At 37.2% G+C, this 144,179-nt stretch overlaps 2 long non-coding RNA genes across 4 annotated transcripts; one reads left to right on the top strand and one right to left on the bottom strand.

Annotated features, from left to right (window-relative positions):
• Positions 1-46,680: 46,680 nt before the first annotated feature.
• On the bottom strand, positions 46,681-112,145 carry LOC125755327 (uncharacterized). The gene is made up of 3 exons (XR_007411532.1): positions 112,002-112,145; positions 74,720-74,856; positions 46,681-47,024 (listed from the first exon to the last, which is right to left on the bottom strand). It is a non-coding gene; the product is annotated as an uncharacterized LOC125755327 (long non-coding RNA).
• Positions 112,146-116,060: 3,915 nt separating this feature from the next.
• Positions 116,061-143,907, top strand: LOC112640930 (uncharacterized). Of its 3 annotated transcripts, XR_004816797.2 has the most exons (4): positions 116,061-116,537; positions 130,269-130,488; positions 142,188-142,371; positions 143,519-143,907. It is a non-coding gene; the product is annotated as an uncharacterized LOC112640930 (long non-coding RNA). The 3 variants fall into 3 exon arrangements; XR_003124355.3 differs by lacking the exon at positions 130,269-130,488; XR_004816796.2 differs by lacking the exons at positions 130,269-130,488; positions 142,188-142,371; positions 143,519-143,907 and adding an exon at positions 118,542-118,848.
• Positions 143,908-144,179: the final 272 nt, after the last annotated feature.

Genomic DNA, 144,179 nt, shown 5'->3' with positions numbered 1-144,179 from the left:
CAGAGCAGAAAGCCAATCTAAAGCTCCTTAGAGGCCTTCAGCTTTTCCCCGGACCTTCCCCTTAGACGAGGACATGCACACTGGACACTCCGACAAGTCCACGTTTGGCCAACCTGGCTGACAGTGACCCTGTGGGGAGCTTTGCAACCCCTGTAAACATAGGCAATTAAACCCCTAAAAGCTCTTAGGCTTATTGCCCAGTAAATTCACAATGAGTAGTAACGTTAATAAACGTTATAAATCTCACCTCAGAGCCAACAGGAAATTCAAACTTTTGCATGTGTGGGATCCCAAGTGCTGCTGAAACAAAAGGGAGGTTTGCCGACAAGGAGAACATTGTGCTCGGTGCTCCTTTCCCCTGGCAGCACCTAGCGCCCCAGGCCTGGGAAAGGCCCTTAATTGTATTTTGTGAGGCAGTTCTCTGGCCTCCCCACTCCTCCCTTCCTTCACCTGCCTTAACTCTTTCTTGTCTCGGGGGCCCCAGAGGTAATCCATCCACACACATCTCCTACTGGTTGAAATAAATGATGGAAATATTTGATGGGGCCAAATTACGGACAAGTTGCTATGTTATGTCAATGTTTTCGTCAGAAACAATTTTAGAAACTTAATTAAACCCTCAAACTGAAACTTAAACTCAGTGCTATAAAAAAAAAAAAAAGGAAATATCAAAGAAGAGAAACCACTGGATATTTTGATCCGCACTCTCACAAAAGGGTGTTAGTTTTAATAAACAGTCACAATTTGGGGCTGTTATGAACCATAAGGCACACTCCTGGCCATGTTTCCAATTTCCTCCCTGGCCTTTACTGCTGTTATATTAAGGTCTGTGGTGAGGCAACATGTTTATTAAAAAAGGTGAGGAGAGCAATATTCCAGATTAGATTATTTCACCTGTTCTAACTCCGCACTGACCAATGAGAGCTCCTCTGGATGGGTAGGGGAGCAGCAGCCCTCCCACCTCTGGGGTTGAGGGAGGGGGAGTTTCCGCCTGTGGTTACAAAGTGAATGCAGATTAGGCCATTTTAATTACTGAGTTTAACTGAATATGGAATACATTTTCCAGTCACCGAGAGGGGCAAATAAATGCATCTGGAGCCTCCTCCATCATGGAGATAATTACACTGGGATTGAAAAACATCTCGGGCGCAGTGAGCAACGAGGGCTCGAGTGATAGAACAGTCTTCAGAGAAGGCGTCCTTCATTTCAGGAGGGGTTAAGCTGGAGGAGTCTTTGAGTGGCTTCATAAGGAAACAAAACATTTCCTCTTTGAAGACCCAATTCACACAGAACCCTTCTGGAGCAAGATGGGGAAGAAATGCTCAGCATGTTGAAAATTACCTAGAACAGCAAAATCCCATTAAAGCCACACATTTCTTTGATTCTCCCGGGGCGGGGGTTGGGGGTGGGGATTCTTAAGACAATAGGCTTTCTCATAGTGAATCCTTGGGGACTTCCAAATCCTTTCATTGTTTCTGGAATTTCTCTAATTGTGGGAGTTTCTGAAAAGCACTTTTATATAGTGAATGAATTGCCTCTATTCCCCAACCTTAACACTGTTTCCTTATACTCCTTCCCTCTTCCTTCTTGTTGGTAGGTGTGTGATGCTTCATTCCAAGCCAATATGTAGATGAGATTTTGTTGAATAGCGTTATTAAGGTTTAGGATACACTACTTGATCCATGGCATAGCCAGAGCTGCATAACCATAAAATGCATAATAACAGTATCCTGTAGGATTTATTTCAGAAACATGAGGGTTTTTTTTTTTTTTTAACTCCTCAACACAAGTATCCCTCCTGTATTCCCCCACATTCATATACATGTGCCTTGCTCATGGGAACAGCCTCCAGGCCAGTGTTGCCCAACAGAAATTCAGTGTGCACCACAAATGCAGGCCGCACAGGTGATTTTCAATTTTCTACTGGCCATATTAAAAAACATAAAAGGAAACAGGTGATATCAATTCTAATAATACGTTATTAAGCCCAACACATCCACGATATTATTTTGACATATAATCAGTATAAAGATTTATTAATGAGATATTTTACAGTCTTTTTCATACTAAGTCTTCAAAATCCATTTTGCATTTTACACGTAAAGCACATCTCGATTTGGACCAGTCAAATCTCAAATACTCAATAGTCACTACCGTAATGATGGCCACCCCGTTAGGCAGCATGGCCCTAGACTCGACATTTCCAACTCTTTAAAGAGTCTATCTGATTCCATCCTTTCCTCTATTTGCTTTGGTGTATATCAATGCTACCATTTTCTTACCAACTGTGTCTACTTTACAACTCACATGTCCTCTAAGTTCTGAGCAAACCCAGGTACCTATCATATAACAACAGACCCTTGTGGTTTCAGCGAGATGAACCCGATACTTCGCAATGTTTACTCTGAGAACATACCGTCCTCATCTGTTAAGATGCCTGTTTTCTTCATGTGTGTTCACAGGAGTGTCGATCTGCTCACACAAATCACCAGAGAATGAAGGGGCTCCCAACCCGGGAAGAAGACCATGCCCGTTCTCCAGTTGGGGTTTTGCTGAGGCATGGCACCAGGTTCCACCCCCACCCCTCTGTCATGTTCCTTCAAGGCAGTCTCAAGCTTCATGTTCGCCCTGCACGGATCCGTTTGGGGGTTTGCCAAAGGTCCCCTTGTCTTTTGGCTACACATTCTATCTGATGGGCTGTCACCACTAGGAATTTAACACTGTCTTTACCTTGAGATAGCCAAGAACTAAGAGGGTAGCTTTTAAGTACAAACTTTAAAAAATATATTAAATTCCAAAAACATGTTTCTTCCTTTCTATTAGCCCCTAATCACAAGGCCATAATAATACTTTGGTAATAGTTTTCCTGGAAAAGGCTCCTTAATTGTCCACTAACATGATCTTTAAAGTCCTCATCAATGTAAGTGAACACGTCTTCCTACTTTTCTAGAATTAGAGAGCCTATAGCTTCTGAGAAGGAACGATGAGGTGAAGGACCAGTTTGGCCAATGGGCAAAAAAATGGACTTTTGGGCATCTCATTTCCAAATTTCTATTCTCAGGGGAAAAACAAAACAAAACCTAAAAAACATTCCAGATTCTAAAGTATTCAGTCCTGCCATCAACCTTGCGTTGTGTTCATAGTCTTGCTTCTTCAGAAGCCCGTTCATCTAAATAGGGCCTTTCAATATCATATTTCTCGAAATGCTTGACCTGATGAGCAGAGGCCCCAGGATATTAGCAGCTTGTGAGGGGAAATTCATGCAAAGAAAGAGCCAGGGATAAACGAAGCAGAGGTCCAAAATTTAGGTTCAGTGAGAAAAGTATTCAAGGGCTCTCAGGTGCCTATACTGATTTTTCAATTTTACCCAACATTTTATTGTCCTCTCAGTTGTTACACAATAATTGATGGTGACCGCTTAATTAAATACTTAAGCTAATTTTTGTTATAGAGAAAACATAAAATATGAGGTTTGACTTTTAGTGTGTTCCTCCTCTGTTACTCATGTCCGGGTACCTGCCGCTATCACCAGTACAGCCATCAGGTAAGATGACAACACTCACCAGGCAGCAACTACTTAAATCTTTGGGCACTGTGTTGATGGCAGAAGGGAGAGAAGAGAACAGAGCACACCCAGCACCCCAAATGCAAACTTATAAAGAGACAGCAGATGCCACAAAGTGCAGTCCCCGAGCTTCTCTCTTGCCAAGGCTTCTGCTGTGTTCTGGATAAATACTGCCAGGTCCAGATAATGTGCCTTTGTTCGGGCCCAGACTCCAGGGCCTCTCCCGGAGAGCAGAGAACCCAGGCCTCCTCCGAGGTTGCCTGGGCAGCACAGACCCTGTGTTTTCCCATCCTGCCTGCTCAACCAGAATGCTTAGGCCTCTGAGCAAATGTCCTGAGGCCCTGTGGAGACAGTGACTTTAAAAGATTTAAGCTTGTCTGAAAGAGAATAGCATATTTTCCAGGTTAAAAAAAAAAAAAAAAAAAAGCAACAACTAAAGGAATGGTACAGGTGAGAGAATCAGGGTTTAGAGAAGGTAAGTGCTTTAAGATCACACATTTAACTCGCAGCAGCATTAGAGCTAGAAATTGTGGGGAAATGGAAGTAAGGAAAGGAAATTGAAGTATATACCATGTGAGGAGCAGCTTGTGGCTCTCGTGTTTTCTTTTGTGATTTAGATCATCTGGTGCCTTCATTGTATAATGAAAGTAAACCGCTTCTTGCTGACTCTCAAATGGCTCTGTGGCTGGGAGTGGTTAGAAATTTTCTGTCTTTCAATACATGGGAGAAATCTGTATCACAAATAGAGATGTGAACCCTGCTTTTTCTTGTCATGCTCAACTTCATGAGAGCAGAGAATGTATCCCTTTCAAATGCTGCCGGGCCCTAGTTCCTAGCACAGTGCCTTTATGGAGTCTCGATAAATAGGTTGCGAATGAACAAATGGATAAATGAACGAATAAGCCCGTGGAAGGGAAGCTCTTTACAGCAGAGATGTGCCTTACTTTACATATTTATTACATTCCTGTAAATGTATGTGCACGCCTGATTTTGGTAACTCACGTGATGGACTCTTTGTGTGATGCGTCAAGTTTGCATCTAAATTAGCGGTCTCTATTCTTTTAAGTCATTAATGATTTGCACCAAACACATACAACCAGGAGGAGGGCTGTATTTAGGGGAACTTTCTAAAAGGAAAATCCGCTTCATGTGTTAGGGAGGACTCACAGCCCCTGGCCTATTTGTTTTGTGAGCTTGGAGATGTGTATGCAGCTTTGTTATTGTGGTTTGAAGAGCTGGACTCCTCTGTTCCAGGGAAAGGGAGAATGGACAGCAGAGAACAAAACGCCGCCCCTCTGGACGCTCTGAGGCCCTTGCAGGAGTTGTGACAAGTGATTAAGAGCAGAAGGGGGCTCCGCCTCAAGACCTCTTGCTCTCCGCTGCTCCCCTTGAACCCTGGGAGACTTGGTTCGCCATCAATTCTGCACAAAGTGAGGCTGTATTTTTCAGCTGAGAGGCATTCGGGGGGACAGAGACGAACACCTTGGTACGTCAACCTTGAAGTACCACCTGGAGGGCGAGGGCCTCTCACAGTTTAATAGTGGACAGAATGTTATGGTGATGATCTGGGTCAGGTGGTGACTGAAGCAGTCACGGATCCTGAAACAACAGATGTCACAGTGACAGCTGTAATATCCAAGACTTATTTTTCTCCTTCAGCAGCAGAACCAAATAATGGGTAACAGATCTGATCCTACAGAGGAAGCACCGCCTTTTCCTTTATGAGTTTGCTCACTTTGGCTGTACAATATTAACTCCTTATACCATGTGTGCTAAATCTTAAGCAACCAAATGTTTCCTTAAGATATGAAATAAAGCCCATGATGCTGAAGGTAGGCTTTTAATAGATGTTTTGTTTTTGTTTGTTTTTTTTTTAAGAATTTTATCCTGGCATTCCCATCACCAAATTCTCCTTGGGTTCCCCTGAGAAAAAGTAGCTGGCTTTTTTAGAAGCCTACTGGCAAATTGGTAGATCATTACTGACCAAAGTAGCTCTCTATCATCAGTATGAAGTCCAGAATTCCATGCTTCTACTTTTACTTATTTTTTTAAGATTTTATTTATTTATTCATGAGAGACACACAGAGAGAGGCAGAGACCTAGGCAGAGGGAGAAGCAGGCCTCCCGCAGGGAGCCTGATGTGGGACTCGATCCTGGGACTATCACATGCCGAGCCAAAAAGGCAGATGCCCAACCACTGAGCCACACAGGCATCCCTGGAATATCATAGTTTTAAAGATGCCACTGAATGTTTTAAGCAGCTCAATACACTGGACAGTCTATGAGACCATAAATTTCATTGATTTATAATGGATATAGAGTAGCTTTACAATATTAAACAATAAACAGATAAAACCAAGTTAGCATAACACCTGGCATAGTACACATTAAACAAGTGAAGGATGAGTGAGCCAGAACTGTTTCTGGAGCTTTAAGTAACTGTATCGTTACTCTTAAGTACTTATTACTTGCACCCCTCTTTTTCTACCTTTCTCTATATACGCTTCCTAATTAATCTTGCTCTAAATAATATGACACACTGGGTTTTTTAATTTGTTTATGTTTAAAATATACAGGGTGCAATAAAAGTAAATTAAATAGCTCAGGTTAAAAGAATTATCAAAGAGAAACTACAGAAAACAACATCTTTTAAACTAGACTTCCTAATGCCTTTCCCATTGGAAAAACAGCTCTGTGTTTCTTAACTCGTGTAGAACAGAGTGACTGTCCACTGCTGAGCATTTCTGTAGGTCCCAGTGTGAGGTCTAATGCCATCTTCTTGGGGCTGACCTACGAGCTCCTCTGTAACTTGCTGTCGCATTGTCACCTCATTCTCAAATTGCCCAGGGAGAGAGATGCATCTCGGCATTTCTCCTGCTACCTCATCTTACCTAGCTTAGGTAAGCTCTCTCCACAGCTACTCTCCCTATCAGTTCCAGACAAATTGGGCTATAGATCTGAATTATGACCAAGGGCTCCTGGTCATCCTAGAGTGGGTCACTCCCTGTGGTGGGAGTGAGGAGCGAATTGATGAAGACATAGCTTTCTGTCAGCGATCATCATTGTCATGAGAACATTAATTTGAGCATCCGTTCTTTGTTGACCCTGGAACAGAGACAAGTAAAAAACACACGATGCTTCCTTAGAAAACTTAGAGATGTACCAAGGAAGAGAACTAGCAACACAATTCAAGAAAACCCCCCAAATGGATGATCTGGAAGGTAACTGTTGGAACTGGGCATACATATAGGGGGATGGAGCAGCTGAGCACCTCTGGAAGATAGAGAAGAAAGTCAAGGAAGCTGAGGTCAGAATTCTATAGAAACTAAGCCATGAAATTCCAAGAAGGGTTAATTCCATTTCAAACCACAGGAAAAATCCTGAAAGCAGGAGAAAAGATTTTTATATCCATACTCGGCCTATTCTAAACCAAGCAGTATGAGGAACTTCACAAGAGCAAGTTTGATCGCATATGATTGACAGAGTCGAAACTTTCAAATAATGTTGAAAAAATACCCGAACTTCTGGGAGTCTCTGACACCAGCCCCTCCTGCCTATCTGTGGGTGCCCCAATCTAATCATATGAGCGATTAGAACTAATGTGGCAGGTCACAGCCTAGGTGAGTCCTAGAAATATAACCAAACATGTAGTGTTAAGAAGACAGAAGGAGAAGTAAAAAAAAAAAAAAATCCTCAGTGGGATGAAACCCAATTTTAAGCCTCTAGAGCATAGAAAAGCCCCACTATTCATTAAGGGAGGTCCCACCAGCTATTTTCTCAGGCAGCTTGTATTCACATTAATGAATGAAAGAGAGAATTTTAATGTGCACCTCTGAGAGAAATAAGACCCCCAAAAAGTTCATTCCCCAGATCCCTCTGGGTTTTTTTTTCCTTTTCCCTTTTCTAGTGCATAGTAATGAGGTTTTGTGGTTCTGTCAAGGTGGGGCAGGAGAGAGGTAGAGCAGGCTAGTCAGGTCTGCATTCATGGAGGCTCGGCATCAGAGAGCTTTCCTTTATCTGTAACCTGGCCCTTTCTCCAGGGCTTCTAACTCAGACCCGGCCTGGCCTCGGGCTCCATCTAAGAGGACAGGGGAGGTGGAACCACAGCCCAAGCTTGATGGGCCAGAGGAAGCCCAGCCCACGTGGGGGAACAGCCTTATCATACCTTTGGAAGAAATCTCCAAACACACCCCGACTTTGACTCTAGTCTCCCACTGCTTGATCCTGGTTTCCTTAAGCTCCTTTCCTCCCCCCTCCACAGCAGAGAATAAACTTCTGCAAGACATTCTAAGAAGGGCTTAATGCAGAGAGCCACAGGTCAGGATGTCAATCTTATTTGCCCTGAAATATCCCTGAACTTGTAGAAATTTATATTTGTTTACATTACAAATGCACTAAATGAGCTAATTATAGTGATCATAACTCACAATTAAAAACAAACACAGTTAGAAATTTCAAAGACTTTCAATATCTTTTCTTTAATCATTCACCTAGGCTCAAAATATGCATTTTTTAGATTAAAGCATTAAAGTCGCTAATTATATTCTCAGAACTAACAATTATTTCTTTACCCTTTTACTACCTTCTTCTGGCAACAAAAAAATGTCAGCACTGATTTAATTTTTTTGTTATTATAGGATTAAAAGAAGTTTCTAAAAACGCAATTAAATTCGCCCTATAGCTAGAGTAACTTGCCTATCAGCATCCGAAACCTCTTCTCTAAAACAACAGCATAAAAACTGATTCAGACTTTCTTGACTTTTGTGATACATTCCTTCGGTGATTATCTCCAATAACAACTCAACCGTTTTAATGAAACTCCCTGCACATCACGTCCTGGTGAAAGGTAGAACATATTAGATTAATAAAGAAAATGAAAGTTAAATTGGCTGTCGGAGTGTGAAGCCCTGCCCGTGTCATGCATGGGTTCTTCACCTTTGGGAGCCTAGTTCAACTTCAGCCCCAGGCCCTAAGTGAAAAGTTCAGTAGTCTTGAGTATGTCCCCACTTAATATATCACAAAATCAATTATTTTATGGTGGTACACTTGGTAACTTATGCTCAGATAGAATCAAGTTTTGTTCCCACTGGGGATTCACCAATTATCTATTCAGTGAATTATTTTCAGATAAAGCAGAAACACCTGCTGTCAGCAGAGGGAGTATCTGCCTAATATGGGTATCATTCTGAGCCTGACGTGTTATTGCATTTGTCACGTGCAGGATGGCACTGTGAGACTTTGGATGAATTTATCACATTACCGAGATGCTTGATGGGACATCGGAGCATGATTCAGTGCCCAAAGTTAGAGCTAAAATGCTGTAGCAAAGAGATCCAAAATGAAACCACAGAAAAATTGGGGAAGGGGGTAATCAAGTGTGCAGATACTGCACCTCATCTGTCTTGCCTGATTTCCAATAAGTCAGCACAAATAAAAATTGTGATAATTCAGCACAATTTCCTTTTACTGGCTATTGACCTGGGCCAGATTCAAAGTAGGAACCAAAGAAAGGCTCCACGGACTTTGATTCCGAGATTGGGGCAAAGGTCAGGCTTGAGACAGACGTAGTTTATGAGGGCTGCTACCCCTAACCATCCATTCAGGTTGGATTTAAATTCTTTAAAGGTCTCTCTTTTCTCTTTCTCAGAAGTCAGTCAACCTCAAAACACCAGTGACATTTATTTTTCACTTTTGCCCAATTAATAACAATATCTGAAAGTGAAACAAACTGCAAATACAACAAATAAAGTTTGTTGAGCTCTACAAGCTCACTTGCGTGTCAATTCCCAAAGAATTAGCACACAAAGGACCCATGATGAGGTCCACAGGCATGTATGGAACATCTACCCCCACAGGCAGCGCATGTTCTGGGTTGACAGGAAAAAAAGGACAGTGTGCTTCTGGCATGTTGCTGGTACCTTTCTGTGACCGTTATGGGCTTTACTGGAATAACCGCCTATCAGAAGCGCTACATTAGGAGCCATGAAGGCAAGTATAATTCCTTGGCTATGAACAAAGTTTCCAGAACCAGACAGACTTGGATTCAAATCCTAGATCTACCCGATTATCAGCTGTGCTACATCAAGCATTTATTAAACTGTTTAAGCCTTAGTTCCCTTATCTCCAAAAGGAGAGTAATGGCCCATAGGGTTGTCATGAGGAAGATTATTATCAATATATGTAAAGTCTCTGCATGGTACCTGTCACATAGCAAGTGCTCTGAAATTTTTACCTGTTGCTGTGGTGGGGTGATTACTGTTACTGTCATTATGTTGCTGTTAGATTATTAATATAGAAGAATACTGAATGATTCCCAGGACCAATCTATAAAATTCTTAGTTGGGAGGAGCAGTGAAAGGGACTGATAGGGACTCAGCTTTAAGCTGAAAGGAAAACAGACAATGGGTTTAGAACGGGCATCAGCCTTGCTGCACAGATTCCTAAGTCAGCTCTCAGTGAGCTTTGCTACTAGAAGGGAGAAAATAATCCAAAACGACAGTTGATGCAACAAGCTCTCATCTGTTAAAATGGAAGCCCCACCAGAGATGTAGGCATACAACCCGTCAGCTTTTGCTCTCTGTCCTGGCTCTGTTCTTGGTTCCAGTTGCTGGCAAACACCTGAAATGCTATTGCATTTCTGAGAGAGAACTTGGCCTTCCTGATGACCTGGTACCTGCCATGCTCACAGCACCCCATGGGCCTGAGGCATGGAAGAGCTTCACTGGGCCTCAACCCCACATGCATTGCTCAACCACCTCCTACCCTGTACCCCTTCCCATTTCAGCTTCCTAACTTATTTTTATTTTTTTGAGGCCAGAAAGTCTACTCATCCAAGAACAAGCCCTACTCTGAAACACCTCACCATGTCCTAGAGATGACCTGTGTAGAGAAAAATGAATTTGTTCTAGCAGATATAGTCACTCCCCAGGCCTTGACTTTCTTCTGAATCTCTGATTCTCGAACTACAGGCTTTTCCCTTCTGCTCTTCCCCTGCACCACTGCTGTCATTCTTTGATATTGTTCTCCGCCCTGGCTAACACCATGCGAAGGCACTGTCTCTTGGAGAGAGGGCCAATTTCCTTCCACTACATGGATAGACAATTAGAAAAGCAGCAAGTGTTAGTATAGACATGATAGAAAATCATAGGACAAGCACAAGATGCTTATTCCTCAGAATAGAGTCAAGCAGAGTGTAAGTTTAAGAGGAACTTTAGGTAAATATCAGTCCTGCCAAGTGGCCTTCCTGGCTGACCACCAGAAATGTTTGCCTCTCCCTTTAATTCGAGACTTAATAGAACAGATAGCTGGATTGTTCTGATGTGACAAAATCTATTCATTATACAAATAATTATTCAACAATGATTTATTAATTTATTCTTCTATAAATATTTATGTTACTGGTACTGAGCTAAATCCTGTGGGGGACAAGAAGCTAAGACATATACATGAGTATCTAGACTAGTGGTTCTTACCTGGGTGCATTTGTACCCCAAGGGGAGATTTGGCAACTTCCAGAGAAAAGTTTCGGGGTGGAGGGGGGCTGCTACTGGCTTCTGGAGGGTAGAGGCCAGAGATGCAACTAAACATCCTATAAGGCAGAGGAGAAGAATGCACCCACAGGGAAGGAACATCTGGCCTCAAATACCACAGTGCTGAGGTCTAGAAACCTGAGTTTTACGACAAGGCATTACAAACTACATTCCTCTGAGAGCTGGAAGGAAAAGACTGTGAAGGAGTGAGGCCCTTCTGTCCAGGGGTCTAATCTAATCAGTCTGAAGATCTAAAGAAGAAAGTAACATTTGACTGTGCCATGAAATTTGGATGAGATTTTGAAAGGTGGAGATTATGGAGTTCCAGAAGATGAAAAATAGATTCCTAGCAAAGGGAAGAACAAGTATATTTTCAAAAATGTGTTAAGGTCTAAGGGGAGTTCTAATGGTAAAAAGCAGCTAGAACCATATGGAGAGTCAGATGGAAAGGCCAGAAGAAGAAGCTGACAACATTCTCAAAGTCTCAAATATCAGGAAGAGAGGATTTGCTTCTTGTCATCAGAGACGATCCACCTGAAGCCCCAAACTTGGCAAAAGTTAGAGCTGATATTAGGTCCTGGTGGGCACGTTGTTCTGTTATTTCAGAGTCAAATACATTTAGAGTTGAAACTGCCTTGTAGACAAGTTTTGCTCAGATGTCCATGTCTGACAGGCGGGGAAGCTGCAGCCCAGGGAGGCTCCATGAGCTGAGCACACTCGCAGCCAGTTATGCCATAGTCAAGCTGCCACTGACTCTTTGCCTAATTCTTCACCATGCCTCCATGTTGACTCCAGAAGGTGCATTTATAAGGCTGTGGACTGGGCTGGGTTGCCTGGTTATAGTCAGTCCTCGCACGTAGGACTCCACATAGGCTACATGGAGAGGAAGGACAGCTAATGACTGGGGAGCAGAGTGCAGTGATTCTCCACTGGGCTCTGAATGCAATGGATCAGGATGTAGGGAGCAACCACTTCACTCCGACGTCTAGTTGCAGGCATTTCAGAATCACTCGAAAGGTTTTCTTCAGATTCAGCATATTCCCTTAGAGATTCTAACATGCCACCTAAGGGTATTCCAAGTTGTTGAGTGGGGAAAAGACGTTGATAAACAGTACTATAGGTATTTTTTTTAAGATTGTATTTATTTATTCATGAGACACACACACACACACACACACACACACACACACACAGAGGCAGAGACAGAGGCAGAGGCAGAGGGAGAAGCAGGCTCCATGCAGGGAGCCTGACGTGGGACTCGATCCCAAGACTCCAGGATCACACCCTGAGCTGAGGGCGGCGCTAAACCGCTGAGCCACCTGGGCTGCCCAGTACTATAGGTTTTAACAGAGAACCTAATATATTAGACTCCAAAGTGACTTTATAGTTCAACTTACCTGGATTCCTAAATTTGAGGACAATTTTAGCTCTGTATTATTTTTTTATAGTAAGCTTTATGCCCCAAGTGGGGGCTTGAACTCATAACCCTGAGATCAAGAGTTGCAAGCTCTACTGACTGAGACAGCCTGACCCCCTCCAGCTCTGTATTATTATTATTAATATAATTATTTCTGACATATATTCTTCCAGAATCTTCAAAAATTCTACATGGTGTATTTATTTTAAAATGGATTGAACTTAATTTCATTTTGAGCTCTCCCTTTTTTTATGAGGTAGTAGTCAATATCTTTCAAAGCATAGGAGTCCCTTTAGGGAAATAAAATAAAGAAAAGAAAAGAAGAAAAGAAAAGAAGAGAAGAGAAAAGAAAAAGGAAAAGAAGAAAAGAAAAGAAAAGAAAAGAGAAAAGAAAGAAAAGAAAAGAAAGAAAAGAAAAGAAAAGAAAAGAAAAGAAAAGAAAAGAAAAGAAAAGAAAAAAGAAAAGAAAAGAAAGAAAAGAAAAGAAGAAAAGAAAGAAGTCCTTGGTGCTGAAAAAGTTTGGAATTGCTGAGTTTAGTGTGCTTCCTATTTTTTTCTCTATTAGGCCACATATAGTAACTGTCTTCTTTGTGCAAACTTAACCACAAAATTAAGAGCCAGATTACATGACTTCAAATATTGGTTCTGGCACTAGTTAGCTGTGTGACCTCAGGCCTACCATGTAACTTCTCTGTGCCTTATTAGAATGCCAAGATAATAAAATTAGCTAATATATGTCAACTGCTCATAGCAGTACCTAGTTCACAGCAAGTGCTATTAAAGCATTAACTATCTTTATTTCTTTTAAAATAATTTGAGGCACCATTTGAGACAAAAATGGATTTTTCTTTATGTGTTACTAGTCCCTGCCTCTAGGGTTTTAGCTGAAGTCATCTTCCCTTCCTGTCCATACTGATAGTTTTCTCATTGGCAAGTGAGCAGTCACTACAGTTCCAGTATTCAGTTTCCCAGCCAGGGGCTCTAGAGTCCCCAAGATCCATGAGTTTATTACATCTCAAATCCTAATAGAGTTGGTCTGCTTACTTACATGTATAGCGCCTGGCACAGAGCAGGACGCCATTAGTGACATGAATGGATTACAAATTCAGATTTTGTTTTTTCTGCTTTTGGACATAATTAGATCAGCAGTATGGTTATCCTGTTCTGAAAAGATCACTTTGTGTTAATGCATGTCTCATGAATAAAAACAAGCAAGTAAATTCATCATATCTCTAATAATATAGACTGTTCAGTGGGCTAAATGTTATAAAGTAAGGATTCCATGTTGATAGGAGGGGCTAATCCAAGGGGTCCTCACTAACATAAAGCTTGGAAACTGCTGGAGTCTAATGTATTCTCTGAATTTCTTTCTCTGCCTCTCTCTCTAACTCTCTCTCTCTGTTTCTCTCCATCTCTCTGTATTTGATTAAGTATCTCCATGAAATAACAAAAGCATGAAAGTCTCCAAAAAAGCAAGCCCAAGAGTGGAATGGGAAGCACTATGCCTGGCTGGTGCAGAACGCATGGTTGAGATGTAATCTCCTATGTGCAAACTTAACGTGCCAGTTGTTTTATTTAGGGAGGGAAAGGAGGGGGATGCATTAGAGAGAAAGTCCACAGCATAATTAGGAAACAATCAACACGTTTTTCTTGCTGTCCTAATTTTTTCTTCACTTTAAAATGCTCCATTGAGTTTAATTAAACTTGCCCTAGGCTTATAAGCCTAGCAAACTGGGGAACATTTTTTTTTGAAACTCGCTTTCCTGTCAGAAAGGTTTTCTTCAAGCTGGCCCAGTACTGCTGAACTTCAAGGTTTCAGGGGATGTTAAAACAACTGCAACCAAATTAATGTAGATTATCTTTATTTTTTCCTATTGATTTGAGCAGAGGGGACGGGAAGCTGGGCACCGCCAAATAAAAGACTTCTACAAGGTTATTAAGGATGCTTGGTTTGGGAAGCAGGGGGTGGAAAGGTGATTTCATGTGGTTATGAAGGAGAGAGAAGGAGAGAGAAGGAGACGGAGACAGGGGGCATGCCAATAGTGAATAATTACTGTTATTTCAATGGATTGCTATTAGAGATGCCATTTCTTCCCCTCTTTTGGATGTCAGCATCCAATTTGCTTTGGGGAGTCCATCCCATGTGGTCCCAGTGGGATAGATGGCCAGCTGTTTTGGTTTGCCCTCCACTAGAACCTGCTCTCCTTGGTAAGGGGGTAGATGGGCATGTGATCATTCTGGACCAGTAAGACTGTCACCCACTCTCCCTTTGGAATGTGGGTCTTGGTCAGAGATACACATAATCAGAAGGAGTTTTTGACATAAATCATTCTACTTCAAGGCCATGTAGAGTTTACCCATGGGCCTTTACTGAAATTCTTTATATTCACTTAGATTCCAGCCCTTTATGACTCCGGAATGCTCAGTTTGGGGTAGGATTTTGAGTGGAGTATTTGCATTAGTCAAATTTTACTAGTTTATGCTAAGGTAATGAAAAACCTCCAAATCTCTCGGGCTTACAACAACACAAATTTATATTTTACTCATGTTAAGTGTTGCCTGCAGGTTGCCTGAAGCTCTGCTCCACATATTCTTCATTCCAGGTTGAAGGTACAGCTCCTGTTTGGGAAAGTGCCATTCTTGTAGCAGACAGAGGAGCACAAGGAGGAAATTGCAGGGTACCCACTAGACCTTCCACTTGGGAGTGGCATGTACGATTTTCACTTACTCTCAATTGATTCAGGCATGCCTGACACTGGAAAACCTAGAAGCCTAATTCTCCTGTGGGGAGGGACCCGATAGGGAGAAACCGAAAGAAGAACAACAGATACTTTTGAACAATAATGAAATTTGAATCCCAGTTCTGTCAAGTATTACTGTGCAAATGTTTTGAAATTACTTAACCTCTCTGAGCTTCAGCTTTTCCATACCGATGTCTAGTCCCCTTTATTCCTGGCACATGAAAAACTGCGTATCCTGGTGCCCTTTTAGGTGAAAGGGATCAGCCAATAAAATGAGCAGAAGTGATCACTGTTATTCTCAGGGTATGATAGTGATAAGCCATACAAAATTCTCCAGGTTCTTCATCTGCTGAGGCAATTGAGAAGACCACAAGTTCCGATTAGCACAAGTATAAGGTATTTGAGTCCCTGTCAGCTTGAGTGTATAAGTGAGTATGTAAAGCAGAATAGATTCCCAGCTATTGATTCAAGTTAGCCATGGTTGTGATAGAAAAATGGCAATATTTTGTTATACCAAGCCATGGGTTTTGAGGTTAATTTGTGTCTTCAATATAACCTAGATTTTCCTAACTGGCACAGAAACTGATAGTGTTATTAAAATCATCAAATTTCCAGTATTAAATTTCTTCCTGCTTGAAATACCTAGAGTGCCTTCTGTTTCCTGCTTTGATCTAAATGGCGTAGGCACATAACCCAATCAGAGATGATGGGAAGGATTTATCGCACAAAGTGATGCCTGAACTATGTCTGGAAGAATGAGTAGAACAACAGAAGAAAAGGAGAAAGGACATGCAAGACAGAGTTTATAATGAGCAAAGGCCAGATATAAGATATAGCACAATACGGATGTATATACAATTCCATCTGCTGATGTTATACTAAATGAAGTTGGAAGATAAATTAGAAATTGTGTACTCAGTTAAACCAATCAGAAAGGGAAGATCTTGTGTCTAAAATTAAGGTGCATGAAGTTAGATTACACAAAAACAATGGGAAAAGTCACTGAAGGAGACTAAGGGGGAAAGAGGACATGATCAAACATGAATTTTAGATAAATCCCTCCATCTGCTATATGAAAACTACATGTGGGAGATTAGTTAGTGGAAAAAATGAAGACTAGGAAGCTATTTAAAAGACTATTTTGGTAGTACTGGGGAAACTTAATGAAAACCTCAATAAGAGAGTAGGGGACATCAGATTAGGGAACAAATCCCTGGATTCTGAAAATGTTCTGGATATTCAGCTAATAATACTTGTTAAACAATTGAATATGGTAGACAAAAAAGGCAGGGATTCAAGAATTATTCTCAGGTTTCTAATTTGGATGACAGGATCAGAGAGATCCCTGAAGCTGAGGATACTATTGGAAAAGCAGATTTAGGTAATCAATTCAGTTTTGGATTTATTGATGTTGAAGCAATAATGGCATATTCAGATAGATATTGGTGGGAAAAAAACTGATATCTAAGTTTACACTTGGAAGAGGTTTAGACTGCAGATACAGATTTGTAGTTTTCAGAATCATCAGCCTGTAAGTGGTAGCTAACACCATGGAAGCAGATGAGATCACTCAGGGAATTTTGGAAGAGTCATAGCCTGGAGGAAAACCAAAATTAAGAAAAGAATTAAGAAATTTCTCTAAAAGGAAAAGAAAGGGTCATGGAAAATCAGAGAGTATGGTGGCACAGAGTGATATGCTCTGGAACATTTCCACTGGAATTGACTATAAGGAAGATTGCAGTAGGATCTAGGAGGGTTAAGAAATTAAGAATGGAAAATATTTATTTCTTAAAAGTATAATAACAAGAGAGATATGCAATGGGAGAAAATTGTAAATGAGTTTATGAGATACAAAGAAGACATCCTTCTCCCCCCAAAAAGTAGAATGTCCTTAAGGCAAAAGTGAGGAGAGATTGATTAAGTCTCAGAGGACCAATGAGGAATCAAGGGTCAAGGATAAAGGGGAAGGGTTGGCTTAGAACAGAAGAGACACCCATCCTATACAAATGTAAAAAGGGAGAGGAGTCAATTGTGGCTAGAGAAAAATATGCTGAGAAGGCTTAAGATACAACCTCACTGCTTTTAAGAATATTAATGGCATAGTCCATTCTGGGTGGCTGCAAGTTTAGAGAGTGCCCATTGTAATGGGGAGGGGTGTAAAATAAAAGACAAAGTCTTTAGAGGTGAACAAGACAAGAAAGCACAAGTTTAGAATTTTTGCATGGATACCACACCTGGGCTCATGATGTCACTGAACTTGGTTGGGATGGAAAAGAGGACTGTAGGGACTATTTCAAGTTCTTCAGTGACCCAAAGCTAGGGAAAAGTGAGTTAGTAAAAAGACAGCAGTGGTCTAACATCATGAATCTCAAAAAACTAGTGAATTTTACTGGAAAGTAAAAGAATGATGATTTAGAAGTCACATGAAAAATGAAAAAACAAAACAAAAAAAAAAGCTGAGTCCTCTCCCAGTTTAACCAGAAGCATCCCAGCCTGGATGATAAAGCATGGTCACACTAGTGAAGGGGAAATGGATCTTTAAGGAACACCCAAGTGTCAGCTAAGAAAAGAGATGGAAGAAAAATTTTGTGTCTTGGTACAGGATTTAGCAAAGAAGTTTAATGGAGATATGTTTGTACAAGTGGTTCCTGGAGTCCTTCCATAACTGACCACTTCCTTTCTTTTTGCTCTAGAAATCTCAGTAGCTCATCATGGTCATTCCCTCCCTCCTCACTGTCTCCACCTCAAAGGCCTTCACTAATCTCTATACCTACCTGTCAATCTTTCAGAGCCCAGTTTGAATCCTGCTACCCTTTATGAAACTTTCTCTGAATATAACAGCTTTTCTAGATTTCTTAATTCTGCAAACCACTATGCATTTTTTGGATATGTCAATGTGGAGTACATCATTATACGCTGCTTATGAGTCACTGTGTTGGCTTTGTTCCTCTAAATAGCTTGCAGGCTCTTTGAGTGCATGGTACGTATGGTGGCTATTTATTATGTTGTTTACTCTTGAGCATTCCATTCCTATTTCTTTTGAGGAACTGCTTTCTGCCAATCTTAATAATATAGTATGTTTCTATTGGGGATCAAAATTGTTACTCCAAATGCAAAATATTCCATCCTATCTTTCCAATCACAGAAATAGCCAGGTGACCAAGGTTGGACCATTTACAATACTACATCCTTGTAGTCATAGTAATTTGTCTATAGGGCAACTAATAGAAAGTCTTCTTAAGGATTTTCCCAATGGGAGCTTAAAGGAAAAAGAAGATCTTGTGTTTATTTGATATGTAAACCATTAGAGTCAGCCTTCCTACGTGATGGCAAGTATGCTTTGTGATGGTTAAGTTTACCTGCCAACTTGACGAGGCCACAAGGCACCCAGATATTTAATCAAACATTACTCTAGGTGTCTCTGTGAGGTTGTTTTTGGATGAGAATAATATTTAAATCTATAGACTAAGTAAAGCAGATTGCTCTCTCTAATGTGGGTGGGTCTTTGTCCAATTAAAGACTAGCATAAAACAAAAAGGTTGACCCTTCTCCAAATAGAGAATTCTTCCTGCCTGACTGCCTTCAAAATGGTATTCCTGGTCTTTTTTCCTGCCTCCAAACTCCAACTGAAACCTTGGGTTTTCCTGGGACTTGAACCTATAGTCCATTGGAGTAGAACTACATCATCAGCTCTCCTGGTTCTCAGGACGTTGGACTCTGACCAGAACTAACATCAGCTTTCCTGAATCTCCACTTTGCCAATTCACCCAGCAGATCTTGGGTCTTGCCAGCTTCCATAATCCTGTGAGCCAATTCCTTACAATAAATCTTTTCACATATATATGTATGTCCATACATATTTATACATATATACACATATATTTACATATCCATCTTATTGGTTCTGTTTCTCTAGAGAACTCTAATACACATTCCCTGGTAGGTGGAGAAAGAGAACCAAAACTGACATTCAGAAACAAGAGGCACAGAAAAAGAGAGACGTGATTTCAAGGCATCAAGACTCAAGTTTTCATTTCATTTCTAGTGTTACTGGTTCATGGCTATAGCATTGTTTCCTTTCATTCTGTGAGGTAACCCAGAATCTTCCATTAAGTTTCCTTTGGTGCTTTAACTAGCTCGAGTTGTGCTTCTGTGTCTTACAACCAGAAGAACCCTGACTAAAACAATCTACGTTTTATAGTCTATATCCCTTTTAGCATCCAGGACTGTGCACATGGTTGTTTCAATAAAAGCTTGTTGATTGATCAGTTGATATTAGAATTATATTACTCTTTGCTCAGTTGGTAACTGCTGAGCTCCTGTTCTTCTCAATATTTCATTCTGAGTCCTATAATGAAGAAAATTTATCCAGACTGCTCCTAAGAGATAATCCAACTCTGAGAGAACAGGGCCACTGGCAATAAATAGCCTAGATTCACAAAGAATAAAACAGATTAGACTAACTAGAAAGTTTTTGGCTGAAATCACAAAGATTATATTAGCTAAAGGGAATGTGGTAGATGATTATTTGATCTTGTATCTTGATAGTGCACATAGTAAAGTGCTGGGTACAGCATCTCATGAAATCTTGATAGCTAAATTAATTTAAATTGGCTGAATATGTAGATCTTAAATATCTGAATACAGCAAACATGGGATGAATATAATATAGGAAGGTGTCAGGTTAGAATGTGCAGACTGGCTAATCAGATAATGGGGGAATCAGTTTAACTCTGTTTTATTGGACCACCATCACTAATAGCATCTGAAGGGGTAAACAGCATGTTAATGAAATCTTCAAAGCATTGGTGAGAACATTAATAAATTAAACAAAGAACTTAAAGAGATATGAGAGATATACTGACAGAATAAAAGTTAGAACATTAGAGAGGAAAATATTCCTCAGATCACTTAGATCCCAAATGCTTAATTAGAAATAAAAAGGAAAGTGACTAAGTAAGATAAAGTTGTCTGATTTTAAAAAGAAGCTAGAGATCAGTGCTAAATACTTTGGAATGCAAGGTGATACCATAGCCCAGAAAGCAAATGTGGGTAGTGTAGTGTGCATTCAGCCTCATGATTTTATTAATAGGGAAAATATATATCTAATCTTAGGGTTAGAAATGAGTTTTAAAATACAGAATCAAAAGAACCCATAAAGAAGAGATTGGTCAGCTTAATGACTATAAATCACTAGGAGTTTATTATTAAAAACAAAATATAACAAGGGGATAATAATGATTACATCTAAAAATTTTCAAATCCCAAAAGAATAAGATAAATAACCCAAAGGAAAATGAAAAAAATTCTATGACAAAGAATACTCAAAAGACAAAAAATAAATGATAAATGTAATTTTTATCTTTATTATTGAAAAAAAGTCTGACATTTTTGAAAATCAACAGGTCTAGAAATAAAATACTTTTATTTACTGCTAGTAGGAATAGTATTAAGAGCTAACATGCATTCAGTGCTTAATATCACAGAGTAACTTTTACCCATGAGAATTTGGAGGGTAGGACAGGAAGTGTATATTAAAATAGAGTAAGTTAGTCTGCAATAACAAAGAGATCCTAGACTTCTGGTGGCTGATGAAAAGGAAGTTTATTTATTTGTTTATTTATTTTTGTATAAGACTCTTGGGCAGATGTTTGGGTTGGTAAAGCAGCTTTTATCTGGTCATCCAAGAAACCACTCTCCCTGTCATCTTGCTCCACCATCCCCATGTTCACAGTCACTAGCTTCATACAGTAGAAAGGGAACGGCATGGTGGGGAATGAATGAAAAGTCTTTATAGGAATTCCTGAAAGGAGCATGCAGCATTTCTGTTCACATTCCAGTGGAGAAATTGCAGTCATTTGACATCACTGAGTATAAGGGAGCTTAAGGAAACATAGTCTAACTATGTGTTCCAGGGAGAGCAGAATTGGGCAGTCGACCGGTAGTCTCTGCCATAAGAACTGAAGAGTCAAGGTAATGAGCTGAAATGGAATTCATTCATGTGGCTCAAGGAGTGATCAGCTCGAGAAATAAATTAACAAAGTCACATTTATTAACTCATCAGGAAATCTCTCACAACACTGCCATTTGGTCCTCATAACACCTCTGTGAGATAAGTATTAATGTTTCCATAGGAAAATACAGGTCTGAAAGTCTTTTAAAAACTATCTTTAAGTCAGGCAGCTAGCGAATGGTGGAGTTGAACTCAGTCTGCCTGATTACACAGCCAGCTTCTTTGTTCTTAGTCTATACCACAAGGACAGAGTTAGCTGTTCTGACTTTCTCTACATTAACCACATAGAATCCATCAAAAACTTTATACTCAGGCATTCATTTTCAAGTCAACATGTAGTAAGAACTTGCTATTTGCTGGGCTCTGAACTAGTCAAATTAATATGTATTATCTCTCAAGCAACTTAATCACCCATGAAGAAGACACTTTTACCTCCCACTCTGTGTAAACTTGGCAAAAGTCACACAGCAAGTGGGCAGCAAATCCAGATTGCAAAAAGTGTAGACTCCTCACCATTAACACCACGCAACATCCACTCTCACACACACCCACTTCCCCGGTGAGACTTCATGGAGGTCAACTGTGTACACAGCACTGTGAAACTCTTCAAGAGATGGCCCAATGTACAAAACCTACTCTCTGATCACAGCAACTTATAATTAGTTGGAGGAGACAAAACATATACATTCATGTGCACACACTGACTACACACACATAAAAAGCAGTGAATATGCTAAAGTGGTGAAAAGGGTACCAACAGTTCATTTTTCACAGAAGGACAAATTTGAACATACGTTGGAGATATAAGTGAAAGCTACTTGGATTGAGGAAGAGATGGAATGGGTGGATTGAAAGAGACAGGGAGGCCCCAGAAGAAGACAGAGAATTCCAACACAGGAGGACATAAGAGCCTAGCCAAGGAGGCTGGTAACAGAGCCACTTTCAAGTCCCCTGGGTCACTATCTGGTCAGTAATGTTGGTTAAAACAAACAAGCAAAACACTTTACAATTACCAGTTAACAAGGTCTTGGCTCTGTTATTTTCCCTTCCAGGGTGAATGATCTAAATCCTAACTCAAAGCCTCCTCTGAAAGGCTCCAATTCTTGGTTTGAACTATCTTCCCCTCCCCCTTTTATATGAATGTGCAAATGTTATAATGCAAAGGTGAACTGAAAGCTCTTTGTCTTCAGAGACTAAAATATATTGCCCTAATATTAGTTGGTGATATTGCTCTTGCAACAGCTCAACAGCTGTTTTCCTATTAATATATGTGCAGTTTACTTTGTTTAGCCAGGCTTATACCAAGAGATCTAACTGGAAGGGAGAGTAGAGACCTCAGGGAGAAGGGAAGAAGAGAGTTCCCTGGCTCCAAAAAATCTTATTTTAGTGTGTCATCAAATTGCTTCCTGTCCTAGAAATGGCTTGAATACATTAAAAAAAAAAAACAAAAAAAAACTTTGTCAGCCTTTTGGGGGTAGGATATGGGGATCCTTTTTCGTTACAAAAATGATCCTAAAAACTACTCTTGACTGAAAAGAGCATGGCTTTAGGAGGAAATGTCTCATAAGGTATTGACATTTTTAAACCATAAGGCAGTTTAGTTTAAATCAGATGTTTATCAGAGCCTTATTAGGCATGGGTACTGTCTTAAGCACTTCCTGCCCAAGTTGGCTTTGGTTCCAACTATCCCAGCCAAGAATTGGAAGAGACCCTCTTCTCTGGTAGGATAGAATTGCCCTCTTCTATTTTATCTAACTCCAGGAATTCACTCATCTAATAAATACTTATTTCTCTCTAACCATGAACCAGGGACTTTTCTAGGTATAGGTAATAGCATAATAAACCAAAAAAGGCAAAGTAATTAACAATTTAAAATAGGCTACATTCTGAGAAACAAAGCAACTCAAGATAAGGAGGTAAAGGCATGGAGGGGGCGCTACTTAGAATGAACTGGACCGTGGAATCCTCCAGGATGATGTGTCATTTGAGTGAAAGTGACCTGAACGAAGTAATCAGGCAAGTCCTCTGGCTATCTGGGGGAATGCCATTCTAGGCAGAGCTACAAATAAGTTCAAAGGGCCTGAGGAAGGAAGATGCTTGGAGTGTCTGAAGAACAAGAAGGAAGGCAATGTGGCTGGTAAACAGTATCCAAAGAGAAGGACAGAGTGTGAGTCAGATAGCAAGCGGAGGGCCAAGTGGGTCAATTTAACTCTAGGTGATGTTGAACATCTTAAACTGTTCTGAACAGAAAAGTGATATTATATCATTTATTTTTTAAAGGTAGTTCCAGTTGCTATTTTGAGAACAGACGGTAGAGGCACAAGGGTTGTAGCAAGGAAACCACTTAGGTGGTTATCCAGTAAGGAAGAGAAAGGAAGAGAGAAATGGTGATGTCTCAGACCCGAGGAAGAGGGTTTAGAGTGTGTAGAAGTCTGAAAAACGTCATATTGTAAATATATTTGAACACAGAACTGATAGTGAACATTTTGGTGGACTGGACTTAGGGTATTAGGGAAAAAGTATAAATCGAGGAAGAATCCATGTTTTAGGACCTGGGTAATTGAAAAGTGGAGTTGAAATTTGGTGAGCTGAAGAAGGCAGGAGGGTGGAACTGTGTTTTTTTGTGTTAGGTTTGAGATGCTGATTGGATGGATATACAAGTGGAAATGAGGAATAGATGAAATACGGGAAACGAGTTCAGGGGATAAGTCAAGGCTGGGATCACAGTTTATATTTGGAAAACGTGCCTTTACAAGCTCACCTAGGGAATGCCTGCAGGAAAAAGAAAGGAAGAATTCCAAGTAAGGTATGCCATCACTTAGAGTTTGGGAGTATAAAAAATAATCATGCAAAGGAGACTGAGAAATGGCAGTCAGTGAGACAAGAGGAGAAGCAAGACAGAAAAGTGTCCTGGAGACCAAGTGGATATATTATTTCTGGGAGGATGGAAGATTCTGAAGCAGGTGAACAGTAGGGGTAATTTTAAGAACAGATATGAAGAGGAAACTTCCCAGATTTGACAGCCCATAATTCAGCTTCTTGCTCTGGGTTCTGACTGCCTAACAGGGTGCGAATGAAAGTCACTTAATGTTGGGGGCTCATCTTAGCCTTACCCTTGCTCTTACTAAATACGGTGACCATCTGGCTACCATCTCCAGGTTGACACCTTCTAGCTTCTAATTATTTCCAACTCAAAGAGAATACCAAGAAACTATTTAAAAAGAAGGGTGATTAGGCAGTTCCACTTATTTGAGGCTTCCTCCCTACATCATTATTGCTATCATGTAGTTATGGGTGGTGTCTCCATTATTTGATCATTTTTGTGGGATCCACATGTGCCACTGAGTGAAGATCTTTACATACACTCTGTAATTAACCCTGACAACAAATCTGAGAGTTAAATATTTTTGTTTGTATCTTAACACCTGAGAAAACTGAGACAGATGGAGAAAATGCTTGCTTGTAAATGACAGAGTTAGGACTTCAGGGTCTTCCAGAGTTCATGCTCTTAACCACCCCTCTGCTCCTGATCTAGTGACTACCATGTACCCAGTTTACTCTCAGGGAAAAAACATTATTTCATATACAGAAAAATAAATACCAGGACCATACAAAAATTCTGAGGAAAAGTATTTGCAAATTTCCCACAAACCGTTATCCCAAACATCTCTCAGAACAATATTTTATCCAATTCCAAAATTTTTAAAAGCCCTCTTTAGATGTTAGCATACTTTACATGGCTCCACTTCGATTCCCAGAATTTCTCTCCTTAAGGTAGGCTTTTGTTGAGGCTTTTGTTGTTTTGGTTTTGGTTTCTCCTCCATTTGGTGTAGGGTGGGAATGTAAGAGGGTGTATCTATACTTTTCATTACATAAGTAACATACATTATCTTGTTTATGTCACTTTTCTGCAGTCAGGCCTTCAATTATTTATGTGTATGGACTTACTTTTATGCTGAAGAACATTTATTTTGAAAATATATGAAAGGAAGAAGTTGATCGTTTGCTCATGTTGAATCCCTAAGATGTTAGGGTCCATCATTTCTAACCTTGTTATATTATTGCATTTATAGAATACTTATGTATATTGTGTTGTATTTGGACTTTACCAATCATTTTTCCTTTTCCTATATCACATTTATAATGCAAATACTCTTACTAGAGTTTTCATCTCATAGGTTTGAAATTCAAATAGCTTACCATTTTTGATGATGGAAAGTGAAAAAGAGGGGATCCTGGGTGGCCCCGCGGTTTGACGCCTGTCTTCTGCCCAGGGCGTGATCCTGAAGACCCGGTATCGAGTCCCACGTCTGGCTCCTTGCATGGAGCCTGCTTCTTCCTCTGTCTGTGTCTCTGCCTCTCTCTCTGTGTCTCTCATGAATAAATAAATAAAAATCTTTAAAAAAGAAAAAAAAAGAAAGTGAAAAAGTGAGATTTGTGCTTCTTCTCAATGAATGTATCTGGGCTAAACTCAATTTACCTCCTTTCAAGATAACCATTTTACTTTTCAGCTTAATGAAAACCAAAATAATATTTTAGTAGCCATAGAAATTGTATCCTACAGTTATTTTTGGCTAATGCATGGTTTTTGTTTTAGTTTTTGAATTTTTATCTCATCATAAAACTTTCATTAATATTCCAATGGTTTCTTCAGAGGCCATCCCTCAAAAACTAACAGGAACATGTTAATAACTCGATGGGGGGTTGAGCTCCACTGAGCTTCTCATCATTTCCAACAGCTCAACAAACATAAATCCAGAGCTTCCGTCTTAAAATTTCCTTTTCAACAAAAGCATATACTTTAAGAAGCTAAATTCTTATTTTAAATTTCACAATAACATGACAGCAAATTTTCAGTGCTCTATGTGTCTGCTTTAAACATCACGTGCTGGGATCCCTGGGTGGCGCAGTGGTTTGGCGCCTGCCTTTGGCCCAGGGCGCGATCCTGGAGACCCAGGATCGAATCCCACATTGGGCTCCCGGTGCATGGAGCCTGCTTCTCCCTCTGCCTGTGTCTCTGCCTCTCTCTCTCTCTCTGTGACTATCATAAATAAATAAAGAAAAAATATATTAAAAAAAATAAATAAACATCACATGCTAATAGACATGGATATAGATACACAAAGACACAGCCAGCAAAAGCTCTATAAACTAAAAATGGAAATTCTATGAGTTAAAAGCAAAAGTTCAGAGCAGAGTTAAGTTCTATTAAGTAACCAAGGGATAGCTCTTTGGCCTTATTTCTCAACCCTCCTTCTTTTTAAATAAGTCATTTTCATTTTTCCCATCAGAAATGATAGATATTCTGATTACCCAGCCATATTCACCTTCTTTCAATTTCTTACTCCTCACCTTTCAGATCTGCCCCCCACTAAATCTTCAGTCTGTAGTGCCTGACCTGATGGCCCAAAAATACACAGCCCTTTTCAGATTTCCTAGCATGTTATAATTCTCATAATATTTAATATACTTTATCATTATGGCTCCTTTGAATCTCTTCAACATTAGATCTTGGGCAATGAGGGCAAGGAGTCACCATTTTACAAAAAAAAAAATGTGTATCACATGTTATGTACTTCATAACTATAAAATGAAAAAAAGAAGTGCAACGTTAGATAGAGAAGGTAGATAGATAAGATATTCTCATGATGGTATCGTGTGGTTTTTAGGAGTTTAGGCTTCCTTAGACCAAGAGTGCTTCATTCAAATCTCAGCTTGGGAACCACCAGCTTAATTTGCTGACCTTAGATAAATTTCCTAATTTATTTGAATTGCACGTCCTTCTCTATTGAAAACGGAGATAAAAACAAATACTTCCTTAGAGACATATGGCAAATATGCAATGAAATAGGTCATATAGCACTGTATCTGGTACATAAAAGTATTCAAAATATATATATTTCTTGTTGATACTAAACAATATTATTACTAAATGAGAAAATGTGCTTACAGATATGGCTATGAATTACATTTGTAGCACTGGTTGAGTTTCAATGGCAAACCCAAAAACAATAACTGGAAAAAGTTTATAGGGTAAAAATAGTGATTGTAAAATAATGTATTGATTCTACAACCACAATTAATGAAGACTAAGATATGGCAAGACATTGGCCAACATATTAAATTCTCTATTAGGCATCAAGGACAATGAGTGTTATACCTTTGTGCTTATCTCTGAAAATGAAAGAAATACAAATTGAATTATCTATGTCATAAACTAAAAGTCAACCATTGGCAGGATTCAAAATAAAATTTCTATCTTCTAAATAAGTATAAAAAATAAATAAGTATAGAAGCTTAAAAAATCAAAGTATAGTCTCTACAGTAAAACACAGAAAACTAAGGAAACAGTACAGTAGGAAAAATAAAAATCAAAATTCATAAGGCATGGCAAAAACAAGACCAAATCTATTAGTTATAAAAATATACAAAATAAATAAATACATGTGCATTTTAAAAAAACAAGGCCTCTCAGATGACATCATTAAAAATAAAAATTTGATGTAATCCTCCAAGGACAAAATAACTTTTTAAGTATAAAATGATTCATTAAGTATAATCAGAAATTCAGTTCTTTATAATTTCAAGTTTTCTATAATAAGTAGGTATTACTTCTTTAATTAGGGGGAAAAAGGATTAGGTTAATATATGTTAAGATCTCAGAAGACTGCCTGGCACAGAGTAAGCTCTACTTAAGGGTTTGTTAAGAGTATGAATTGTTACGATGGTTATGCCAGTGCTATCTAAGAAATATATCAAAACAAAGACATAGCATTTGTATCACAATCACACAGCTTCCTTAGCTTTAAAGTGTGTAGATGGTCACTTTTATGGAAGGTCCCAAGGTGAAATGTCTTGTGGGTTTCAGTTCATTGGGGTATAGCTTATTTATCATCATCATAACCCTTATTTGTAAATTAATGAGTGGCAAATAGTAATACTTTCATTATTTTCACCAAAACAGTAATTATGATATTAAATTGACCTGTAGTTTACAAAGTGGCTCCTCTCTATTTTCTGAGATAATAGGAGAATTAGCAAAATTTCCTTCAAAAGTCTTTGCTTCCCCCACATTGTAAATTCAGCTATTGTTTTCATTTATTTCATTCATTCATCAGTTACTTAGCAGGCGTTGTGAATACATAAAGGTGAATGAAAACACATGGTTCCTGACCTTGTAAAACTTATTATTGTCTACTAGGAAACAACAATCAATTCATTATCCAACCTGAAAAACAACAACAACAAAACAGTTCCATGAGACGTTGTAAGCATATAACCAAGAAGTCTATCCCCTGTTGACAGGGTCAGGTAGGCCAGTTTTCACAGAAGAACCATTACAGAGAAGGGTTTTTACTAACATGTATTTTTTTGCCATTTCCATGATTCATGAATCAAAGGATCCATCTTTCTATCATCCAAAATGCTGATTCACTAGAATAAGGACATTTATATTCAATGGATCCTTTGTTCCAATCTCCCAAATTAGCTCTATAATGTATCAGTTTATACCTTGTTTTATTAAACCCTATATTTCTTCTGAAAAAATATATGTTTTGCATTCATTAGTCAGTAAGAACCACATGTAACTTCTGGGGCAGGAAAAAAAGAAGAGATACTCCCAAATGGGCTGTTATATATCCAGAGTGGGAACACTTTCAGACAGGTTTATATTTGGGAAAGAAGCATATTGTTCCTTGCTTCTGCTCCAGCAATGAGAGGAGGGTTTGGCATTAGGTCAGTTACCTTGTAACATTCCTAGAGACTGGGCCATTTCTGAGGCTTATTACCTGGGCATGAAGGAGAAAAGCCACATAGCACACTGGCATATATCTGCCCCCATATAACTCTTTTCAATACCACTAGCAAGTTCATAAAATATTTTTAAGTTAATCAAACAATAGCATGCATTTCTTTTATAGAAACGAAGACACTGGATATAAGATTAACATCACTTGCGACAACTGACCTTTCTTGTAGCATGTATCATGAGAGATAATCACTGTCATTGATTTGATGTTCTTTCTCTAGGTCTTTTTTTCTCTGAATTTACATATATAGATGATGGTACCAGTTTTTCTGTTTTTTTTGTTTGTTTGTTTGTTTTCCACAAATAATATTATTCTGTAGATATTTTTGGTAACTTGTTTTTCAATAGAGACTACATCTTATAGATTTTACATGAGAATGCCGATAGATCTATCTCATTTATTTTTATTGTTGTACAGTATGCCAAAGTGAGGACATAGCAGGATTTATTGATTCCCCTACCGGTGGGCATTTAGGTTGTTCTCATTTTTTCCCATTATAAAGAATGCTGCAATGAATATTTTTGTGAATATGCCAGTGGATCTTCTACTAGCTCTCATACATGTAAGTTTGTGAACGCTTCTGAAATGTTGTCTGTTACTTTGTAATTGTACATATTATCATGAATTACATCAAAAAATGTCAAACATCAGCATGACATCAGCATGGCATTGACTAATTAGAAAGAATGCACAAAAAAGCCAGGGCAGATGCCAACAAGAAGCAATCAGTAGGCTGTACTTGTTTCTTTTGCTCAAATGCCTATACTAGAATTTGGGTCTGAAGTATTAACATTTAAGAAACATTTCTACCCTCTTACATATTTTCTTGTGATCATATTTGGGTATTCATGCTAGCAGTGGTGCTCATCCATGGCCAAAGAGTATAAGCCAAAGACTCTGTGTGTGTGTGTGTACGTGTGTGTGTATGTGTACTTGTCCTCGCCATGATTCATTATAGCTGATATGAACATAAATACTAATTATTATTACTTTTAAGAGATGTTACATATCCATTTAAATATCTAAATGAGGTAAATAAGAGTAAAGAACGTAATTTTAAAGGAAAGTTTTTAAAGAGTATGATACCCAAAAATGGGTTGGTACTTTGTCAGTAAATATTAGATATTTTTATTCATTCCAGTCCTAATGTTACATACAAAGTTTGATCAGGTATTTTTTTCTTAATAATTTACATTTTTAGTTTTGACCTTTTCTGGAATGTTATATGCTTATAGTGCTTCAGGTGAGTTCCCTGCAAAAGCTCCTCTAGCTTTTTAAGTTGTAACTATATGTTCTTAAGAAACTAATCTTGTGACTACTCAGCTTTCATATTTGCTTAAAAAATGTCAAAAGTTTCAGTAGTCTTCTTAAGGTGTTTCTTTCATCCTTTCTATGACATAGAATCAAAAAAGAAGGGAAAGAAACACATGGGGCATTCCCTTTGCTGAGATTTCAAAAACTCCTTGTGATTACTTCAAAAGAATCTGAAAGAAGTTCTTTTCTGTTTAATTATTAAACAAGAATGAAGCCTATCTCTTCCATAGTTTTTCTTGTAGAATAACAGGAAATGGGAATAGCAAGGCATGTTGCAGTCTGTAAAATATATTCTCATCCCCAAATGGAAGTGCCTAGCAAAGCAACATAATACATCTCAGAATATCATTTCCTTTAGCAACACCCTAGTGATGATCCCGACCCTTACACATGGATCATCTCTTGCCAACACTTACATGCTATTAGAAAAAATTAAAATAAATTATACGAGGATTTTGAAAACTGGTTATCTGATGGCAGCCAAGAGAGAGGACTGTGGGTCAATCCTATTTTCCATTCCCCTTTCCCCAATCACTCAGAAATATAATTGTTTTGTACCTTTGTGATCCAAAAGCAAATCAAAGCCATATTTCATTCAAAGTGCTCATGGCAGAGGGATCTTGGGAAGCAATTTCCAACCCTATGATTTTAGAATCTATTAAACCTCTTGTTCTTATAATTATCTTCACATTTTCTCCATTACTTTACATAGATACCAGAATAAAGAAGCTGCAATTTTGATTACAGGATTGTTTTAATCTCATTACTTCTACATATCCACTTTTTCTCTTTAATTTCTAATTTGAAACATATTAAAATAATAAAAAAATTCAATGATTCTAACACTAATTATTTGACAGGTCTAAGATCCTAATCTCTCAAAACATCTTACTTATTTCAATGAAGCACATACAATTTTAAGCATTAAGAAAAAAACCCTTAATTTTAATTTATTCTGTAAATGAGGAACATTATATTTAATTTGATAACATATCTGTCTATTCAAACTGAAATTGAAGGGGAGAAATAGTATGCTGTTGCAAACCTAAAATCAAGGTTGCATACTTTATGCTGTATGGATCAACCTGATGTTTTCATTCAAAACACATTTATTCACAAACTATGAGATAGAGATGTTCACTGGTCACACAGCTCTGATCAGGACACTGTATTAAGTCCTGGATACAATGATAGAGGATTCTGGCTTAGGAAGCTCACAATTTAACAAAATACATCATGGATAGCACTAACAGATGTAGGAATTACATGCTGGTGGAACATTATAGGTGGCAATGATTCCTTTCCTTCAAGGAAAACACTGGGAAGGGCTTCACAGGACAGTGTTTTATTGTAATGAGCAGAAATCAGAATGAGCAGATATTGAAATATATTTTAAATGAGCTCAGTATTCAGGTACTAAAAACCACTTTGAGGACTGTTTTTCCTGGATAGGTATATCTACTATTCCCTTCTACTTAAGTAATTTGCAAGCTGAATTTACAGGAGGTTGCCACAATGGGCAAATATGCAAGCCAAGAAAGTTTCTACTTTCCTCCCCAACCCTCCCATCAATACTTGCTCTCTTTTCAACCAGAAATGCTCTAAAAGCTCTCCTTTTATCTATATTACGTTTACATGATTCTGCTACAAAAAGAAATTGTTTTACCAATTTATGTTTTGTAAATTTAGACTTTTGTGTTTATATGTATATTTTAAATATTAAGCCCACCTATATAATATTCAGATATACATACAAAAAAAAAAGCTTAGGCCTTGAAAATAAGAAGAGAGGATTCTCCAACAAACATGTTTGTATTATTAACCCAACTTCAATCAGAGAATTTGCATATAGTGAAAACAACGAGGTCAAGTATAAGTGGAGTGCACATTATCCTTCACACTTACTAAGAGAGTGACTTGCTAAGATGGCAGTGTTTCACAGTGGGAGTTGTTCTGTCAAATTTCTGTCTTAGGTTTAGCTACTTTTTATTTTTTCATGACTTCTTCAGCATAGCACATTATTTTAAAAACAAATTCCTAGACCTATGCCAGCCTTTAGAATACATTTTTAAACTTTGAAATCTATCAGTGCTCAGTCATTTTCATTTGCCATGAAAACCCTGTTCTTAGCATAAGACAGAAGAGTGAAACAGTTCCTATGGATCTACCACATACAAATTCTCTTTGGGGGAATGAGGTGTAAGGATAAACAAAGGGGATTCTTTATCCCTTATTCTTTGACTGCAAGGTTTTCACATTGAAATACAGAGTGGTCTATGGGTTCTGTATAATCAAAATTTTAGATAGTTGTTTGCATAGATTGACATATCAGAGCTTCCCTAATTTATGTCATACTGACCCTTCCAAATTGAATTACATTTTCACTATATGCGCGCGTGCACACACACACACACACACACACACACCTTTACCATTCAAGCTCCTGATATGTCTTGACAAATGAGAGACACAACCAAGAAGTGGTGACAACGAATTTTCTGTACTGAGGAGAAGAGAAATAAGTTTAAGAGCTGGCTGCAGAAACTCCCAGAGGAGAGAACTCTGGTAAAATTCTCTCATGTGGTTTTTTTGTTGTTTTGTTTTTGTTTTTGTTTTTGTTTTTAAGATTTTGTTTATTTATTTGTGAGAGACACAGAGCGAGAGAGAGAGGCAGAGACACAGGCAGAGGGAAAAGCAGACTCCATGCAGGGAGCCAGACGTGGGACTCAATCCCAGGCCTCCAGGATCACACCTTGGGCTGAAGGTAGTGCTAAACCATTGAGCCACCCGGGCTGCCCTCTCATGTCTTTTGATTCTGTATAGTGAGATGATTCATTTTTTTTAAACATTTTTTAAATATTTATTTATTTATTTATGATAGGCAGAGAGAGAGAGAGAGAGAGAGAGAGAGGCAGAGACACAGAAGGAGGGAGAAGCAGGCTCCATGCCAGGAGCCCGACATGGGACTTGATCCTGGGACTCCAGGATCGTGCCCTGGGCCAAAGGCAGGCGCTAAACTGCTGAGCCACCCAGGGATCCCCTCATTTTATATATCAATTTGATTGGACCACAGTACCCAGATATTTGGTCAGACATTATTCTGAATGTTCTATAAAACTGTGTTTTTTTGGACGAGATTTACCTGTTCTAAATCAGTAGACTTTGAGTAAAGCAGAAAATGTGGGTAGACCTCATCCAATAAGTTGAAAGCCTGAGTAAAACAAAAGTTTGACCCCCCCCCCCCCCCCCGAAACGAGAGGGAATTCTCCAGCCAAATGCCTCAGACGTCATTTCAAACACTGGTTTTTCCTTATTCTTCAGCAGACTGCCTTTGGACTTGAACTATAATTCCTTCCTGAGTCTCCAGCCTGCTGGCCTCCCCACCAGAGTTTGGACTCACCAAGTCTCCACAATCACATGACCCAATTCCTTACAAAACAATCTCTTTCTATATACGTATCCCATTGATTCTGTTTCTCTAGAGGACCATGACTTAGGACAGTTCTTAGAGTTTGCCCTGTTTGGATTGGGAATAAGTCAGTTGATAGATAAATAACTTTGCCTTTGGAGGAAGAGACAAGCAACTTTGGGGGAAGGGTGTGAAAGCAGAAAGGAAGGGCATCTTCAATGTTGTGAAGGGATGAAACTGGATTGAGAAAACAAATGGAAATTTTCCAGAGTTAGTAATGACTGAGGCTTTTAAGAAATAAGTCATCTAATTTTCTTTTGTAGCTTGGCTGTACCACATCATGGTTTATCCATGTTTCAATCACTCTCTCATTCATTGATTCCAAATACTCTATAAAATCTACTACATACTTAGCTTTCAGTAAGTGGTATTTTTTGGAATGTAAAGAGATTACATCAGTGTCCAGCAGTGTGATATGACAGGAAAACTGAACAGTGTATATAGGTGATTGCACTGGGAATTCAGAAGCAGCAGCAATGTCTAGGGAAAAGATAAACCCAAGATTCTTCAGGGGTGTTGTGTTGGAAGAGAGAGAAACTAAGTGTCTCATTTTTAGTGGGAAAAAGATAAGGTGATCCTTGCAAATTGGGGACTTGCAGACATTCAAAAGTTTTATCCATGCATTAATTATTTCTCATTACACCACATGGTTCACTAAAGCCTACACTTAGAATGTAATAGAAAAGAAGAAAGAGAAAGAGAAGGGGGTGGAGGTTAAAGCAAAGAAAAGGGAAAATAATGTAGAAAAGCTGTGTTTCAATATAGCTCTTCTACATTATTTTCAATAATGTTTCAATCCCTATCATTGACTTAGTCTTTGATATTTTGGTAACTTCTCTAAAATCAAAGGCTCAATATATCATAAAAGAATTTCAGTCTAAATGGAACCAGAGGATATAAAATGGAAAATCACACATGTGCCCTCAAGAAACAAAACTTAAGGATTGAGACTGATTTCTCATAAATGTGTGATTTACACAACATTCAGCACCAGCCAAGGTCTCCCCTATCCCCATTGCTCCACCTCTTCTAAATCCAACCCTGTCCTCTTCTAACCCTTTCATTTATCTGAACTGCCTTTCCTCTGTAATGCTGAAATCTTACCAACTGAGACTGATAAAATTCTCCTTTTTAAAATTAGGCTTCCTTCTAAAGGCACCTGGGTACTGCAGTTGGTTCAGCATCTTACTCTTGATTTCAGCTCATGTCCTGATCTCAGGGTTATGAAATTGAACCCCATGTTGGGCTCCTGGCTCAGGGCAGTCTGCTTGGGACTCTTTCCCTCTCCCTTTGCCTCCCATCCCCACATACATGCTTTCTCTATAAAATAAATACATCTTTTAAAAAAGTAATATAAAATAAAATAAAGCCTTCAGAAGAACCTGATAAATCTTTAATTTCCTACATCCTATGGACCACAGCTGAACTTAGTGCTATATTAAAAGATTTTCCCAAAGTAAATATGAGGATTCTCATAGATTTTTTTTAAGAATTCAATATTTTAATTCAAATTTATCCACCTAGCTTCTCTGATCTTTATCAATTATTTACATGCTTGTTGGAGAAGGTCAAACCCAGCATTGGATGAAAACTGGTAATTGGGAAAGCCTTGAAAAAAATCTTTAGAATTCCAAGTAACTCAACCACCAGAGTTTTCTTCTTTTATGGCCATGCTTGTGCCATAGCCAAAAGGTCGCATCTTGCCATCCCAAGGGCTTTCCCTACATCAGTAGACTGGAACAAAATTCAAACATGCATTCAGAAGTAAACCAGATCTGTTCATGATTACTATAGCAGACTCCATGCTGTTTTTAGAGAGAATTCTGGACTCCCTATAAATGTTGAATCCACCAGGGTGGGCTCTAATTCAATGTTTATAAATGGTTTAAACAGAGATCTGTTAGTCTAGAGAATCTGCATAGAATAGAGAATACTGTCTACTCCTGATCTTGTCAATGTAATCAATCAGTTAGTCTGCATTCTAGAAGATGAATCAAAAGAAAGGCAACTAAAATTTTAAATCTTCAATTTCAACAGATGGATCTCTTAAGCAAATTCTCCCCATTGGACTCTATCATAATTGTAAAAAGCCTGGCCTTTGGAGAAAGGACTGCTACAAATAAAAAGGGTCTAGACAATTACAGCTTTCCAAGAGCTAAGGATCAGACTCACCCCAATGATGGAACTTTGAGAAAACACAAGGTCTATTTCCCATTCTACCATTAAATAGGCTGAGGGAAACTACTCTCTACATTGGGGACCAATCCCTTAAAATATGTACACAGGAGCTACTCTATTAGTGGTCAATTCCATTACAGTTAAATAGTCCTTTCCTCAAATTAATGCATTTATTCAAATATTAGGAGTCTCAAATAAACCACAGTGAATTCCTATTGCTAAACCTTTATACTTTTCCTTGGGACTGTGGCAAAATAAACATCCATTTCTCCTCAGTGAGTCAGCTCCTATTCACTCACTAGGATGAGATTTCCTTAAAAAATATGCTACCTTTTTTTTTCTCAGAAGACAATAACCCTTAAAAAAAATTGAGAATTACCCTTAAGTTTGAATACCCTGAATTTAAATCCCTTGTATGTAATCACCAAGAAAATCCAAACTCTTTTTCTTTCACATACCAGGGAAGATCAAACTTCAGGTTCATTCTCATTATTAGATTTAATGTTCCCTACTTTGTGGGCAAAATCCTCCACTGACACAGGCAGAACTCATCGTGCTCTCCACCTCCCATTAAGATCCAAATATATCCCTCAAAACATCTCCTTGTAATTAAATACCCTATAAACAAAGAGGATTTACAGAGCATTAGACTTATCATAGAAGACTATACAGTATAGAGTAATTTCTTGCACCAGTCCTTGTAATACCCCTATTTTACCTGTAAGAAAAACCTAAAGGTTGCAGATACTGTCCAAGATCTTCAAGCAATAAAAAAAAACATTATTATTCCTCGCTATCCTGTTGTTTCTAATTCCCATACAACATGATCATCTATCCCTACCGAAAGCAAATTTTTCATTGTGATCAATTTATGCAGTGCATTCAGTTGATAAGGCTGAACTTGTTAATGTTAATAAATCTTTTTGCTTTTATCTGGGAAGGGCAACAATATACATTGACAGTAATGCCCAGAGGTTTTACTGAAAGTTCTCACAACTTTTAAAACCTGACCTAGATGTTGTACAAATTTCTGGAGGCTCCATCTTACTACAATATGTAGGCGATTTTCTTCTCTGCTTATTTTCCCAAGCCTCCTCACAAGAAGACAGTATTTGCCTGTTAAAACTCTTAGCCCTAAGGGATATTAGATCTCAAAAGAAAAGTTGCAGTTTGTTCAAACTGAAGCTGGATATTTAGTACATTTAATCTCAGAACAAGAGGTATACGTAGATCCCTACAAGCTTCATGGCATCTTGAGCTTTCCTAAATCTAAAGCCAAATGTCAATTACAGGCTTTTCTTGGGCTAGCTGAGTTATTGTCACAATTGGATTCCAAACTTCTCCTTACTGGCACAACCCCTATATGCCTTATTAAAAACCACTAAACCTAATCCTATTATCTGGGAAAACCAAGATAACTTGACATTTAAAACCGTGAAGGGAAGCTTAATAAATTCACATATCCTTGAACATCCAACCTATCAGCTACTTCTTTTCCTTTTTGTATATGAAAAAGGGAAATTCCCTCAAAGTACTTATCCAGAAACATGGGAGCTACAACCAACCTCTAGGTTATGACAGCCAAAAATTAGATCCTATTGACTGAGGATATCCTCCATGCCTTAACGTATTTCTATTACTGCCCTTCTGGTAAAGTCCACTGAAGAAATAGTTTTAAGATCATCCTTGACCATCTTTGTACCTCATGCTCTCATAGCTCTCTTGAACTCAAACCACACCCAACATCTTTTAGGAAGCCATTTTACTTCTTATGAAATTCCCTGTGAACTGCCCCTCAGAACAGTCTTATTTATTCTAACAATCTCAGCCTTATTGTTCCTCTTCTTTCATGAATGAATCCCCATAACTGTTTGACTTTGACTAATTACCTATTAACCCCTCATGATGACTTTTGGGCACTTCAGCCCAACAAGCCAACTTAAATGCTCTTACTCAAACATATATTCTTGCTAAAGATAAGGCCACAAATATCTAAGCTAATAGTTAATATGCCTTTGAAATAACCCATGATTTTGAGATGTTATGGAAGCAAAAAGGCTTCCCTACTTGCTGTGGAAACAAAATTTAAAAGGTTCTTATGCCCAAAGTTTATTAGATGCTACACTCCCATCAACAGCTCTTAAAGCTTATTAAAGTCTTTGGACATTCTAAGTCTGACTATCTGGAAGCCAAAGGAAACTACTCACTGATATCTCCACAAAAAATGCTGCTCCTATGGAATCCATAAACCAAATCTGTCATGGTTCAGAAAACTACTTCCGTTGGTGATGACCTAAGAGAATTAGCCAGACAAATACAAGAATTGACCTCTGAAAAAGAAAAAGAAAATTGAAGGTTTAAATGCTATTGGTATCATGAAGAAATAAAACTTTGGTTCTGACCCAGTAACAAACTAGTCCTGCCAAAAAAAATCTAAAATTTCCACCATCCTATATTTAACCCCGGAAAGACTATCCATACTGCTTCTGGGCATTTTAGTTTACCCAGGGGACCACTTGAGGTTTGGCAAATGGATTTCATACAATTGTCTCCATTTCATGGATATAAATATGTTCTAAGTAATGGTCTGCATGTTTTCACATTGGACTGAAGCTTTCCTGTGTAGCTCTTCTGTAGCTAAAATCCTATTAGGAAAGATTATTCCCCCTTAAACTTCATAGTGAACAGGGAACTCAGTTTCCTGGCCAAATATTTAGACCAATCTATGCTGTCTGACCTGTTTTGTGGCACTCGCATTGTGCTTGTTATCCTCAGGACTGGCCTAACCTACAAATGGAATATTAAGACTCAGCTAAAATAGTCAAAATCCTACAAGAACCCTGGCCAAAAGAATTACCACTGGTTCTTCTAAATCTTAGATCTCTTCCCTTTGGAATCCATGAACTTTCACTTTCACCTTTGGAAATAATTAAATAATTAAACAATGGCTGATATTCTTAGCCCACATTTCTTTTGACCCACAACTAATAAAGGGAGATATACTTCAATTTTGCAAAGGCCTATTGAAATCTACAGAAAATAATTACCATCTGGTAGAACAATCTTTATACAGAACATTCTCTGGAGACAGAGGCATCAAACATCACACCTTATAGCCTGGAGAGTTCTTCTATTGGAAAAGACATGTCCAAAATTACTCTTTTCAACATCACTGGAAAGTCCTTTACTGGGTGTTACCTAACCCCTGTACAGCCAAACTTCAAGGAATAAACTTCTAGATTCATGTGTCACATCTAAAAAAAGTCCCCAAATCTGAATGAACCTGTATACCAACTGGTGACCTGAAATTGAAAATTTCTAGGAACTGAAGCAGATAGCATCTGGAGTAGACAGCTTACTCAAGATATCTGGACCAGATCTATATAACTTTCCTGTGTTGTTGTTGGTTTTTGTTTCTTAATTACTGTTTAGCTAAATTAGGTCACTTAGCCCTTCAGTTGTTCTTTTTCTAGTTTTGCTACTGTTCTCTACTTTAGTTTTAACACATCCTTTTACCCCCACCTCACAAAACCTCTGATTCTGCTAAAGATACTGATCGCCAGATTTGTGCTAGAGCAAATATTATTCACAATGAACCTGAATTGGTGGCCTAGCCACTATCCTTAGAAGGATGACAAAACCTATCTAATAAAGATGTAGGATTTTCCTCTGGTAACTTTGGACGTGTCCTTCCTTCTGGAAGACTGGTACCAAAATTATGGCTTTCCGTTGGGTATCTCTTACTCATAAATGGATATCTCTCACTTAGGTCTGGAACCTTACGCCAAATTTTTCTTTATGTCTCAAAATCAATGATAGGAATGTCAAAACTCTAGCATATCTCCCACTCAATATTTGTAACTATATTAATTTTATATGACCCAGATGAACATGAATTCACTTCCCATTGAAATTCAGACTATATCATTTTACCCACTAATGTATCTCTACAGTGGAGCAATGAAAACCATAACACCAGGAAATGAAAAGCTTATGTGCTCCCACTCAATGGTACTTCATTAGGAATTGACCAAAAATATTGTGAATGATGGAAAAGCTTCACTTGCTTTTTCTCCAGAGATTTTCCATACTTCCACCAAAATCTTACTGACACTAGATCGGCTCGCTTATATAAGTGAGATTTACAAGTATTTCTACTCAGAAATTTTAGGTGCTCACACAACCATCTCCACAATGCTAATGCAACAGATTATCATGTGCTCTGTATAAAAGATTATATTTCCAATTATGACATCCCCTCTTTCATTCCAGAGAAAATAATCTGAGCAAATTGTGTTTTCCCCTAGAAGACACTAAGCATTTCAAGTAGAAAATACATATATTCTATATTTCCCCTTAATTAGAAGGAATATTGTGGTATCATTGTCCTTATCCCTAAAACCAAAATTAGAAAAACTCTTCCTTCTACTGCTTAAATACCTAATCTGGGGTCTTTATCCTATCAACTTAAAAGGACCTGTTAGAATTGGGAATGCTATAAATTTTGAGTGGCTACATATAACCTCCATATAACCCTATAGTAGATAGAAAGGGTTTGGGGCATGCTTTCACCAGAGATTTTTTTCCCTTGGTTTGGAGTATCAGACCTTGAAAAAGCAATTCACAATCTTTCTAGTCATGTCTACCACTTTCAATACTTCTGTCAGAGCTTTTGGATATCAACAAATCCAAATAGATAGCCTTGCAAAAACAATCCTACAAAACCACAGAGCCCTGAAACTCCTCCCTGCTCTGCAGGGGGAAACCTATAGCTTACTTGGAAAGGAATAAGCTCTTTATGTCAATAAGTCAGGGAAAATAACATAAGAACTAAAAATAATGAAGGACAATAACAAGCTGCTAACAGAAGTTGGCCAAGATCCCAGAACTTGGGACATTTTCTATCTACTTAACATAGGCAATTGGGGAAACTGGTTGAGAGGTGTATTTCAATCAATAGCTATCATTGGGCTTTTGGTCCTCATTTTAATCATTTTAATTAAATTTCTACTGTTTTGTATTAGTACACAAATGCCTTCTTTCCAAATGTATGTACAAATAAAATTATTTTCCTTTCCGAGATTTTTCCTGAAACCCAAATGACCATGGAAACTAAATGGTCCACCTTATAGAGACATAACAGAATTTTCATTTTCATTTGTGGCCCAAATGAGGTCACTGAAACTCCATATTATTTCCTTCCCTTCTGGTACAAGACTCCCAAGGATGGCCTTCCTCTGCTTCATGGAAAAAGACACCTGATGGTCCTCCTCAGCTTCATAGAATATACAACACAATCCACCTATAAAAAAACTATACCTTTGACAAAAATTAATGAACAATATCTGAATACCATAATTGATCAGCCATGCTTTCTGCAAAGGATCCTGACCAAAAGGAGGAAATGTGAAAGAATTTCAGTCTAAAATGGAACCAGAGGATATAAAATGTAACATCATCTCACATGTGTGCTCTCAGGAAAACAAAATTTAAGAACTGAGAGACTGATTTCTCATAAATGTTGGATTATAGAAAACTGATAGTATTAGAATTTTCTTAAATAATAGGAAGATGGTCAAGGAGTTCATATCAACCCGGGAAATTTCTGCTTACGGCTGTTAGAGGCACGAATAAGAAATGATGCAGTTTGGGCTGGTCTCACAAAATAAGCTGAATTGAGCTTTGTATGACTGGACTGGTTCTGTCTGCTTGGGGAATTTTCAAAGCCGGTCGCAATTTTTTTTTTTTAACAGACTCTAACTAAACTCTCCCCTCTTAATACTCCCTGCCCATAAATGTACCCCGAACCCTTAACAGATTCATCCGTAGCTTGCTACAGTTTGCATGCCATGAATTGCAATTCCTCTCTTTCTGAATAAGCTCATATTTTTGACGATTTTGAACTTGCCTTATTTTACCCCTTTAGGTTGACAACATCATCCAACATTATTTTCAAGATCCATCCCTATCTGACTCCAAAATGTCTTCTGAGCCACATCTCTCACTAAGTCTATGTGTTATAACTCAGGCCACTGGCTGGTGACCATTGGACTAGCAAATTAGGGATCCAATTTAAGCAGGGAAGACCTTCACTTCCTGGTGAAGGAGTACAGCATGGAGGAAAGTTTTGACAGAGTGCCTGCAGCTCCAAAGATGGTAGCTGGTCAGGTTAGGCATCTATCTCCTCTTTTCTGGATTTGGTCTAGGTTGGAAAGGGGGCAAGTAGAATGCAGAAATCTTCCATTTAACTAAGAGGATCCTGATATGATCCGGAGGATAAGATCCAAGAATGTGCTTTATTACATATTATCTTAATTATGTTATGCCTTTCACTGAATTGAAAAAAAAAAAACAAGAAAGGCCCATCTTTGTTCTCTGAGGTTTCTCTTTATTGGTACACTGAAGACTTACAGCTACTGGCCTGCGTAGGGAATGGTTACAGGTTTAAAAGTAAATGTGTGCAAAGGGGAGATGCATTGGTCACAACTGAACAAACTCATCCTGTTCTTACCGGTAATGGAGAATTGCAATGATTTAGTCACTGGGATGAAACTTCCCTTTATTAACTAGGAAAAGTCCAATAAGCAAAAGGAAGAAACAATGGAGTAAAGCACTAAGTCCCTGGTCAGACTTAGTGCTTTACTCCTACCACTCTTTTCGTTTTTCACTAGGCTACAAACACATGAGATTTCAACACACTGAGCTTGTTCCCACCTCAGGGCCCTTAGACCTTGCTTATCTACCTCCTTGAAATGCTCAGATCTTAACACAATGATTCCTTCTCAATATTTGGTCTCTGCTGTATTGTCACCTTCCCTAAAGGCTTTTCCTCACCCCTCCAAAAATAGCATCCAACATACACCAAAACACACTCAATCACTTTCTATTTTCTGCCTAGCCCCTGTCATTATGTGACATCCATCCATTTTTACCTATCTGTCTATCTAATCATCTAACAATTATCTTTATCTATATAAAATACTGCCACTAGAATCTAAATTCCATGAAAGCAAGGACCTTTTGTGTCAGTTGCCTCTTATATCACTTGCATGTAGAACACTGTATCCTACACATAGTAGGTGGTCATGGATGAATAATAGTATTTAAAGGGATTTTAGGGAGAGTATTCATCTCTTACTCTTTGTTTCAATACATGCATTAATAACAAATGATTCTTATCTATTCCTCAAAATTAGACCAGTGAGACCTCTAGCTAAGATATTTTCATTCACTGTCTAATAAGATTCCGCCTAGAATGTAATAAATTTATATATAATTTTTAAAAGTTGCAACCATTCAGGCTCTTTCCCTGAATGTGATCAGCCCTTCCTCAAATTAATATGAGTTATTAAGATTTTAGTAACGTATGGTTTACCAAATATCTCAAAATCCTTTTTTCCTTTGTTAAATAAAATCTAAAGGAAATGACTAATTAGTCAATTTGAATGATTTCCAAATAACACCACCAGCCTGTGTTTGTCTATACTACCAAGGTGAATTATTCATTAGCATTTATGAGAAGTGCCTGAAGAACACTAGCAGTGGGAGTAAAACAACCTGGAATGGTTTTTAAATGACCTTCCAAGCAACTTGGATTAACACTGGCATTATTCTCCCTGTACAAATCGAGTTAAAATTTTCCATGTGTCAGGTCTCAGAAGAAGGCAGTGAAGGAGTGCTGTCTTCGAGAGGAAATGACCTTCTGCACCTCCTACAATTAGATTCTGCTGCTTTCTCTGTGTGGAGTGTCCGTGCGTGTCTGTGGGAGGAGAGAGAAGGAGAGACAGCAAGCAGGGAAGGAAGCAGCGAAGAGAAAGGAGAGTCAGAGAGGGAGAGGAGAGGAAGGGGAGAAGAAGACAGAGATGAGAGAGAACGAAATGGGAACAAACCAAAGGAGAGGCATGATGGAAGAAAGAGAAAAGGAAAACACGAACTCTAAGAAATAAAATGGAGCCAGCAGGGAGGGGGGGAGGGAGGAAACTGGTGATAGAAACGGCAGATTCAGAGGCAGGCTTTCCCCTGAGTTGGCACACCAGGTTTCCAGGCTCCCGGGAGTTCTCCTAGGTGTGCAGGGTCACCTGACTTAATACTGATTAAAAGTGTAAATTGCAACACAAAAAGAGAAAAAGTAATTGTCATGTTTCTTCTCTCCTGTGAGGTCACACTCCCTGGTTGTAGCTGAGCCTGCTGCTAGGCACACCCCTCTTGTTTAATAAAATTGTATTAACTTTATCCCTGCCCTTGATTTGTGGCTTTCTCACGTTGTGAGGAATAAATAATAAATGATTGTAAAGCACTTGTACATATGAAATGCCACATAAATGCTTAATAATAATCAGCTTAGGCCAGGAAGCCAGGGGGGTTGAATAGAAATCATTGCACACGGCCATTCTTGTTTATGTGGCTAAAATCGTCCTGTGTGCTGTCTCCACGTCAAATCATCCCGCAGATTTAATTTTCACCCATTCAAGAATCCACTTCTCTGCAAACTAAACAACCTTTGTTCCCCCATGCCTCCAGTAATGTTATTTACAATCATGGAATATAACTGCAACAACCCATCTTTGCCTTTTCATTTCAGCTTGGTTTTTGCAGCACCCCTTCCCTCCTTCCACATCCCCACAAGTGGTATTTTGCATCTTGGTTTCTTATCCCTTGGAAACGCCTATTCTATTCTGTTACCTTTGGAAAATATTCATTCCCCAGACTTGGATTTCATTGCATTTGCTTTTGGGGAATCCAACAGAGTGAAGTTGGTAGTTCCTTGCTGCCCTTCATTCATCTATTCCTTTTATCATGTATTCACTCAGCACTTACTGATGGAGTGTTGTGCTAGGCACTGCGGGTACAGCGGAAACCAAGACACAGAGTGTGTGCATCCTGTAAGGCAGACAGACAGATAATTCCAGCCTTGTTTGGAAGATGCTATGATCAGAGTAAGCACAGGCACCTAAGGGAAGTCAGCACGTAAGCAGCATGAAGTTGGAAGTTCTGGTAGGGACAGAGATGACTTTTTTTTTTTAATCCAAATGTCTTTAAAAGCCTTTCCACATGCTATTTAACATAGCTGAGACTCTCTTGGTGTGACCTGGCTGTGGACAGAAAGGAGTGGTTCAGATCCACAGAAAAAGCCCAGGGCTGGCCTCTCCTGGTTTGGAAGGAGGAACGGCATTCTTCATCACTATCTGCTTCAGTTTCTGAGGGCTGGGACCCAATCTTTGAAAGTTGGCAAGAGTTGGTCCTTTGCTAATACAATCACCTATTTTCAACCTGGAGTCTGTATTTTCAAAAGAAGATATTGTCTAAATTTGTATCTTACATTTAACAGCAAACAAAAAAAAAAACAAAACAAAAAAACAAAACAAAAAAACAAAACCATGCTTATTACAGAAAATGAAATGAAAATGAAGATAAGCAAAAATAAATTAACTGCAATCACAGCACCCAATGGGGACCATTTTTATCATTTAGTACATATCCTACCAGACTTTATCCATGTTTATATTATATAAAAATATGCCTTAAGGAACATATTCCTCAGTATCATAGTATTACATTTCTCATCAATGTGTATTACATTATACTATGTACACATACTTATTGGCTTATTGACTTTTTTCCACAAAATATCAAAAACATAGTTTCATATAAAAATGAAATCATTTCATCATGATTTCTAATGACTCCTCCATATTCTATTATGTATATGAATTATTTTAAAATTTTAGATACATGCATTGCTGAAACTGGAATTACTGGGTAGAAGCATGCCTGTGTTAAAGTTTTCGTTCCCTTGCCCAAATGCCCTCCAGAGAGGCTGAACTGGTTTGTGCTCTCATCTCCCATACATCAGACCCCTGCCCACACCACTTATCCTCCTTTATCCCCCCATACGCCCCTTAGCCAAAATGAAGTAGTCTCAAGGAAGATACGTTTGAAGCTCCACAATTTTAATTTTTCCTCTACTTTCCCATCCATTCCCTTGTGGCATGAGAATTAGTGGGCCTTGGGTTTTCAAACAGGTGGAGAAGGCTGTAGGGTGTATAATTGCTTTTGGTGAAACCATCAACGTCCACGTTTAGTTTTTCCTGCTCCACTTCCTCCAATTCAATTAGGCTGTTCTTACCAGGGGGAGAGTTTTCAAAGCATCAGATGAAGTGTTACCTCATGATTAATAATTCATGACAAGAAATGAAGATTGGGAAAGGTAATAATGCCCTCCAAGCTGTTTTTCTCCACCACTCCCTTGTTCTCATTCACATAAAATGCTGTGTCTCAATCGTTAAAGCAAACATACAAAGTTTCACTGCCCCATAAACCAAAGATCCAAAGCAGGGATTCACAAGCTTTTTGAAGTCCTAAGCCCCTTTGAGAATCTTGTGAAAGCCACAGACTCTCCTAACAGAAAAAAACAAAAAAGGGACGTGATAGCATGCACAGATACTGTGCTTCTAATTCCCCTGGGTCAGGCACCCCTGGAAGGTCATCCAAGGATTCCCTAGGTAATAATCTCTGGACAAACAAACAAACAAACAAAAAGAACAAGCCCAGAAGAAATCAAAGTAGAATGGACAAGAAGTTTCAGATGCATGGCCTCGACTTTCTGTGCCCAAATTTGCAATGAAACAAAGAAACGTCTTCAAGTATGATTTATTTAGTTATTTAGGTATTTTTGTGAGAGGACTAGTGAGTTAGCTGACAATTAGAAGAGTGGATTTTAGCAAATGAGTACATTATAGGGTAAATCAAATACGGGTGAGGGTGAGGGCATAGTTAATGTTGAGATCTATTTGCAAGACTACTATAGAGGCTGCAGTTTTTTCTTGCCAAATGCTATCAGCCATAAAATGTCCAAGGCAGTGGGTCACACCCACTGCTTCATGCTCTGCTACTTGGCATTCCTCTAAGTTCTTCCTCAATTGTCATATCTCCACAGGCCATAACAAGGGACAACAGTCAGCAGCAATTCAATTTCGACCTCCATCTGCTGGCAATAACAACATAAGGGGGAAATTAATGTACACTCACACACTTGTCATTATAATAGCCCAAATTTGTTTTTATAGAATGACTTTCTTCCAAGGAAGTCAAAAAACAATTTGTATTCGAATTTCCAAATAGCAACTCACCTGGTAGGTAGATAGCTAAAATCCTCTCCATTTTTGAAGGCACAGAGATGCTAAAAATTTATCAAAGGCCACCTAGCACTTTCATGGTGAAGTACGGTTATCAGAAAAGCTCACTGGAAACTATTTTGGTGTTTCTTAAAAATCTGATATCCAATATGCAAACCAGAGAGCAGGTTATATTAACAGTTAATCAATTATATAAACATACAGCAAAATATTTGTGTTCTACTAGCTAACATAGTATTTCTTCATCAATTTTTCTCCCTTAATTTGTTCTCCCTCCCTAAACCTAAAACCCATAATTTTTCATTTACCAGTTCTGTGATTTTGGACAAGTTACTTAATCTCCCTCTACCTCTACTTCTTCCTCTATAAAATATAAGTAATAATAGAAGCCAACTTGTAGATTTACTAGGAGGATTGCATGAAAAAAGAAGATTCCTCAATATAAGCAGGGTATCCATAAAAGCTGGAAACATAAATACCAAAATTTTATATATTTTTTAAAAGATTGATGAAAGATGAATGTGTTGAGCTGATACTGCTGAGTAGATGAAGGGCTGATCCTAATAATGAACAATAGAATCTTTTCATATGTACCACCCTAAAAGAGTTGCCATTCCTCAGAGCAGTTAGAAAACTGGTTTAAGGGATCCCTGGGTGGCGCAGCGGTTTGGCGCCTGCCTTTGGCCCAGGGCGCGATCCTGGAGACCCGGGATCGAATCCCACGTCGGGCTCCCGGTGCATGGATGGAGCCTGCTTCTCCCTCTGCCTGTGTCTCTGCCTCATTCTCTCTCTCTCTCTGTGACTATCACAAATAAATAAAAATTTAAAAAAAAAAAAAAAGAAAAAGAAAACTGGTTTAAAAATTCAAGGTGTAGAGGCACGTGTATGGCTCAGTAGTTGAGTGTCTGCCTTTGGCTCAGGTCGTGATCCCAGGGTCCTGGGATGGAGTCCTGCATCAGGCTCCCCACAGGGAGCTTGCTTCTCCCTCTGCCTATGTCTCTGCCTCTCTTTCTGTGTCTCTCATAAATAAATAAATAAATAAATAAATAAATAAATAAATAAATAAATAAATAAATAAAATATTTTTTAAAATATTCAAGGTATAGTCAGTCTGTTGGCAAACTCTTTTGTGGACTAGCACTCATTTCCAATAATATGAATGAAACAGTTATAGCCAGTGGTGTCGCTGATACAAACTGGCCAACTTGCCAAGCATCCAAGGGATTAGAGGTGCCTTGCAGAACTGTTCAAAAGATTCCAAACTATGTGCCTTTTAACTGTACAAGATGTAAGTTCTACAAAGCTTATCTGAGGATGATGAACAGCATGATGAAGGGCAATACGCTGAATATGCCAGAAAGCCTACTGAACAAATCATACATTATAATATCATTAACTATTTATTATGCATATTTGTCTATATTTCCAAGCTTTTGGTCACCTACAGTAAGCATTTATTAAATGTTTATTATTATTATTATTATTATTATTATTATCTATTATCTATTATCTAAGGGAAAAGATTTACAAATCTTTCATAATCCACTATGTCATCATTTTTTATACAATTACATTTTGGCACCAACAAGTAAGGGTAGAGGAATCACTAGCCGGAACTAATGATGCTCTTCTCTTCAGTTGTGGTCCTCTAATGCTCTCTTGCTACTAGCTTACCAACATGCCTCAATTCTTTAAGAAAATACAAGCAGTGAGCCTGCATATGTTTCTTGGTCCTTTCTTCCATAGAATCTATGTATTTTTTCTCTGCTTCCTGCTGTCAGGTTCTTTCAGATAAAGAGATATTAGTCCTTTTTTTTTAAGACTTTATTTATTTATTTGACAGAGAGAGAGAGAGAGAGAGCAGCACAAGCAAGGAGAGCGGAACGCAGACAGAGAGGGAGAGGCAGGCTCCCCACTGAGCAGAGAGCCTGACATGGGGCTCGACCATAGGACTCTGGGATCATAACCTTTGTTGAAGGCAGAGGCTTAATAGACTGAGCCAACCAGGTGGCCCAAGAGATATTAGTCCTAAAGCTGATTTGATTCATGAAAATATTGTATTCAGAAACCAAAAATAATTAAACAAAGAACAATACCTTCATATACACATAATACAACAGCAATTTATTTCTGATCACTTGTGCTGTGCTTTCTGGAGAAGATTTAATAACAGATTTCTGATAAGCAATTCCATAAAAGAAATTATGAGCAAATTATATATGGAGAAATTTTGAGAAACCTTTGTTTATGCTCATCACCAATAAAGATTAGAGAATTTCCCAAACAGGAGATATTCATGTGTTGTATAATTTAAATACTATGTAGCATGATGTCATGTCAAATGGACCTGTTTCATCAGGTACCTCACACTGATCTTAATTCTCTAGCTTAGGGTACTCAGTGTGATGTAGTCTGGCCAAATGGAGAAATTCAAGAAATGTCTGTTGTTAAAACACCGATGAACCTCAATGTCAAGAGGTGTGATCAAGTGTAAGGAGCCAAGTGTCACGAGAACATCAACAGACATAGAACAAAGGCTTCCTATAGGATTTCTTAAAGGAAAGCCAAGTTTGAATAAACTAAAATACTTCATTAAACTGCCATTTGCTACATATATCTGAATTTCTGTCTCCTGTAAGAAACTGAAGATTTGAGACTGGAGAGAGAACAGATATGTATAATCATTGAAATCATGTACTTCCTATGAATATGAGACTTTGGAGGAATCAGAGGGCATGGACGTCAAATAATGGACAAAATGAAGACATTAGGACTAAAGATGTTTAAAATAGATTAGTAACTGGTTGAATATCACCAAAAAATGTTATAAATGGATTCAATCAGGAAGGGGCATTCTAATAACTGTCCACAGATACTATTCTTAGCCCTAAATAGTTTATAATTTTATTAACAACTTGATTAAGGAAATAGAAGGTAGGATTTTTAAATTTAAAATAACATGAAACCAACAGAGAGAGAGAGAATATTTTTGAAGACAGGAGTTCAATATGGAGAAAAGATGGGCTGAAATTTTTATCTAAAAAAAGAAGAGTTGGGATGCCGTGTGGCTCAGCAGTTAAGCCTCTGCCTTCGGCTCAGTACATGATCCTGGAGTCCCAGGATGGAGTCCCATGTCAGGTCCCTGCATGGAGCCTGCTTCTCCCTCTGCCTATGTTTCTGCCTCTCTCTCTCTCTCTCTTTCTCTCTCTCTGTGTGTCTCTCTCATGAATAAATAAAATATTTTTAAAAAATAAAATTAAAATTAAAAAAATTAAAAAAGAAAAGTACAAAAATTTGCAGTATGAGATTCCCAGCTTGAAAGGGAAGGCAAATTAAAGGAATTACTACCAAAGAGTGGATACGGATTAAGGAGACTATAAAGGATTATTAAATCCGCCCTTCCCCCAAAGGTAAGTGCTCAAATATTCCCTCTACAACCTGAAGGTATGGAGGAGTTGATTATGAAGCCACTGATGTACAAGGATAGATCAAGAGAGCCATTTAAATGAGAGAAGCCATGAAAGAAGAAACAAGGAAATAAACACCTTGACCTCACTTTTCTTCCTGCACCTAATAGTCTCCCAGCAGTGTTCCCCATCTACCAAACTCAACTGAAAATCAGAGAACAAGTAACTCATTGGCGTTGGGATACTTAAGATAGAACCTAGAAATCTATACTTATTCAAAATATGGTTAGTAATTTGAATACATCCCAAGAACTGCTAATGTCCAGTGAAAACAACTTCAAAACCAGACAACTTTTTATGTGAAGGGATATTAAATATTTTAGGCTTTCTGGGGTATACAGTCTCTATACAACTACTCAACTTTGTCTTTGTAGTATTAAAGCAGCTTAAACAAATGGGTTTGGCTAGACAGGGCCCTCAGCAGGCTAGATTTGGCCAACACACTGTAGTTTGCTGATTCCTGATCTACTCTGTGAACACCAAATAATCTATGGGGTATTATTAAAGCCCTTGCTTTAAAAAAATAGCATTTCTGAATAACCCTCTGATGTTTGAATGTTTAAACATATACTTCTTCTAAAACTTAAATTAAAACCTTTTAAAATATACTGATAACATGATCAATAGAACTTATAAGCCCTGATAAATCATTTTGCACCCTCAATCACATCAGCAGTAAAATTTTACAAAAGTCTCCAAAAAACAGCTCATATCTCATTAGAACTTTTATTTATATTTACTTTTCATTACATTTGTTTTATATTTCTGTTTTTAAGTAATTTATAATGTACTTAAAAATCAGTACTGTAGTACATGTAAATATTTATGATTTAAAGAAATTATTCAGTTTATTAGAAAGCAATATTGGCAAAGTAAAGACCTTCAAAAATCCACTCTTCCATAAAAGCATTGAGAACACGGGTAAATAATTGTCAAGTCATCGTTTTAAGGGCTCCTGAAATTAACCAAAGGATTGGTTATTCAAGAGAGTTTATTCAAATAGTTGAATTAGTTGAGTGAGAATATTAAACTTTGTGGCATTTTAAGTTGCCCTTCTCCCATCCCATTTCTTCCATCACCACTTTGGAATGATAGTAACTGTGAAAAAGTAGTCTAGAAGACACAGGAATGAGTAGAATGGGTTTGGAATTCCCCTAAAAATCTATCCCCAGAGAATTGTCATTATCTGACCTATCTTGGAACTTCCTGGAAAAATCCCATTCTAATGTTTTGTCATTATTTCAACTGATTCAGAGCTCACTGGACAAGGAAGCACATTTGCCAAAAAAGGTCAGAGGCAGTGGCTTAATATCATAGCTATTGAGGGTATTATTGCCAGTTGGAGTAATTAAATGGCACAAAAAATTAAAGGAAAATAAGGATAATTAGATCTCCAAAGGGGTTTTTAAAAGATCTAACACATTTCTGGGGATCTAGAAGGCTAACTGCATGTGCAGAGTGGTGCATATACCACAAAAAGACTTGAAAAGGCTCTACTCTCTATCCATAGCTGACCATGAGACTCTGTGCATGCAAGAAGTAAAGACGACTAAGGCACAACTGTAAACTACTAAAGCATTGAAAGCCTACTCCAACCCTCACATTACATCCTTCAGCAAAGAGTGAGAGATTTATTGGTTTAAAACCTTTAAGGAAATCTCTGTCCCATCATTGTCTGACCACTAAGATTATTAAGCAGAGATGAAACTTTAGTGGCTGCACGAAAAAAAAAACAAAAACCATAGAATACAGATATTATACAATTTTTCCAGGAAAGTAATTGAACACATAAACAGCAACAACAATATCAAAGTGGGGGTGGGGAGGAAGAAGAGATCTTTTCCTAGAGTTACTGTGCTATATTATTTAAAATGTCCAAGCTTCAACAAAACAATTACAAGACACAAGAAGAAACAGAAAATTATCTAATACATAATAAATAGACAATAGAAACTGTTTCTGAGAGCCCAGATGTTGTACTTATAAGACAAAAATTTAAAATTAGATATCATACATATGTTCAAATAATAAAATAAAATTACACTTAAAAAATTAAAGGGAAGTATAATGATGCCACACCAAATAGAAAATATGAATAAAGGATTAAAATTATAAAATGAAGCCAAATAAAAATACTGGAGATGAAAAAGATGATACATTCGTTAAAGGAGAATAATATAAGAGCTGATAGAAGAAACATAAGCAAACTTGAAGAAAGGTCAGTTAAAATTATCCAGTCTGATGAATAGAGAGAAAAAAAATAAGGAAAAATGACCAGAGATTCAGAGACTGTGGGATACCAACAAATATACAAAATATGTATAATGGGAGTCCCAGAAGATGAAAAATAGAGAAAGATGCAGAAAGAATATTTGAAAAATGGTTGAAGATTCCCAAATTTGATGAACAATATTAACTTACACAGCCAAGAATCTCAAAACACTCATAGGATAAACTAAAAGAGATCCACACTTAGACACATCATAGTCAAACTGTCAAAATACAATACAAAATCCAACTAAAAGAGATCCACACTTAGACACATCATAGTCAAACTGTCAAAATACAAAATACAAAATACGAGACTCTTGAGAAAAATAAGAGAAAGAGAAATAAATAAATCATCACATATAAAAAGTCTTTAATAAGAGGTACAACTGACATGCCAGAAAACAAGAAGGGCAGAAGGCTATGGGCTAATGTACTCAAAGTGCTGAAAGAAAAAGACTATAGGGATCCCTGGGTGGCGCAGCAGTTTGGTGCCTGCCTTTGGCCCAGGGCATGATCCTGGAGACCCGGGATCGAATCCCACGTCAGGCTCCCGGTGCATGGAGCCCGCTTCTCCCTCTGCCTGTGTCTCTGCCTCTCTCTTTCTCTGTATGACTATCGTAGATAAATTAAAAAAAAAATTTTTTTTAAAAAGAAAGAAAAAGACTATAAATCAAGAATTCTATATACAGCAAAATGATAATTCAAAAAAGGGCAATTCTAGAGTTAAAAATACCAGATTTATAAATATTTAATTTACAAAATATATGAGTTTAATGGGAGGATGGAGAAGACAGAGAAAATATTTAATAAACTTGAGGAGAGATCAAAAGTAATTATCTAACTTATGGAAAATAATAAATATTTAAAAATAAATCAAAAGAGCTCTACTGGCTTATGAAATAATATCAAAAGATCCATTTGTGTAATTGGGAGTCTCAAAAGAAAAAAGAAAGAATAGAACAAAACATATTTTGAAGAAATAATGGCTGATTTTTCCCCCAAAATATGGTGAAAGACATAAATTTAAAGATTTAAGGATCTCCACAATTTCCAAGCTAGGAAAATATATGAAGAGAACCATACCTAGGTATATCAAGATAAAACTGCATAAAACCAAAGAAAAATTTCAAAAGAAATAAAAGAAAAAGGAGTTATTACATAAAGAGAGAAAAATAAATCATTACATAGTTTACTTTTCAGAAACTGTGGATCCCAGAAGACAGTGGGAAAAAAATATTAAGGTGATGAACAAAATGTCAAATAAAAACTGTCAAACAATAATTCTATATCCAGTAACAATGTCCTTCTAGAATTTGGGGAACATACATTTTCAGACACAAACAGTATAAGAGAATTTGTTGCTAATAGACATAAATTAGAAGACTTGCCAAAAGAAGTTCTGAGGCTGAAGAAAAATTATACCAATTGGAAATTCAGATCCTTAGGAAGAATGAAGAGTACTGAAATGGGAAATATAAATTAAAGATAAATGACTATTCTCTTTTCCTTTAAGTGCCTTTAAGTTTCATATGAGTATTTAAAGTAAAAATTAGGGATCCCTGGGTGGCTCAGCAGTTTAGCACCTGCCTTTGGCCCAGGGCACGATCCTGGAGTCCCTGAATCGAGTCCTGTGTCGGGCTCCCAGCATGGAGCCTGCTTCTCCCTCTGCCTGTGTCTCTGCCTCTCTCTTTCTATGTCTATCATGAATAAATAAATAAAATCTTTAAAAATTTTTTAAAAATTAAAAAAAAATAAAGTAAAAATTATAGGGGCACCTGACTGGCTTAAGTGTCTAACTCTTGGTTTCAGCAGCTCATGATTTCATGGGTCATGAGATCAAGCCCTGCATTGGGCTCTGCACTTAGAGGGGGGTCTGCTTGAAGAGTCTTTCTCTCTGTCCCACCTTCCACTTGAACACACTCCCTCCCTCCTCTCTTTTTCTAAAATAAATAAATAAAACTTGAAAAAAAATAAAATGAAGTAAAACTTATAATACTGTCTCATAGGGTTTGTAATGAGTATAGGAAAAAAACATATCCATGACAGCATAAATTGAGGGACATTATATGGATTTACATAGTTGCAAGATTCTGCATTTTTTGTGAAATGACACAATGTTAACTCTAAGTTCACTATAAGAAGTTAGAGATGTACGTTTTAATCCCTAGAGCAACTACTAAAAAAATGCAGAGTGGTATATTTTTAAAAAACAAAATAAGGTAGAATTGGAAAATATTCAAAAGCCCAAAAGAGGATGGAAATGTAGAAACAGAAAAACAAAACACAAGAGGAGATAAATAGAAAACACATTATAAAATGTGTATATATTATCTTCAAGAAATTCACTTTAAATATAAAAAGACAGATAGATTGAAAGTAAATAAATGGAAAAGATACACCATATAAACAGTAAGCATAAGAAGACTGGAACAATTAAACTAACATTAGGTAAAATACTGCTAAAGTACTTAGGAAGAAAGGGAAATCTATAATTTTTAAAAGATGAGTTTATGAATAGTCAAAGGGATGACAAATGATTATATATGTGATAAAACAAGTAGAGTAAAATATGATTTTCAAATATACAGCAAATTTAAATATTTCAATCTTACTTTATATTTGTTATTTTTCATAAGAAAGTGATAGAAAATATTTTGGAACTCCAAACTATTAAGCTATGGGAAATTTCTCACATAAAGGTTTGAAGAACCAGTAAGAAATAGAATCTTAATATAATTATGAAACTAGTGGAAAAAGAAATTATATTCAGTGTATTTCCACAACTAAAGTCCACTATGAAATGAGAAACCAGTATTTTGGTTCTGGAAGAAATGTTTCTAAACTTCTAATGGGTCAGGACTAAGAACTGATTCTATTCAGAGTCCCCTTAATTTTTCTCACTAACTTCTTTCTCACTGAGCCACAAATCCAGGGTGTGCCTTCTGTGCCAGCATCACAAACTTCCTTATGCAAATGTCCATTTTTAGTTTTTGGTATTTTGTTTTGTTTTGTTTTTTCTTTTTTAGAGAAAAACAGTATGTGTGGGGAGAGCAGCAGATGGGGGAGAGAGAGAATCTCAAGCAGGCTCCACATTCAATAGGGAGCCCAATGTGGGGCTCTATCTCACATCCCTGAGATCATGACCTGGCTATCCTCAAACTGACAGACAAAATAGAAATCTTTTTGTTCAAAATTAAGTAAACATAAAATGTCAACAGGTAAGCCATGAAAAAGAAATATGCAGTACAGAAGTGTAAATTCTTCCCATAATTAGATTGAGACCATCACAGAAAATGAAAATTTTTTTAATTTTTTGCTTTTATTGTTACTATAAGAGCGTATTGCTCTGAGTATTATCATCTTAACATTCTTTTGCAGCTGTAACAAAATAAATTTAAATAGTTTTTGAGTGGATGGATGAATGCATGAACGAAATTCTCTTATTTAAAAAGGTGACTTTAATATGGTATGAGAATGAACATTAGAAATTAAATAACCATTTGAATCTAGAAGTCATTAATTGATACTGCAGAAAATAAGATAAATAACTCAAAGGGCATTCTTAAAAACTGCAAAATAAAGAAAAAATGAACAGAAATTTAAAATTAAAGAGAGGATATAATGGATTAGAGTTTCTAGAGTTTATAAAAGACATTAGAGTTAAAAAAAAAAAGTGGCATTAAAGGTAGGTCAATGAGAGGGGTTTTATGCTTAGAAATATCCTAGTAAGATATTTAAATTTAGTAGGTGCATCCTCAGCATTTATATTACATTATATTAAATATATTTATATATTTTATATTTTATATTGCTTTCTTTCACTTTATTAGAACTTAAGCTCCAGGAATGCTGGAATTTTTAATTTTTTTTATTTACTGCTATATCCCCCCACCACCCAAAATCCTGTCTGGTGGATAGGATAAATATAAATATAAATATACAATATACAATATACAATATTTATTTATGGAATGAATGATCTAATTTTTAATTAATTAAAAAAAAATCCAACCTAGGATTGAGACATAATGGTGGTAGTGTGTGGATCAGGAGGGAGACAAGTGTATATTCAACAAAGCAATTAAAACCAAGCTGGTCTCAGGCTCTTCTTTGCAACAAACACTATGATTTGTTTTCAAAAAGCATTATAGCTTAGAAAACGTTTTATGATCCTAAGATTGCACTAATAAGCCACCTTTTATATACAAAGGTAACAGAAACAAATCTCAAGATTTTGCAATGTCTAAGAAATTATAGCTCATAAAAATTGTTTAAAGGAGTCCTTTTGATAACTTAAACATTTTCTCAAAACTAGAGCTTAGGAAAGAAAACAAGGCAGTTAAAAAAAAATAAAACCTTACTGGTAATTTAAAAATCAACCAAAGTCATAGAATTATGTGAATCAGAGGATAACCACCATGGAGAAAAAGAGGTGAGGCTAAGAAATCAAAATTGTATTGAAACTCACTAGGTGAAATATTAAATGTGACAGTAGCGTTGAATAAGGAATATAAGACATATATATATTTATAGATAGATGGAGTGTGTGTTATTGCTTTTAGTTACAGAATACTCAAGACTTTTGTAAGTGGAGAAAGAGTAGCAAGGAGGTGGAAGGGAGAAAACAGCAGTTTTCTGAAGCCCGTTAGCAGCTCTCTTGCTACCCATAAGAAAGGTATCTGGCAACCTGGAAAGGTTCTATTGGGTCCCATTTTCTCTATACTATTCCAAACCTACCAATGCCTTTTGTTTTTTACCTAATGTCTAATTAGGCATTTCTTCTTTTCGCCCAGATGCCTCAAATTGGTGTGTAGCTAGATATTGATTATGAATTGCCCTGTAACTTATCTTGGGTTTCCTGGAAAGCCACATCTGAAACAATGAGCTATGTGTAGGTAGTTTATTTATGAGGTAATCTCAGAGAGTAGAATGAGAGATGAGGGAGAAAAAAATAAAAACAGGAAAAAAAGCAATATAAGGATGCAATGTTTGCTCCCGCCCACTTCCCCACCCCCTATCCCCCCCAGCCTATGAAGGACAGATGGAGCTCAGTTCTGAACAGAACTTCCAGAGGAGCATAGAAAATAACTCACAGTAGCATTACAGAAGATAGACCAGAATTATCTATATATCAGCCCTGTTTGCTATTGCTCAGGAGTTGCCCTTAGGGGCATTAATTAACTCCTTGACATCTCTTGGTTTCACAGGCTGGTTGCTCCTACGAGCTTCTGTAAAATGAGAGAAGCTGAGGCAGAAAGTGGAAGACATGGAAATGCCAGGTCTTCATTTGAGCAAGTTATTGTCAGCCTGGGGTGGGTGGAAGGCTCAAGGAACTGTCCATCACAACCATGGTTGCAATCAGAGGTAAGACCAAGGAGATGTTATTCAGGATGTAGAGGAACCTGCTATTCCTTTGATAGATCATTCAAGATCCACAAGCTCTGCAGCCCATGATTAATTCTCTTCCACCCTTCTACCTAGTCCAAGTGACTAGGGCCTCCTTTGGAAAGAGTGATTTATGTTTCTGCTTATGTAAAAGGACAGTTTACACAAAGCAAAGCAATTATTGATGAGGGCAATAAGAGTATGAAGGATCAATAAATTCGTGGGTGTGTGTGATTTGCATCCTTTGTACACCACAGGCAAAATTTTTTTAAAAGATACTAGTTCTTTTTAAGAATATATAGGAATTCATATGCTAAAGCTCAGAACAATCCCATTATTAAAGAAAATAGAAATTATAGGAAGAAATCTTATTATAATACAAGAGAAGTAGGAATTTTCATGTAGTTTAAAGTGTCACTTCTGTTTTATGCTGTAACTTGCATCTTCTGGAGTTCACTGACTCAATGTATGCTGGCATATTGCTTTGCCAATCATTTGCCTATGTGCCCACAGCCCCTCTTCCCACCCTTCTGTGATTTACTATGTATTAAAGAAGCCTAAAAGTCCATAAGCTACATTTCTCAGCCTTCTTGCCATCTGTCTTCCTGATGAGCTCTACTAATAGAAGATACTAGTAGGAGATAAAGCAGCAGGAAAGGCAAGTTTCTTCCTGGTTCCAACACTGGCAGTTGTTGGCAATTGCCATCAGTAGGTACAGTAACAGCAGGGTTGGGTTCATTCTAGATTCAAGCAGACTGGGTACAGGTAGCCTCTTTTCCTTGTTTTCAGCCTTGGTCCAGATAGCACTCCTTTGACAACACTCCTTTGGCCAAGTGCAACAGCTTCTCCAACAGACAGCAGGAGGGACAGGCTCATTGACTCCAGCTTTCAATCTCTCAGGCTCATCCCTTTTATATCTTTGTTCCTCTAACCTGCTTTCCTTCTCCTGCTTGCTATTTATTCCAGCCCTTCCAATACTCATCAACAGTTCTTTATATAAAATTCTGTTGGGGATCCCTGGGTGGCGCAGCGGTTTGGCGCCTGCCTTTGGCCCAGGGCGCGATCCTGGAGACCCGGGATCGAATCCCACGTCGGGCTCCCGGTGCATGGAGCCTGCTTCTCCCTCTGCCTATGTCTCTGCCTCTCTCTCTCTCTCTCTCTGTGACTATCATAAATAAATAAAATTAAAAAAAAATTCTGTTGGATGTATTTATAGTGAATTTTTGTTTTTCCAAATGGATCCTCATTAATACATATATCTTTGACTAGTTCATAGCTTGAATAGGTTTTTTTTTTCTTTTTTTTTTTGCCCTAGAACACTAGATATTATCCCAGAATATTTTGTCATTTTGTTTAATGGAAGCAAAAACCTGGGATTAGCATGACTCACTACACTGCATGTATTGTTTATTTTGTTTGCATTTTGGCAGCGTGTAGTCTAAGATCTCCCCTAGCCACTCCCCTTGTGTTCCTGCTCTCCTTTCACTGGTGTCAGACCTGCTTCTCAGTCTGAAGACTCTCACGGCCTTCTCCAGCAAGGCCCTCCACTTCATCTTTATAGGTACACAGGAAATAGCCCTAATAATTCTCTTGCACTTGTAATTCTAGTTGCCGTTGCTTATCTAAGGACCTTACCCCATGCAGTAGGAAATGAAGTTTAGATAGATAACTCCAGTGGCTGATTGGAAACTGAATTCAACAGAAACACACTGGGGCCAGGGAGATCAATAAGAAGACTTTTCTTAAAAATGTGTTCTAAATAGTCATTTACTAAATTTAGAAATTGTTCGTAAGGCTTTTATTTTCAGAATTTAAAAAGCAAATTTATTTTAAAAAATAGGGATATGGACATAACTAGTGCATGTTCAGAATAGAGCAATCAGGATAATGAAGTGATGAAAGCACATTATGAGCAAGTGAATAGAATGAAGAAAATACTGAGAAGGACCTTAGTAGTTAAAGAGCTGGTATACAAAATGGGGACTTGGCTTCATTGTACTAGGGTCAATAAATATTAAGCCACAAAGAGACAAATATCAACTTGCTTAAAAGATAAGCTTTTACAATATATTTACAGAGCAAAGAGCTCTTTTGTGGGATATTCAAATGAGGACTTGACCACCTGGTAAGGATGGGAGGAGCACTTGGTGGATAGCTGGAGTCTAAAACTTTTGAGATTGCTCTAATGGTGAGTTAGTTGAATCTATAACAACTTCAATAGAACAGAATAATGCACTCTCCAGTCTCCTACTTTTTTTTTCTTTTCTTAAAATCATTCTAACATGCATGGTGCTGTCAACAGGACATGCCTGCAAGAAAGCACACTCGATGAATACGCCTGTTTACTGTGTCTCTGTGAGGGTATAAATCCACACCTCAGTGGAGAAGAACATATGGAGCCCAAAGAAAGGAAGAAAATATATTTGTTTAAAAACAACTAATTAAAACTGGTGATTGGACCAGAAATATCTCCCACCTTTATACTAAAACATTTCAAATTAGTTCTAATTGATATAAAGTAGAAAACTTAAAAACAGTCTTATTTCTCTAGGAGTTGCTTTTGTTGTTGTTGCTATGAAAATGATGAGTTAGAAGAAAGTCGTACAGAACATATTGGCATAAGTTTTATTAACGCATCTTTAAAGTTCAGTACACATGTCTTGTGCCTGATTTATAGGTCTCCTTTTATATTTCTCAAAACTGCTTGAAGCAAAAGGTAAATAAGAATTAATCCATATTCAGGTTCCTTTAAAGAAGACATAAATGTAGCCTAATTAGTCAACGAGTTCATATTTATTAAAAGCCCAGTGTGTGGTGACATTGTGGATAAGCATTTGATAGCTTATCTCGGGTGATGGGTCACCTTCTATAGTTAACCTAACCTAGAAAATTCAGTTATATTTAACTTTTTTCTCTCCTTTTCAACATAATTAATCTGACTCTAACATGTTAATTCTATTTCCTAAATAGATTCCCGAACTCATCTGCTCTCCAGCCCCACATCTACTTTCCCAATTCAATGTTTATTACTTCCTTTCTGCATTATTAAAGTAGCTTTCTATCTGGATATCCTGTCCTTCAACTATTACCTTGCCAGTCAACTATCCACATTATTACCAAAATTATTAATTATCTCACTATTGCATTTGAAAGCTTTCAATGGCTTCCCAGTGTCTCACAATGAAAGTAAATTTTCACAAAGCCCACTTGCAAAATGAGGGTTTGGACTAAATAATTTCTCAGTCCCTCCATCTCTGATATGCTATGAATTTATGCTTTTCAGTAAATGCTGACTAAATGATGAGCAATTCCTAGACAACACTGTACTTAAATAAACATGTCTATAGCCATGTGGTAATTTTCCCAAATTACTGAACTGCTTTTGATATCTGTGCTTGTTATCTATTTATGCATATACTATGTATACAAAGAAAAAATAGCAGGTGAATTTAAAAGAATGTTCAACATCACTGAAATTATATTAGAAATGGATTGCTTTTAATAATTACCTCTGATTTTAAAATCTTCATGCTTCATTTTACAAACTTAGAATACTGATAGTAAAAATTACCAATAATACCACCATTCAGAGATAATCAATGCTGATTTTTCAGATGATTTTTTTCCATCTCCTTTTTCTTAATGCACAAATAAATTCTTTAAAAATAAAAATTCTATGGTATATAATGTGTGTTACTTATGTAGTATGACTATTATCCTATGACATTAAACATTTTTTTTTGAAGATGTGCTTTTAGGATATGTACAATTTATTTAGCCATTATCTTATTGCTGTTCATTTTAAATATTAATTAATTTTTAACTATAGCCCGAATTCTCTCATGTAGTGATAAATTCTTCCAAAAGTATACTAATAATATAAGGAAATGTTTATCTCACCAACATCTTGCCAGCACTGTACATTATTATCTTTTTAAGAGATTTTTTAAGATATTATTTTTGGCATTTTGAAAGTAGGTTTAAAAAAAAGAAAAGAAAAGAAAGTAGGTTTAATTTTCATTACTTGGGTAATTGGACATTTTTTCTTATGGATACTTGTCATTTGTTTTGCTTCTATTATAAATTGTCTATTCATGTACTTGGCCCATTTTTCCATAAGGGTATGAAATATTTGCCAGCAGGTTTCAACACACATGGGGAAAAAGATATATTCATGGAATGTGCCTTTGAACCTGCATTCAAAAGAACTCAGACAGAGGTTAGTGGTGAATAAAGCAATTGCTTTTGCTTAATGACACAGGTGGGGAAAGAGTTTGTAGAACATGTTTTTCTTGAAAATAAGATATCTGTGGCTCACAATGTACGTGTACATACAAATCAGCTTCAAAAGTGCTTTCATAGAGGAGCTGCTGGAAACGTAGTATAAATATCTGCCTTTTGTATCACAACATTTCTTTAGAAGGGCATATATAATAGTTCTTTCAGACCTAAATTTAGGAGCTGATAAGTAAAATATCAGAGAAGCTAGAAACTTCAGAGTCATCCTTGACATGTCCCCTATCTAATTGCTAACCAATTCCTGTTCATTTTTCCTGAGTGTCAATCCAATAGAGCTTGCTGAATCTATCCCCTTTGCCACTGTCTTACTTAACTCAAGCCTTGTCATATCTCACCAGGATGGTTGCAGCACCTTCTAAGTGTCTAAAGTCTGTCTAAAATTGCTCTCAATTAGTATCTAGTCTTGGAGTTCTATCAAAGTTAAATCAATAGTTAAGTACAGTTTTTTCTTCTTAAAGTATTGAAAGCACATCAGGAAAAAATGTATATGATTTTTAAAAAGCAGAAAGAAAATTGTATTATCCTATCCTATGCAACCCTCAGAGATAAAAACTAAAATTTCTGACTTCCAGGGAAGATGGCAGAGTAAGAAGATCCTAAGCTCACCTCCTCCCAGACACAACAAGATAGCATCTACACCAGTGTAAATAACCCAAAAAACGACTGAAGACTTGAAGAACAGATTCTTCACGGCTAAATGTAGAGAAGTGGCCACTTTGAAGAGTGTAGGAAGGGCAGAAATACAGTCAAGAACTAAATAGACCTGCATGACTATCCATGGGAGGGAGGGATATCTCAGGCCTGAAGAGATGAAAAAACAGACTCTTGTACCAAGCACCCCAGGCCAGAGAACCCACATGGAAAAGACAAATCCTCATAACATTTGGCTTTGAAAACCAAAGAGGCCAGCTCTGGGAGAGTCAAGAGGGCAATGGGAAACTGAGTTCCTGCCCTTGAAGAAAGAAAATAACAAATAGCCCTGTGGAGACATAGCATAGAAGCAGCAGTTAAAAAAATGCCTGGGATATGTGGGAAGGAGATTTATTTACTAATCTGACAGCCCGTGCTAAAGGGGCTGGGATATTTAGGAGACTTCTTCAGGAAAAAGGGCCTGGCAAGTACCATTTCCCTCCTCTGCCCTTCAGCTAAGACACATGAATACCTACAGGAACCAGCACTGGTGCCAACACGCCACCTAACTTGCTAATGATGTGCCAGACTCTCACATTCTCCTATGGACAAAGCCCTTCTGGCCAGGTCTTGGCTGTAGATCCTCTCTCACAGAAGACCTGTTCAAATCTTGCTGGCATTGAGAGCCCCGCCCCCACATCTTCCTGTGCACCTACTCCCTCCAGCCCTGTGACAGTTTTCTAAAGTAGCTCTAGATGCCTTCTCACAACAGATCTGCATTAACCTTCTAACACCATGCACCCCATCCCTGTGTCCTCTGCAGACTCTGCCACCTTGGACAGAGCTCATCCAAGGTGGCACCACAAGCCTAGCAGTGTGCAAGCATACCCAACAGGGGCCAGCACCACTCCAAAGTGACTCTTGTCTGGGGGAGACAGGAAGATAACTACACACACACCACTCCAACTGCAGCTCCAACATTTGGTCTAACATAGGTCCCAGCTACCAACAAGAACTTCTCAGGGGACAGTGCAGGAAAAGTGCCCTGCAGTTTGGTACTACTGTATCTCTGGCAAATGCCTAGTCTGACTTAATCCAAGCCCAAAGTGGCTTCAGACTGGCCCATTAACCACACAGGGGCCAAACCCTGCTCATAGAGAGAAAGAAATCCATTGCTGATGACTGGACAAAAGGCAAATGTGGCTCAGCCATAACAGTAGGGCACATGCAACACACAGAAGATACCCCAGGTTCTGGTGAACAAAGGAGATTGTACTGCAGGGGCACTACAGGACCTTCTCTTCTTAAGAACACTACTTTCAAGAGCACAATATGTAGCTGAATTTCCTAACACATAAAAACAGACACAGAGAGTTAGACAAAATGAGGAGGCAGAGGAATATGTACCAAATGAAAGAACAGGACAAAATCATAGCAAGAGAGCTAATTGAAACAGAAATAAGTAATATGCCTGCTAGAGTATTTAAAGTAATGGTCATAAATATACTCACTGGACTTGAGAAAAGAGTGTTAAGACCTCAGTGAGACTCTCAACAAAGAGATGGAAAAACATAAAAAATAACCAATCAGAGATGAAGAACTCAATAACTGAAATTAAAAATACACTAAATAGAATAAAAAGTAAACTAGAAGAAGCAGAAGAACAGACCAGAAACCTGGAGGACAGAGTAAAGGAAAGCAATCAAGCCGAATACCAGATAAAAAGAATAATAAAAAATGAAAATAGACATAGAGAACTCAGTGACACCATCAAGCATAATAACATTTGCATGATAGGGATTCCAGAAATAGAAGAGAGGGAAATGGACCAGAAAAACTTATCTGAAGAAATAATAGCCGAAAACTTCATGAAACTGGGAGAGGAAACAGATACCCAGATCTAGAAGGCATAGAGATCCCCCAACAAAATTAACCCAAGACATATAGTAATTAAAATGGCAAAAGTTAATGATAAAGAGAGAAATTTAAAAACAATTACATACAAAGGACCCCATATGGCTATTAGCTGATTTTTTAGCAGAAAATTTGCAGGCCAAGGGGAGTGGCATGTTATAGTCAAAGTGCTGAAAGAAAACTCACAATCAAGGATAACCAGCAGGGCTATTATTCAGGATAGAAGATAGATAAAGAGTTTCCCAGACAAACAAAAGTTAAAGGAGTTCACCATTAAACCAGCCCTATGAGAAATATTAAAAGAGGACTCTGAGTGGAAAAGAAAGACCATAAGCAAGAGTAAAAAAGTAGGAAAAACAGAAGCAGTAAAAGTAAGTATATCTATAAAAATCAGTCAAGAGACTCACAAAAGAAAAGGATATAATAATGTATGACACCATATACCTAAAAACAGGGGAGGGCATAAAGAATGGGTTTTTACTTAAGTGACCATCAACTTAATATAGACAACTATATGCATAAGATGTTATATATAAACTTAATGGTAACCACAAATCAAAAACCAGCGATACACAAAAAAAATGAAAGAAAGGAATCTAAAAATATCACTACAGAAAGCCAGCAACCCATGAGAAAAGACAGCAAAAGAAGAACAGAATCAAGAACTACAAAAACAACCATAAAACAAGTAATAAAATGACCATAAATTCATACCTCTCAATAAATATTTTTGATATAAATGGACTAAATACTCCAATCAAAGACAGGAGGTTACAGAAAGGATAAAAATGCAAGACCCATGTATATGGTGCCTAGAAGATACTATTTCAGACCTAAAAACACATGCAAATTGAAAGTGAAGGGATGAAAAAGCACTATCATGCAAATAGAAGTGAAGGAGAAGCCAAGGTGGAAACACTTATATCAGACAAGATAGATTTTAAAACAAAGGCTGTAATAAGAGACAAAGAATAATACTACATAACCATAAGAGAACAATCTAGCAAGAAGATACGTTTGTAAATATTCATGCACCCAACATGGAAGCACTCAAATACATGGAGCAGCTAAAAAAAAATATGAAGGAAATAATCAATAATAATACAAAAATAGCAGGGGGACTTTAAACCCCACTTACAACCAAACAGAAAACCAAGTAAACAGTGGTTTTGAATGACACATTGGGCCAGATGAATCCAACAGATATATTCAGAACATTCCATCCTAAAACAGCAGAATACACATTCTTTTCATGGAACGAAATGTACATGGAATATTCTCCAGAAAAGAGACCACATGTTAGGTCATGAAACAAGTCTCAACAGATTTTAAAAATTGAGGTCATATTATGCACCTTTACTCACCACAATGCTCTAAAACAAGAAATCAACCATAAGAGAAAATCTGAAAAGAACACAAATATATAAGTTAAGAACACAAACACAAGAGTTAAATAACATGTTACTAAACAATGAATGGGTCAACCAAGAAATCAAAGAGGAAATATGCATGAGGACAAATGAAAATGCAGTGCTCCAAAACCTTTGGGATACAGCAAAAGCTGCTCTAAGAGGGAAGTTTATAGTAATACAGGCCTACCTCAAGAAGGAAGAAAAATATCAAATAAAAAACTTGCTCTACATCTAAAGGAGTTAGAAAAAGATGAAAAAAGAAAACCCAAACCAGTAGAAGGAAGGAAATAATATTACAACAGAAATAAACAAAATAGAAACTAAGAAAACCATAGAGGAGAACAATGAAACCAGGAGCTGGTTCTTTGAAAAGATCAACAAAATTAATAAACCTTTAGCCAGACTCTTGAGAGAGAGAGAGAGAAAGAGACAGAGACTGAGAGAAAGAGTACTCAAATAAAAAGAGAAATGAAAGAGGAAAAATAACAACCAACATCACAGAAATTCAAAGGATTATAAGAGAATATTATGAGAGATTACATGTCAACAAACTGAACCACCTAGAAAAAATGGAAAAATTCCTAGAAACATATAACCTACCAAAACTGAAACAGAAAGAAATAGAAAATTTTAACAGACTGATTCCTAGAAATAAAATTGAATCAGTAATTTAAAAAACTCCCAAAAAACAAAAGTATAGGACCAGATGACTTCACAGGTAAATTATACCAAACATTTACAGAAGAGTTAACACCTATTCACTTATTCTTCTCAAATCATTCCAAAAAATAAAAGAGAAAGGAAAGCTTTCAAATTCATTCTGAGGCAGCATTATGTGAACAACAGATAAAAACACTACCAAAAAAGAAAACTACAGGCCAATATCTCTGATAAACATAGATGCAAAATTCTTCAACAAAATATTAACAAACCACATACAGCACCACTTAAAAAAAATCATTCACTACAATTAAGTGGGATTTATTCCTGGGATGCCATGGTGGTTCAATATTCACAAATCAATCATCATGATACATCACATCAACAAGAGAAAGAATAAAAACCATATGATCATTTCAGTAGATGCAGAAAAGGCATCTGACAAAGTACAATATCCTTTCATAATAAAAACCCTCAACAAAGTAGGTTTAGAGAGGTATATTAAAGGCCATATGTGAAAAACCCATAGCTAACATCATATTCAATGGGGAAAACCTGAGAGCTTTTCCCCTAAGGTTAGGAGTAAGACAAGGAGGTCCATTCTCACCATTTTTATTCAATATAGTACTCGAAGTCCTAGCCACAACAATCAGACAAGAGAAAGAAATAAAAGGCATCCAGATTGGCAAGAAAGAAGCAAAATTCTCACTACTTGCAGATGACATGACACTGTATACAGAAAACCCTAAAGACTCTACCAAAAACTACTAGAACTGATAAATGAATTCAGTAAGGTTGCATGATACAAAATCAGTATATAGAAATCCACTGCATTTCTATACACTAATAATAAAATAACAGAAAGAGAAATTTTAAAAAAAAACCTCATTTACAATCACACCAAAAATAATAAAATACCTAGGAATAAACTTAACCAAGGATGTGAAGGACCTGTACCCCTGAAAATTATAAAACATTGAAGAAAGAAATTGAGGTAACACAAATGGAAAGATATTTCATGCTCATGGATTAGAAGAACAAATATTGTTAAAATGTCTACACTATCCAAAGCAATCTAGACATTTAATGCTATCTCTATCAAAATACTAACAGTGTTTTTCACAGAAATAGAACAAATAATCCTAAGACTTGTATGGGACCATGAAAGACCCCAAATAGCCAACGCCATCTTGGAAAAGAAGAACAAAACTGGAGGTATCACAATCTCAGATTTCAAGATACACTACAAATCTGTAGTAATCAAAACAGTATGATACTGGCACAAAAACAGACCTGCAGATCAATGGAACAGAATGAAGTGCTCAGAAATAAATCCACGATTTTATTCTCAGTTGATCTACAACAAAGGGGGCAAGAAGATACAATGGAAAAGTCTCTTCAACACACGGTGTTGGGAAAACTGGACAGCAACATGCAAAAGAATGAAACTGGGCCCCTTTCTTTTACCATATACAAAAATAAACTAAAAAATGACTAAAGACCTAAATGTCAAACCCGAAACCACAAAAATCCTAGAAGAGAGCACAGGCAGTATTTCTCTGACATTGGCCATACCAACATTTTTCTAGATATATCTTCCGAGACAAGGGACATAAAAGCAAAAATAAACTATTGAGACTACATTAAAACAAAGAGCTTCTACACAGCAAAGGAAACAAAACTAAAAAGACAACTACTGAATGGGAGAAGATATTTGCAAGTGACATATCTGATAAAGGGTTACTATCCGATATATGCAAAGGACTTATACAAACCAACACCAAAAAAATCCTCAAATAATCCAGTTAAAAATGGGCAGAAAACACAGACTTTCTCCAAATAAGGTATACAGATGGCCAACAGACACATATAAAGATGCTCACCATCACTAATCATCAGGGAAATTTAATGAAAATCAAAACCACAATGAGATATCACTGCAGAATCAGTAGAATAAAAAAAAACACACACACACACACAAGAAACAACAAGTGTTGGTGAGTATATAGAGAAAAAAGAACTCTCGTGCACTGTAGGTGGGAATGCAAACCGGTGCAGCCATGGTGGAAAAAAGTATGAAGGTTTCTCAAAAAATTAAAAATAGAATTATCTTATGATCCAGCAATTACACAAGTGGGTATTTACCCAAGAATACGAGAACACTAATTCAAAAAGACATATGTACCCAAATGTTTACTGCAGCAATAGCTACGATAGGCAGGATATAGAAGCAGCCCAAGTGTCCATTGATAGATGAATGGATAAAGTAGTTGTTGGATATACACACACACACACACACACACACACACACTGAAATATTACTCAGTCACTAAAAAGAATGAAATCTTGCCATTTGAGACAAAAGGGATGGATCTAGGGAATATAATGCTAAATTAAATAAGTCATTCAGAGAAAGACAAATACCATATGACTTCACTCATATGTGGAATTTAACAGAACAAATGAACAAAGAAAAAAAGATAAACCAAAGAAAACTCAGACTCAACTATAGATAACAAACTGATGGTTACCAGAGGGAAGGTTGGGGGGGGTGTTGTTAAATAGGTGATGGGGATTCAGAAGTGCACTTGTCATGACAAGTGCCGAGGGATGTATGGAATTGTTGAATCACCATATTGTACACCTGAAACTAATATAGCACTGTATGTTAACTATGCTGGAATTTTTTAAAAAAACTAAAATTTCTGCATATATTCTTTCAGTCTTTCTACTTAAACAAAAGTGGAATCACATGTGTATAATCTTTTATTCACGGAGACATTTTTCATTGCAAATGCCTTTTTATGTTTTTTTATACATTTTTCTGCAACATAATTTTTAAGTGGCTTCATGGTGTGCCATTGTATGGTCATTCGGGTCTCTTTCAATATTTTATTATTACAAGCAATACCATAGTAAACATCGTTGTAATTAAATCTTTTAATACTTTAAAATATTGCTTTACTGTATCTTCTATGCAATGTTGCTGTGGAGAAATCTGATATTGATTTTATTCTTCTTTCCCTGTAGGTGAATTGCTGTTCCTTTCTGGAAGGTAGTAGAATTCCCTTTTTGCTTTTGATATTCCCTCTATGGGGTTTTCCTTATTTCTCTTGCTTGTTTCTCTGTAAGTCCTTCCGATTCTAAGGTCTTTCATTTTTCAAAGATCCTGAGACATTTTTCTCCATTACTTCTTTAAATACTTCATCCTATTTTTCTTTTTCTCTAAGATTTCTCATATCCAGACAATGGCGCTTCTACTTCTACCCTGTTTCACTTTTAGCTTTACTATGTTCTTCTTCATCTTCATTCTTTACTTCTGCCTTCTGGTAGGGCTTCTCAACCTGATCTTTTAACCCATTCCTGGTTCTATTTCCCAATTAAATAAGTATCTTTAATCATACTTATTTCAAATTATTCATCCATATATTCTAAAAATTTACTTTCAGAGGATCTATGTTGTCCAGTTTAGTCTGTGCCCTGCTAAGAGAAGTTGAACAATACAGGAACCTATATCTTGGTCATTTGTATCATTTAATCCTTGTAATTAAATCTTTTAATACTTTAAAACATTACTGTTTCTTCCATGCAATATTACTGTGGAGAAATCTGATCAAGACAAAGACAGTGGGAGAAAAGATTCAGAACAAAAATTAAACCTTTCTTCTGTTTGTGTGTTCGCTGTCACATTCAGTTCATATGTTGTTTCTCCAGTTATAGTAGTTCATTCTTCACTGTGTCCAGCCACTACCACACACTGAAAGGTCAACAATCTTCTGTGGTTTCATTGATTTCTCACAGTTCCGTGGCATTGTATATTCCTAAATATACAATGTCTGTTTCCCATTTATTCGGAATGTCTAGGATTCAGTTGAGGCAAGGAAATCTGACTGTTTGTCTCCAGTTTGCCATCTTGGTAGGAACCAAAGGGTCATATCAAAATATTTATTCATAGTCATACCAATTCCCTTCAGATAAATCCCTAGAAATAGGAATGCTGTGGTATAGCATACCTAAAAATTTAAGGCTTTTGATACGTTTGCCAAACTGCCCAGAGTTATAAATAGAAAAAATACAATTTTAGTAATTTACTTCCAATATTGCTTGAATAGTCTTTTTTTTCACTCACAAAAAAGTCTGTTATGGACCTGCATATATTACACTCAACCACATGGGATAGCTTGCAATATAATGAACCAATCTCTTCCCTGTATCTGCCTCTGTTTCTTAGTATGAGGTCGCCTTTATTCTTTGCTGGGCTCCAACTCAAATATCACCTTTTGTTTGGATCCCTCCCCCAAATCCCCAGGGTTAGTGTCTCCTTTTTTTTTTTTTTTATATATAGTATTTTGTTCATACCTCTATTATAGCACAGTGTATTTTAATTATTGACTTTTGTTCCTGTGTGTACCTCTAAACTGTAAAGTTCTTTTGGATAGACGTTTTACTTTAATCATCTTTGTATGGGCAGAGGCTTGTGACTGGCACCAAGTTAGGTAATTAGTCAATGTTTGCAGGACCAAATGAATGAGTTTTCAAATTACCAGCAGAACCAGAACTAGATGTGCGAAACACTTTAAGAACGTTCTTTCAGTCTTCAAAACTATTTGTATTATCATTTCTACTTTATCGATGAGAAAACTACAGCTCATGGCAAGTAGCCTGTCCAAGATAGAGCTGGGAATTGAATCCCTACTTAATTCCAGAGCCAAGGATCAAGGTAGCATGGCAGATGTGTAAACAGGTTCCTACCCATCAGGTTAAGTTGAGACTTAATCACTAGGATCTTATGGTTCTTGCTGATTCTCTGTTTCAGTGAATGTACATGAAAAAAATCAAAACGATTATTCACTAAAGAGGCTCAGTTTTTTTCTTTATGAATTCATAGGCATCATTTTTACCATTCAGTTATTTCAAAATAAACCTGAAACTAGAAGGATTAAAGTACATCAACTGTGAGAAATAACCCAAATAGTTTCCTCTTCTAATAATCTTGCTGAGAGACTATTAAAAGAACAGCCATGAGGGTGCCTGGGTGGTTCAGTCTGTTAAGCATCTGACTTCAGCTCCGGTCATGACCTCAGGGTCCTGGGATGGAGCCCCATGTTGAGCTCCATGCTCAGTGGGGAAGTCTGTTTGAGATTCTCTCTCTCCCTCTGTCTCCTCTCATGTTTTCTTTCTCAAAATAAATAAAGTCTTAAAAAAACAAAGAAAAAAAGAAATAAAAGAACAACCATGAAAACGTTCATCAGCCTTCATTGTGGCACAACCCTCACCTCTGTAAAACAGTTCCATCTCAGGAGCTCCTAAGCTTGCATAGGCTTTTACTAGTGCTTCCTGATAACAGAATGGTGCAGGGGGAGAGAGAAGGGTAATACTACAGGAGGCAAGCAAACACACAAACATGACTTGAGGTACTGGGCTAAGGTATGAAAACATGCTATTTAATTTCTAGAATTATCTTAATAAATTTCAAGCGTATAATTAATGACATATATGGTGAAAAGCTCACTGATTCTTCCATTTTTATGAAAAACTCTATAGGTATGGCCCAGGAACCCATGTTGGATTATATAATTTTATGCCTCTGGTAGATATACATGGTTTAAGAATGACTATATGATGCCAAGTAGCTCTGAGAGGTCAAGTTTTCAACTGTCTTCATCATCTACTCCCTGGCAGTCAACCAGGCTTATGAAGTGGAATAGATCACCCATGCCCCCTGTCTGCTCTGACATGCTCTGGTTATTTGGGCATGGAGACATAGTCCAAGGTAAATGTCACTGATATGTATTCCCCTAAAGCTGAATAAAAACAAAGGCAGAGCTTATTGATTTTTAAAAATTAATTTCTTTCTGCCAGACTTCATTTAGGCCCATTGCCTACTTTCTTTGAGAACACCTGGGCAAGCAGAAATTTCCATTGCTGATTTAGAACATGGGAAAACTAAACTATAAAGAGCCAATTTTTTCTTGTCATGCATTACAGGGGGGAAAGGATCTTTAAGAGGGGCACAGTGAGAACACAAATTGCTAAGAGGAGTAAGGAACATATTCAGGAAAATACCCCAGAGACACAAGAATTTTGACCACATTCTGATGTTATCCCTTCTGAAATTAGAGATTCTTCATGTTGGAAGATGATTTGTTTTGTTAGTAAATTTCCATATCCACTGCTACACTGTAATTGGCCATTTTATTAAATATGCTTTTCACGACACTAGTAAAGTACATGTCAGGATTCCCAAATATGAGAAGTGAGAATCCCATGTCACAGTGGATGGGTGGAAACTCTTTGCCAAAAAGAGAGTAAATTTAAGATGAAGCCCTGAAGGAATCTGCCCCAATATGCTCTCTTGCCATCGAAAGACTTTTGTAAGAATAAAATACTTAGGATTTTATGAAAATATTTAGTCAGGGGTGTTCTGATTTAGAAACAAAATGTTTGACAGATCTTGCATGATCTAGATACCAAGTGTGTCTCAACATGAAAGGCACACGCAAAGGGTCGCTTAAGAAAGTAGTTGTAATTGAGGAACTACTGTCACGTTTCTTTCTTCAGTGAGCATTGTAAAATTAACCTTCTGAGCCCTCTCTCTTCCTGATACTGAAAGGAGCATCTCCTTATTAGAAGCAATGAAAATGAAATGTAACAGGTGCACATCATGTCACTTTTGAATATGGGATGATGTGATTTAGGTTTGCTCATGAACAAATGACCCTGGAGATACTACAATTCTTCTAACTCCTGGGTCATGACCCCAAGAATGGAAAATAAACTGAATTATATGCAACTGGATAGACTAAGCCTGATGACTTATGCCATGCATCTGATAAGACTGAGCATATAACTTTATTTAAGTCAGAGCATTTTATTTTACTAAAGTGTTGGACTCCTCCTCTCTCTCATATTCAGACACACATGTACTATGTACCCCTGCACGCGCGCACACACACACACACACACACACACCCTGTTTTCAACAACTGACATACAAATTCAAAATTCAAACCTATTTCACAATACCCTAAAAATGACCCAGGTCTGGTTGCTATGCAGACATCCCTATTGCCATACAAACGTATAGTAGACTGGTATTGTTTTATGCTGGGAAACAGATAAATGACATGGATTGAAATTATGGTAAATTTAAATTGATGGCCTAATTAGTATTATCTCTTTTTGTATTCATTGTAAGAAAAATTATCCAGGAGGAACTCATTTTGCATTAATGTTGATATAAAGTGTAATTCTCCAGGATTTTCATTTTAATTTGGCATTAATTAATGCATCATTATTTTAAAGTGTTAATTAAATTGTTACAGAAAGGGACATCTGCAGTGGCACAGAAAGGAAATCACATGAACAATTAGTTTTGTATAGGTCTGTGGTGCAGAATCCGAGATCGTGTGCATGGCAGCAGCAAGGAGGTCAACATAGAGATGGCACACAGAACTCTGCTCTGCCCTGCTCAGTGCATTGTTGGCAGTACAGAACCACTTCTCTTACCTTTTCCATTGTGTTCCAGTGAAGAATGAGCAGTCTCTAGAACGCTGGATATTTGTCCCATGCCTAGATAGAAGGCACATCAGCAGGACTATGGCTCTTCATTTTTCTGGGAGCTTGGCAGTCGCCACTGACCACTCCTATGTTAGAAAAAGAAAAATAACAGACTTCTTTTTTTGTAATATTGTCTAAAGATCTCAGAAATAGGCTGCTGTAGAAGGCTAGGTTAATATTTCTACTGGTAATAAACTCCATACAAAACTGTGACAAATCAAAGGGGAGATAATCTGTGGTAATTCCTTACTCAGTGGACCATCATTGTTAAGGCATCTGGAAGTCATTGAATGCTATCATGGCTTAAGATATATAATTCCAAGGAAATTCCACCATGATTTCATATATCAGGGAATTGTGGCAATCAGATAGCAATGTGGGTTGGCAAGTCAAAGGAGCTTGGGATTTGGAGGGAATATATAAAGTAGGCTTTAAACACTCTGTCATCATGGTCTCACAAGACACAGAAATTTGGGGAATCTTGTTCTGTCAGCAACATTATCTTATATTTAGCCCTGAGGGGCTCTACTGAATGAGTATTCTCTGTCAAGAGTTGTAAACCAAGATCCCCATAAGAAGAGTATAAACAGATACTACAGCGTCATAACATGTAAAGCCATGAAGTCTTTAAATTGGTTATATATATTTTTTTCTGTATACCAGTTTAATATTAAGGTTACAACCTTTCCTTTAGCAGCCACAGTAAGAGTTCTAATTTCCTGGGTTCTGTGAACTTTTGCTTACAGGTAATCCTGTTTTATGGACATATGCGGCAAAGTCCAAATTCCTATCATCAAATTGAAGCCAAATCTTCCCTCTTTGCATCAAATGATACAGTGGACAGAAAAGATCGAACCACTCCATACTATTTTGACAGTTCTCCTTAGATAAACAGTCATTTACTTGCCTCCTCGTGAAGTTGCAAACTCCCTACAGATGTGTGTCTTTCTCCGGCTATTTGTCCAGCTTGTGGCCTAGTGCCAGGATCTCTCCATGAATGGTTAATTAATTAAGAGATTCCTGTAGCGCATGCATAACTGCTTTCTTAATAAGAGGTGTCCACAAAGCTTCTATAAGTTCAATAGGTTCTATCTGAGAGCAACTGGTTTTATGAAAGACCAGTATTCTCAAACCCATGGTCCCAAATATTTTCATTGCCTATAGTGCTAATTACTAAGAAAAGGCTATGAAATGAAGCCAACTGAGAATCGAATCCAATGACAACTAAAGAGGAAGATTTAGTCTTTGGAAAAAAATCCTTCCTGGCAGAGAAATAAAATTTTTTTTGGGCGGGGGGGGAAGTAATAATAATAGCAGGGGGTAAGAGGGGAGAGTAAAACCAGACTCCCATCGAAGTATGAAAATAACTTACTCATCCCCTGGGAAAATGCTACATGACCCTTAGGCTGGGCTTCATCCTGTCTCAGGGATGAAATTATCCCAAGGGAAGCCCTCAGCTCTCAGTGAGGATTCCTCTCAATCTCTCCAGAGCTTCCTGAAGTTAGGGTGTCAGTTAAACACTTTTAGTTCCCTCTGACTCTGCATTCCTGTTTTGACCAAATTATTTCCACTTACTGACTACCACTATGTACTTTTATAAAACAACTTACTTTAGTTTGGACTCTCCTACCTCTAAAAACACTGACTTGGGGACAGGCAATAGGCCTCCATTACAACACAGCGACCATTTCTAACCTGAATATGACACACGCCTGCACTCAGAGATCATTTCCCGGCCTCACCAGCACACCGGATTTCCCCAAATTCGCTTCCCACCCCCCTATTGTTCAGCCCCCTTTCTCCTACAGCCCAAACTTTTCCCCTCACCCTTCTACAGTGAATGTCAGCCTGAAATTCCCGCTAACTTCTTCTGCAGAACAGTTTAGCTACCTCTTTGCTTTACTGTCTACTTTCCTGCCGTGCCCTGAGGCCCTACTCTCTGAACCAAAGTGGGTCTGTCCTTTTGCCAAACAAAGGACTTTTTAGTCTTTCTTAGGAAACAGAAGTTGCGTTCAATTGTGGTTTGAAACAACCTTTGTTTTGCTTTGGTTTGTTTCCTTGAGTTTGTCATCTTACAGTTTCAATAGTTACCCTGGACTCTTTAGAAAATTCTGGTTTCTTTGTTAACACTGCTTCAGCCCCTCACATCAGAGGCCAATTCCTTCCAGGCAAGTCACGTGTGTCTGGTTTCCTTTGAAGGTGTTTACAGATGCCAAGTAGACTCTTCTGCCCACAGTGGGCACGAACTAAACGTTGCTGAGGAGCAATAGCTGACAGATATTCAAAATGACGAGAGGGGAAGCATTTCTCGGCCCAACGTCTGGACGTGAGAAAGGAAATGTGCAGATGAGCTTGCTACCTTTCCAGTAGCAAGGAAACTTCAGAAAGGACACAAAACTAGCTTGACTTTTTAACCATAAGATGCTCCACATTTCTTCCTCTAAAATTTAGTGCTGTGGCATTCAGTTAAAACCACCTTGTGTCCAATAATATACTTCCTGGTCTGCCCTGAGGTCTTCAGGAAGCATTTTATCTTTCATATAATTGCCAGGGTGAATCCCTAGTTATAACATACTCTACAGCACATAAAATAATTGTTGCGACTGAACCCATCACATAAATATTAGTGATTGAAGAGATTGGTTGGGATAAATCAATGTGGGTGACATATTTAATAAACTTTGTATAAACATTGTTTGCAACAGCTATAAATAACATTGTCTTTAGGAATTTTACATATTGCACATCCCTCTATTCATGGAGAGGCACAGGCATGATTTCTAGCTGCACTAAACGACAAGCGGTGCCTTCTCCCACCTGCCCAGATGAGCCCAGGCGAGCAGAGTCCGCAGCGTGCCCATACGGGCCCTGGCCTGCGCCGAGGCCTGCCCCACTGTCCCAGCTCGCCACCCCACTCACTCGCCAGGGCCATGAGGTGCAGTCTGAGAAGAACTTCAAGCCAAAGTGCTTCTTTCTCTTTTTTTTTCCCCCCAGAGAAAAAGCCACACCATAAATAAAGCATGATCGAGATGGCATTTTACATTCACACAGATTTTGGCATAAATAAATAAAAGGGATTTTGTTCAAATTCTGTCATCCTTACGTGCCATTTTCAAATTATCTTTCCCTACCAGTTCAGCATATTCGACTAAACTGTGAGAGTCATATTGGCTCCCTCCAGTGGCTGACTTAGTTGTGATGAAACCACAGGGGTATATCTCAAGGCCCTACAGACTGGTGGTTCAATGTGGAACCACTTCCTTCTGACAAAATGAGCTCAAATCCCTTCAGGAATTCTGCTTCTGTCTTAACACCTCTTATCCTTCCCAGGAAGATTTAAGGGAGATGTTGATTTTACTTAGTCTACCTCATGATCTCGCATCCAAAGTGTTCTATTTTACTGTTCCCATTTGATGGATGAAAGAACCCACTGGAAGGCAGTAGAGGGATTGGTAATACAGGGAGGGCAGGGCGATGCCTTACATCTGAGCACAGGACCAGAGAGGGGCTTCCTCCTGGCTTAGGAGGGACCTTTTTACATTCTCTGCCTTATTATTGTTAGATTCCAAAGGATGACAAATTGTGGAAATATTTAGGTCCCTTTTTTAAAGAGGTCAGACATAATACAGCGTGTCTTCAGCTTTAAGCTTAATGAAATGTCACATACACATTTGGAAATTCAGGTATGAACTATGGGTCTTACATTGTTTGAAATTTACAACTTTCACATTTATTTTTATTAGTAATATTTTAGCCGCTCAATATATTTCCCTGGCATTAATGGAAAAAACATGGTGTCTTCAAGCAGCCAAAATAATCTCTCTCAATTCCCACCGAGTTTAAACAAAGGCCACACAATTTAACGGCTAAAGTTACCGCTGTATATTTCCAGTGTGCTGGGTTCAAATCCCATCAAATTAGGCTCTAATTAAAATTCACCTGAGCTATTTTTTTCATCGTGTAATTATTTTTTAATTCTTAATGGCTCGTATTAACCTCTTTTTATTCAAGGTAAAAAAAAAAAAGGAGGGGGGGAGAAATTAAAAAAAAAAAAGCAAGGCAAGAAAAAGAGCAGATAAATGAGAGGATGTTATGATGCCTTTTTAAAACGCAGCCTGAGAATTGGGTGTGCAGTACCAGAGATCAAGAGGAGACTTAATTAGGGTTCAACTGTTCGGTTCATAGTTCTTGGGTCTTTATAAAAGCTAAGAGCAAAGCTAAATCATGTGTAATTTGCCATTATTTTCTCAGATAGCTCTTCCTGAAATGTTATTTTTCACTTGCCTTTTCATTTTTTTTTTCATCTTGAAAGCATGGTATCAGACCTTGTATACACAGCGCGCCACTTGCCTGCTGTCAGAGAGAGAAGTGACAACACTTGTCACTACCAATCTCTTCATGTCTGGTCTCATCTGAGCAATACATACAGCCTGATTTCCAGGTGTTTGTTGAAACTCCAAGTTATGTAACATGTCTTGGCTGTGCTCAGAACTGAAAAAGCAGCATCACAGGGGGAATGCATTCTTAACTTTCTAAGAACTCTGAGAGTACACAATACTGATTGGAGCCCAATTTCACATTATTGAAGGAACAACTTTGGGACAGAGAGGGGAAACATCACCAAGTTGATAAGGGAACCAATGGATTGAGTAGTGGTCAAGGAGCAATGATGGGAAATTTTTACAAACTTTAAAAAAATCATAGCAATATGAGTATACAGTTCATAGGGAATTTAACCATTACTAAAAATACTATATATAAAAATATATATATATTAGTCTCTCTGTTCACTTCCCCACTCATATATCATCCAAGGACAACTACTTTTTCAATGCTTTGCACTGGGTCTACTGCTATGCAGCTGTATTGTGATTTATCAATTTAAAACATTATCTACAAATCTCTTAGTTTAGCTCTTTTACACACACTCCACCCTCTTGTTTTCCCTCCCCCTGATCCTTGTAATAGAGTTTTATCAATTTGGAGTTAAAGCCATATCTACAATTTTTACTGCTGTTACTATGTATGTAAATTTCTTTTGTGGACCAATTGGTTTAATTTACTTTGTTGCACAACTACTCGTTTTCTAAAATCAATCATTTCATTTCTTCTTTGACTCCACTTCTTTTTCATCTAATTATTGACTCACACCCCCAAAGTGCGCCTCTTAATGAGGTTTCTCACCTAGTCAAATAGAAGAAATATATCTGTTTCTCACCAAACCTCTGTAAATTCTGTATCTGGACTGGCAACTTGTAGGCCTGCTACACAGTGATTGCCTCCTGTACTTCCTTTTGAGTCATCCTAAGAATTACTTTATTCTTTCTCAAACATTAGATCTGTTTTTACAACAATGTTTTAGTGAAGCACATTCTCCAGTAACTTCCAGAGAAAAAGTGAATTTAGAATATTTCTCTTCTCAGAACGTTATAGCTATTGCTCTACTCTTCTGTCTTGAAATTTTATAGTCTAGAAGTTCAATGCCATCTCTTTGTGGCTAGCATTCCAAAATTTCATTACAATTCATTTTGGCATGGTCTTTTGTTTAATCAGTTTGCTAGGTACACAGAGGGCCTTTTCATTTTGAAAGTATGTTCTTCAATTTTTTGAAATTTTTTTACATTCCTTAAAAAAATAACTTCCTTGCCATCATTTTCTCTGTTCTTTCCTTCTAGAATGCCTATTAATTATATGTTAGACCCCCATTTTTGGTTCATGAAATGTTCCAAACCATCTCATCTGTTCATCTCTTTCTATTTTTGTCCTTTCTGGGATATTTTTTGCTTGCATCTTCTAACACTTCGATTAAAATTTTGGCTGTCATATATTAATTTTAAAAACACTTTATTTTTTCAGATTGTTTCATTTTTTTCATAGCATTCTGTTGATTTATTGGCAAAAATATCTTCTCTATCTCTCTAAAGATATTCATTCTTTCCACAGTCCAGATTTCCTATCAGGTCTGTTCTTTTGTTTGTTTCTCTTTATTAAAGTGTCTGATATTCTTAGCTCTCGGTTCATAGTTAGGTATTAAAGAGTTGATAGAAAATCATATACCCATGCATCTGTGAAGTAATGGATGCCTCTGTAGCATCAAAGAATGACCGGCTGGCTTTTTCACTGGGTCATCCAACTACTGTTATCTGTAGGTCTACACTGGTTTGATTTTGTTTGAGAAGGATCTTCCAACTGCCTCCTCTGCTGCTAATATTTTGGGGTTGGGCATAGGAGTAGAGCTGGTATGGGGGTGTTCTCAATATTATCAGACTTTCCCTTAATCCCCAAATTTGCAGTTCTTGCCACATCCCAATTTATTTTGTGCTGTCATATATTATTCCTGGCATCCCCAAATCGTCTCAATGGCTATTTTTTGTTTAGGTGGTTTTGATAAAAAAAAATAAATAAAGAGACAGTGAGAGAGAGAAAGTTCTGTTATCACTGTGGCTGTTGTTTCAGGTCAGAAATAGCTGTTGGCCACAGAACTAGTATAACGGAAATTCTCATTCCTTTATTCTTCATTTAACACATAGTGAATGCCACATCACTTTCTCTGGTCAACTACAGATCTGTTTGCTCTCTCTTCCTTTCCTAACCAACTTGAGTTATCATGTGATACTGAATACAGGGAGTTTTTGAATTTTGTTTTCTTTTTTTAAAGATTTTATTTATTGATTGATGAGAGACAGAGAGAGAGAGTGGGAGAGGCAGAGACACAGGCAGAGGGAGAAGCAGGCTCCATGCCGGGAGTCCGACGTGGGACTCGATCCAGGGTCTCCAGGATCACACCCTGGGCTGAAGGCAGCGCTAAACTGCTGAGCCATCCAGGCTACCCGAATTTTGTTTTTATATTCTAAAGAAATATGGTATAATTACAAGCAAGGGATCTGGAACTAAGGCAGTATGGCATAATTATAAGCAAGACCTGTGCTTGACCTATATTTACTATCTGCATGATGCTAGACAATCTTTCTGGATTCCAAAGTCCTCATAATTAAAGTAAGACAACTTCTTTGAGACTCTTTTTTTCTCAACTGTGACAGGGTATACAATATCTTTTCCAGGTATAAGAATTACATGAGTTATTATATGTCAATTGCCTAGCACATAAACTTGCCTTAATTCTCTTTTTCCTTAGAATCTTAATAAGTCAGTATATCAGTTAGGATTAAGCTTAGCTGTAAATGAAGAAAAACCTAACACAACTATGGCTTAAGCAAGATGTAGGTGGCCAATCCTATTTATGGTAGGAACTTAAGCTCTTATTAGTTTTCTGTTCCAACGCTTAAAAAATAGGGATGGTAATTACATTGCTATCATTTGGATATTAGAAGAATGAAATATGTATGAAGTGCTTAGCATAGTACTTGTATACAAAAAAAGCACAATAACTTTAAAAAGAGAGAAAATTCAAACAGGTTAGTTGTAACAAATTACTTGATAAAGAATCTAGAAATATAGACTATTTATCACAAAGCATGAACAATATAGCCACTAGAAATCTGACAGTAAATTCTGACTCACCTACAATTGTTTAGAATGAAAACAAACAAGTAGGAAATTCAAATTGTACCTCCAATAAGAAATCTGCTGCTGTTCCCTTTTAGAGCATGTAATACCACTCTCCTGGGCTTATTTTCCCCCTCATGGCTCATATTCTCTATCACCTGGACAGTAATTGTGATTGTAACTACCACCACCACCACCCCATCATCATCAATATCATCTTTCCACATAATCTACATGAGGTCATCTGTTCAGACAATTCCATTCATCTTGTCACATTAACATCAGTTACATTAGCTTTGCCCCATTCTTAAAAGACAGTTTCTGTTAAATTGGTAATAATCTCAGTAAATTCTAAATCTAACTTTTATAAGCATTCCATTGTTCTTTCAGTATCTTCCCTCTAGGGCCTGGCAGAAATATTAAATTCCTTCTAAGACAAAATTATGAGAGCTTGATGAATAAAAATGTTTTACCTTTCCCACTAAATCTTCTCTAATAATTATCTGGAATGCTATAATTATTATCTTCTAAATAGTAAGAGAAAGAATTGTCCTGAAAAAAAAAATACCTTAGAGTACTTTTTATTTTTGCTTATTGTTCAGGAAATTTTTATTTCTCAAAATCTTTCCAGAACCTGTGGGAGCCAAATAATTTATTAATGTGCACCAATTCGTCTTTGTACTCTATTTAAATTGCAAAAAGCAAGATTTTCTACCTGAATCATTAATTGTGTTGATAAACAAAAGGGCATATCTCCTCACCTCTCATCCTGAGAGAAATGGCGTGTTCCTTCCCACTCTCAACCAAAGATAGCAGATCCAAACAATCTGAGAAGTCCAAGTGGACTTCCACCATTGAGCAGTCTATTTCCCAGTGGCTCTGTACTCTTTCCCTCAAATGATGAACAGGTAGTGAAAAGTGTTACACACAGAAGATAGTGGCCACTCCAGGATTGGGCTTCCTCTGAAATTATGCCAAAATGAATCATGGGCTAAGTCTATTTTGTTATCCTAAAATTTCCTTTGTGTGCTAGTGGTCATGAAAATGTTTTATTGCCAAATCTAGATCGCTTCACCCCCAATGAAAGTGTGATTCTTAAAACACAAAATCTAAGAAAGATACACACTGGGCAGCACCAGCAAGGTCAGCTAATTCATCAAGAGCCAGGCATAAAAGTCCACATGTTTCACTTTGCCAGTAAGCTTGTCTGCTTCATCTAGTGCCAACGACTCAATCCTCTGAACAGATGATATATTGAATAAAGGAATCTTTTCAAATTCATGGAGTACTTCAAGTCTCATCTTTCCAATGTATCATTTGCTACAAGGATTCATTCTATCATTTTAGCGTCAGCACATGGATTATGGTGCCAAGTCAATATTCTTGGAGGTGCTGAAGTAAAAACGGCATTCTCCTCCTAAATATCCCAGGAGGACAATGGTAATTTTTTGGAACCAATTCACTGTGTACCCTGGGGTTTCTAGAAGTTCTCTTATATAGAAACTGAATACAACATTCTCCAGTGAGGTTTTAACTTTCCATTCTTTGTCAACAATTGCTAATAAAATTGACAATAGACTTGTAATTGGGCAGAAGGAAAATAACTCAATTTAAGCAATTACATCTGGGAAATTCCATTCTGTATTTACCAGAATTTTGGCTGGGAAGCCCTCGAGAGAATCCACTCCTCTTGGTTTAATACTCAATAAAAATCTATGGGACTACCGTAACAGTCACATTCCATACTGGGAGTTTGTTTTTTTCATAGGTCTAAATTTGCTCGTGAGCTATTTGTGGAGGCTAATCAACCTTTACCAAACATTTTGGGTTTACTTTTTTCTCCTTTGCACTGGATCAAGAGGATCATCACATGTTTCTGAAGGTCATCACAGAATCTTCACAGTTTAGAAGAAGGGGAAACTTGTTCTTTGTACTGTGCACAAGCAGAGAGAAACTGAAAAGTGGTCCACAAGGAAGGTCTGGTGACCAGGCCATAGCCAAGGGTGACATATAAGTGAAAAAATCCTACCATTTGCTTGATGACCCTTGCTCTCTTCTGATGTACAGATGTGAGCCAAGATGGTGAGAACATTTGTAGAACAGGCCAACAACAAAATGAGGAGGAGAGACAGAGCTTCACCTGAGTGGAAGCATAGAGGTGGGCAACATGAGGTCTCTGAGTGAGAGGTGTTGGAAGACTGAAGGCATTGTGAAAGGGGCTGATATGTTTGCATTGTTTTACACGTCACTTTTTGGTGCAAGGCCCTTCCCATCTGTTACGGGAGTGATAATGCCACTTGCCTGAAAGGCCTATTCATAGGAGAATGTACCAGATGATCCATCGAGTACATATTCTATATGCTCAATAACAGTTTGCTGCTCTAAGTCTTTATAAGCAAAACAGTGTGATGCATTCTCTGCTCTCTGGGAGCTCACGATGATAGGAAGAGTTTAGACAGGAAACACCTTAAGAACAATAGGTGTCATTATGAATAAGGACCCAAATACATGGCACAGAGATGTTTGTCAGTTTGGTTCATCATTGTATGTCCAGGCTCTCAAACTGTACTGGGATCCTGTAGGCAGCCTACAAATATTTCTGACTAAATGAATGCATTAATTACTTCACACAAAATGGACTCCAGTCAAGAATAGGAGTTGCAAAACCGAATAGGTTTATTCTCAAAATGTTATACACTGTATGATTTCATTTATAGAAAATTCTTGAAATGACAGAATCAGGGAAGTGGAGAACACATCAGCAATGGCCAGGGATTGGTAAGAATAGGCTGGGGGGTGGCTGTGACTCCGTGAGGGAAGTACGAGGGATCCAGACGGAGCTGTCCTATATCCGAACTGTGCTGATAATCATATGAATCTGCACATGTGACACAATTGCATAAAGTTCAATACACACATACACAAATGAGTACATGTAAGACTGGTGAGATCTCAATAAGGTTGGTGGAGTGCATCGGGGTCAATATCCTGTTTGTGACATTATGCTATGGTGATGTAAATTGTTACAACTGAGCAAAACTGGATCTCTCTGCATTTCATTTCTTACCGTTGCATGTGAATCTATCGTTATCACAAAATAAAACATTTAGAAAAAATATCCAAAAAACCTGAATAGGCAGGCTCATTGGAGAAGGGTTCACAGAGAAGTAGGGCCAAGATAGGACTTGGATCAGAAGAGACAAGAGTGCATGGATGATGGGGTGAATGGGCTGGAAAGTAGGCCTCTGAGAATCTCTGAGGGAACAGAGGTCATGGTAAAACAAAAGAAGCAAGCAGCATGGTTTGGCAATTTGGTGGCATGGTTTTCAGTAGAGCAAGTATGAATTTTGGAGTCTGCCCTCCCTCACTCTGTAGGCCAGTTTCCACACTCTCATTTGTATGATGGCAGCCACCCCCCCTAATCTCTGAATGCAGGGCTCCTTGTTCGCATCAAGGAAGGCATGATACCTTCCTTGTAGAGTTAATGAGCATTAAATGAGCTAACATATATGGAAAGCCTAGCTCAGATTTTGGCACACCGTAGACATTTAGCAAATTGAGATTCCTTTCCTTTGCCCTTGGATGCCAGATAAACCAGGGATTCTTGAGTTAAGTTCAAGGCAGGTTAGTGCACATTCTTACCAATGCTCAATGCTGGGGAAGCTGAGGAAGAGGGCAGGGCTGAGGCAGAGACCTGTCACCTCAGTCCTTAGCTACCTGTCACCTCAGTCCTTAGCATAAGAAGAGAGGAGAGACAGAGAGACAAAGTTTTCAGAGCAGCCTGTCACAGCCCACAGCCTGAAGCACTGTGGCCTCCTGGCCTTGCTGCCTCTGCTTACACTTGGACAAGGCAAGGGAGACAGAGCGAGGGTGCCTTCTGGACAGTGCCTGCCGGTATGGTCACGCTGAGCCCAAGCAGAGCGTCAGCCAGAATCAGAGCCTCCAGGGAAACCAGCCGGCCTCCTAGGAACAATCTCCCCACAGCAACAACTGTGGCAGCCGCAGGAACAAAACAGAAAACTTTTTAAATAAAATGTTTGCTCACATACCACCAATTTTCTTAAATCTACATTGAAAATTAGTACCAATTTGCAGACACATGAAAGATCTACAATAATAACTTTCCAAGGAGTGTTTCTCCCTCATTTCCTCTAATTTCAAAATTCAAAATGATTACGATTTTGAAATCTTGGTCTGTGTGTGTGTGTCTGTATGTGAGTGTGTGTGAGTATGTGCGTATGTGTGTGTTTTGTCTACAGTGGGTATTAGAACATTTTCTGCTATATTCCTCCAAAGAAGAAAAACAGATTGGAGAAACAAAATCCTAGGCTGACAATATATAGTTCTGTAAATACAGCATGTAACGATACAAGCATTTACCAACAGGCATTAGCTGTAACAATATGAATTCCACGGCTGAGCAGTAGAAAGCATATTTAGAGCCCCTGCTGTACAGCATGCTACTGATGTCATGGCATCGTGTTTATTGAGATGTACAGTGAAACCTAAGAAGCTGATTGTGTGCAAGAAGGGAATCTAAATTGAATTCTCCAAATTTCAGATTGCTTTCCGGTCATAAAAACCTAACACTCTGGACTCTAAACAAAATCTGTCAAAATGGACAGTTAGTTTGAGATTCAGTCCAAAGTGTCAGGCTGGGCAAAGAAGTCAACATTGTTTTTGTTACAGTGGTAGGGTTTTTGTCTTGTGTGTGTGTGTGTGTGTCTGGGGGGGAGGGGGTGTGAGTTTGTGTGTGTGTGTAGTTCTGTTTGTTTTCTGTTTCTGCTGCTACTGATACATCAGGCATCCAATCATGAAAAACAATGTCCATGTCACTGAAATGGCCTCCGGGCATCCAGTGTATCCACGTTGGGGTTAAACATCTGTGTGAAGGTGTGACAGCACGGCCTATAAGAGGTATTATTGAGTAATATAGACTTTCTGTAATAACCAAACAGTAAAGAATATAGCTTTTTAAAGGTCTCCCCATGGCTGATCTCATGACTCAAAGATAAGACACTGTGCTGCAAGCGAAGTAATAAAATCTGGTGGATACTCTGGGCTAGCTTGTGACAAATCATATCAAAGTATTATTAAAGAAAGAAGTTGAGACCCAAGACTATTATTGATTCTTGACAGAATTTCTTATAAATAAAGTGTTGCAATCAGGTCGTGGACTTGCCAAGGTCCTGGTAGAGTTCTTCCTATTATAGGGGAAGCTGCAAAACAGTAACGCTCCATTAGCGAGAGCCGAGAGCCTCTGTGTGCAGCGCCACGAGGTGGGTCATGGTCCAAAGAGAGCCACTGACAACACAATTTCCAAAGGCCTTTTAAGGTATTCTTGGCTTATCCTTTTTTGAAATGGGTAAAGCTGCCTCTGCGTTTCCCCAGGAAGCAGTGTGTGCCCTGACTGTGTTAGTGGAATGAATCTGTGACCCTTCAGAGCACTAAGGACACACCTCCATTAGTGTCCATATTCTTACAGGGAAGAGGCTGATACAGTCAACTGCAATGACAGGGTGATAAATATAAAACCACTATCATCAATAAGACTGGAATGTAAAAGCACTTAGTTTCAGCCTAAGTAACTCGCAGAAAGTTTGGTTTCAAGAACCAATGCGTCATCCATCACTACTCTACCTTCTGTTGACAAAGTAATTGTAAGATATCTAGAATGGAGGTTCAATACGAGCTGACATTTTTGAAAGGAGGAATTGTGTGCCGTACTTACTCATTAAATGTATTTTTCCTCCACTAAAGATGTTTCCTTTTTTAGTTTATGTATGAATAACTTTAACTAAAGTTCCCCTGACACCCTGACTTTGCTCTGAATAGCACCTATGTTCATTAACATAAAACCTGAAAGAAAATAATTTTAATGTAGTTTTTTTTAACACTTCAAAAGCCTCTAACAAATTGATCGAGCACAATTATGCATTCTAAAGGGAATTATAAAGAGATCACAGAAGGTTGAAAAGTTCTAGTTAAAAAAAAAAAAAGGAAAAAACTTTGGGGTGAAAAAGAAAAAGAAAAATAGGCAGTAAATGTGAAACTTTGATGCACACTGAATAAAAGTAAACTAAGCCTTTTTAGGCATTTTAAAATATTTTCCTATAAATGCAGTGTTCACAGAGAAGAAAAAATAAGAGTCCCAGTAAAAGGCTCAGATAAAGTGCCAGAATGTGAGGTCTAGTTCATGGTGTGTATAGACCTAGGAATCAGACAGGGCTGGGTTTGAATGTCTGCTCTGCCTCTGACTACCTGCATGACGATCAACAAGTTACTTTTACTTTTCTAAGACTCAGTTTCCCCATCTGCAGCTGATGTGAGAACCAAACAATCAGTTTTTCAAAGCATTCAACATTCTGTTTTAGACAAGGCATTTAAGAACAGTCTTCCCAAACCCCATTCCAAGCAAATCATGAGATGATCAGTTCTCCCTTTCTTAAATCCTACAGAACTTTTTTGGAAGATCTAACTATCCTCTTTAAGTTCCAGAGGACAAATTTTCTCTTAAGATGAGTGCTTCAACTCAGGCTGAAATTTCTCTCTTTATTCATCTGTAGGGGAGCATTCCTAGAATTTCTTTGTTCCATGGATTGTTCTCAACCCCATTGTTTTTTGCAAAGTTCAGTTAAGTCCTACTTTCTCCAAAAAGCTATTCCAGATTCTTCCAGGCAGATTCCCACTCCTCTAGTGGCGTATTGTTTAACTTAATTCCCACCACACTGTGAGTTCCTGGAGGACAGCAACTGTGTCCTTTAGTGTTTGTGTGCCGCATGACGTAGCACTATCTTCTCTGATGGTGAACTCTCAAGCCATGTACGTTGAATGTCTGCTGGTTTGCTGTCTTGTACAACCTGGCTAGGGGGTAAGTCTCGGAACCTGGAGTAAAATCCTTAAGTAGCTGAACCACAGCACTAGCCCTTTTATATTTTGCAAATGTAATCACTGTGATCACCATGCAGAGTTGCTGAAATGCAGGCAGTCAATCAAAACCACTTACTGAGCCCCAAAGCATTGTGAATGAGGGGTATGCAAGAGAAATAAAAAGCTACACAAAAACCTTCGAGAAACTTACTATCTCACCAAGAAAATATCCATGAGGGGGATGTTAAAAACACACCACCACCATATGTAGGTTATAAATCTTAGACTGCCAGGCAATAAACCTCAGCGGATATGTTCCTGGTTGCCCCAAGCCATTGTATATAAGTTATAGTGCAGAGAGCATATCAGTAAAACTATATTGGACCTGTTGCTCTGCATGAGGCTAGATTTATATTTAGCTAGAAAGTCCAGGCAACCAGGACAAATCTCCTCTCTTTGTTTCAATGACAGCACTTCCTAGTGGTTAAGTATGTGAGCTCCAGACACAGTTAGCCTTGACCCACTGGCTGGTCTCTCTCTTTTCACCTGTGTGACCCTGGACAAGTCACTCAATCTCTTTGGGTCTCAGTTTCCTCATCTGTAAAATGAGAGTAAAAATAAGATGTTTCTCATAGCATTTGGGGAGGCGGAGGAAATTAGTAAATTCAAGACAAGCACTTGGAATAGTACCTGGCCCAAAGTGAGCACTCAGTAAACACAATTTATCATTAATCGTTTCCTGGAAAGCAGCACGTTTTGGCAAGAATACCATTCACTAAGGCTCTCGACTCCTTGGCAAAATTCATCCCCATATTTATGAGCTCACCTTACGCCTTACTGCTGGTTGGATTTTCCCTGTACTCTAAATTACACTGGCCTCATGGATTACAGTTGCAAGGACATAAAGGAGAACAAGGGAGCAAGGGCTAGGAGTGGGATCTAAAGCAATTCTTACTTAGAAATGTGGTGAGAATTCTGAAATGAAGATAGTGAAGGGAGTGATATCATAGAGGATGTCAATCATGTAACTGAGAAGGTAGGGCAGGGAACTGCAGATCTTCCATGTGTATTAATCTTGTAACAGAAACAATGTGCCCCATATTTTACACACATATCTTTATACTTCCAAAAACTCTCCACCACAGATTTTATTATCCCAGCTCTTAGAGTTAAGAAAACCAAGGCTGTGGGATGTTAAATGACTTATCCAGGGATAGACAGCAGCATGTGTTGAATTCAGGAATGGAACCCAATTCTGATTTCAAATTCATTAGTCTTTGAAAGGCACCCTTCTCCCCATGAAATAGTTCTCAAAGAAGAAGAAAAATTGCTTCACCAGGAGTCAAATTTAGGGCCTTTCTTTCACCGTGCCCACAGGTTAGAGCCACTAGTAAATCTCTAAATTCTAAAGAGCAACTGGCTTTAACCGGAATCCAGTCCATGCATCATATGCACCAAGGAGAGAATCTCTGATTCTTCACCTTGATACTTTCTCTGTCCCATTGCAGAATTTAAAAGACAAAAATCAAATACTCTTTCGTATTTAGATGTTCTGTTTCTGCCTTCTGCAGCAGCATTTGGGTCCCTGAAGCACCTGAACCCATTTATTTTCCATCTGTTTCTTGCCTTCCTAAAGCAGCTTTATTGCACCCCAGAAGGCTTTCTCTCAATTAGAGAGGGGAGAAGCACTCAAAGACATACAGGATGCACCAGAGATTTTGCAGGTAGGCAAAGAGGATAAACAGGCTCAAGAGTCCACAAATGTAGATATCTGATCCCACAGCACATAACACACATTGGCCTGGCTGACTCTTGTTTGCAGGATTACAATTCAAGAGGACCTGTGCCTAGAAGTCCATTTCGTGGGGTGAAAGCTGACTTTGCTATACAGGGGGTGGAGCTTAGGTGTTACTAAGAAATGGGAAAGGCATGCAGATAGGTGGGAGGATAGATTTTCATGCAGGTTGTTAAAACATAAAGAAGAGCTTGGAATGCTACAGGGCTGCAGAGTAGGCAAGAGGCTTGGTGAATCAATTTTCTCCCTAAGGAAGGCCTCAGGCTTATCCCTCTGTAGGAAAAACATCTAAAGCCCATCATTTTGTACCACTGACTGGCTGCTCCTGGGGAAAGATTCCCCTATGAAATCCTGGAAGGTGTTTCCCCTGAGCCATGCCAGTTTTAATGGCTCCTGTTTGGATCCAATTAGGACTGGCTTGGGAACCTGGGAGAAAACGGAATCAGCAGGGGTGGAGAGATGCAATGGAGGGCAGAGGGGACTCGTTCATAGCTTTTCAGAGGGCAAAGGGGACTCATTCATAGCTTTTTGGGTATCTGGAAACAGTGCTCGCTCATGACTTCTCTTACTCCAAATTGTTATGAGAGCCAATTATTCCACCTATTAAGGTTTTAATGTGGCACCAATAAGTCAAAACCGGTTTAACAACTAAGAATTATAGTTGGTATAAAATGTTTGAATTTGGGCTAATAACATATACTAAGTTATTAGACAGATGAGATTTAAAATGACTAAGGCAAGAAATTGGGTTCATAATGGACACATTAATAGACCACTAAACTGACTTTAAAGGCTCTGGCAGGCACAGTCAAGACACCAAATATATAACAACTCCATCCATCTTCAGCTTCCTCATCATGTCACCTAATAGAATTTCAAACACTATTAGAACACTGATAAATGATTATATATTATCCATGCATACTGTCCTTTGGATTAAAAGACAAGAATGGCATCTGCTACTTGGTTGAATTGGTTCATCTTTGTTTATCTTAATGCTGAAATGCTGAGTTTACTTCTCTAGGTTGCTTGAAGAGCCACGAACTTCCTACTAATTTCAGAAAGACCCTTTTATGACCAGAGTGACCACACCTCTGATTGGATAAACACCCAGGACAACTTGAGAAAAAGCACCAGGACAGCTTCCCTAAGACTGAACTGGCCAATAAGTTAGAAATCAGACCTAATTTGTCACTGTCATCTCTGCCTGGCCAAACACCATCATTGTTCATTTACTCACCAAATTTTTTTGAGCAACTGCTTTAAGTTGAGCACTGTTCTAGTTACTGACAATATGATAACAAACAAAATGTATATGATCTGTCCCATCATGGGGCTTAAGGTTTTGTGGGAGAGATATCCATTAAACTAATAACAAGAGCAAAAAAAGAGTTAATTATAAATATACTATGGAAGAGGAAGAGAGTCTAATAATATTTCTCTGAGGAATGACTGTTAATCAGAAATCTGAATCATAGACAGGATCTATTCAGGCAAAAAATAATTAAAGAAAAAATGTATACAAAGGTCCTAAAGCAGAAAAGAACTCTTCTACTCACTAAAAGAAAAAGTATGGTTAACAGAGACCACCTAATGGAGAGTATGATAAAAATTGAGGGTTTTGGTTTAAGAGCAATGGGAGCTATTGAAGACATTTAAGCAGAACCATGTAGTTAAATTTGAGTTTTTAAAAACACTTCTATTATGGCTATTTGGAATGGATTGAAGGAATCAACGAAGACAGCTAGGAGTGTAATTAGGAAGCAATTTCAGTGATCCACATGTGAGATGATCAAGGTTTAAGTCAGGATCAGAATGCTGACAGTGGAAATAAAGAGCACTGGAAGGAATCAAGATACATCTTGAAAGTGGGATCAATAAGACCTGTGATGTATAGTAGATAGGGATAGAGACAGAGTCAGGTGTCCATAATAACTCCCAGATTTCTGGCATGAACAATTGGATAGATAGAGATACTATTTAACCACCTGAGCTTATGGTGGAGGCATAAATCCATATGGAAATTCCATTAAAAGTACATCAGTCCTGGAGCATCTGGGTGGCTCATTCGGTTAAGCATCAGCTTTCAGCTTAGGTCATGAACCCAGGGTCATAGGATCAAGCCCCACATTGGGCTCTCTGCTCTGCAGGGAGTCTACGTCTCCCTGTCCCTCTACTGCTCCCCCTGCTTATGCTCTCTCATTCTCTTTCTGGAAAAAAAAAAAAAAGGTTACACCATTGGTCTTTTGCAATAGCTGAATTTTCTGGAAGCCTCATTGATGGAGAACTTAGTTAAGTAAGAGATAACACTTTCATGGAAGCCAAAATAGATATAATAAAATCCATTAGATAAGATTATTAACTTTCATATAGAAAAACCCCTTAAATTCTTTATTTATTTATTTTTTATTTTTTAACCCTTTAAATTCTTAATCAAAACCACCTTTTAATTTTCCTTTAAACAAAATGTATTAGACATTTTTATATAGCACCTAGGTAGCCACAGAAATAATGACACAAAGCAATATATAGAAACAAGTGAATAACCCCACAAAGTAAATAGCAACATTTACTATTTACTATATTTGCATATTCCATAAGAATATGTAAATGAAAAGACAGTAATACAGAACTTGCAATGTGAAAAAGCATGTATAAAAAATAGGCAGCTTTAACTGTTTTGACCATATTTGCCCAGGAAAGATACTCTTTCTTCCAATTGTCCTTATATGTCTTGACTCATTAAAATAATCTCTATGGGAAGCCCCAGTGGCTCAGTGGTTGCACGTCTGCCTTTGGCCCAGGTCATGATCCTGGGGTCCTGGGATGGAGCCCTGCATTGGGCTCACTGCAGGGAGCCTGCTTCTCTCTCTGCCTATGTCTCTGCCTCTCTCTCTGTCTCTCATGAATAAATAAATAAAATATAAAAAAATAAATAAAAATAAAATAATCTCGATGACTGCTTTTATTTCTCTTTTCTCTTTGCCCCTTTTTTTGTTCCCCTCTCTGTTTTTCTTATCTTTACCTTGCACTTTTTTCCCTGGAAATTACAAATTAAACTCAATAATTATAATCAGATCCATGAGAACAGGTATAGTGAAGGTAGGAAAGTTTCTTAAAAGTCAGTGAATATACAGAGAAGACTGTAAGAACCTCTGTGAATCTCCACTGAAGAATCACTCGGCTATGATCTTAAAACATACAGATGCTTATTTATCTTTGTATCCCCAGATTTTAGCACAATATCCAGAAAAAATTGACTTAAAATTGTTTAGTGAAGGATATAATGATTATCTAAGCAGATAATACTGTATCATTAGAAAGGGTGGTGTGGGGGAAGCCCAGTGGCTCAGCAGTTTGGCGCCACCTTCAGCCTGGGGTGTGATCCTGGAGACCTGGGATCGGGTCTCACGTCCGGCTCCCTGCGTGGAGCCTGCTTCTCCCTCTGCCTGTGTCTCTGGTTTTCTCTCTCTCTGTGTGTTTCTCATGGGGAAATAAATAAATCTTTAAAAAAAAAAAAAAAGAAAGGGTGGTGTGGTCATATAGCAAGGACAGTTGTAAAGGCTATGGATGGGAGGGAGGTTTTATATTAGATATTAGAAGGCTTTTTTAATTGTTAGAGTAAAATATTTTTTATATTACATCATCCAGAAAGATGTTGGCATCGCTTTCCTTTAGCATTTAATCTAATTTCATATTTTTATTATCATACAAATATTGCTACTACAAATTGAAATAAAAAGAAAACATGAACCTAAGTATCTTAAAGTCGAACAAATGAAACACTCATTTATATATTTTTTCTAGTCCCTGTGTATAAGCACATATAAAAACACACAAGCTGAGTAACAGTTAAAAAGTGATAATCATGGTATATATACAATTAAGCATTTTGATTATGTTATGTAATAGATCATAAACCTTGTGCATAATGCTCACAATTATAAGTTTAATGATTCATTAAAATTCCATCAATTTGAAAATGATAATCTGAGTAACCATCCACAATTCAAAAAATTCACTGAAATAACAATTAAAATATATCAAAAGGAATATATCAAAATCCATCAATATATTTGTTCATTCATTCATTTATTCAACAAATATTTATTGGTGCCAGTTATATGCCAGATACTTTTGTAGACTCATAGTACCTAGTAGGAAATAAGAATTGATCTCTGATTTCATATACTAATTATAATCTAATAAGGTGGATGACATTCTTTCTAGGCAATCTCAGGAAGATTCAATTCTGGAATTGGCAGGCATAAAGATCAGAAGTGGGCTTTGGTGCATGGTTCAGAACAGTTAAATGAAGGAATGTTTATTAAAGAGCTGGGACTAGACCTACGATACCACACAGTACACAGCAGCACTTGTTTTCATCTTAATTAAGTTCTTCATAACTGATTTCCAAGCAAAATGTTAGATTAACCTGAGAGGCTCCTTATTAGGGGACTGGAATTGAAGAAACAGACCAGAGCTGCAGATAACTCTAGAGTCACACAATAGTCTAAAGCATGGGCAGATTTGAGGCATGGGGAGGAAAAACAGCTCCAGACTGGCACAGGACTGAAGTAGAGAAATCCTTTGTCTCTGCCTCCGGAGAAAAGTCTCCCTTTCAGTGGTATTGTTAAGAATGCCTATTGAAACTACCTATTTCCTGTTCATACACTCCACAGGGAAGCCTGATTGTCAGAAGCACAGCCCCCTGTTGGCCTTATCAGAAAGAGGAGGAGTCCTTTGGTAAATTAAGTAAAGGAATGACAACAAAAACCTTGCCACCAATTTATGCTAGGTACATGGTCCTCGTTTAGCCATGTTAATAGCCACCTATACGATAGCATAACAGAAAGTTACCAAAAGTAAACAAATAGAACACTAAGTAAATAGAACTAGTGTAAGTAACAAAAGAGAACATAAAAAAAAATCCAATTGGTATCTTGAGAGATATCCCAAAAAAATAGTATATCCCAGAATACAATTAAACCACTCTAAAAAAAGGAGTCATCAGAAAGTTAGACAGATTTTTCAGAAACTAAATGCAACTTCTAAAATTAAAAAAATTTAATGGAAGAATTCAATAACAAATGAAATAGCTACAAATGAATTTGGGAGATAAAATTGAGAAAAATCTCTCAGACCTAAATCATAAAAGAATGGAAACCATGAGACAATGTAAAAGATAGGAAAGGTCAATCCAGAATAGACCGAAATAACTAATTAGAATTCCTGATAAAAAATATTCTGTTCTTTCCCAAAGGTAGGGGAACCCTGGGTGGCGCAGCGGGTTTAGCGCCTGCCTTTGGCCCAGGGCGCGATCCTGGAGACCCGGGATCGAATCCCACGTTGGGCTCCCGGTGCATGGAGCCTGCTTCTTCCTCTGCCTATGTCTCTGCCTCTCTCTCTCTCTGTGACTATCATAAATAATAAATAAATAAATAAAAAAAAATAAAAAATAAAGTTTCCCAAAGGTAGGAGATATAATCAACAAAATTACAGGAGAAATTTTATCCAAGCTAAAAACATAAAAGAGTAGGCAAAATGAAACAAAAAATTTTCATGAAACTTTAATCAGCAGTGAAAGCCAGCAAGCACCTATCAATTTTATTGGAGAGCTCACACAAACTTGAGGATATACTCCAGCAAAACAAAACAGGAAACCTGAAAAGTAGAAGAGACGGAATTGAAGCACAACAGCACCAATGTAGGGCAATGCAAAAAGAAGATAAATATGCATCTAGCCTAATGAGCTATAAGTAAAATTAGTGAGGGTGCTATGTAAAGACTACTTTTAATAAGCAAGTCAATTCTATTATAAATCGCATGTTTCAGAAATTGGTAAGATCAAATCATTCGTCTTTTCCTTCTCTTGGTAAAGAAAGTACATTAATCTGTTATAGTATAAAACAGATGCAGTGAAATCCATAGTCCAAATAACAAACACACAATATGGAAGCACAGCTAGAAAAATAAGAATCCATTTGCTCTTGGTGCCTAGAATAACCATTCTCTTTCAAGAGGCAGAAATTAACTGATATAGGTTAACATATCCTTCTCTGTAGATCCAATCACTTCACTTAGATCTGTGGAGAATTATATTTACTCTACAATTATATTATATATTTATTTATCTTCAATTCATAGAATTAACTTGTAGACAAAGCAGGGGAGACAATTATAGTCTATGTAAAAGCAATAGAATAGTTGATAGGAGTTGAGATGAGGAGGTAGAAGGAGAGGAAAATAGATGGAAAAGAGGAGGTTCACTAATTGTTTCCCTTACCAAGTGAGGAATCAATAGATACTCTCTAAATTGTTGGGTAAAGAATAAATGGAGGCCAAAATATATCATTTAGTTATAAATGAAACTATTAAAAATACTAATAGCATAACTAATAAAACAGAGATAAGAAGTTCATCAAAATACTAATGTATAATAGTTTGGCATAAGTAGATGGAATCCAAAGTTGATAAATCAAGAAATTATATTTAAGTATATTATTTACATATAGCAATTCATGGTGGATGAACCTTGACTATCATTACAGCCTCATTATATCATTCATTCTCATGACTCAGGAAAATAACTCTCAGTATTAAGTGATTAAAGGACTCCTAACTATGATTCAATTTTTTGTTTAATTTCCCAAGGAGGAGAAGATTGCTTGTGGTTTTGTGTGTTAGCCTGATGTTAATTCCCATAAGCAGCAGGAACTGACAAAATGCCCAGCTTGAATACAATGAAAACCAAAAAGAACCATCTTAAGACGAAGAAATAACTGGCGAACTAGGAATTTTTAAAAGGAAAATTAACTACCTTGAGTACATAACGCACTATGAAGAAAATGAATCAAAGTTCTTGATTCTTGGTAATGTGTTCTGGATATGGCAAAGAAGGAAGAGTCCTGCTAGGATCTTTCAAAGTTCAGGCATCCCTCTCATGTTCTGGGACTTGAGTTTTGCTAGTTAGGCCATTTTTTTATTCAAACACATTTAACTAATTTTGAAAAAATATTTCATTTGAGACAATTAATGATATTCATCAATCAAATGCAATGTTCGTCCACTCTGGATAATTCAAATGCCACTACAAAAAAAAAAAAAAAATCTAAGTCTGCTACTAGGGACCTTTCTCTTAAGAATATTTGGCAAAGAAAGGCTTAAAAGGAGACTGTGCTCAGGGCATAGTATATTAACCATATATCACAAGCACCTGCAAATCCCTAGGGCTATGATCTCTCTTGTTACCATGTATGGCATCAATGTCTAGCAATGTGAAGCCAGACAGACCAGAGGACTAGTCATGCTTCCCTCGGTGACTTTGTGAGCTTTGGCAATTATAAACCTCTTCAAGTCTCACTTTCCTCATCTGCAAACTGGACATATTGAAGATAATTAGACATAAACTGCCTACTTCACTGATTTGTTATGGTAATTAAATGAGATCATTTGTTTGAAAGTTCTTTGTAAATTTTAATGTGCTCTATTTATTATTACTACTATTATTACCTTCCACTCCATTGTGGGATAGACTTTAACAAAACTCTATTTGGCCTGTTCTTCTCTCTCTTGCTCATGTCCAGCACTGAGTATTTTGATAGTATAGGATTTCAAAAGGTTATGCTAGCTTATTGGCTTTCCTGCTCCCAGATCAAAGAGGCTCTTCAAATTGACCACACCAACAAGATGGAATTTATGTTTCCTTGCTAACCCATACCATCAGAGTTCCAATTCAGAATCTTTGAGTTTGGCTATCTCCACAACTAGATGCATTTGGTGGTTCTTTTTTCCACCCTTCATTTCCAAGTCTTTCAGCTTGTATTATTTCTAAACATGTCTCCTCAGTCAATGGCTTAAAAATCTCTATTTCTCTTTGATTTACTGGTCCCTCTGGCTCTTGTCTCCTACCTGTCCTCCTGCATCATCAATGAATTATCATTAGATCCCCAGTAAATTACCAGAATCCCTTTCATGCAAAGAAATTACTGATTGGTACATACAGGGAAATTAAACTTTGAATAAAATGGGTTTACGGTTACAGATAGGAAATGCACCTTATGTGATAGGCAGATCTCCAAGTCTGATGGAGAATGAATGCATCTCAAGGCATTTGTTCATCTCATTAGCCATTCAGAACTATGAATTTTATAATAATTTTCTATGTATTTTTTTAGTAAATAAATGAAGTAAATTGAGATTAGTGGTCTATGACTTTTACTAGGTTGTAACACAGCCAAGCACTGTAGAGAGCATTAAAGAATATGAAGTATTTTAAAAGGTAATAAAAGAAGAACCCAAGTATCCTGATCCCCCCCATCACTGATTCATTTTATGCAATGTAACTTGTGAAAATAACATATGAAACAAAGCGAGTTAGTTTTGTGTGTGTGTGTGGGCGGTGTATGTGTTTTTCAAAGAAGAATGTGGAAATTTTGAGACACTATGACAATGTATTGATTGCACAAATTATTACTTTTGGATGCTATATATTTAATAAACAAATAATTACAAGAGTGTTTGGGACTCAGCCAGCAATTATCTTGTTTATCTACATCCAATCCCTGAATGATCCTATCTCAACTTAAGTTACATATACTCTTTCTATACTGATGGTTTTTTTATATATATATTTATATTTCTTGCTCCAACCAGTCCACAATGAATATGTCCAAATATCTACTCAACTTTACACGTGGGTATTTTAATAGTCATGTCAAACTTAATCTTTATCAACGAACTAAATTCCTGGTTTCCCCCTCCAACTGCTGTTCTCACAATGTTCCTCATTTCTACATGGTGCCAAAATTCATCCAGAGGCTCAAAGGAAAACCTTGAATTTATCCTTTACCCTTCTTATTCTTCACATTCAAATCATTGACATACCTATCAGATATGCGCTTAACACATTTCCCAAATTGGACCACTTCTCACCACATCTATACATTTTATCCTCAAGCTGAACACCATCACCTTCCACCTGAAAATAGCAATGGCCTCCTGACAGGTTCACCTATCTCCGTTCTTATCCTATACAGTCTGTCCACACAGCAGCAGGTTACCTTTTCAGCAAGTCAATGTCTTCCAAAGGCTTCTTGGATTAAATAAAGTAGATCCTGAAATCTTTGCCATAGCCTACAAGGCTCTTATGAACTATGTCAACTGTGCCCTATGTAGGCTGGTTTTATTCCTAAATTTGTACTTGTTGCTCCCTCTGCCTACGGTGACCAGGCATTCTGGCTTTCCCTGGGGCCTGATTCATGTCAGCTGATCTGAGTTTCTAGAGTATTATGAGTCCTTGACTGCAATTTCCTTGAAATAAGCCAGATTAGGTTTGGTAGGCCTCCACTTTATAATGACAGTTCTTGGCATGGTCTTGTCCAGCAGTGTGTGAGCACTGTGTGCAGTGAACCAACTTCCCACTTCAACACAGGGCAAAATATGAAAAATGACAAGGAACATTCTGTCACTCTCCTTTCCAAATGCAGTGGAACAAAGGCCTCCATTTTAAAGGGGCCTGCAAGCACATAGCTAGGGATAGCTTACTTCTAGTCTCAGGTGGTGATGGGAAAAGCATACAAGGTCCCTTACTCTGCCAACCACTTGGTATACAGGAGCTGCAGCTCCAGTTGTGAGATGGGTAAAGTCACCAGGTTGCCAGCGAAGAGTCAATGAAAAATGAAAGAAATTATGATGTAAGTATACACAAAAAGGAGAAAAGGAGACTAAGCAGTTCTCCTACTGAGCATAGAATGTGTAAGCTGAATGGCCTTGGTATAGAAGTTTGGTTATTTTTTGGTATTGACATATTTAATTAATTTTTGATAATTTTTTTCTGTTTTTGAAATACTGTATTTTCATAGCAAAGAGCTAAAAAATGTATATTTAATAAAAATGAAAATGCAGATTTTTCAATTCTCATGTTGGCTTCAATACTTAATTTCCCCATTAGGCTTATCAACGTTTGCTGCTTAATTTTGAGACCACAAATTATATCACTGACATGTGAAAACTAGAAGATATAAATCTGCTGAGAAAGCATTGGGATCTATTTCAAAAGTTGCTATTTTAAGGCCTGAGCCCCCACAGAATTTAACTGATACAGCTACAGAATATATGTTTATAAATCACTCCAAGAACCATGACTTTTCATTTAGATCAAAGGATTGTAGTTTTAAATTAATTGTGCTTTTTTTCCATTTTTTTTTAAGTGAATGGAAAGTGAAACAGTAGCTGTTAGCATGTTGGGTTTATTTGGAGAAAAAAATGAAGCCAGTTTTCTATCAGTGTGATCAAGGGCTTCAGTTTAAGACAAAATATTTGAAAGTATTGAGTGCTACTGGAAAAAAAAAAATTAAAGTAAAACATAGAAGCCACAATGACTTCTTTGGTTTAGTAGTAAAAATACAAATTCAGTGTAACACAGTATCTTGGTAAAAACATAGTTTTCACCAAATTAAGAAACCAATGAATCAGATATACCCCAGGAATAGATTTTGGTGTATACATAACTCATAATTGTATCTAAATAAATTGGGATATTCCATCAAGAAAAATAGACACTATAGTTGTACACACACACACACACACACACAAAGTAGCTGAACAATAAAATCTGCTGATATTGTAAGGAATACAAACATAAAACTTCAACATGGCAATATAAGTTTTGTCTCTTCTCTATTATGAAATGGCTTTTAGAAATATTTGCACTTTTGAAAAATTGTTTTTTTAAATCAATCTTCTTGTCCCATAAAGATGGTGTACTTTTTTAAATAAATGATATCAAATTTTGAATGTATTTTGTGCAAAATTAGTTGAAAATATTTAACCAAATTATTAAACAAATGGAGTGCCAAAAGATTTCAGCTTTTTCATCTTTTAGCAAATTGCAGTTACAAACACAGAGTGTGGAAATAAGATGATAAAATTTATTCCTACAACAGCAAGGGAGGAACTGAATACAAGGAAGAAGAATTCAAACACTGTGTGAGAATTAAGATTCTGAAACTTTGTAGTTGTGCCTGGGAATAGCTCAATTTTGGGGAAGAATCTTATAATAAAGTTCCTACTTTTAATTGGATAGATCTGTGTCATATGCTGGAATTGGATAAATTGATAAAGTTTATGATTTTACAGCATCTATACCTGGTAAATCATTCAAAAAGCCATAGGGACCACTTATTTGAAGAGTTTTGTCTTATGAAAAAATATTTGTCAAAGAACAGAGGTGAAAAGACAGTCTCTGTGAAAATATTTGGCCTGAAACATTTAAGTGTTTCAATATAAAAAATAGATTTAAGAGTATTCTCCATTTGGCAGAATATGTTCTGAGGTTACCGGGTACCTCAACATTTATAGAAAAAATATTTTTCTCATTTCAAAATATTGTGGTGTAGATAGAAAAATTAATTGAAGATGTCAAAGATTTTACTTGTATTAAATTTAAAATGCAAATTGGGAGAAGACTGTGGGGAATTTATGAAACAAAACAATTAAAAGGCCATACTGAAAAAATAAAATTCTTCTAAAAACATCTTGTATTAGAATTCTCCACAGAAATAGAACCAATACAATGGATATACTATCTACATCTATCTATCTATGTACATTAGATAGATAGATAGATAGATAGATAGATAGATAGATAGATCTCTATACATCTACCGGAAAAAAAAAAAAAAAAAAAAACCTTCTAAGGAACTGACTCATGCAATTATGGAGGCTGAGAAGCCCCGCCATTTGTCATCTGCAAGATAGAGAACCACAAGACTCAGTAGTACAGTCCAAGGGCAGGAGAATATTGATGTCCCAATTTAAAAAGTCAGGCAGAGATATGGAATCCTAGGCCTCCAACAGATTGGATGAAGTCCACTCACATGGAGGAAGGCAATCATTTTACTCTACCAATTCAAATATTAAGCTCAACCAGAATACCCAGAATACCCAGACATACCCAGACATACCCAGAATGAGATTTAACAAAATATCTGGGTAGTTAACTTGTGGCCCAGTCAAGTTGACACAAAAAATTAACCGCCACACAGATATAACGTGGTGCTAGCTAAGAGAGATATGGCTAAGAAACTGATTAAATATATTAATATAAATTCAGAATAATACTCTGCTGATGTCATTTTTAAATGTTCAGAAAGTTAATATATTTTTATTTTGCTGATTTTAAATGTTTGAGTAATCGATATCAACACATTTTTTTTTCTTGATTTTCTAGATACATGAACCAAATGAACTCATTCTTTTCTTCTGTTTGCCTTTGGTTAAAACAGTTTAAGTTGGGGACACCTGGGTGGCTCAGTGGTTAAGCATCTGCCTTCGGTTCAGGGTATGATCCAGGAGTCCCAGGATCAAGTCCCACATCGGGCTCCCTGTGTGGAGCCTGCTTCTCTATGTCTCTGCCTCTCTCTCTCTCTCTCTGTGTCTCTCATGAATAAATAAATAAAATCCTTAAAAAAAAATTTAAAAAAAAATAAAACAGTTTAGTTTGGATTGTCTGCCATTTGTAAGTCAGTGAATCTTGACACCACACGTAATGGGATTCTTCTGAAGAAGAAGGGAGATAATGTTTGTGAAACATAGCATCATGTGTAAGACATCATAAATTCTCCATAATGGTAGCTATTTCTGTAAGTTTAGAAAATAATTTTCAATGGAAATATGTACAAAATGCCAAGTAGCATCAGGTTCCTAACAATATCTTCAATACAAGTAGGATAATGCTAATTCTGGTTTTCACTCATTCTGCTTTTTCCCTATGGTTTACTACTTTCTCTGATTCCTCTGCCCTTAGTTACAACAGCAATCAGTATTCATGTTTAAGAGTGTGAAACATCTGGCTGGAGGAGTAGGCTGAGAGTTAATAATCTTTGTAGCATAATTTAAGCCTCAGCTAGAATACCTACTATTCAAATATATTTTCTGAATCATATGTGAATTAATGATAATCTAAATAATAAGTGAATTTCTGCTTTCTTAACTATTGCTTCCTCTAATCTTTCTTAGATTTAAATGCAAGTGTTTGTGAGAAAGGAAATGTCATATGTAATTAGACATTTACTCTTTCATCCAACAAAGGTTTGTTGAACACTTACTATATGCCAGGTTCTGTTCTAGTTACCTGTATGTTTCAGCCTAAAAAAACAAATTCCAGGGGATCCCTGGGTGGCTTAGTGGTTTAGCATCTGCCTTTGGCCTGGGGCGCAATCCTGGAGTCCCGAGATCGAGTCCCGTGTCGGGCTCCCGGCATGGGGCCTGCTTCACCCTCTGCCTGTGTCTCTCTCTCTCTCTGTCTATCATGAATGAATAAATAAATAAATAAATAAATAAATAAATAAATAAATAAATCTTAAAAAAAAAATTCCAACTTTCATGGAACTTATACACCACACCGTTAGGGATTAACAGAAAATTAACACAAATATTTTTAAGTAAATTAAATAGCATCTTAGGAGAAAATAAGTGCTATGGGGAAAAATATATATATGATCATTTCAGAATTAAATAGGGTGGTGAGGAGAGGCCTCTGGAAGAAGGTAGGATTTAAGCAAAGATATGAAATGGAAATCTGGGAATAGTGTTCCAAATAGAGAAAAGGGTTAACAAGGAGGCCAGTGTGGTGGGCTTGAATGAGCAAGAGGCAGAATAGAAGTGATGATGTCACAAGACCTTTGGCTTCAACTCGGAATTAAGTGAATTGATTTACAAATTTCTCTTCTTCCAGGCAAGAAAGATGCCCGACACTTAGGAGGGAATCAGAAAACTTGCCATCCTATATTTAAAAGGGGAAAGCACATATTTGATGGTAAAAGATAAAATAAAAACTCATTGTTTTCCCTGGGAACACTATTGTAAGAATACATTTAAGAAAAACAAACTGAAACGAAACAAAAGGATTCTAGCTTGAGGAAGAGAAGTGGCAGTTCTTAACAGGCAAGTGACTGAACATCAAAGCCGTAGATAGTGTGATTTGATTGAATGAGTCTTAGTCCATTTCCATGGAAGCCTTTGCAAAAAAGTGATTGATTCTCATCACTTTAAGCTGGTGTACTTTCCACACTGCCAGAGGCTAACAGAAAGGAAGTCTACACATAGTGCGTCTTAATATGGAGTCCATGGACCGCCAGTAGAGTAATACCTGGGACTCCTGTGAAAATGCAGATCCCTGCACCTTCCCCAGGCATACTGGACCATGCTGTCTAGGTACCTTTTACGCATCAAAAGTTTAAGAACACTGAACAGAAAAGACAACTTCTTAAGGGTCTCTCTGACTCTGGATTTCTATTGAGTGTCCCATGCCAGGTCCCCAAAATGTTCAATCCTGCAGTGTTTTATTTATGGTTATCAGGTCCACTAACCTTTGGATTAGATGAAGAAGAGTAGGAAAATGCCTTAAGCCATTGTCACAGTGAAAGGGAGATGATTTAAATGATTTTTAAATCATTGCTCATTTCTATAGCTGTATAATCATTAAAAAATGCGGTGTACCGTTAGTGGGTGAAGGTCACCTTTTCATAGTGATATTTAGATTCGAGGGTGTATTAATTCCTCTGAGTGCGCAGTTGTTGATTCTGATGATTTGAGCCAATGAGAAGTAATGATGGCTAAATACCTGAGATCTATTGCCTTGTTAGCTATGTTAACAGCCAATGACAACATAATCTAAAGAGATTTACTGTTTGGCTTTAGAAAAAGTACCAAGCTAAAAGTATAATTAAAACGTTTATTAACCTGCCAAGTTGAAAAGGATACGTTAAGACTTATGGTGTCTGAGGGGGAGCAATGACTTGTTTTCCATTTTGTCTTCTGCCCATCTTGCCCCATGGAATATCCCCACCTACTCGATAGGAACTGAGGAAATGGGCTCACTAATTTTCCTTAATTTCTAGTTTGAGCTCCAAAAAAGACTTGAAAAAAATCCTTTATTGCAAAGCCAGCAATTATTGAAATTCTCTAATTACCCTGTCTGAGACCTTTCTTCATACCAGGGTGATGCAGACAGTCTCTCGATTTTTTTAAAGGTCAAATTACCTTGTTTCAGTATCTTCTGGTGATGGGCCAAATGGGACTAGCTTAATTTAATATGTCTCTGCTGCTTTTCTTTCAATCCAAAGGGGCATCCATCATGGGCTTCTCATTCTGACTGATATTGATCAGGTAATTGCCCTCAGCTTGTCAAACTATCATGATTTTTATAAGAATGAGTCTTTTCTAGAAGAAAGTAGACTCAGAGAGAGATACAAAGATTTCGATTAGAAGTTTGCCCAAAAGCAACTCAGAGTAGAAATCAAGAATGTAAAAGAGAAAAAGGGAGCTGAGGGAAGGAAGAGGGGAAGGGGAAAAAGTAAAGATGGGTTGTATCCTTCTAAAATGTAGTAAATGTGAATTAAAATTATCCACTTGGTACAATTCAGAAAAAAAAGATCCAGCCTAGCAATAGCACAATTCAGTGCAAGCCAGTTTTGACAGTAGCTGTGTGGTTACTCAGAGTAAGCATTAAAAAAAAAAAAAACAAAAAACTGCCAACCTTATTTAATTTTGTCTCAGGATCAAGTGGATACTATTCTTGTGGCTCAGACCATCATTTTCTTTTTCTTTGCTAGTCTGATGTAAATAAACATTAGCTAACTCTTCGAATTATCCTAGATTATTAGGGTGAAGACGAAACCCAAAATAAAGGGAGAAACTCCTGCCAGGAAAGGAGTTCCTCCAGAAAATTGTCTAATGTTGGTTTGGGGAATGTCTTCTTAATGTGCTGCCATGCCATGCCCAGGGACAGCCCAGAGAGAGAGATATTTTCTTCAAAACATGCTGAGCAGTATATGAGACAAATTCAGCTGTATGACTTTATGTGAAATAGAGCAAGGTTACAAAAGCTCATGTGAAGAGTCTAGAAAGTCAAAGTGAGCCCACATGTAGGGTATCATTATAGTTAACAACCAGGTAGTGCTAGGTGTCCAAGAGCTGTATCAAGGCAGCAGGGAGAGCCATCCTGCTATAAGGGCTTCATATAATCATTCACCATCCCTGCAGATATTCAAGAATACCTTGATGCCCTTCAATTTAAGAATAAAGAATGCAGCTTTGTCACCTTCAGAGAATTCTAGAAACAGTCCCTTAAAACACCAGTATCTTCAATGAAGCTGCTTTAAAACAACTGACTCTTTTTCCAGGTTTTTTTCAGATCACCATTAGCCTTAGGCCCTCCCCCAACATGTCAACACTGATTAAAAGTATATCTATGACCACATTAAACCTAATATTGCTATAATTATTGTTCCAAAAAATATTTGTAAATTTGCTTTTGAAATTATTGGGCTACAAATAACTGACTTAACTCACAACATGTTATGAGCTTTCAGCAATCATCATACCTAGATGAAAATTTTACAAAGTGAGAAAATTTAAACCTACACATTATTTTCAAATGCAGTGAAAAATTTTAATGAATACTAAATTTTATAATTAAGTTGGCACAATATCACATCATGTAGGTATTTAATATAACATTTGTTAAAACATTCTGAGATTTTCTTTTTGGTATTTTGGATGCAATTTTTTTAGCAAAATACACAATCTTATCTCACACTTTGAATGAATATGTATTCCAATATCAGGTTCTCTCAATGATAGCAACATGAGCTATATAATGAAAAATATTGTTTGTTGGATCTTTATAGATTTGCAGTAGAATTTTCTTAAAGCTTCTCCTTGCAAAGTCAATCTCATATAGAAATTCATCCCCTATTAGAGGCCAGAAATATCCTGAATAACTGGCCAACTGTCTCACTAGTTACATGGTACTGAATGTTACATTACCCTAGGAGAGCATAACCCAAGGACAAGTACAATTCTGGGCTTCACCTGAAACGACTTATCTGTTCTCCCGAGAGAGAGAGCATCATAAGCTGAAGTTGCTGAGAAAGAAAAAGAAGATGCAGGGAAAATAAAGAAAATGGAAAGTGTTTTTTCGGTTTTTGTTTCTGGGTTTCAAGCTTTCCCTTTCTATTTTAATTTCTTTCTTATACACTCTCCTTTTTCTTACCTGTGTCTCAAGAGAATTGCCGGTAGCATAATGGGCTCACACAGGCAACTCACACAGATGCAGCAGATCAAAGATCTGTTGTGTTCTCTCACTCTCTCAGTTTGCCTTCCCCCAGGAAAACGCCAATTACAGATTCCAATGACTGGTGCGCAAATGCACATCTGCACGCGCTCTGAGTGTGTATGCATGTACAGCCACGAGTGGGTGCTTTAAGTGTTTTCCTGTGGGATTCACCTTCCCTGGATGGCGGGCAAGGCTGTAAACTTGCATCATGCTCACCAAAGGACCTCCCCACATTGCACCTTCTCCTTTCCTGGCTCCCAGCTCCAGCCCTCTGGGGTTATTCAAGCAAATGTAACACCTCCAGTAGTTGTGCAATCTTAGTTGGTGAACACTCCCCGTGAATCCAGACAAACACCACGACTCAGGGTGAATGTTGTTTATTATATTCATATTTCTTGCACTTACATAACATCAAAATTCTTCTCTGATGTTCAGTGTTTGTGTGTGTGTTGTGTGTGTGAGAGAGAGAGAGACGGACAGACAGACAGACGGACAGACAGAGAGACACAAACTGCCTGGCCAATTTAACATATCTATTCTTCCACATTTTCAGTATTAACCACATTGCGGAAAGGATAAACCCTCTATTAAACTTTTCTTTCTTAAGTTGTGTGTGGAATGTGCCTTTTGTTCTTCCCTGTGTAAAAATGTATAAAATAATCAAAGCACCATCACGACCTGACAGCTCAGGCCTTTGATGAACAGGGCTTTATGCTGGATTATCATATGACATTTCCAAACTAAATTATATTTATGGGTCATATAGGGTACTATCGCATTATCATCCCTCTACGTGAAGTTTGTACATTTTGCAAGAAGTAGAAGAGAGCAAGGGACCTGGAATTAGATGTCTTTATTTTTGAACATGAAAAAAAAATTAAAAAGCCATCCATTTAACATTCCCTGACTGCTCATTTGAGGTTTCTGAACTTTTGAAGGGAATCTTATTCCTTAGATTCTACTACTTCATATACTTAATGTGCTTAGAAATCCTTAGAAATGAGCAAATCTAACACATTCTCTTTACAGATGAGAGAACTGAGCAGAGCTAGAAACAGAATTGAGCCCCAGTCTCTTAAACACTTTCCCACCTAACCTCACAACTTGTTTAGACAATGATATATACAGACAAGACTTGGTCAAACCATCAAGGTGACAACATTTCACCTTCAGAACAAACTAAAGCAAAGCAAAGATATTCTAAATATGAAGTATTAGTTCCAAAAAGAGTTATTTGCACTTTGTCAGACATTTTAGAAAACACTCCTATTCAAGTTTGATGATTATTTTTTTCTTGTTAAATTCAAAAGGACTTTTCCCTTTGAATACAATGTTATTCAATAATTTCTTAAGAATAGTAAGAGAAAGATACATATTGTCAGATACTATATTTCCTAAATGAGAGCCCTCAGAAAAGAGTGGCATGAGTCATATTTTCTTCCAGTAGCCCAAAGAGTATTCAGCTACGTCTGACAAAACTCTAGCCCTGTTCTACTTGATACTGAGAGTGGCACTGGGGAATTCACCATCTTCTCAGAGAATGGAGGATTCATGGTCAGCTATGTGCACTGAATTTTGTATATTATATCACATTTTCTTTCAAGTCCACATTCTAGTTGGATATTTCTTGTGTACCATTCTTCTGCTATATAACACTTAGGTACAATTGTTCCCTTCTAACAAGAAACACTGTAAAAAAAAAACACAGAAACCTGTGAGTCACAAGGAAAAAAATGTAATACAGATGTGAAGATGCTACCCTATAATGCAGAATACAAGAGTATCCTTTAACCAAACTCACTTTAAATAAATGTGTAGTTCATCCGATTCCATAGCTGACCTACATGGAATTCTTTGTAACATTGATGTAAGATAATGAGACCTAAAATAAATTAAAATATCCAAAAGGGAGATAGTCGTTATTAGTCCCATAAAAAGAATTATCTTAAGTAAGATAGAGTCTTTCAAGAAAGTACTTTTAAAAGTCCCTTCAGTTATGAAGCTGAAATTCTTAGCAAATTGCTGGGATACTTCTTAAATTCCTCCACCGTGGGCTAATATTCCAAGGAGCAAAGCGATTATATGACAAAATATTAATAAAAATGCTATAACTTCTCTCCTTGATATTTCATAAATACTGGCATTGACATTTCTGAATTCTTAAAGCTCTCCTTCTTACTCTGAATCAGACTTATACCTCTTTACAACAAATGGCATAATCACCAAACCAGAGATCCACTGTAAAAACAGACAAACTTACATGATCTCATGTAATAAAACAGGCACCGTGACAACTTGAAGAAGTGAAAACACACAAAAAACCCTGATTATCCTATCTTTTCCCTTTTATATACTTCTACATATGCAAAACAGCCAATTATGGTAGGTGTTTGTCCAATTCACTGGTATTGAAGTAGCCAAATCTGATTAAATGATGGGCCTCCAATCTTATGAGACTTAACATTAATATCTCAGATTATTTTGTTAAACAGTTAAACTAAATGATCTAGATTTTATCCACGTCATTTACATAGCAATAACTGTAACTTGCCAAATGGTGAATTTCACCTGAATCAGCTCAGAGTATGGATATGCATCCAGAGAAACTCTCTCTTGTAATTAATTATTTTCAAAGAATCAAAAATCATTTAGGGGACAGAACCAGAGCTTTCTTCCAGTGATCTTTTAAACAAAATTGAATTGCTCCAACATGGGACAGGAGCAAGCAGAAAACCGCCTCATGTTCACAACCACGTCCAGATGCAAATATATCTCTCACTCTAAATGAAATAATGATACCCTATTTTCTGCAGTTTCATTGACAAATAATAAGAAAGATGTCTAAATGGGTGTGGTAGGGTGAGGGTTAAATCTGATTGTAATTAGATTGCAGTATGCATGGTCATGTGGTTAATAGTAAATTTTCCTTGATTAACTGGTCCTGTTTGTTAAGAGCTCCTATTAACATTAGTGCTCTCCGTGTTGGCTGTAGAGACACACCATGGACCAGTGCAAAATTAATGAAGGCAGGTACGCATGCTGATTAGAATGTGGCAGTTTAATAAACTCTTCCAACATTAAATTATTTAATGCATTCATGCTCATGCAGGCTATTCGATGGTCAGCTTGACCACCTATGTGTTAATATTGGGAATTGAAATGCAGAGAATGGAAGAGATATAGTGGTGTATGAGGTAATTAGCTCTCATGTCTGATAAATGGGGCAATACCTATGTGTGCGCATGTTTTAGCACACCACAAATGGTGCTTTCATTAGCTGGAATCTTCTGCAGAAATTTTTATAAATGGTTAGTTTGATTTTTGTACCATAAACAGTGGGTCTGATAGTCACTGTCAGTTGAATATTTGAGACAAATTCCAAGTCAGCTATAAAGTAAGCTGTCTTGTTAAAATAAATAGGTCACAAAAATTAGATAGGAAGCCTATCAATAAACATCTTCAATCTGGACATAATCCCTATCTATCATATAGAAAATACTTTATATAAATATAAATGATTTCCATATATAAATGCAAATATCTATTAGATTTTGAGCAAAATAATAAGCTCTTATATTTGTACAATGCTTTATAGTTTATACAATGTTTGCACATATGTTATTTTATTTAATCCCAATCAAGGCCATTTTAGGTGGATAGTGTTTGCTAATATGTAGCTGATCAGAGTCTTAAAATTTCAGTTCTTGTAACTCAAAGTCCAGAGCTTTTAGCACAATTGTACAGCTGCCTACAAAACTAGTATTTGTAAGAATAAAGTATTATTTATAAAACAAGTTAATTTTTAGAAGTACATGAGCATTCTAGGAACTTTAGCTCTGTGGGAACAGGATACTACTTAGATTTGGTAGAAACACAAAAGAGGAAATGTCTATATTTTAACACATTCTAAATATGTACAAGTATTTTAAATGACTTACATTTTCCTAGATCCCAGGATACTTTCTGGCTGTATTTTAGGCCTTCACAGAAACTTTCATAGAGCTTACATGGAAATAAGTATGTTAACACAGAGCAATCCAGACTCCGGACCTTGGAGACAGTGTGGAAAGCATGAGCTGTACCTTTGGGAGGGCACTGATAAGCCTCATTACGGAATCACAATACCACCCACTGTGAAGGGAAGCTCTGAGAGAGTGGTTGAATGAATTTACCAGCCTGGGGACTTCTCTGATTTTGCCATTCCTGTCTTCAGCTCCTCTCCCATTCCTGGGATGCCAACTAAAATGAAAAGCAGAAAATCATTCTTGCCCTAACAAAATCAAAGCAGAGTAGCAAGAAAGCCTGGAAAGACTAAAGCACAGAATCCAGCCTCATAGATCTGTCTTCTTGTTTCAGACTTCTCAGGAATTGGCCATCTGACTTTGAGCAATTAGTTAACTTGCCTGAACTTCAGTCTTGTTAGAGGTAATTGAGGGAACTGGAGAGAGTGAACTTTCAAGTTCCTCAGATCTCTAGAAGGACCTTCCAAATGTTTCTTAACAGGAGAAAGCATGCCAATAATCTTTTTTGGCACAACCTCCCAAGAATAAAAAAGAACTACGGAATCCTGTGACAGAAAGTACCACCTTTGAACAGTGTACTCTGCAATCCTCCTCTTCCTAGAGGTCTAAATGGGTAATTTGGGGCATGGGCTGACCTTTGATTGCTCTATGGGCCTTAGCCAGAGGGATGGCTTGACTGAATTCCTGCTTTGTGTTTTTTGTTTTTGTGTTTGTGTTTGGGGTTTTTTTGTTTTTGTTTTCTTTTTGGTTTTGGGGGAGGTTTTTTGGTCTCTGGCTAGCTTCAAAGGATTCCTCAGTCATGAATTAATATTGTCCTCTTGGTTAGCTGTATCACTGGTGCTTGTCCTTACTGCCTCCCTTTGACAATGGGGACAGTTATTGATGTCTGGCACTTGTTATGGGTGGTTGGCAGCTATGTGAATATTGTAACTTATGATAGGCTTTTTACAACATTGCCATGGTGTCCATGAATTCTGACAGCTATCTGAAGAGTGTAAGTGTTGCCAGTCATGGTGTATGCTGACAAAATGGATTTCATTTTCCTCCAAATCTAGCAGAAAATTTGTACAAACAGGAAAGTAAACAATTGCCATTTGTTTGCATATTTTCAGTCAATGAAAAATCACTGCATTCTATCCACCTAAGTTATTTACCCTAATGAAAAACTATCTTAAACCAGGCTAAGTCTGTACTTCTTACTTTCAAGCCTTTGGCTTCTTAGAAAACATATGTGAGAAAGAATTTTATCTTAACACCTGAAATAGAAGAAGGCTACTCCCAAAATAAGACGAGGTCACACTCAAAACAGCAATAAAAACTAATCACAGAATGACACGATTAGATGGTTGAGGTAATGATAACATGGTGAGTGTGGAAATACAACTTTGATATTATGCATTTTTTTAAAATCCCTTATAGGCTCAGGTGATTTTTACAGTACTATCATTCCTTTTGCATTGTCTAGAGCAGTATATTTACTATTCATCAGGTATTTTGAATTCATTTAACTCTTATAACAAACCAATGAGACCAAAATAATTTTTACCTGGTTTATGTATTAGGAAACTGAGTCTCAGAAAACTTAATTAACTTGCCCATGGTCACAGACAGACTGAGGCAGAGGCAAGAATCAAACCCAGAGAGTTTTAGAGTCCCTAACCCCTACAAATGGTACATCTAAATCTGAATAGTCCAATATGGCAGCCTTAACCACATGTACCTATTGAAGAGTTTAGAGAAAGTATTGAGAAGAAGCTACTAAAGAAACTATTATTGAGAAACATGTCTAATCTGAATCAAGATGTACCACTAAGTGTGAAATATACCAGATTTGAAGACTGAACATGAAAAAATACAAAACAAAACAAAACAAAACAAAAAAAAGAAAAAAATACAAAACATCTCATTAGTTTTGTTATATTGGTTACATGTTGAAATGATAAGATTTTGAATATTTGGAGTTAAAATATTAAAATTAATTGCAATTTCTTTTTACCTTTTAAGGTACTTACTAGAAACATTTCTATATTTATATAAGTACTACATGTATACTATCTCTACTGATCGACATAGATTCTTGAGCAAGTGGATCCAATTTTATATGCTTTCCATATTTTCCATCATGAGAATATTTCATGAGTACTAAGAATCCCTTTGGAGGGGAAAAAAATGATGGAAAATCCTCTTCAGACCAAAACACACAATGTTCCCAGTATTGGCCATCTCATGGTATGCTTCATGTTCATAATGTGATGTGGGACTTAGAATTGTTGTCCATCAACAGTAACCATAAACCAAAGTTAGTTGCTTTTCTCTGTTTGTCATGGAATACTTCTGATTTATAACAAACTATACTGGAATCATTCCAATGATGGGAATTCCTGGCCATTTGTTAGCCAAATATCAGCATCTACCAATGCAATTATTTCTCTATGTTGAGGTTTTTATTTTGTATAAGAGCCCCGTAAGAGAGTCTTTGGACAATATAGTGATAGACAAAGAATCTGGCCTAACAGCACCAGTGAAATCGTATCTATCGGGGGGGAAGAAGAAGAAATCCCTCCCAAAGTTTGAAAAAACAGCTTATTTCATTCACAATTGTACAGATATCTGAGAACCAATATTATCAACCAAAACATTGAGGCTGCTTTTCACATAGAACTTTCCCTATGAGGAAAAAATAGTTAAAATTAAGTTTTCTGTAAGTATTTGTTGCTGACTGACCAAATTTATGTTCTAAATTAGATTAGTAAGTCAGCAAGGGTCATGAGGTAGACGCACTAGATAGAAAACTCTAAAAAATACTATGAGAAGCTACATCAAAAGCAAAATCCATAAATTATACACTTACGTATTTATACCCTCATGATGAAGAGATAACACATTTGAAAAGCCACAGGTAAAGTCTCATACATACTAATGAACATGGTAGGAATTAGTTAAATATATTGGACTTCAGAACAGCCTATGTCAACACATTAAAGAAGACAAATAGGTAGATAGAGGAGGAGAGGTGCTGAACTTCCTTCCACTTATGAGTTTCAACTTGATTTGAGAGGCAATTGCATGCTATTTTCAAAATAACTGACCAAATAGAAAAATCCAAGTTTCAACTTTTTTTTAAACAGTTAAAACAAGAACAAAATCTTTAATGTTTTTCCCCCCTCACCTCTAGCTAAAAGCCAGCTAAATTTTTAAAATTAAATTTGGCAGGCACTTGACGGCATGCTTTCAGCATGATGTTTTAAAGACTAAACTATGGAGCAATCTTTAAACATTAGTGGAGGTCATATGGCAAACTCCACTCATACAACAGAATCATCACGTCCATCTCTCCAAATATATCTGGGGCTTTAAGCTAGAATACAAAGAGATATTCCTATCTTTCTCTTCTTCTTGGGGCTCTAAGAACACCCTTTAAATGCTTCTGTAGCTCACCTAATTCCTCCCTAATACATTTTGCTGGCTTTGATGTTCAATTTAATTTAAATCAGCAGAATGATCCAAGTGAATCTAGGTTGCTGTAATGTTACATTAGGAAGATCTGATCCATTTGCAGCTAAGGTACACCCAAATTCATTAACATTTACTCAATAGGCTTCCAGCAGGTGACTTTATGAGAGGAAACAGATGCATCTGAATGTCACCTTACCACACATGTGAGTATTAATAGATTTTTGTTCTGTCCATATACTATTACTGCATCCCATTCTAAGTGAATATAGATAACGGCATTAGTTTATTTTAAAATACACAGAATTATACAGAAATGTTCTCTGAGAGGCTTTGACAATTAAATGAGTTCAAACTTTACACAGGCGCAATGGGGATTGACCTCAATGGCTTTCTAAGTGCTAATTACTAAACTTAAATGCAGCATGGCTCAGAGGGCTAAACCTCAGAAAGGGCGAACAGAGGTTGTGGGTTCTAATCCCCATGTCAGCATTATGACCTAAGGCAAGACTTCCTAGAACAGAAAAGTAGGAACAAGCAGTCCCACTATCTAGCTTCTGTACCAGGACAAAGAAACTGGTTGGCCTCACACACAGGCTCTGCGCATCCTGAGGAAGGTCAGCACCTTGCCAAAAGGAACTTTTATAATTGAGCTGGAAAGCTAGATAAACCTGAAACAATTAGTACACAAATAAAGGAAAACTATGGAATTCTGAGAAAAATGCAGAAGGAATTCTAGAATCCCAGAGAATGGAGAGATCATATGCGCCCATTAGACCTTTTAGAAACACTCAGGGTAGAATGAATACAAAGCAATAGTCATAGGGCCTTATCAGTGCTAGGACCAGCACATCTCTGAGTCATGTCCTTCCTCCTGCATAAAATAAGAATGACAGTACCTGACCTGCAAATGTGCAAAATTACTGTGGGGAAAACAAATGAGACCATGAGGACAGAAGCATTTTCAACACTATAAAGATCTGAAGTCTATGTAGAGTGGTATGTATTATTGGGTTGCTACATTAAAGTGAGGAGAAATCTTTCCAAAACATATTCATTAAAAAAGGCAGCTTGGAAACAGCATATTCACCATGGGATTAATATTGTTGGGGGGCGGGAGTGGTATGTGCCACACGCAAGCCTCTATGGAAAGCCCCACAAGCCACTGAGGGGACAATGTTGCTGATATGTATGCCTACAGAGTGGCCCTGATGAGAAGGAAAAATGGTACTGTGCTTATTAATCCATCCCCAAAAGTAAATAACATAAATGCCATGTTAAAGTAAAAGGAGAAGAAAGGACAAAGGGCAGGGTGGCAGGGAGGGAGAGAGATGAGGGAGGGAGAGATGAAAAAAAAAAAAAAAAAAAGAATGTAAACCTTTTACTGAAGTCTCTCCATGATGTCAGAGAGTGAACAGCACTGCTTGGCAATCTCTGTTTACACATGTGGAGGCTCTGCTCCAGCTTGACACCATATTCTCCTCCTGTCCCTTCCTGCACTCCTTCTCCTCCTCCTCTCTCCTGCCCTCAGCTCCCCAGCACCCCAGAAATTCTCTACCTAAATCTGGCCTCTGCACCCTCTTCTCTTACTCTTTCTTCCGATGTTCCAAACAAATGCTGTCCTCTGCATTGCTGCCTGTCCTTTCTCACACGTGGTGGACTGCTTTCTTGGGTCCTTCCCATTCTTTGCTTGCCCATTAAGGCTACATAGCAAAATAAGGACCTAAGCCCTAAGGAGACAAAATAAGATCATTATATAAATACAAGAGGGTGCTATACAAAGATCTATGGGATTGCAGTACTCCTACTGTATGCTAGGTGGCCTTTCAGAAAGGAGCTTTATATTTCTTAACTGCTTTAATTCCCTCAACCACCCTATGAGATAGTGGCTGCCCCACTTTACAGAGGAGGGCAATGAAACCCAGAGAGGATAACTAATTTGCCCAAAGTCTCAAAGCTTTAAGTCTGACTAAGAAGCCTGCACTCAGCCACTAGAAGAGATGGTTGTCTGGTAAAGGAAAATGAATCAATGTTCAAAGTATTGAAGTGGATTTTGTAGGGCCGGGAGCAGGGGTGGAGGGTGGAATTTCATGGGTAGGGAGGGTAATGCCTGCTGAAGGGGTCATAGCCAATCTCAAGAGCGCTTATCATAAGCTTATGACAAGGTACAATACAGTCTAAAGCCAAATCCTCTCTAGGCAATGCATTCTCAAAGGCTGAATTTGTAGGGTGAGGTATTTTTGACAAATTAAATTTATATTGGCTAATAATTTTATTAAACTCAGGGAACACAAGAGTCAAATGAAACAGAATGAGAACCAAACTAAACTCAATGAAGGCTCATATATTAAATTTAGTCTAGACTTTCCCTCCCAAAATGATTAGGTCTAGGAAGAGCCTGCTAATTAGGGAGAACAAAGCATCACACGTTCCCAAAGCTTGCGTGTGGAAATGGCATGGCTTTGTCATTAGGCATTGCATGAAGGTTGATATGTCATCTATTTTGGCTTTTGCAATGTTTTCCCACCAATTCTGTGTATGTTTGATAAGATGTGAAAGCAATATGAATTTTTCTATGAGCTGAAGTAATCTTTTTTTAAAGTTGTGATTCTTTTTAATTTTTTAAACTAATATTCTCATCTTTTCTCTTTGGTCCCATGAAGGTATGATATTGGGTGTGATTAAGAGATTGTTTTCATGTATTTAGACTTCAGGTGAAATTCTTCAGGTACATTCCAGAGTCTAGTAATTGACTGTTATTAGTATTAATAAGAATTACCCAGCTAAATCCCACTGCCATGTCCTGAAAATTTACCCCTTAGGATCAAGCCTCAGTAATAATTTCAGTGTGTTGAGATGTAATTTTCAGTTCACAGACCTCTCAAAAAGGCAAAAACAGATATGGGAGTTTAAAGTTTGAGATAACAGAAAGGAAATTTCTTTAGTTTGTGCTGCTTGGAATTAGAGATACATAATAAGTAATCATTTCTCTTCAAAATGCAGGAATCCACTTGCTATAATTCATAGGATGGGGCTGATACACAGGACAAGCAATCATTCCCATAAGGAACTCTTAATAGTGGATTCTTTCTATGCATTTCTTCAAATGAAGGGTACCTTTGGCTGTATTTCTTTTTGCGAGAGCCGTTTTCTTTGCCTTCAAATCTCTGTAATACATATTATTTGAATATCTGGAAAATGTATTATTGCCTTGTAAGTGGGTTGTGAAAATTACCAGCCCACAGAAATTGTATCAATATGCTTCATGCTAGGGTTTACTCTGATGAAAAATAAAAGAAATTGGCCTTCTTTCCTTTTCATCTGATATAATTTGTTGCTTACCTTGGAAGAAAAAAAAATTTAACTCTGCTGATAAACAACTACTGGTATATGTTTTAAAATATGGGTAAATTCCAAGAAAAGGCAATCTAGGTTTTCCTGATTCTCCTGTTTAGGCAAGATATAGGCTAAGGCTTCTGTGTGTATATTCTCTTTCCACAACAATGCCACGACAAAACCTGTCCCAATTATTCCACCTCTCTATGTTAGAATTCCATATTTTTAAACCTGATTCAACAACCATTCCACACCAGAGGATATGTCATTACTTGTGAAATGCTCAGTGCCTTTCAATAAAAAAAGATGAAATAATTTTACATAAACAAGTTTAAAATGTCAAGAGAACCAAAATGGATCTATTTGAAATCGTTTCTGAAACAAAATTTGATTTTTGTCAATAGTGCATAAAAAACAATGAAATAGCCAAGAAAAAATTTTCATTTATACAGTCCTTTTGACAGAGGGTCAGTTCTAGACTTTTAAAACTTGGTGTCCTAAAATATTACCAACACGTTTAGTTCAAAATAGAATATTTTCAACAGGTTTGCTTTCAGTAAAACCGAAAGGGTGATTAATTGCAATAAAATATATTAATAAACTATAGCATGTGCTATTTCACTGATGTGCCTAATGGCGGGAAGATGTTAATTATTTGATAATCACCGCTTTTTAAAATTTCTGCATAAGAAGTTTCAGCCATATTTCCATTGTGAAATATATAGCCATCTAAATCTCTATCCCCAAATCTTTAAACAGATCTAGGTAAAGATAGGTACTTTCTCTATCCAAAACCTGAAAGTGATTTTACTAATGCATCCTTATAAACAGAAGCTAGGTCAAAATATCTTAAATATGGCACATTTCATGTTTCTTGAGAAATTTAAAAGTGATGCCTATCTTCAAGGGGTTTATAGGAAGGAACATTATATAAACAAAGCCAGCTTTGGGTAGAGAATAATTTTCTCTTTAATGTGCTTGTCCTCATCTGGAAAAATTGCTCTATTTTTATACAACATCAAATTTTTGAGTGTTTCTTCCTGGGCTGTGAGTGGATTTATGAAGGCTTTTTTCTTTTAAGAACTTAGAGAAACAATCCTTTTCATTCTCTAAGAGGAGTACCCATTTATAATTGTGGTGATTTGTATTTACACAGTAATATTACCTAAAAGACCAGGATGTTCTACCTCTGGTAAAGTGACTCTTGTTTCAAGAATCTCCAGAGAACTTATCCCTGAACCTTTACATTGCATGGGTTTTAATATGTTGACATTTCCAAGAATAACATGGTCTGTAAAGAGCCCAAGAGTGAAGTGGGAGCACTTCTATCAATGATACTTTTGAAAATGAAATATATTTCCCAGGTTCCTTGAGATAGAAATCAGCAGTGGGGAAAGGTGACTGCTCCATCTGCTTCTAATGAGTTGGAGGAGGTGACCTCTGACCAAGGAACTAGGGACATGAGGACACAGTACTAAAACCATCTTCTCTTGTGACATAAATGGAAATTCACTTTCTAAATAGTTATGGTTTTTCAAAAGGTAATGGTAATTTAGCTTGATCAGACATCTTTCACATCTGTCATCTCCTCATTGATATTCACTGGTATTCCCATATTTTCTTTCCATTTTATAGCCTCTTAAACATTTCTATTTATGTGCTGTGTGTATGGAGCATAGACTAAGTACATACTTTATAGTAGCCTCCCCTGGCCACAGCTTTGGCACTTGGTGCCTCCATACCTTTGTAAAGAGAGTCCCTGGGCTGAGAATGCTCTCCCTCCAGATTAGAATCCTCCCTTCCTCCTGGGCCTAATTCAAAGACCTCTGCAGTTGGAGTTCATCTTTTATCTCTTGACACATTACATACTTGGATGTGCCAAGTGTGCCAGGTAGTGTATATACTTCTGAATAAATGCATATCCCACTGGTTATTTTGCCACTCACATGCCATTGTGTTTAAATGTTGGATCTTTCCAACTAGACTTTAAGTTCCTATATGAATAGAAGACATCTTTCACTTTGGGATATCTTGAGTATGTATGGCAAAGATCTTTTTATATAATAAGTCAATAATTCTTTTTTGAGTGAAAAGTAGGCAAAAGATAATATTAGTAGAAAACATGAAGTGTATTAAGATATAATTGACACATAATATTACATTAGCTTAAGTGTACAACATAATGATTTGATATATATATATATAACAAAATGATCACCATGTTAAACCTACATCTATCACCATACATACTTACGAACTTTTCTTCTTGTGATTAGAACCTTAAGATCTATTCTTTTGGCAAGTTTCAAATCTAAAATACAGTATTATTAACTATAGTCACCATAAAGACTCTTAACCATAAAAAGCTCCTCACATTTTAAAGTATATTTACACTTGGAAAACAGCACTGTAAGACTAAAGAAATCTCAACTAAGGAAGCACCTCAAAGATTTTGCTAAAGTAGACATTTAAAATTGAATCATATTAAATTAAACTACCAAATTCAATAAGCAGAACTCTAAATCTTTCAAAAGAGGAAATCTTTGAAGGATACTAACAGATGACACACAAATAAAGAAAAGGTAAACTAATGTTTCAAAGGTCAATAATGTATGAGTTTTGATTCAAATGCAAGCTGCCGTCCTCCCTTTGGGGGTTGGCGTGAACAAAAAATTTAGTCATGGATATTAAAAAGAATTTCTTTAATTCCAGAGTCTTTCACATAGGAAGCTTAAAACATGTTTAAAGTCTTATCTAGTAGTTAGATCACCTGCTATGGTCACTTTACATCTAAAGCAGGGAAGCCAGAAGGTATAGGAAATCCAAAATCATACAGAGCTTCAGTAATTTGACCAAGAAAATAATGCATGCCTTCCAAATCCCTGACTAATTCTTTGGCCATGGGATTACATTTTCCATACTCCTGACATACGGAAAAATAATGAGAAACATAATTTTTAAAGAGCTACTAGTGACCACTAAATTTAAAATTTTCTAGAAACCACATTTCTAGTCTATTCCCACTGTCCTGCACTAACCTAAACCTTTTAAATTTATCATATTACTGCCATAGCTTCCAGTAGGACTCTCCAATCCCAACCTCTCCCCTTACTAAAGGCCCCTCAGTATGTAAGTCTCCCCACATCATACAGCTCAAGGACAGTACTGCTCCCAACTTCATTTCCCTGGTTACTAAAATCTTATAAAATCTGATCACACTCTGACTAGACAACCTTGTTTTCCTTCTGCTAAATAGTTTAATATGTAAAATTGTTTTCTAGATGGATCTAGTAAATTAATCTTTACTTTTCTGATGTGTTTTAATTGTCTGAAGGTTCACCACAATGCCAGGTACCAGTTGGATGCTCTATATATGTATATGCTAATTGATTAATAATTGAAGAGATTTTTAAAAAGTGCTTGTGAAGTACTGACCAATTGATGCATGTCCTATAAGCTGCTTTGTAATGTTACCATCTAATCCCCTACATGGAAATATTAATGGGTTCAACAGTTCTGGGAAAAAAAGTCAACTTCCCTTTCCCCTCAAAACTAGTGTGCTCTAAAACATTCTCCTAACAAGATTTGCCTGGTTTCATCATCATTCTTAGAATCCTAAAGATGCTTCCATATTTAGAGATGCTGAATACCAAAAGCCTAAAAGCAGAACTTATCTACCCTTTTATAAGCACTTCAGTAAGTTAGACCCAATAGTTATCAATGCAAAAGTAACATTTGTATCTCTCATACAATAGGTGCAGAGTTCTCTACTCAAGAATTTTAAGACAATGCATAAGAAAAAGGATGCAAAGCAAGCAAATTCTATATACCACAGAATTAAAGAAAGCTCATTTTTCCACAATTAAGAGGAATTGTGAATATTCACATAATAGCTCCTATCCCAATTAATTGGAAAATTCATCCATCTTGAGCATTTGTCTGCAGGCCAGATATTTATATAATTCTACTTCTCTGGTTTAATTTTGATCTCAGGTGGGCAAACAAACTTGTATTTCACAATGGGGCCCTTCTTGTCAACCCTAGATGATCAGCTCCTTTGCAGCTTGATGGTGGTCAAACTCAATGAGTGCTACTACAGTTGGAACAGTCACGGGTCACTTCCTTGTGGATGAGATTCCCCAACCTGCTCTATCTGCATCCAGCAAGGAGACAGCATTTCTTGGTCGATTATAATTATCAGACCATTTCTTAGGCAAAGGTCAAGAGAAAATGTACAATTCCCAATAAACTCATTATTAGTAAGGGTGACTCCTGGTCACCTATTGCTGTTTAATGACCGAAATTCACAATGGCACAAGTAGACAACTGACATTTTGCCTGAGCACACATCTCTGGCCAGTGATAATTAACCTGAAGGTAAAGAACCAGTCATTTTCTTAATTCAACAAGGCACCTCTTTCAAAGTTGGGGCTCTTCCTGTTTTAATAATCAAAAGGAAAAGACCTTTGGTACTTAATATTTAAACAAAATGTTTAATATTTACACAGTAAAGTTCTTCTTCTGATATTAAACCAGCATTAAAGCAGGGATGGAAATTGGTTTATAATCTCTGACACTAGGCCCGGAGCCTTGTAGTGTAGTAAACAATGTCACTCTTCAGATGGGCACCACCTGCAATGGGTTCAGAAATGTCAACTGTAATTAAACATTTTATTTCAAGGATAATTCATAGGTTATGTACATGAAGGACTGCTTTCTGCCATGAGAAATTTCAAAGTACTGGGCTGTGTAAATAAGAAGCAGGTCTCTCTCTCTCTCTCTCTCTCTCTCTTTTTTTATTATTGTATGTTTTTTTGAAGCACATGCAAACTGACTGAGACCTAATTAATATTATTCTTAAACATATGCTTCATATTTTACAAAGATTTTTAAAGTCAATTTCATGAAGCTTGTCTGGTAATGATACATTTCTACCTAACCAATTATTTCTTCTAGCTACAAGTTAAGAATACTGCAGGGGGGAAGAAAGGGTATGATTTGCTACAAGCGAACATGGTACAGTAATGGCAACGTTGGGATTCGCTCTCATCAGTGCCAAATTTCTCTTCTGGGGCTTTAGTTTTAACTTACAGTTTGAGTGAAAGCCTGGAGAAAATTGATTACTTTTAAAAAGATATGCTATTCAAAGGTGTAGGGGTCACCTAGCACCTCCAATAATGCTTCTAATCCTAATGAGAATTTAGGAATGAAATTATTCAATTAAGAAGTGTGTTTATGTGTGTGTGTGTGTGTGTGTGTGTGTGTGAGAGAGAGAGAGAGAGAGAAAGCAATACTCAGTTTTCCCAATAAAAATTTATTCACTGTTCCTTCGTAGCAATTTTTACAACTAACATAATGAATCAGAGACTTAAAATACACCTTCCCTGGCCCTCCACCCTAACATTCTACATCATTTTTTTCCTAGGGGAAAGACCTTAAGTAAAAATGCTATTAAACTCATGAAAAAAAAATTTGGGTAAAAGTGGCACCTTTTTGTGCACTTAACACAGTTCGTTATAAGAGTATTCTTTTCTCTAACTACATACGGCAACTAGGAAAAGGGATGCTCTGCTTGTCTGCCTCTCATTTGCTCTCCCTGCTCTTTTTAAATTTACTTCATAATTGTGTATTATTTTGACACATGTTGTCTACCAAATAGAAGGACATATGTACACGAACAGGCTCAAACACAAGGGGAGGGGGCATTTACTAGAGAGTACAGAGCCACACCCCTCCCAGGTGGGTGCCCTGCAGAAAGGCCTGGCACTGAACACACAGAGACGTACCCACGGTAGCACTGTTTCTGAGATATAGTGGTGGTTCCTTCCCACTGGTGAAAATATGTTTATAATATCAAATGGCAACAGACATAAACTACTATTCCCAAATAAGTATAGTATAGGATACTTGTTAAAGGAATCCTGATGGTGTTTCCTTTAATTGCCTTTTCTTTTGGAAATAGGATAACCATAAAAGCTATGGGAAATATGAGGAAAGGAGATGACACACTAAGAGAAAAAGGCTATCTATATAAATCCTATGTATACAACTTAAAATTACATAGAATTAAAAAGCTGATATAGAAAAAAAATAATTGAAGGAAATATGACAGCAGTGTGAGTAGTTTTCTTCCCATCTCTCAAATGTCTGTAATGTGATCATGTGAGTCCAGCTATTAAACATCTACGTCAAGTAAGAACATGATCATCTTAAGGAATTAAAAAGTCCACAGAGCATCCACGCATTGAACGAGGTAGAGAAGAAATTTGGCAAAGGCTTGGACTAAACATAATTTGAGCTTCTTTGTCTCGACATCTCCCACTCGACTAAGAGGGAATAGACCAAAAAGAGCGTTGGCAGACTAGGAATGAAGGAAGAAGGTAGAGGAACACAGTACCAGAATGGTTAGTTGGTACCAGAGCTTCTGTTAAACTAATCTCAGATCCTAAATACTACAGATTCGCTTTGTCTTCCTGTTCAAATGCTGCTTTCTCGGCTGCAAGACAGAAGAAAGACCAAACCTTCCCAGCCCAGCTATACCCGATCCTGGTTAGGAGAGGGATAAAGCCTGTTGCTATGACAAAATAGGATTACAGCATAGGGGACATATTTCAGCTGTAGAAACCCCCACTGAATCAGCCCAGACACAGATATTAAACTCTGAGGCCACAAAGCCAGTAAACAACACAACTGGCAAGATGGCACAAGTGACTGACTTGATTGCTCCACAAGTTTCTGTATTCAAGCCACATACATGAGTTCACAGGTTGTCATCTCAATAAGCCCCTTTGACCGTTTGGTGAATATTTGTCTCGTGGCTTGGCAAGGTCTCCCATTTTCTCCTTCAACCTAACGTGATTCTCCACTGCATCTCCCAGCCTTAATTTCCTCTCTGCAAAAAAAAGTGCATGATTGCAATGAGCCTCTTACAGTGGCAATGCCCAAAGGCCTCCATGCAATAAACCCCACTAATCAGCCTTGCAGTCTTTGGGGGTGAAGAGGTACAGGGTTCCAGCTTGGGAATTTTCGCCAAAGAATTGGGTGAAGTGCATGGCAGCCACAGAAGAGTAACTGGAGTAAAGACTCTTCCCCTAGAGCCTCCTCCTTTGCCTATGGAAAAGGCTCGGGAAGAGGAATCCTAAATCATTACACCTGGTCAAATAATAAGAATTCATTTAGAACAAATACAATATTAAAAGCTAATTTTTTCCCCACAAAATTAATTAACTTTTCCCTCTACAAATATATTACTAAAACTTTCTCACTGCACAAACTCTCCAAACAAAATTAATGGTTTTGTTTTGAAAATTAATTTAGATATTAAAAAATTATATTTTTCCACCAAGATCTCAGTTACTCAGATTAAATATTAACCAAAAGCTGTCTTCTGCTTAAATAGAATTTAGCCTTTGAAGTGTTTTTATTAATCTCTTCTGATGTAGGTGCTTGAAATTCTATGAAAGTGCTGCTGCTACCCGTTCTGTGCATCACTTACTGTAATTTATTTTCAGAACATAATTCTATTTATAAATGAAAATCCTATTAAAAGAAGACAAGAAAAATTAGTCCTAGACTTTGCATGGGTAGAGTAGAAACAAAATGAGCGGCCTAACCTGAAGTGACATTTACAAATTACCTGTTAATTTAAACCGGGTTGAGGGATGACAGAGTTTAGTCAGACTGACAGGAAGTACCGGAGGAATGACAGTTGGGTCTGGAGTGGCCATAAAGCTCTTACTGCCAGCACATTTCTCTGTGCTCCACCACCACCCCACTGTCTCCCCAAAAGCTTCCTGCCCGGTAAATAATGTATTTATAAAAATATTTACATTTTTGGCAGATTAGTGAGTAAAGGTATTACGCAGCTGGAAGCTAGCCTCCTGTTTAAAGGGAGGAAATAATTGATTTAAAAAAGCTTCAGGCTTTAGTCATTGAGTGACATCCCCTCCCCGCCAGCCCCCTCCACACCATCCCTACCATTTAGGCCCAAATAACCAGTTGGTGTTTTCCCATGAGTCTCTTTGAACACAGGGGCCTGTATATTGGCATATAGATACGCACAACCTTCTCTCTCTCTCCACCACGGTGTTTCAGAGGACAAGCCATCAGAAACAGCTGGTGCTCCTTCTATGCTTTCTACCCCATTTTATTATTTTTTTTAAGATTTTATTTATTTACTCAGAGAGAGAGAGACAGAGAGAGAGAGAGAGGCAGAGACACAGGCAGGGGGAGAGCAGGCTCCACGCAGGGAGCCCAACGTGGGACTCGATCCCGGGGTCCAGGATCAGGCCCTGGGCCGAAGGTGGCGCTAAACCGCTGAGCCACCCGGGCTGCCCTTCTACCCAATTTTTGAAATGTAACAACAAAAATGAGTCCTAAGTAATAATCTTTTGAGAGGAAGCCAAAAAGGGGGAAATAATTGTTACACCCTTGAATATTTTGTTATAGACTTGAATATTTTTCATTCGATTTAAAGGACTACCAACCCAATTAAGAATCCACAGATACCACCTATATCGAAGTAGATTTCAGTATGTAGCAATTAAAACTCATTTTTATCAAACATCTATTCCACATCCAACTTACAAAAGATGTATGTTTTTTATATGATGGGCATATTCTCAGTTGCACTAATAAAAGTTACACACATGCATGGAGTAGAAATACAGGCACACAACCCCGACACAACACATACATAACATACAACACACATGTGATATATACCCAGTCATCTGGTTTTTATGAGCAAGCCTCTTTGTATCTTAAGGAAACAAAACCAGTGGGTATTTTAATTTTTTGAAACGATTTGAGAGAGAGAAAAAAAAAATAAGCAGGGGGAGGGCAGAGGGACAGGAAGAGAGAATCTCCAAAACTGTCTATTAAGTAGAAGACCATCCCTATATTCATAAATTAATAACAATAAGTACATTTAGGTTAACAAAGTAGAAATAAAAAATCAAAATACATTTAACTAAAAAGATGCATTGAACTCAAATGAAATGAACTAAATAAAATCAAATTAAAATGATAAAATAAAAATAGGAGACCATCTCTGTATTCTTAAATTAGTGACAATAAAAACATCCTGGTGTTTTATCTGCCTGCATCCTGATTAAGGCTCCTGCTCCTTTTGTCACCTTTAAATGCTTTTGTCCGTTGGAGAATTCTGGAACTTTCAAGGAATTGTTACACTTTCTTCTTGTTTACCCATTCTGGAATTCTATGGACAGTACAGGGATAATTCTGTAGCACAAAATAATTGCTATGAATTATTCACATCCTGAAATCTTCACACAACTTTCAGTAACTGTTCTGAGCTGGAAAATTATTGTGTGTAGCTTACTTCTCTAAACAAATGTCTCTATATTTGTGGTAAGACTGTCTACCAGAGACTATGAACCATGAATATATTGTTTTAGAAGAGCAATTTTACCAAGTAAGAAACAATTTTATCTTGAAATTTTGATCCAATGATCCTTCTTTTCTATTATCTAGCAATAAGGAATAATTCAATCCCTTGATATGCAGATAATTAGAATAGTCACATGAATAATTGGCATTTCTAAATAAAAAACTAGTTGCAAAGAGGTTAAAATATTAACTTAGAGCAAAAAAGTCTGAAATCTGAGACGCTGATGAAGAGAATCTGCTGGAAAAAAGGATCCTTTTCCTTGCAGTTCCTCAGTTGAGCTGGATGAGGGCCAGTCCCATTTAAAGCCCTCTCCACAATATGCCAGGACTCTGATTATCAAGTCATTTTAAGCTCACACCAAATTCAAAACAAAGTTCAGAAAGGATAGCCAAGAGAAATTTTTCCATTCTTCCTCCATCCCTTTACCCCAAAAGTGCCACAGAAGCCTTCCTCCTCATGCCATCTACTATTAAAAAAAAAAAAAAAATCAAAAGCCTCTCTTGTCCTCTTTGGCATATAAAGAAATACTTTTTATACTAAATCCTAGTTTTGAGTCTTTCTTCAATCTGAGTTTAGAGATAAATTATAAATTATCTGTGTCTTAGACTCCTCTGTCACACTGCTGTCAAGAAGCATATGCCTGTTTGGAAAATCCTGGTTATTTCTACAAGATTTATGAAATGTTACTTTGCTCCAAGATTGATATCCATGTCCTTATTCAGTATATCAAGGGCATATGATAATGATAGCGATCAATGTTATTTTAACACTGCACAAAGGCCAGGGTGTCAAGGCCATCACTTCATTAGACAACAGAACTATTGATTATTAACTAGAGACTAGCTAAAATCGAAATACCTGTACAATCTCCCCATGCCAAAAAATCATCAGTGGGCGGGCAAGCAGATTACATAATCTGTCAACCACTATGAAACTTTCTCAAAACTAAACAGACAGTATGAGGAGCATTTCAAAGGGTGTTTCACCGTGAGAGATTTCTCCTTTATATACCTTGACCCTCTGCCATCTTCCCTCCTAAAGCTCAAATAATTTTAGCCTCATAACACTCTTTGAGTCTGCCCTTATGATGTAAATGCTCATTAAAAATTGAGGGAAAAGGGGTTTTGAAAACTGTTAAGGTTTGGGTGGGAATGAAAGGGACATAAAGAAAGCAAGAGGCGACAGGTGTAAAGGGAAATAATTAAGGACTACTGTGCCCTTATTCCAATCTTCCTATTTTTGCCTTTTTAAAAATAGTAAATGTTTTCTAAATATCATAGGGCTAAAGGAAACTACATACTCTCCCCTCCCTGATAAGAGACATATTATTATTTAGCTGGATCCCATCATTTTTTATATGCAAATTGATCAGACACCCATTCTCTTAAGCTCTGAAATCTGTACACTCATTGCAGGTGTTAAAGTGGCCTCTCTATCCTGAAGTCATATATTTGGACTCTCAGGCAATTTCCCCATCATGTGGGCTTTAATTGGACCATGTTTCCTAATCAGCGTAATTTCCCCCTTGACCAGCCCTCTATGTGCATACACTTAGAAAAAAGGAAGTGGGTTAAAAGGAGGGCATTGAAAAAGAAAATCAGCCTTCTCAAAACAGCAGTTTGAACACTTCCTAATGGAGCTCTAAGAACTCATCCTAAGTAAAGCAAATGGCATGAGGCATGTGGAAAACTGATTAGTGAGGACCAAAGCAGACATTTATTGCCCAGAGGTAGAAAGTCCACTAATCTTCCTGTTAAACCTGTTTTCATTTCCTTCTCAACTAACCTCACTCTGGACCAAATTCATCACCTGTCCTAAGCCTCCAATTGCTACTGAAATTAACGAAGTCAAGGGAACAATAGAGGGAACCTCATGGGAATTTATTCCTCCCATTCCTCCCAGCATTTCCAAAGATAGTGCTGAAGCCCTGAAACATCAGGGCCTTGGTCTTTTGCAACTTTCACTACATTTTTGCTTTTCAGAAGAGGCCATCAGAACCCTGCATCCTGGTTCTGAAATTATCACCAGCGATCTTGAGGAAAAGTGATGGGATTGACATTGGTGAACTGAGCACACAGGGAAGAAAATCTGTAATTGATGGCAACACGATCGCATACCAGGATCCTCTGATGTCATGAGTCTAAGTCCCACGCCAAGCATTTTTGGTGATTCTAGGCTTATATGGAAGAGCTCCTTTGATAGGTGAGACATTCTAAAGATGCAAAACTTAAAAAAGACCATCAAAGCTGGAACAATTTGAGCAAAAAAATATATAACAGTATTTGAGTATAGCCCAAAGTATAAAATAAATATATGAGTCCATACTCCTACAAATTAAGGAGTAAATAAATGAGAAAAAGATAAAGATCTTCCTCACAGAAGAATTCTGAATAATTTATATCAATCCTCTTCCCTCCAGAAGGTGGTTTTGAGTGCTCTCCCCCAACTGCCCCATCCATCTTTCCTGCCCTTGAACTGAACTGGATTTAGTGACTTGCTCCTAAAGAACTGAGTATGTACAGGGGGAGTGGAGAAATCTGCCAAATGTTACCTGGGCCAGGTGATCAAGATTAATATCACCAGTGATAAGTCTTGTGGATAACATGCACCCCCCAATAGGATGTGACAAAAGGGGCACTTCACCTCTGTGGTACTCTTCCCCAAAACATATAACTCCAGTCTAGTCAGAAGGAAAACATCAGATAGACCCAAATTAAAAGACATTCTAGAAAATAAATGGCCAGTAATCCTCAAAACTGCCAAGGTCATGAAGACAAGACTGGGAAACTGTCCACAGATCAGAGGAGACTAAGATGTGATGTTTAAATGTGATGTGGTGTTTAAATGTAATGTGCTGTCCTGAATTTGATCCAGGAGTGGAAAAAGGACATTAGTGGAATACCTAGAAAAATCTGAATAAAGTCTGTTGGTTTACTACTAATATCCCAATGTTGGCTTCTTAACTTTGGCAATGTATGTAGAATGTAAACATTAGGGGAAGCTGTGTGAGGGATATGCAGAAATCTTGAATTCTCTCTGCAATTTCTCTGCAAATCTATAATTATTCTAAAGTACAAAGTTTATCTTAAAAATCCAAAAAATGTCCCTATAATGACCAGCCTAGAATTTTTTCACTGTGTAAAGAAAAGGAATAAAAATGTAAATGATAGCATTTTTGCCAAGATAAAAAATAAAATGAGAAAGGATAATCTATTTGTACAAAACAGAACGAAACAAAACAAATACACTGTCATAGACATATGAGTACATAGTGTATGTATAAGATACACCTATGTGTAGATATTAAATATACAGAAATGTACATAGATCAATACTATAACTGCTATTCTAGTATTCATTCATTTATTTTATTCATTTACTCATCCACTATTTTGAAATAGTAACTGCTACACATGAGACACTTTGCTATGGGCTGGGAATCCAACCATGGAAAAGATGAATACAAAACCTTACCCCCAGGGAGCTCTTTTATAAGCTCATTCTTCAGTGCTCCAAAACTTTTAAATCTTCACAAATTTCATGTATCCTTCAGAGGTATTTAGTTTAATTTAGGTTTTGTTTGTTTGTTTTGTTTTGAGTAAAATTCTTAGGTTCCAGATCCAGACATACCATTTAATTGAATACATGGTTCTGTGCAAGATTCTTAACAGCTACCCGTGTCTCAGTTTCCTGGCCTGGAAAATGTGGATCATAATAATTACTTCTTCACAAAGCTGTTGTAAGAGTAAAATAAATCCTCACATATGTTATAAAATGCTATGCAAATGTTACCTATAACTCAAAGAATAGTTACTGTGCTATCTGGCAGGGCCCAGTAGGAATAGGAACCCCAGCAGAATGAGGAAACAGAAAGGAGGATGGAGTTCAAACTTTGGACATGGGAAGGTACCAAGAAAAAAACCTTCTCTACTTCCTAATCTTGCCTGGAGTCAGCTTTGAAAGTGGATATGTAAATGTATAGAAGAAAAGTGCAAAACAATCTTGTGAAGTAAGAAGGAGTCACACATTACTATCCCCATAAATGGATGTGGCACCTGAGGCCCAAAGATATTGAATAACTTGTTTGAAATTCCACACTGAGCCAGTAACACATGAAAATTAAGAATTTACTCCCCTTGGCATTGAGACCGTACCACAAAGATTTGCCATTTAGCACACCCTTTGTGCTTAGGCCCATGTTAGCAGGACTAAAACTGCTTCTTGGATTTATCAATGGTTATGATCGGCAGGATTCATGTACGATTGTTTTGCCAGATGGGGAACCAAGGCCCTCACGCTGCCATTTCAATGCAATCCTAGTTAACGCCAGGCAATCCCTCCCTGCCTTTTCCTGCACTGTTTATCATCTCTAACCCCATACCACTGGCTATCTGTGAGAGGCTTCTACTGCAAGCAATATGCCAGTCTTCACTCTCTCCCTTCCCTTGTATTGTATGATACAATTAAATTATGATGTATACTTGTATTTTAATGTTATATTTATAACTGTACATATGCCCAAAGGCTTTAGCAGGAGTTACATTTTTATATCTTGAAAAAATACATATTCAAAACATCAGTTTTTGAAAAGCAAGAAAATTTCTTTAGTAGTTTTCCTCTTTTTGCAAGAGAAAAGTTGAAGTTCTCCTTTGGCTACTTTATGAAACATTAGATAACTTTGAAAAGGTTTTTTTTAGTTTTATTGAAAAGATTCTAGAGGTTCTTTTAAGCTGTTTTCTTGCATAGATGGCATAGAAGTGACAATCTATTTCAACGCAGTATTTCAAGTCCATGACCATTTATGGAGTTCTAAGTTCTTGAGATTGAAAAAAAAAGAAGAAGAAGAACTAGAATTCCTCAAGGAATTTACTAACTGGTGAATGTAGAAAGCAAAACAGAAAATAATATAACAATTTTGTATTACATATAGATTGCTCTTGAAGTTTAGTTGCAATTGTTGGGCAGATAGTCATGAGAAAAAAAAGGTAGAGGAGAAGTATTTGAATTGGATCTTCAAGAAAAGGTACGAGTTTAACAGAAGAAGAAGAAGTATGTCTAAGAAAAGAGAATCACATGAACAGAGACCTTGAATCATCAAAGAGATTAACCATGTTAGTGATTCACTGACAAGACCAGAGATGATAAGACAAAATATGGTGGGGAACAGTTCCTGAAGGCCCTTTTAATCCAAATTAAAAAGATGAGGATTTGTGATTTACAGGTTATGTAGATCTATTTATGGTTGGTAATGGAGGGGTGTGAGAGGTCATGAACAGAATATTCAAGAAAAGACTAATAAAAAAAGAAGACTAATAAAATTATCCAGGCTAGTTAAACAGTATTCTTGGAAGACACATGTCAGTTCACTAAACAAATTTAATTCAGTTTTAGAAACGGGAACTGACTGATAATGGTGTGTATCAATCAGAATTTAGTTAGAAAAACAGAACCACTCTAGTTATATCATGCAGAAATGGATCCAACAGAAGGAGCTAGAAACTTAAGACCCATTAGAAAGGCTGAGGGAAAAAAGATTGGAAAACCACCACTATCATCCAGGAAATCAGGAAATGCCTCAATTTAATACATAATGGCACTGATGGTCTCAGTTTTCTAGCACCTGAGCAGTACAGAGGAACTGCAGAGCACCCAGAAACCTGTAGCAAAACCTACTTGCCATCTGCTATTGGTCAAACACCTTCCCAGTGTTGCCCAGAGGCAATAATGGTTCTGATTCTCTTTTACCTTCTGTCTCTTATATAAGTGTCTTTCCCTGGTGGAATGTAAAGCAGAATTCTTCTGACAGAGATTCTAAGAAATTTGTTCTTATGCCTCAAAATCCCCACACCACTGATAGTGCAAAGTTGGGAAATGGTATCAAGTTGCCCATAGGCAGTCCAGCATATTGTACAAGGAAAGTCAAGATCTGGGGCAAATATTATTTAAAATATATTAATAGTAAAACTTAAAGTTCTCAGATACATTGTAAAAACAAAACCACCACCAAAAAGCTAGAGGACTAGTTCCCAAGAATTCATGGACTCTGCTCTTTTCTAATTCCTCAAAGTTTTTCCCAATTCAAACGTATTAAAAATCAATGAGTCAAGCCTCCCCACTCACTGGATCTTCTGAATTCAGTTCCAGCTAACTCAGTCTTAAAAATTACTCATGATGATTCACAAGACTTTTGAAGATTTGAGAGATACAGAAAATGTTTAGTTTTGATATAGTGAAATGGGATTAGGTACTTACAGATAAAATCTCATATGAGAATGATTGTGGATTCCCATGGAATTTTCTATAAGGTTTTCAAATACATAGAAAGATCCATTAAATTTTGTAATTCTTACCATCTACAAAACACAAATATACACATAGTAAGGTCCTTATATCTTCTAGCTGCTTTCCCTTGCTCTTAGGATAAAGTCCAAACTTATAAATTAGGTCTATCAGGCACTGGTGGTTATGGCCCTTGACTACCTCCCTAGGTTCATTTCACACTCCTCTTTCATTCTTCCCTACACAAGACCTTCTTCTGCCAGGAATGTGCTTGCCCCTAATTTTTCTGCCTCCTCCCATTCATCTCTCAAGGGTCAGTTCACATGGCATTTCCCTTGGGGGGTGGGGGTCTTCTCTGCTCATTAGTCTAAGATCTCCATTATTCTCTCCCACTCTGTCATGTTCTATGCTTTTTCTACACAGAATTTACCTAGTGTAATCACATAATTATGTGCATAATTTATTATTAATTATTTGTTATATTTCTGTCTCTTCCAGTAAATTTTACAAAGACTATGACCTCCATTTGCCTTATTTATAATTGTATCTTCAGGGTCTAGTGTAGTCTGTCATGTAGGCACTCAATATCTAAGATAGATATTGAGCACCTGTGGTCCCTCTCACCATCTATATAATAAATACCTACTGTCTTACAAACAAATCCTTTGAGGTTATTTCCCAAATTATTCCTTTAAAGTATGAGAACATTAGAAACTGGTTAGTTCATTTATTTCAACTTGTTTAATGTATACATGGTAAACCAGGACCTTTTAATTTCTGTGCTTAGGCCAACTGAAGTCTCACAGTCTTTGAAGACCCGGACAGTGGACCATTGCCTTGGGAATGGATATTGTGTGTAAGAGAGTGACAAGTTTCAACAAAGAAAAATAAGAAGAAGACACATCCATGTGCCCTAGATCAGATTCTTGCCATTGGACAAGCACTAGTGGTTCTGGGTATCTAGTCCAGGAACAAGAAAGCTTTTTCAGCAGCCACAACACCCTCTTTTCTTGAAACTTTTGATCTGTGGCAGCTGCATCTTCAGAGTGGCAGTTACCCAAAAATGAGTGAAATTAGCAGGAAAAACACTTATTTGCATGTTATCATCTAAAATAGGCCATGAGATGGGGAAAGGGAGGAACATTTTGATTCGAAATTACTGTAGACTGTAGCCAGAAGAAGTTGGCTGGTTCTTTTCAAATGTGTTATCAATAGGTGATTGTCAGATGACTCATGCTTTTACACGTAAGCTATATAAGAGATCCAAATGCAAAACCCCAGCACTCAGGGACACCATTTGGATTTTTAATGCTCCCTTGAGAGCCTAGAGCCCTCAAAGCAATGAATAGATTACAATGAAGCATAATACAGTATTTTCATTTCTGACAGTCTTATTCTAAAATGGCCTGTTATTTAAAGAAAAATGATATCCATTTTTAGTAGCCCAACACTGAAATTTAAAGAGTTAAGAGCCCTTCAGCTTGGATAAACTCATAAACATATGAAAATTAATTTTGCATTATTCTTTGAGACTTCGCACTTACAAGACAAGTGGCAAAACTGGCACTGTCTTTCTGTTATTCTGTCGACGTAAAAGGAAAGAACACAATTAGGGATGTGGCAATTTTCCACTCTTTTTTCTGCCCCTCGGCAGCTGAATGGCATCGCTGTGCAGAAGCAACTGAAACAGCAGAGATGTTGATGATCAATGTATTGAACAATCTCACAAGAGCAGGTTCAAAGCCAAGTTTAGGAATTTGTTGATGGGAGAAGTCACATGTAGCATCTAGCAAAGAAACTATTCAGAAATTGCCTGGATAAAAGAAAAGCACAGAAATGAACAGCATGAGCTCTCAAGCCAGTCTGCCTACATTTCCATCCCTGGCTCTGCTACTTTCCAACAGTGAAACTCTGAGCAGGTCATACACCCCTCTGTACCTCACTTTTCTTTTCTGTAAAACAGGAGTAAGAGTATTATCTCTTGAATGATTGTTGTGAGGCTTAAATGAGCTAGTAAATGTGAAGTGGTTAGGACAGTCACCTGAAGCATAGTAAAGTACAGATAAATGGTACTATTATAATGATGTCACTTTCTGAAGGAAATGTTCCAGAGCCTGGACCCTTCCTCCAAAATAAACATATTCATGAGTACCTTTGGGTATCTTCATTCATTGCTAGGTGCCATATACTTTCATAAATACACCCTGAATGAAAATAACTGTGTTTATGACAGTAAGCCACACATAAATGTTCATCTAAGGCAATTTCTATAAAGAGCTAGAGAGTAAACATCTTAGGCTTTGCAAATGCTCAACTATGTTGTTGTAGCCTGAAAGCAGCTATAGACAATACTTAATGAGTTCATGAGCATGGCTGTGTTTCAATAAAACTTTATTTACAAAAACAAAAGGTGGGCTAAGTTTGGCCCCCAGGGTATAGTTACCTACTCCTGACCTAATGGATTCTTCAACTCAGAAATCTTTTTATAAGTCGTTTCTTAAATGAAAGAATTAAGAAAAGTAAGATCCAAATCTCCTTAGATACTTAGTCCAAAGCTTCACAAGGCATTCCGTACATATGAGTGAAGTCCTTCTTGACATCATACTTAAATCCCCCTAAGCATTGAAGAAGTCTCTGTTTCCTCCCAAACTTGCAAAGAAAACCTCAGACTAATACCAGTTTACTTTTAATAACAATAGTCTACCATTTAACAAATATTTACTCTGCAGCAATGCTCCATCTCACTTGATGATGGCAAATTCCAACAGCACCACTTTCAGAATATACCCACATTCTGCTCACTTCTCCCACCACCACCAGTATCATCATAATCCCACTTACCTTCACCCTCGTCTGGTTTATAGTTATAATCCATCCTCAACTTAGCAGCCAAGGTGTTCCTCACAAAATGTGTCAGGTCATGTCACTTTTCTGCCTGAAACTTCAACGACTCTCCATCTTACTCAGAGTATAAACTCAACTCCTAAGAATAGCTGGTCAGACCCTCTGAGTTGGTCCTTATCTTCTTTCTGGCCTCCTCTCTTACTACTGCCACCCTCTACTTATTCTGTGTTTCCTGCCATACAGGCTTTGTGTTCACTCATTCTTTCCTCAACCACATGGCTTAATCATCTCCATCTTCCAAGTAAGCCTGCCCTGACCATCCCATTTCAGATTGCAACCCTGACTATCACCCTCCTTATTATCCTTGTCTACTTAATTTTTCTCCATAGCCCTTATTATATATTTATTTGGTGTGTGTGTGTGTGTGTGTGTGTTTTGTTTTGTCTACTACTACCACTTTGTAGAGTGAGGGCTACAAAGGGATTTTTGCTCATCTGTGTCTCCAGCATCTAAAATAATACTTGCCAGATAGTAGGTGCCTCATGAATATCTGTTGGGTGAATGACCCTATTAGACCCTTACCTATGCAGTAAGCATAGTTTTAAGTGCCTTAAAGGTATTATCTGCTTTAGTCCTCACAAGCTTATGAGAAGATGCTGCTATAATTCACATTCTCAAGAAGAAACCAAAGCTTTGAAAGATTACATGAATTGCCTACAATCACATGGAAAGTAGTGGAGACATGCCCAGCCTCTATGATTCCAACCACCACACTCCACTTCCTTTATTTAATCCTCACTTCTTGAGCAAAGGACTGTGATTTTCCAGATTTTACACATGAGGGAAGTGAAATTTGGTGGCACTAAAAAACTTGCCCAAGGCCACATGCCTGTAAATTGAGCAGCTACAATTTTAATTTCCATTTGCCTATCTCAAAAAAAAATTCTTTTAGATCATCATAATTTTAATGCTATGAGATTTAATGAGCTTTGACAAAGCAAGACCAATAAAATTTTACAAACAACAACCTTTCACACGTTGATGTGCTTAAGGCAACCATCCAGAAATCCCTTGTCCAACGTCTCACCAAATATGGCCAGTTATCTGTAGTTCCTTCCAGAACTAAGGTAGTTGCCATACATCAATAAGCCTGAGTAAAGACACTGCCATCATCCCCACTGCATTAAGGAGAAAGATGAAAAGAATGATAAACACCCTAGTATAAGGTGACAGATCTGCTTATAATGAAGGGGAAAATAAATCCAAGGATTTTACATTTCAAATTTGACCAGTTAGCTCATCCTGATGCTCCCAAATTAAATCCTAACCACCTAAAGTTCAGATATGTAAAAGTTGGGATTCAAGAACTCAAAGATGGTGACAATGCGCACTGAAAAGTTAATTACTCCACTTGGAACACAAATGAAAGCAATGCCTACCACTGAGCCCATGTTGAACCAGGACCCCTTTTACATGAAGGGAAATGATTGAACAAAGATCAGGAGCAGCAGCAATGGCTGAATTAGACCCCTCATCAGTAAGAAGGAAGGGCTGAGCAAATCTAAACAAAGGTGGCAAACACATGCAGGAACTGTTGTTTTGATTCCAGAAAAGCATAAAAAAGAAGGGACCATCTGGAAATTCTAATTTTTAAAAGGACATGGATAAACACAAATGCTTTATTTTATATTTTATAAAAAAAAATGGTAGATACATAAGGAGGCTATAAATACTAAGGACGTGCTCTTGCTTGCATTTTAAAGCATGGTTAAAATTGCAACAATGCATCAAGAGGTATCACAAAAGACCCGGAATTTTAATAATTTGGAGAGGGCCACTGATGCACAAAGGCAGGGGGAGGGATTAGATTCTTGATATCCAGTTCTCATCACACCAGGAATCTCATATTAATGTTTGTTAGGAAAAGGAATCCACCATAATTCCTGCAGCCTTAATGTTGAACAGAAATGTCAATATGTTTTATTCAACCTTTTATTTTTCTTCATAAGGTAAAATCTGGCTCATATATCTAAGTGCATAATAACCCTCAAAAACTCTAAAAAATGACAAAAATATTGCCTATATTTTATAATTATTTGATAATTACTAAGTTTATATCATTATCCGGAGTGCCCATCTACAATTATAGAAATACTTTATGTATATATATATATGTGTGTGTGTGTCTATGGTGTGTGTGTGCGTATATATGTATATATGTATACACACATAAAATCTTTTAAAATATTTCTTGAAAGGTTAAGGAAATAAAATACTATAAGAAAAAAATCTAATATGATTTTAAATGTTACATGTGAAAGAACACTTTAAGCAGGTTCCACTGTGTCTGGATATATATATATATATATATATATATATATATATGTCTGCACACAATCAGGATACATATAATAAAAGGCAATCACAAAATCTCAGAAACTCGACAATGATGAATAGAAATAATTTGATTAGAGAATGTAAACTTTGAGGCCAAAGAAAACTACATAAAATCCTCAAAGCCGAACTCAATACTTGGGGGTTGGAGGGGAGGAGGAGAAATGAGATTTTAAAAATATTTTACTGAAGTTTCAATTCAGAATGCTGCTCTGGAACTGTTCATAAAATATGGGCCATATCTTTACTATTATCTACGGCCACAGCCATGGGTGCATGCGTGCACGCGTACACACACATGCGCGTGCGCGCGCGCACATACACACACACACATACACCCCTAAATGGAATTTGTCACTATAGGATATTTAAAAGCCAGACTTGCTGCATTTAAAATGTATGGAATTTATTTTTAAACCAGCCATATCTGAATTCAATGCCTTATATTTTGAGTTTTAATTCCAATCATGCTAATTTTAAGTCACAAACATATATCTGCCGGTAATGAAGGTTGTTTAATTAGGTCCAGATAAAATAGCTCCAATTCTGTTTCTGATCCACCTGTCAAAGCAAATCAGTCTTTTACATGGCTAAAAAAAAAACAAATTAGACTAGCTGATGACTTTTTGAATATTCAAGTAGACACACCGAGGATAAATCCAAACAGAACTTGTGACTGAACAAAAGCCTGAAACGTGACCTCAGAGATGAAGATATCTTACTCTGCTGAAAGCAGGTTTGCAAGTGGGGTCCTCCAAGGGTTATGAAGTCAAGGACAGGGTGCTAAGAAGTAATGAGAACGATAACAAAAAAGGAACCAGCACTACAAGAAATCAAATCTGCCATAGCTTAGGGCAACGTACCAGCTCACTGCAGTGCAAGACAAACACAAACAATGGTGAAAACCATGACAGAAAGAATCAGGCAAACATTCTGTCTGCCAGAGTAACTGCAGAACCAGAGACATCCTAACTCAAGGAGTATGCATTATCCAAAATTACATATACATTATTGTCAAGGCTCCTAAAGATAGAAAACCTGTCTCCCTAACAGTCTAGTATGAATACTTTTAGAGTATGCTAGTCTTCAGATCAAGTTTACTTGTGTATAAAGCACTATACATTTGGGGATAGATCCACAGAACAGAGGGGTAAAGTGTTTTGAAATTGGTATGGTGGCCATATAAATAGGAAGCTTTAGATGGGAAGATACAGAAGAGAGGAGAGAAAGAATAACCAGAAATCCAAATCCTTGGAGTCTAAGAGGTACTATCTTCTAGATAAGACCCTTCTTCTCATGGCTGACTCCTGAGCAAAGATATGAGACGGGGTCAGTAGTCAAGATTCAAGACATAGAACTATCCTCCTAATTTAATACCATTGCTTGCAGAAAAGAGACTCAGGCTCAGTTGTCTTATTCCCAAGTTGCTTTAAACAAGGGACACAAAAATAACAACGATCCATGGTTTAAACATTTCATAGAAGTAATATATAGGGATCCCTGGGTGGCGCAGCGGTTTAGCAACTGCCTTTGGCCCAGGGCGCGATCCTGGAGACCCAGGATCGAATCCCACGTTGGGCTCCTGGTGCATAGATCCTGCTTCTCCCTCTGCCTATGTCTCTGCCTCTCTCTCTCTCTCTCTCTCTCTCTGTGTGACTATCATAAATAAATAAAAATTTTAAAAAAAGAAGTAATATATAGATTATACAAATGCTTATTATATTATACACATTTCTGCTTATATATATCATATATATCATATACATAAATAATTCAATGGAAAAAAGATTAAAAAATGAAACAACTGGATATACATTTGGAATAAAGTGAATCTCCATCTTTGCCTCATATGCAAAATTAACTCAAAATGGATAGTAGATCTAAATGTAAGAAATGAAACTATAAAATTTCTAGACAAATATAGGATAAAATCATCCTTGGGATAGATGAAGATTTCTTAGATTAGGACACAAAATACATGTATCATATGTATCAGAGAAAAGACTGATAAATTGGATTTAAAAGTATTTGCTCTTCTAAGCATGACATAAATAAAACAAAATAAAATAAAATACAAGGTACAGACTAAAAGAATAATTCCTATACCTATAGCTGACAAGCAATAAGACAAACAACTTTTTTTAAATGGGCAAAAGATTTGAACCAACACTTCAGAAAAGCTGATGTACAAATGGATAAGCACACAGAAAGATGACTTGTCATTAAGTCATCAGGGAAATGCAAGTTAAATGCAAGCAGGGACTGCAACATCACTACACACACATTGGAGTGGTTAAAATTAAAAAGACTGACAATAACAAGTCTTGGCAAGAATATGAAGCAACTAGAGTTTTCATATTTTTTTGTTTGTTTGTTTTATACAGTGGTATCAACCCTTGGAAAACAGTTTGGCAGCTTAGGTTAAATAAATACTTGGCTATAGAACACAGAAAATTCATCCGAACCCATTTCAGCTATGACTTCAACCATGCCTGCAAGTTACTTGATCCAGAAACTAGAAAACACCAAAGTATCATTAACAGAGTATCACCTGAGAAGTAGTACAAGGTAATGTTTAGAGGGGACGGAAATGTTTTCCATATGTTGGGTGTGCTGGTAGTTACAAGTGTATTAAATTTGTCAAAACTCCTTGAAATACACATCAAAATGGGTACATTTTATTATATGTAATTATACATCAATGAAGTTTATTTTAATAATATTAGAGTAAAAAAAAAACTTTAGAAAACACCTATTCAAACTCATTTATATTATAGATGAAGAATGAAAACCAAGGAACTTTGTCCACCTCAACAACCAGAAGAGCTAACAGAGATGGGCCAAAAATCCCATGTCCTAAATCCCAGTCTAGCACTTTCTCTCTGCATCTGCTACAGTTTCAGTGAACTACAGAATTCATTTAAATAGAATTTAGCCAAAAATGGCCTGGAGATTAGTAAGAGATTAGTAATTTTAATTCCTTAAAAACTAAGAGATTTTGTGAAACAATATTTTTGTCTCCACAAATTCCATTCTCTGTTATCTAAGCAATCAATCTCAATTCCTACTAACTTGTTCCCCACTCTAAATTCATGTATTCTGGGGACTGAGCCCCAACCACTGCCCTAAGGATGTGACCCAGGTGTCAAACTGACATTGTCCAGTACAATTGCCACTAGCTACATGTGGCTACTTAAAGTGTGGCTGGTTTGAGATGTACTACAAATGTAAAATAGTCTTTTGCATTCTTTTTTATTTAAAAAAGCTATTAAGATTTATATTGATAATATGTTAAAATAATACTTAAGATACATGGTGGAATAAAATATATCTTCAATTCCACCTTTCTTTTTTTTAATATCTCCATAGAAAATTTTAAATTACATATGTAGCCAGTTTTGGTCAGCATATTATTTCTATTAGACAGTGCTGGTTTAGGCAATTAGTATATCCATAATCTTCATCATATATACTTGCTTTTAGAAATGCATATGTCAGGTTATAGCAGGACTAGCTGTACTTAATTCAGTACATCATCATATGTTAGCCAGTTTGTGTTGGGCTATCACTTGCAATTAAAAATGTACTACATTTTATGGTTCCCAAACTGGTATAAACCAAAATATTGAACTATCTTGTATATGTTGTCATACAATTCTCAGGTGCCTTCACATCCATTGTTTTTGTTTGTTTGTTTGTTTGTTTGTTTTATAAGGTACTCATTATAATCATAAGGAAACTGGGATTCAAAGAGAGTAAGTTATATGACCAAGGTCAAGCTAAGAAATGAACAGAGAGGAGTTGCTAAATTCAGGTGTTTGGAATCCAGACGCTATTTCTTGCTGCTTTGGCACCACACTTTGCTGACCAACCTAGAAGATTATTTTTTTAATTTGAAGGTAACGGAATCAATGTAAATGAAGGGGAGTTGTCATTAATGGGTCCCTGTCTGGGAATTGATTCACTTAAAAGATGATTTGTGACATGCTTCTAAGATTAATACGCATTCCAAATAGTATCAGGTCATATAAAGTGCATGGGGACTTATAGTACTATCAGAGAAACACTACCCTAAACTCAAGGAACAGAAAGTAAGGGATTGTTTATTGGTGAAATGACTAAGACTTTTTTAGAAGTCTCTGATAAAACTATAAAAAAAGGGGAAGGTTGGATAATAAAGAGTTTATATCACTTCAGGGCTGTTCATTGGAGAGTTAGACTCTACACTCTGCCACAGAATGCAAGCCACCAGGAAGATTTTTTTTTAATAAAATAATTTTTATTGGTGTTCAATTTACCAACATACAGAATAACACTCAGTGCTCATCCCATCAAGTGTCCCCCTCAGTGCCCGTCACCCACTCACCCCCACCCCC

This window comes from Canis lupus, chromosome 6 (genome assembly GCF_003254725.2).
Source record: "Canis lupus dingo isolate Sandy chromosome 6, ASM325472v2, whole genome shotgun sequence".
NCBI classification, from domain to species: Eukaryota; Metazoa; Chordata; class Mammalia; order Carnivora; family Canidae; genus Canis; species Canis lupus.
The sequence above is the reverse complement of the archived record's forward strand: the minus strand, read 5'-3'. Positions and strand labels throughout refer to the sequence as shown.